Source organism: Lepisosteus oculatus, chromosome 10, assembly GCF_040954835.1.
Source record: "Lepisosteus oculatus isolate fLepOcu1 chromosome 10, fLepOcu1.hap2, whole genome shotgun sequence".
Lineage (NCBI taxonomy): Eukaryota > Metazoa > Chordata > Actinopteri > Semionotiformes > Lepisosteidae > Lepisosteus > Lepisosteus oculatus.
The window spans coordinates 29,137,887-29,264,493 of record NC_090705.1 but is presented as its reverse complement, the minus strand read 5'-3'; the positions used below and the strand labels follow the sequence as shown (position 1 = coordinate 29,264,493).

The window sequence follows — 126,607 nt, the reverse complement described above, 5'->3', positions numbered from 1 at the left end:
AGAAATTCACTTATTGAGCTAATTTCTCAAATGCCAAGTTCTCAATGCCTTTTGGATTCTTTGAACTGATGCCATAATCATGGGTGTATACTTCCAGTAGCGGACTATTTGATTCTACAAAAAGACAAGGTTTCTTAATTGCTATTACTGTACCTGCAAACAATCCTGGTAGGCTTGAAATCATTCTACCTGGGACATCTGGGCAACTACAATGTGCACAAAAGAACTGTTACCTAGAAGAAATAAATGTATTGTTTATCTGACATTATCTAAACAAGGAAGAGAAGAGGTAAGTTTACACTCATCAGGATACTCTTGAGTGACACAAACACAGCTTGGGTAGTACAAGGGTAAGACTCTTTAATCTTTAATTCCAGGAACAGTTGTATAAGTAGAGATGTGGCTGTTAAAATTTTGACGATCAAGGGTATACAATGTACTGTATAATGCTTGCAAATCTTCAACTTGGGTATTCATTGGGATATATTGTCCCCATCACTATACTGGGACATCAGGACCCACACAGACTGCACAGTAAGCACCCCCTACTGCTCCCACTAACACCTCTTCCAGCAGCAACCTTAGTTTTTCCCCAGAAGGTCTCCCATCTTGGTGCTGGCCAGACTCACACCTGCTTAGCTTCAGTGGATTGCCAGTTATGAGGTGCAGGGTGATATACTATAGCTGCTTATATGATTTAATGATGTTTTGACTTTATATCTTACTTTTTTTCAGTGTATGCTTTCTTGGTTTAGATAGTATTAATGAGTGATTTTATTACTTTACAGTGGTGCTGGCTGATTTTAATCTGTTTGACAGATCCTTATTGTTTAATAATTGGAGCTCTCTATGATGTATTAGAAGTACATACTTCACTCGTATGGAAAAAAGTCTGTAAATTGTGAATCCCTTCCTGGAAAAGGTGTTTGTATATGAATACTTCTTTAACTGGTTCCGTCTCTCATGTCTTCCTAGTGTTTCAGTAGACAGCTGTGACATAATTAATTTCATTATATCTGATTGCTCAATTTTGAAATTTTTATCATTATCATCAACATCTTAATTTGTTCATAAAATTATTCTTTTAAATCTCTTTAAATTTACACAAAGGATCAAAGAACTATTCACCACATGTAGACAAAATTACATTTGGATTCTCTTCTTAGAAGGCAGTGATGTTTTTCATTAGATTTAAATTTAAATTAATATTGTGCCAGATAGAAACACAATAGTCTATTGGATTTGTGCTCATTTTCCAACTCAAAGCAGTCCTTTAAATGAGTTCAAAAGTTCATCAGAAAGCATTTTTACCAGAAGGTGCTTATTAGTTTAAAGATAAACCACATACAGAGATGAGATAAACAGTGGCTGTCTAGGTCATTCCCTTGCAATGAATATGGAACTCTTTCTCTCCCACTCAACTTTAACATCTGTTCTGTTACATTGTGCATCTGCCTTTGTGTATATGACTTATATACAGCATATGCTAATGAACACCTTTGCTTTTCTGTCAATAAAATTGTTGTAAATTAAATGTGCATATGCAGTGAAGATACAAATATGTATATACAGCTCAAAGAAAAGATCTTAATTTGTGCCTGAAAGCAGTTGTTAATGTGACCATTCAAATGATCCACTAATCATTCTTTTTGTACACTACATGTAAGAGTCTTGAGTCTTTAGTCTTGTAATCACAATTAATAATATATCAACGCAGAACACTCCTTTGTGCTAGCATTTTGTTCTAAACAAATATATTCCTTGGCATAAATCACAATTTCAAGCTTGATTAGGGGACAGGTTTTGCGTTTGCTTTTGAAAGAGTCAACAATAGTACAACAGCTAATTACAGCATAATTGGAGAGTCATTTTTTTTTATTAAGATTGTTATGGGGCAGTACAGTGGCACAGTGGTTAGCACTGCTGCCTCACAGTGCTGGGTCTCTGTGCTTAATTCCTGGGATACTAACTGTGTGGAGATAGTATGTCCTCTCTGTGTTCAAATGAGTTTCTTCCCAGAGTCCAGAGAAATTCATATCTATTTTCTTAAATCCTTCATTTACAAATTGTTTGAGGGCATGCTTTTACTAGTAAACACTTTTTCACTAGTGACCAGTACTTCTCCACTGACATACAGATTTTGTTTGAAGTATTCTTCTTTCTTACCTCTTTAAATTCTTTATACCTTTTTTCTGGTCTGTAATGTGAAAAACAGAGTTAAATCAAAGGTGTTTTCAAGGTTGATTGTAAAAGTGTCCTAAGTCTGCTAGTAACATCTACATAATTGAAATCCTGCTTATTGAAGACCTCAATAATTATCCATCATTTGTTTCCTTTTCAGAAGCAATCACAGCATGTTTAGACTGCACAGGAGGGAAGCTCTTTGCACTTCATTAGTGTAAAGAGAACACACTCCTCTCAAAGTCAAAATGGCTCACAGGCTATTTGTAGTCAAACTGACTTTAAAGTCTCATCCTTCTAAACAGAGTTTTGCAAGAGGATCTAGTTCCCCACAAATGAAAAGTACCTCCAAAAATGACATAATGAATAATATACAGTAGTTCCTTACTACTTTATTTTTATTTCTACTTTATTTTGAAGGATTGTGGCTGGTGAGCTTGCAGTATTTTCAGTGGGAGCTGTGTTATTCTTCTGTCAAATGCCTTTGCCTTGCTGTATGCTCTGTGGGCTTGCAGTGTGAAAACAACCAGGTGGCTTCACAGTTCATGTTTCAGAGGACACATGTACAGTACCGTATGCTGGTTTTGCATTTCTCTTGTGCTGGAGTGGTAGTGGTCGGTGATGGCCAAAGTTGACTTATAATTGGTACATAGAAAATAGAGGGGTAAAAAAAATACAGTAAAATACCATGTTTGCCAACAATTTGTTACATTTGGTACAGTAAGTCAAGCTGTTGTGCAATCAAATCAGCACATTCAGCATTCAGTTGGTGGTAGTAGAGCTATAGAAAGAAAAATGTAATAAACCATTTTAGTCTTCAGATCCTTTTCCATCCTGCTGTGAGCTGTAAATGTTCCAGGTTTATTTGCAATGATCTCTTGTACTCACATAATTCCCAGCCTTCTTTATAGTTGGTTTTAGAAGACAAGAAAAAATATTGATTTTATTCAGTAATAGATATTAAAATCTGAAACATAAAATATTAATGCTTTCATCAATGTGTTTGACAGCTTTTCTCAATTAAGGTAGAAAACAACCACTTAATGTAAATATAACACAAAAAAGTTTCATATAATAATAAAAACAGGTCACCTTTCAAGTTATTGTACTCATAACTAGAGTCCTCCTGTATTTTCTACAGATTAGGTTGTTAGTCCAAAAACATTTAAAAAAATGTACTTGCACTCTTAACATAACTATTAATTTAATCTAAAACTGGCAGATCGAAATCCACTCTCTCAGCATCTGTAGTCCACTGTAATTTGTGTATTTATCAATGTACAGTAAACATCCAATATGTTAACGAGCATTCACCTTTTGGAAAGTAATGAAACAGATCTCTTATAGCCCCCAAAAGGCACTGTTTGGTCTACTTACAACACTGAATTTTTCCACTCTCTTTTCTAAGGTAGGATTCCTCCTTGCTTATTTTTTATATTTCTTCTAACATTTCTATAGATCTTAATGAGGCAGATAAATATTGTGATCTTTCTCTATCGAACTGTCAGGGTGAAAAGAAAATAAACATTGATTCCTCTTTAGACTTGACATGAAAACTGTATTAGCTGCTTCTGTGGTTTGGTTGTCAGTCATCTCACCTGTTTAAAGAATTTTTTACAGCACCGAAACAAACCTCGAGAGCTACATGTATACCTTAAAATACTGTCATAAATTGAATTGTCCTACTAAATTGCTCCCTGTATTGACTTGCATTTGAATTGGCTCTTCTGTGTGAATCTGCTGCTGATTTTTTCCAAGTTGTTTGACTAAGTACTGCAAAAGTCTTCTCATTGCATTTTTAGTCTAAGCTTCTTAAGAAAGTAATTTTGTTGAAAACATTTTGATCAAAGGGTATTTTGTCATATGTACTTTGAAATATAGCAGAAATAATCACTTGATTTGTTGTTCCTTGGTTACTTATGATTTATTATTTAAAATAAATATCAACACAATAATTATTTCATTACAGGATGTTGAAAGTGATAACCTGAGAGTAGGTATTGAGTTTACTGCTAGCATCACAGGGTTTTCTGTAATGAGCATGTTAGTTTTCTATTTCAGCATTCAAAAGAATCAGCATTGATGATTGATTTTCAAATCACAATAAAAGTAAAATGTACACAGTAACTTGTAAACCGTCCAATTTACATAATAAAATAATAATAATTGCTTACACTTATGTAGCGCTTTTATGGACACTCCACTCAAAACACTTTACAAGTAATGGGGACTCCCCTCCACCACCACCAATGTGCAGCATCCACCTGGATGATGTGACGGCAGCCATAGTGCGCCAGAACGCTCACCACACATCAGCTATCAGTGGGGAGGAGAGCAGAGTGATAAAGGCCATGATTGGTAAGGATCAATGGACAATTTGGCCAGGACACCAGGGTTACACCCCTACTATTTTTTCAAGAAACACCCTGGGAGTTTTAATGACCGCAGAGAGTCAAGACCTCGGTTTTACATCTCATCCGAAGGACGGCACCTTTTTACAGTATAGTGTCCCCATCACTATTCTGGGACATCAGGACCCACACAGACTGCACAGTGAGCAACCCCTACTGCTCCCACTAACATCTCTTCCAGCAGCAACCTTAGTTTTTCCCAGGAGGTCTCTCCTCCCCACTGATAGCTGATGTGTGGTGAGCGTTCTGGTGCACTATGGCTGCCGTCACATCATCCAGGTGGATGCTGCACATTGGCACATTGGTCTACAAAATACTGTAGATTAAAATTTCCAGGTATATTCTGCAATTCAGAATGAGGCAACAAACCTTCTATGTGGCTTTGGATCTGTGCTTGTGGCTGGAAGGTTGCTGGTTCGTATCCCGCGGCCGGCAGAGGAATCCTACTCCATTGGGGCTCCTGAGCAAGGCCCTTAACCCTAACTGCTCCAGGGGTGCTGTATAAATGGCTGACCCTGGGCTCTGACCCCAAGCTTCTCTCCCTGTCTGTGTGTCTATTGGAGAGCAAGTTGGGGTATGTGTATAATTCTTTAAACAAGAAATTGTATATGGCCAATAAAGTGATCCTATCTTAATCTAATTGAAACTTTGCTCTCGACTAGAGATGGTTTTGCTGACTGATAGTACTTACTTATCAACTCTGCATGCAGATCACATTTCTACAGTGAAATGTCTGCTGTATAATCTGTACTTATTCGCTTGTACATCACATTACATTAGTCATTGCAGCGACTAGAGAACAGGAAGGGGCTCATCACGTCACAATTCTAAGGAACTCTCCCTCTCACTGTGGCAAGACCAGGAGTTTGTGACAACATGGTGACTGACAGTACTTTCACGATTTTGTATTTAATTCGAAATTTGTCCTTTGTTTTCTATACTGACAATTTATTTTGTTACTGAGATTTAAAATCCAGTCTGAAAAATTGGGACTGCAGTTCCCCTTTAAATGTTTATACTTATAAAAGGGGCTACTTTAAAAAATTCAGCAGAACAGCAAGGTCTTGGTATAAACCTTGCAAAATGTTGCTTCAAAAGCATTTTTTTACTTTGAAACTTTAGTTAACAAGAGTCCATAGTAAATAAAATTGTCAAGTAGCTGTATACAAAACACAGATTATTCTGTTCATATTTATTGAATGGAATTGCTAGTATGTAGTGTGAGCTCTCATGGGCAACATGAACAACTAATACTTTTATTCTATGCTGAAAAGAGAAAGAAAACACAACTTTTCGGCCGTGGAGCCTTCTTCAGGTGTGAGCTACACCTGAAGAAGGTTCCACGGCTGAAACGTTGTGTTTTCTGCTCTTTTCAGCATGTAATACTGTATTACTTGTTCCTTTGCAGCCTACGCATGCTGACGCAGTTACCCACATGAACATAACTTGCAGCAAGTCATGATTTCTTTTGTCTTGCAAATCACAAGACTTTTGGATAACCCAAAAGATTTTCTTTCTTATCTGCATGTGATGATGATCTGTGAATGATCATTATTATGATAATTTCAGACATCACAAGCAGTTAGTATGCACAGTTACTGTGTTCTGGCAGAGACTTACTCTAAATGTCAGCCTTACACAAGCACATAAGCAACTGTTCCAAGAAATGGAGAAATATATTCTTTCAGTAAGAGGTGGGATTAGGGTTGGACTCTGACTCATGCATTAGCAAACCAGGAAAATAAGAAAGATGATTTCTATTCCTACCAATTTACATTTATTGTTTGGTTCTATGTATTCCCAAGTCACTGTATAATATATGAAATAAGCAATTCAAAATATAGGGGCGTTTTTGAGAAACCCATTGAATGGGTACAGCGGAGAGGATTAACCCTAAAACCAAGCACACCTGTATCAGATTAATGATACAACATGATGGCTTTATCTTTTTAAATTTTACAGATGAACATTTGAATTCAATGACCTTTATGCATATTGGTTCATACCATAGATTTTGATAAATGCAATGATATTTGACGGGTTCACATAGAATGCCTCTCACCCTTTTGACTTTTTTTTTTAATCCATAAGGTCTTGCATCCTTTTTTGGTTCTAAGGCATGTTTGGCAGTAACTACACAAACATTGCATATGTGAAGTTATATTTGCTTTTTTGTTTTCTCACAAAATATTTTACATTGTATTATGATTGAGGATTAATCCTGTTAGACTATGCTTGCCTATTTTTGTGGTCTTTAAATATCTGTGGATTAAAGAAAGGACAAGAAAACGTTCTTTATGTGCAGCTTTATTTTTTTTTTGTTCTACGCTGTTGGTTGGATTAAAACACAAAAAACTTTGAACAGTAAAACTGGGTTAATGTAAAAGGTCATATTTATACCTAGTTACACTGCACACAATTTTATATATACTGTATAATAACAGTTTCAAATTGGTCATTAACCTTGCTGAGATAAGCATTTATTAGAAATGACAAATGATAAAAAGGAATAACACTGTCCTTAATGTTCAGACCTTAAACATGGACCAGTTACAAAAACAACATGTTTTTCTTTTAAATTAATCAACAGGAATATTTCAGGCTTCAGCTACTATAGCTCTTTTATTAACTGGAGATTCCCAGCAATGAGGCACTATCACATCTCATTAAATGAATCAATTTATCCACAACTAGATTTGCCAGGTTCCGTAACAATACCTGAATAACTTAACATCTGACATTTAATAATTACTTCGAATAACTATACAAAGTAGTCTGCACAATTCATTTCTCTTTACAATGCTGCAGAAAATATTGGGACCAGACCAGAAAATTGGGACCAGAAAATACTGGTACTGCTACAGATCCCATAACTGGAAAACTGGTTACATTACCAGTTCTTCTACAAGGGCTTTACAAGGGGATATTCCGTATATTTCATAGTCAGAGAGCACATGGTACTGTACGTGGCATTCTTCCATCAGGACTTGGTGTTGAAACCTTTTGGTTTATTTTACGCACATTTAGACAAAATACTTAAAAAAGAACAAAGCAACTCCTCTAGATACACTATATTTAAAACAAAAAATAAACAAAAAGTTTATTCAAAGAACACAAAACATTGCACTTGAAAGTGTAACATTAGACCTCCATATATACACGTTTGGCAGAAAGAACTATCGTTCTTTGCTATAAATAGCGGATTTGTACACTGAATTCTGCTACATTCATAGCTCCAGTTTTTTAGACTGCTCAGCAACCTCCAGATTGTGCTTTAGGATACCCTAAACAGAAAAAAACATAATAGCATAAAAAAAACAATTCTCTCCTGTTTAGTTTTCCTTCACACCTCCAATATATGAGGAAACTGATGTTGTCACTCAATCTATTCATCCCAGGTGCTCTTCAGTTTTCTCCATCCACGGACTCCTCATCTCCTGTCATTTTTTCAGGAATGGCCTCTAGGCTGCGCCTGGGCTTGATCAGTTCTGTGGTCCCAGTGTTCCCTTTACACAGGTTGCAAGTCAAAGCAGCATAATGGATCTGCTTCAGGTTTTCCAGCACCTCATTTTTGGCATGCTTCAGCAAATCTGCCTGCCCCTATATGGTGGAAAAAGCACAGAGATTAATTCTAGCTGCTGATGAAGGGATGTACGTAGTTCAGTCAGTAAACTACCTGTAGCTCAGTTGAGGCACAATTCTCACAACAAATTGGTGGAAAGAAGACAATTAGTTATAACAAAAAAAGTACATTAATTTTAATTAAATATATATGTATGATGCTTCTATCCCAGGACTTAAAAAAATGATGACAATTTTAATTTCAACCTTAAGTCAAATCGTCGTTATTAAAGTTATACTACATTGTCTTCACATGATTGAAATTTAACTTTTTAATGAAGCACAAAGGTCTATGGTACTCAAAGTGAAGATGTATTCCTATTATTATTATAGTAATAGCTTCCATATTAGAAATAATAACAGTAGCAAGGGAAGGTATTTTTATGTTTTTAACGCTTTCAGCCACTAGGGGGCAAAAGCTATTCCTTTGAGTTCGGGACCTAGTTAATCTTTTCTAAACGTTAATCTAAACGTTCGGTGGTAAACCCACTAATCTTTTACTCCCTTATTCAAAGCATCACATCTTACTTTGGGATTTTTTCATTAAAATGTTTTGTATCTTTAAATTATGACAACTGAGTACCCTTTATTGTAAAAAGTTAAAATATTTTAATTATTTTATTATCACTTTATTTAGTAAAGAGATGTCATCCTATGAATGGATCATCACAGCCACTTCTACTAAGACAAATGCAGTTCCTATGAAAACTGATTCTTCTGTTCAGTACCAGGACCTTGATATTGCTCACAGGTGATAAATTTCAATGGAGAAATTCAAAATCACTTTAACTTGGGGGCAATATAAAGACAATTACAAGGAACATACACAGGGAGTAAAGTCAAAAAGAGAACCCAGGGGGAAAGTAAAACATTGAAAGCAAAAGGCAATTAACTGTTTAAATCTAAATGTCAGGAGTATTAGAGTATTAGAATAATCTAATAGTCACGAGTATTAGAAAGAAAAGACACGAAGCTTCAATATTAGCAGGTGATTATGATGTAACCGGAACATAGAAAAATACATGGCTAATGGAGAGGAACAAATACAACATTAGTGGATACACAGCGTCCAGGAAAGCAGTACAATAAGACATAATGGATATGGAATCACTAAAGGATGGATCGACAAAATGTGCTTGAAGCACAAATCAGACTTATCCCAAGAGTAAGTAAATCAGAGGTTAGAAAGTACCAATTTCGCAGATGTCAGGTCACAATGGTGTTTGCAGAATTGCAGCAGATTCAATAAACTACAAACAGACTGCATAAACTACATTCAGGGAGTCCTGTGCACAAAATCATTGTTTTCTTGTACCTTTAATACTGTTTCAAAATTATGCATTAAAATAGGGAATATTTTATGATATCAGTTTATTCTAATAAATATGCAGAAGGTCCAGACTGTGGAATTCTACAACCTGAATAAATTCCAGTGCAAAACACTGGAAAGGTGTATTTTTCACTTATAAAATACCAAGGTCATTGTATGGTATTTTCGAAATATAGGAAATACCAACAGTAGTTTACAGAGAAGGTCAGAAACATTTTCTTCCACTGAAATGACATTCACAATCAAAATATACAAGAATATGAAGAACTTATAATTAGTTTCAAACAGATATCAAAGGTCACAGTCAGTAATTCTTCCCAAGCAATGTCCATCATCTGGTCATCTGTTCTATTCACATAATTAACATCCATGAACAGGAGCAGACGTGTCATAGTAAAGAAGGGTCTGAGTAAGCTTCAATCAAAAAGCTTTTTTCTACTTGATACCATACTTGTGTATGTAACGGCATAAATACTATACTGTACTCACTACAGCACATTTTATTGACAGCCAGGTATAGGAATGTGATACAGAAAATACAGAACTGTATGCACAATTTGTTTGTTGTGGCCGACATTAAAATAATGCCGTCTGGATTTGCTATTTATAAGTAAAAGATCTACAGTATAACAACATATGATTATAAAACATTATTAGTGAAACATTCAAAAGCTTAAGGAGCTACAGAATGTCTCAGCTTGCAAATAGATTATTTTTACTATTATGAATTTACATGTACTGTACTTAAGCTAACATGCTTGTCTAACTAACATGCTTATGCAACTTATAGAGCAAAATTGACCCGCGGGTTGAATTCTGGGTCTGATGTATTATCTGTGGGAAGTTTATAGGTTCTCTCTTTTTTGCATGGGTTTCCCCCAGGTGCTCTGATTTTCTGCCACAGTCCAGACATACTGATAAGTTAATTGACTTTTGCAAAAATTGAACCTGGTGTGAGTTTGTGCGTGTTTATGGCTGCTGTCCTGTCCAGGGTGTATGCTGTTGCTTGCTAGATTCGGCTCTGGCTCTCCTGCGATCTGGTATTGGATAACGTGGCTGGAAAATTGGCAGATGAATGGCATAAATGAATAAAGCTACAATAATTCAATATAATACAATGACCAAAACATCCATTGATTTTCTAAATGCACAGCGAGACCGCAATACTAACCACTGTGCCACCATGCAGCCTAAAAACCAGAACAAACAACAGAAATGACAGCAATATGGGATGAATCCGATACAGTGCTTTGAAAAATCAGTCAGATCCTTCCGATGGTGTCCCATTTTGTTAAATAACAAAATTATTCACACACATTTTTTAAACTTAATATTTGATTCAGTGCTTAAATCCTTAAACTGAAGACTTCTAAGTGTAAAAATATGTTTCAGTAAAATTAAGTAGAAAAAAAGATAAAAATACTGTATGTTAATTGCATAAGTAATGAGATCTCTGAATATCAATTACAGCTTGAATCTTTTGTGGTAAGTCTTTACCAACTTTACACAATGATTTGGTGCAATTTGTGTCCACTGTTCTTTTCACTTGCACAAGTTCTCAAGTTGCCTGGGGGTCACGTGCAGATTGCGGTTCTCAGGTCTTCCCAAAGATTTTCAGTAGGCTTCTAATCAGCATTTTGACTGGGGCACTCAAAGATATTCACCTTCTTATTCTTAAACCACTCCAAATTAGTTAAGGTTTTGTGCATTGCAGAAGATCATTGCAGTAGATCACTGAATGGTGGATGTTTTGTCCCCGTTTTAGTTGGTTGGAGCTGGTTTTGGAATAGATGGAATAAAGTTTTCTATGATTACTTTATTCCATCTACTGTTTATTCTCGGCAGTCTTGACAAGCTTCCCAGTCCCTGCTTATTCTTTATAAAAAACTATAACATCATGCTGCTACAGTACCATCATGTTCGACAGTAAGGTTCTGACTGAGTAATGTTTCATGTGCAATAGTCGGATTTAACATTTAAACCAAAATGTTCAACAAAACCCTTTTCTACATATTTGCAGTATCAATGAAATGCTCTGCTGCAAATTCCATGCAGGATTTGAAATGGATTTTCCTTTCTGCCAGCTTGTGTGGATTCATTGATATATTGTTAATATTGTGTTATATATTAACAATAGTGTTTAATATTGTTAAATGTTATTGCATCTCAACCATTGAACTCTGCAGTTCTTTCAAAGTTTTCTCCTTGGCTGGCTGCTCAGTTAAGACAGAAAGCTAAACCTAGACAGTATCCAAGTGGTACAGCGCAAATATTTAATTCTGACTGAATGACTTCACACTGCTCAAAGCGATATTCAGTGTTTTGGACTTTTTTATACCTGTCTCCTAATCTGTGATTTTCTACAACTTTATCTGAGTTGTTTGGAAAACTCCTTGGTCCTCATTGTTGAATCCTTGCTTGAAATTTACTACCTAACTGAGGGGACCTTACAAGACAGTTGTGTTAATTGTGAAATCACATGAACCACTATTAATGCACACAGAGACCAATCAATTAATTCATGTGGCTTGGTATGTAAATGTTGTGCACTTAAAATAATATAGGTTTGCTACAGCAAAGCGTTTGTAACTTACTTTAGACAATCATTACTTTTCCATTTTTCATATTAATTATCTGGCTACTTCTTTTTTTTTTGCTTCAAATGTGTAGAGAAGGCACACAAAAACATACTTTGTGTTCAACCCAGCGATCTCAAGTGAACATAATGTCTGGGACATTCACATTAAGGAAACGTATTTAGTTGCATATCCCTTTAAGGCAACAACAGCATGACGTCTGAGACTGACTGAGCTCACCAAACTCTTTGTGCAATCATTTGAGATGATTTGCCAAGCATTTGCCACTTTGAGTTCTTGTCTATCCTTGGGGCATTCTGATTTTTTTTAAGCATGTAAAGTGCTGCTCAATTTAATTTAAATCTGCTGCTTCACCTTGCAGCGTGACAGTGACCCATATATAATGTTAATGCAACGGAGGATTTACCTGGAGGAAAGAGTAGAAAACATCCAGATTTAAATCAAATTGAGCATGAATTTTTGAGTAACCCAAAAATAATAAAAAAACATATTAAGCCTATGATTAGCAATAGAAACATAAAATGAGTGTTGCCTTGCTGTCCCAGATCATGCTGTAAGTTATGTCACTCTATGAGTCTTAAAGAGTAATACTGTAAAGCTTTAATTTGTATCTTGAAACTGCTCTCTAAAGCAACTGCATAACCTGTATATTAATAGCAATGGTCAATTTGTGCATGGCCAAATTTCTAAATACCAAAAACAAGAATAATGAGTTTTTTTAATAATAAAATAAAAAATTATAATAAAATAATAATATCAAATTACTTACCTGCTGAAATGGTGCATACCAAAATGGTGCAACAAATGTATAGTATGTACTGTATACAAATGTTAGATTGCATTAATGAGATTTTTGCCCATTAATTAACTTTCACAGGTTAAAAAGGGAATCTTTACTGTTTCATTAAATTCTACTCTTGGTACATTGTAGGTCACCTCCTTGGTTTAACAAGGTTCATGTAATCTCTTGTTAACAGGGTACTAAGTTTCTGACATACACTATACTGTAGTACTTTAATTGAATAGAATGTTTAACCAACTTTTGACATCTTCTTGTTTTAAATAAACACTTTCTTTTTCCCCACTAAAAAGACTGTGTTTATAAATAAACTAGATGCTTTGTTTGCAGATTTCTAGAATTATACTTATCTTAAATTATTGATCTGCTAGTTTATATGCTAGATCCTTGAAATGCTATTTTCTTTAAATCAGGTAAAAAACGGCGATAAGACCACTACCCCAAGAAGTGGATTTTGAGTCATATGGCAAAAATTTCCCTTTTATTTTTAGCAATAAAACTGAATTCATTTTTACAGATTTGCAATATTTATAACACACATTTTGATTACTTGCTTATGTATCAAAAGTAACAGCATTGCCACTAAGCTTCCTGTAAACAAGTCAGCTGCATATGCATCATTGTCCAAAAAATGATTTTATTGATCTAATCAACAAGATATCTGCCTGAGCTGGCCTTGCTCATCTTGACTTACAAAAGACTCACAAGAAATTATAGAAGGCTTATTATAATGGTCATTTAGCACCAAGTGCTAAAAATAATTTATTTTTAATTACACAATCAAAAGACAATCTAAAATACCAAGTCCACCTTAAGCAGTGATGTTAACTCCGTACCACACATCCATTTTCAATCATTCTTTAGTCCAATACAAGCAGAAGGCAGGACACAATGGAACTAGGTACCAGTCTTTCACAGCACACACACACATGGGAATACCCTCTAAACTCACATCTTTGGACTTGGGAAAAACCGATGGGACCACAGGAATAGCATTTAAATTCACACAGAAGACACCTTGGGTCAGAATGAAAACTAGAATTCATGAGCTACCGAATTACTATTAATTACTAGGAATGAATAGGAAGGAATAAAAAGTGTAACATTGGAACAAGGTATAATTCATTCAGTGTGTCTATGAATTAAATGCCCTTACAAAAGTGTAAAATCAGACTTCCACGAGCTTTCTATATCAAACTACAGTATGTGAAGCGTTATAGATACTGTTTCAATAAAAAGTAAAATTATCATCAGTTAAAGCTGATGAAACATAATACTACTGTAAATTCAATTTCAGAAACAATACATTATGATGGTTTAGTATACCCTTTATAGCTGTGGCAGAAATATGCTCCTTGGCAATACTGTCTCTTCTGCATTTCAGTCCAATGTAGAACTCATTCACACTCAATCAATAACTCACAACCACACAGGAAAGTGAATTAAATGGCTGACCCTTCTAGCTGTTTTCAGCTCCTAAGAAGTTGCACATACAGATGCAGCCACTCAGAATGTGCGTCAATTCTTATTCCAGTGTTTGCGGTATTGCAGCACAGCATGTTGTGTGATTCACTGGCCAAAGACAATCGATGGGTGGCACTTATGGTGTGCTAGATGTGAGTGAAACGATCGCTTCATTTAATCTGTTTCCCTACTGGGCATCTTTAAATCCACGTAAAATGGAATACTATTATGGAATTATAGTAACTAAAGAGAAATATGCCACTGAAGAGAAATTTTGGCAGCTGAAAATAAAAACGACAGAAATATAATGTTTATGAACGTCATAAACAATATTAATTTATGAATATAAATAGGCTACACCAAATGCAATTTCCTGTGTAGACAACTAATACATTTGGCGTGAAACCACAAAGAAAATTTAGTGCTGGAAGGCTTTTCTTTTCATAATGTTACATTGGTTATTGATTGAAATGGATACATTTTACACATTCTTTAAAAGTTCTGCCATGGCATAATTTATATACAGATGAATTAAGAAAGAAAAGTGTGGCTTTTCTGTATGAAAATAATTTTGAAACTGTCATGGAATTTATACAGGATTCCCTACATATACTAGATAAATTGTCACCTGTTTGGTCACCTGGTGTCACCTGGTGCAAGCGTCATAACTGGTTAGTTATGAAGCTTACACAAACATGATACTAGATACTTAATATCTTAAAATCTTACCTACAGTATTAACTCCGTAAGATAAAACTAAAGATTACCAATGAATCAGAGCTCAAGAGCACATTATTTGCTCAAAGGTAAGTCAGGAATTGTACTTTGTAGTTAATCCCATACAACATACATAACACAATGATCTAAAAGTATTTATCATTTATAGCTATTCATAACATGTTCTGTGTAATGACCAGAGTAAAATCTAAATAATTTCCTTATGTCATCATAATCGGTGTTAAAATGAGTTGTGAAAGAGGCAATCCATTGCATACCAGGTCAGATTTGGAAATGTTTTACTTTCCTGTAACACTGCAGTGTTTATTAATCAAGGGATTTCAAAGCCTGCACTCCGCAAGAAAAAGAAAACATAACCAGTAGCTGTGTATCCCACAGACCTTACCTTGAGAATGGTGATATTCCAGGTAAAACTCTCCACAGCCTTCTGTAGCTTCCGGCCTTTAAGTCCCTCTTTTACTGCTACACTGTGCAGATTCTCGTGGAATTCCATGCCTGCGAATATTCAAACGCCCACTTACATTTGTTCTGTGCCGCATTGTAAAAGAGTACACATTACACCATGGCATTTAATCTAACAATCAGGCAGCAGTTTGGAGATGTCATTAGAAGCTCTGGACTCTGGACCAAAAGGTCATAGTTTATATAGTTTTAGTTTGATGTTGGAGTGATACCTCTGAACTGTGTCCCAAATGGGGTTTTCTTAGCCAGTTTCCAACAAGCAAAGAATTACATGTAATATAAATATTTTTGGGGCTTGTTTATACCAGCTTTCTAAATAGAACATACTAGATGTTTTGCAATAAGTCTGTTTTTCTCAGCTACCAAACTTAGTGGAGAACTGTACACAAACAAGAAGGGATTTCAAATAAGTACCCTTTATTATTCATTTTGTTATCTAGTGAAAACAAACAGGAATTGTCTTCAAAATGATTAATGCCTTTTTAATTGGCCTTTCTGAAGAAAGATATCAAGACAACAGTTTGAAACACCCCGTGCTTCTCAATAAAATAATCTGACAATACTACAGGCAGACTTTTCAAAATCTGCAATTACATTCCTTTTGAGCACAATATCTTAAACCATCCCAGAAAATTGTGCCTGGCAGTAAATGTGCTTCAGTTTCCCTTTCAATTTAAAGGTCTGTCAAAGCAACTGTTTCTATAGAAACAGAACATGAAGAGGAGCTTGAGGCATACCTTTGAATGTAAGATCCAAGCCAGAAGTTGAAGGATAGACTTGTTTTAATACAGTATGTTAATATCTGCTTAGAAATCCAGTACAATATGACTAAATTATGACAAAATTAGTAAAAAAATAATGTTACAAAAGGCATATTGTATGAATTTTAAAATACATAAGGAAAACAAATCTACCAACAAGACCAATTGATATAAAATACAACATAAAACAACCCCTTTACTGAGGAAAGAAAACCTATCAAAAGGATCACATGCTCTCTGCCAGAGTGAGGTGGTATTGCAATGAGAAGGCTCAAACATAAAAGACAAATATTTGAATTAAGACAAATGATTACACAATAAATATTAGCAAATTATCTCCAATCACTTTTGTAATGATTTTGTAATGATTTGTAATTATTACTTGAGTTCAGGCTTTCTACAATCTACCTACAGTACATTCACTCAAATATGTAGATTCTTACTGCAGACTATCTGAGACAGATGTTCAGGGAGATAATACCTGTTTCAACAAAAGACTTGACAGAATAGTCCTCTTTCTAACACTAATGCTAAAGTACTGTATGAAAACTACTGTACATTTCAGTCTAAAGCAAAAAATGTATCCCAGAAATACTGTTCTACTTGACAGGAACTAAAAGGAAATAAATCTTCCCTCAAATATAAACAAAAACATTACCTTTTCCCTAAATTCACTTCTCTTTAATGCTCAAAAATATATTTTAGTTCAGTATTTAAAGATGTTATCTTGTTATTGTGTTTGGGCATCTTTCCTAGATGTCTCTGCCACTCCAAGGATGGGAGGTAAAACTAGGCAGGGACATCTAGGGAAGAATATGAAAGGAAATCTTGGATATTTTGAAAATAATATATTCAGAATATGTGGTTAGTGATCTGCAGCACATTTCTACCTACAGTAACACTCTACATTTTCTAAGCCTTGTTCCTGACCTGTCTTAGTGACTGATTTCCTGTTTTTGGTTAGTTTCATAAATACTGTACATAAAACAAACTTCCAACCATCTTAAGCATCTCAAGTATATGTTTAGATACACTGGAACCACTCAGCATGTAGCCTCCATAAGCCACCTGTGAGTTTAACCCAAGCTACTGGTGTGTATTGGCTCAATGGTACAGAATGTTAATTGGTTATGTCAAATTTGTATATACTGTAGGTATAATTGGCCTACCCTTCTGGCACACAGCAACACAGTACTGTATGTTACTGCAGAAAAAAATAATAATACTTGGAATAAATAAAATAATGGAAATACTGGAAATAAACCATAAACAGTAAAAAACGACTTTTTTATATAAGACATCATGGGAGAATCACATGGTTCAAGCAGTTTGTAGGTATATCACTTTTTATCTTGCAGTCTGTTGTTTTAGCTTCATCGTTTTTTGAAGTAAAACAACAGGCACTGACAAATTAATTGGGCCCATTTAAATGGCCACCATGCAACTGGCTAAACATGATAAGGAATACTGATGAAACCCTTTCATCCACAATACACAATGGTCACAATGCATAACTTCTTTGTCTATGGTACCAGCTGTATTAAGTTTATTTTGAAGTTCTAATATCCTCCTCTATATTTTATAGTTATCATAGCTCACAGGAAGCAGATTTTGAAACAGCATTGCCCTTTAAGGTTAGTAAAGCACTACAAACATTTTTACTAAACACACTCTATGCATGAACTGTTTTCAGCATAGTCCATCAAGGAACAAACACGGAGTACAGAAATACAGCACTGGGCACTTCAGTACTATGCAGGTCCCAGAGGATGAAAAGCCATCCCTAAACATTTGTAGGACATTTTACGGCAGGACATTGTAGGGAAACAGAAATGATACCCTTCATATTTATGCCTGGCCTTTATCCAACTGCTCTACACCTTAATATGCCTTGGGAAATCCAAAACGAGGCTCTTTTTCTTTATTATCCGAACACTGTGATACACTGCAAAAGGTTTTCTCTATTTTTTTGCTCTATATCTGCCAGAAACAATCTGCACAAGAAACTGTATTTGCAGGATTGAACTGCAGCTCTTGCAAAGATGTAGGTAAGGTAAACCAGGGTCCTGTCTTATTCTGATTATCTGTGATGAGATGTAATGTAATTTATCCTACCCTTTGAAGTCTTCAGTTGAAGTGTTCAAGGTTTAAATAAAATAATGAGCTTAAAATGTGTGTATATCATTTTGTTATTTCACAAAACGAGACAGCAAGAAGAGTCTGAATAATTTTGAAAGAACTGTCATGAATCTAATTAACGGCTCAGTATGACAGCAAAAAAAATGAGGTCACACACTTCCTGAAATACCAGCAAACATGAGCAGTTCCTACTGGTCTAAATGAATTTATGATTCAAATGTAGTTGTTGACAAACAGCAATAAGTCAAGAAAAATAATTGGAAAAGCAAATAGGGCTTTTGGCAAATGAATACATATTTTTGTGACTGAAAAATATTACTTTTAAAATAAATTCGAAGAACACACGGCCACTGTATTCTTCACTGTATTCTTTAGGTGTCTACGAAGACATCTAAAATCTATGTTTCACATCAAATACTTAAGAAGAATATTGAGAATAACTTAAAAGGATCAAAAATCCAACAAGGAAAGATAGAAAAAATGAAGAACTGTAGTATTGTAAGTACTATATGTTTACAGCAATAGACTTTTTATTTTTTAAGCATTTAATGAAAAATTCATTGCCAATTGTTTATTATTACTTCAGAATTCTCACATTCACACTGAATGTCCAAAATATTGTCTTATGTGAGGTCACAGATATAGAATGTTTTTTCTTCTCTAAATGTACATTTTTCTTTATTCCTTATTCAAATCAGCTTGGCAGCTTCCTTTCATTTAGGACATTTATAATAACATATTTATGACCTAGTTTTGGCAATACTAAAACAGAAGGGGTTCACTGACTATGATTTTGACAAATACGTCCCTTATCAAGTTCAAGTTCAAGTTTATTGTCATTATACTCGTATACAGGTATATGGCATAACGAAATGCTATTTAGCTAGCTCTCAGACGATAAGTAGTACAAAAAAACAACAATACAATTGTATAATAAAAGAAAGACAGAGACAACAGGCAGTGTGCAAAAACAACAACAGGAAATGTGCAAAACAACAAAAAGGTAACAGGTAATGTGCAAAACAACATCAGATGTGCAAAAACATGCATCAACAGAATGAAATAGGGAGTTACCTTTTTGACATGTGAAGTAGAGGTAGATTTCAATGTGTGTTTGAGTTTTTGGTAAGAAAGAAGGCACTGTGAGGTTCAGATCGTAGGTGAGAGGTGAGGTGAGAGTGAGAGAGGCTGGGAGTTTAATAGTTTGATAGTGCGGGGGTAAAAACTGTCTCTGAGTCTGGTAGTCCGGGCCTGAAATGCTCCGGTACCGTTTTCCAGATGGTAGAGGGTCATACAGTGTGTAGCTGGGGTGTGTGGGGTCTTTGATGATGCTTAGAGCTTTCCTCAAGCACTGTCTGTCATAAATTATGACTTATGACTCCTTAATTAAATCATGCTTGCTTAGGCTCCAGCCTTTTTTTTACTTATTGCATTAAAACAAGAGAATGGGAATCCCAAATTTTATGCATTCAATTTTTAATTATTTTGTTTCTCCACTGACATTTTAATCCATGCAATTACATATCCATAACACTACAGTTGGGGGATCAGACTATGTCTCAATTCCCTTCAGAGGCCTCAAAACAGATTGCCACAGAATTAGTTTCAATCCAAAGTGAGACAAAGATGATCTAATTAGTAATTAAAAATTAAAAGGGGACTCCTAATAATTAAAGTGTATTTACAGAATCCATAAAGAGTATTAAAGGCCATGGATTTTTCTGCATGTCAACAGTAACTAGGGCTTTACAAATTATGAGGAAAGTGATAATTCCTGTGCTTTATCAAAATATCTATTAAACACCCAGGGCCATCTTTTACTCTCCTAACAAGCTAATTACTTTCTAATACAATGGTTTTTTAGGCAATTTTATTCATTTTTTTTAAATACATCGATTTTTTCTGCTTTTTAAAAAAATCTATTGCAATATATTTTCTCCCAAGGAAAATTAAACATTTGTCTCCATTTACAATTCCATCTCTGCATTTATAATGACCAGATTAAAAATTTAACTTCTGAAGATTTTTTCAAACTTGCCCAAAAGGTTCTTAGACATACAAAGGCTGAATTGAGCTTCTGTACATACAATGTACCACTTTATTACAGGCAACAGTGAGAGCAAATCAAATGTACAGTATCTCTGCATTTTTACAGTTGCATTTCTGACTGCATTTTGCACTTCAGTAGGTGCTTTGTCACAAGGAAAATGAACATTTCACACTTGTTTATTACATTGCCAGGATTCTGAGATATGTTCTGTTGCACTTCACAGGGGGAAGCCTAGCTTTATTCAACAACAGGAAATAAAACCAAACCACTCCCTCCCCCCAGAATTCACATCGTTTGGAGTTTCATCTTCCTTCATACTTCCTTCAGTACTTTTTTATGCTGTTGAACAATTGATTTGTTATGAAAAGCTTTTCCGATTAACTGAAGTGAAATGATCAGTGCTTTTCAAAGTCTGAAATATCCATCCACTGTTCTGTATCTTTCCATGGGCATGTTCTCATGTCAGGTAAAACTGTTGAAGAGCTGCAAATTTCTTGAGCATACTGTATTATTCTTCCCACTTGACGCATACTTAGTATAAACTCCACTAAATTAAAATGTAGGAACTCGGGTTATAAAGAAGCACTACACTGCTGAAATACAGCTAGAAGGGATGAAGACCAGACATACAAGTCAGATGCCTTGCAAATCTCAAGTCACACTTCATTTCATTTAAGACACAGTACTTTAAGGAGTCCATGTGCTCCCACTCCCACCATTGTAGCTCAATGTAGCCAGATGTCAGGCGCTCTGGGTTTGTCCTCCATAGGATCATATGGGTTCCAATTTAGGGGCAAGAAGATCAACTATATAACATGGCAATCAATTGCTACACTAGCAGATTTCAGAAAATGCAGGATTTTACTTTTACCACCAAAAGTAGTCTTCTGTGAAAGATACTGAATATATGAAAAGTGTTCTGCATTCTCCAAGCACTCATCATGAAACTAAATTGATGGCACCAGGTTATGTGGATCTGGAGTTCCCTGATGGAGGACTTTGATCTTCTTAATGTCCTGTCCCATATGATTCAGTAAACAATGTAATTGTCCCAAGATATATTTCTATTAAGGGCACATACTGCAGTAATATCAGTGTACTGGAGTTTGATGACTGATGACTCTCTTCTAATTGACTCCATTTCTAAATGGAAGATGTAATTATACAGTAAAGGCAACAAATGCTGTAATGTATTTTTCAAAACAAAAGAAGAATAAACTGTTTACACAACAGTGATTTACAGTAGTAAACTTAATATAGCCAGCAGCCATATCACCCTGCAACTCACAATTGGCAACCCACTGAAGCTAAGCAGGTGTGAGCCTGGTCAGTACCTGGATAAGAGACCTCCTGGGAAAATCTAAGGTTGCTGCTGAAAGAGGTGGTAGTGGAGCCAGCAGGGGGCGCTCACCCTGCGGTCCACGGGGGTCCTAATGCCCCAGTATAGTGATGAGGACACTATACTGTAAACAGGCGCTGTCCTTCGGATGACATGTAAAACTGAGGTCCTGACTCTCTGTGGTCATTAAAACTCTCAGGGTGTTTCTTGAAAAAAGAGTAGGGGTGTAACCCTGGTGGCCTGACCAAATTGTCCATTGGTCTTTACCAATCATGGCCTTCATCACTCTGCTCCCCTCCCCACTGATAGCTGATGTGTGGTGAGCGTTCTGGCGCACTATGGCTGCCACCTCATCATCCAGGTGGATGATGCACTTTGGTGGAGGGGAGTCCCCATTACCTGTAAAGCGGTTTGAGTGGAGTGTCCGGAAAAGCGCTATATAAGTGTAAGCAATTATAATTATTTTTATATACACAGGTATTTATAATAGACAACGTCAATAGCCTGTGCCATGCTAAAGAATGATCTCCAGCACCATTGAACAATTTCACTTCTCGCTCTTTACAAGTCCCTAAAAGACTTTGTCCCTAGACCTAGGTTTCAGCAGTACACCCGCTGAAACTTTGCTATCAGTCCTTCAATGTCTACTGTACATGGCAATTTGAAAACAATCAGATCATTTGCTGGATTCATTTTCCAATTTGTTAAGGTGGTAGTAAATCACTTTTGGATGGATCTTTCCCTGTTACATTTTGCAAGATTTTATTCAGATTTAGGAAGTGTACAGTAGTTTCAGCTTGAATGGATTTACTGCACTTATAATTCTCTGCCACTCCTCTGCCGTTTGAAGCTTAGCTCATTATGTTGTGATGCCATGAGAGGCTGTTTCCTTGCGAGGAGTTACTTTCCCCAGAGGGGAAAAATCATGATGGAATTCAGGATCAGGATTCAAAGGAGGGGAATTTGAGAAGCTCAAGTCCGCATACACACCATGTTTTGCAAATGTACAACTGGAAATGATAGAAACCTGTTTTGTGATCACAATATTTGTTTTCAGTTACATAATTTCTGAATTCATTGTACATACAGTATACTGTACCTGCCTCTTGTATGCTCCTGCTCCTTGAGTGGCAAAATAATGAGAAAATCCTTCTTTTTTGAGTCCTTGAAGGCCATTCACATAAAAACAATCTGTTAGGTCATACCAGCATATCCACTAATCTAAGGAACTGCAGTTTCAAACATTTTCAGTCTGCTAAGTCTTGTTATATTTGAGAAGCCCTCACACAACATTTATACTACTGTTGAAGTGTCAAGTGGCAGGCTCTTGGTAATTGTCAGAAATTCATCTTTGTTTTTAAAATCTTTGAATAATGTCAGCACCAATTGTCATTTTCTCTTTAATAACTTCAGCATCGGTGAATTATTTTTTATGTTTTACCAGTAGATGGCTATTGGGAAGACATTTCTGTGCTAGTTTTGCCTGTGTCCAAACGTTTATAAAAGATTGACTGCTGAGCTTATAAAATGCCCTTCAACTCTTCAACTGTACGAATCGTGCCATTTAAAGGATTTTTTTCTCAAAAAAAATTACATACATTGAGTTGTGCTGTTTATCAAATTATCTCTTCTACTTGAGGCTATAGCCAAGTGACAAATGAGACAAATGCTTGTCTTTGATGGGCTCATTTAAGAAAAGGTTAGATTACATTTTATATTTGTTTTTCTATTACAAAATAAATAAGATGGAATCCTCTTCTCATTTCTTTTACAACTTTTCTATAGTGGTGATTAGCATACTTAACACACAAGAGGAAAGGCTATTTACAGTAAGCTTTAGGTGATTAAATCAAGTACTGATTTAAACTGGTCACCTTCAGTAGATATCAAAGAAAGAAAGCAAATGTAACTTAATGTGAAACAATAAAAAAACATCAGAAGCCTTCCTCATAGTGAAATAAATAATTCTGTCCTGTTTTAAAGTTTACCCACATTTGGTTTAAGGTTATTCTGAAACAGAACATCGACATAATGATTTCTGGCAGTTTCCTGGCATACACAACTGGATAGCTATCCTCCTATAATTCTGTGGCTGAGTGTTTAATGTATCCCATTCCTAATCAGACAAGTACTTGCTTGTAAGGTGGAACAAAACAGCCTGCAAATCACTTAAATTAAACAGGAATTAAATAAAAAACACTCAGTTGATTAATGGAATGAATAATTAATGATATAGTGTACTTAAATCTTCTTACGATAAATGAGCACTTTTGCACAGTTTTGCAGAGGCTTAATCTTGTGGGGGTTTTTTTAATTATAGCATATGTGTTTTGTTTATTTAATAAGGAAATCAATTTCTAAAGTTGCTTGCAATTTACAAGACATCAAGAATCCCTTTATATGAATAGTTTGAGATTTATTGGGTGTTCGACAAAAAAAGAAGATGAATCTGCACAGAAGATGACTAACACTACTCAAGGTAGAGACCCCTTATATATATCCATATCCAAAATACCAGACTTCTAGGACCATAACTGATTCGGGTACAGAAAAGTTATTGTGGGTGTTAAAGTGGCATACCAATTTGCAGTACCTGAGAAACATGAAATCACTTAACTCTGTAAAACATTTTACATATATTTTAACAAAAATTAGCTGGTGTGTGGTGAGCGCACTGTGCATACTGTGCGCACTACGACTGTCGTCACATCATCAAGATGGATGCTGCACATACTGTAGGTGGTTGTGGAGGGGAGTCCTCATTACCTGTAAAGTGCTTTCAGTGGAGCGTCAAGAAAAGCACTAAATTATTATATTTAATAATAATAATAATTTTACCTCCTAACCTCAAGGGATATTTGGCATTACACAACAATGTCACTATTTTCTTTTATTCTCTGTCACAGTTTGATTAGAGAACTGAGAACAAGCAAGTGGCAAACGCAGACAGAAAAATAAACAGGATGTTACACAATATAACACAAGTCACACTATGAACAGATACACAATCCGTTAACAAAGGTTTGTAAAGTCCTGCCTTCTACAGTCACAAAAAAAAACGGGTCTGTTCCTATAATCTTAACATTAAAATGATTCACAAGACAAAGAGAAAGCCAACATCCTTTTAAATATAACAGAAAAAAAGTATCACTCTAAACAGATATTTACAAATGTTTTATAAACCATTTCTATGTTCTAAATAACCCATCACAAAAACAGTAGAATTTTTTTTCCTGTAGCATGTACTGTAGATTCCAACAAAAAGGAAATCAGAATTTACTAATAAATAAGATACCTAAATAATGAGGCCCAGAATCCAGTATCCTGTAGAGGTTATAATACATGTACAAAATCTGGCTTCAAACTTGATTCAAAGGAAGAACTCCTAAAAATTAATCTTGAAGTGATGTTGAGGAAGGTGACAACCTGTTCTCTGTTCCCTTCCTCTCTGTCTGTTCCTCTGTTCATTCCTGTCAAAAGACCTTTTCTGTTCAATGATCTATCCCTGTCATAAGGCTGCCATAATGGCCATAATGATCTGGTCACTATAAACTATTGAGTTTTAATAAGAATGACTCAATAATTTAACAGTGAGTTAGTTAAATGTGAGTTAATTATTAGGAATACGCCATCGATCATCTGTATCTTAGTCAAGGCAGCTGTGTAAATACAGCAAAACAGTTGACATTGTTCCAAACCTCCAAAATAAGGCAACTTTAATAGGAATGTTTAACAAACTGAACTAGCTATCCCACACCAGCCACAACAATATTTTATAAGCAAAATGTAGAGGTCAATTTATGTTTCTGTAGGTTTCGAACTGTTTCTGTATCAAACATGTACACTTTTTATATATTCATACAATCTGTCCTTACAAATAATAGATCTGATTTCAGAGAATATGGAATCCTTTGAACCGAATTCAGTGAAACACTGATGCATACAAATATCTTTCAAGCCCTGAAATTTAGATATGCAGATGAAGTGCAATTGCTAAATTGAATGTTACAAAAGGTTTGTTTGTCTGTGTATTCACAATTTCTAAGACTAACAAATTTGAACGCCAAAAAGGTACCAAAACTAGAAATAATGAGAGGTAAAAAAAAATTCTGCAGAGAAACATGAGGCACTACTGCTATTCAACCTTCTCTGTAGGCATGTGATTCAGTAAATCACAAACAACCACACAAAAACCTAAACTGTATTTTACACCAGTCCAAAATTATCATAATTTGTATCATTCATTCATGGGATCGGGCAAAGATGTTTTATTCTGAACACCAATAAACTATACACATTCGTACTGCATTTATCATTGTTGACTGCAGGCGGAATATTCTTCCCAAAAAAGCACTTCATTTTAAAGCTGAACTACTGTATTTGTTCTTCAGATACATTTTAGGACTTGGAGAAGCAAAGTGATATTCAATTTAGAGGCTGTAAAGTTCAAAATGATGTTTGATGTCCCACCTTGTTACTGCCTTGTTTCATGGAAATTCAGTGCAACTGGCTGTCATACTGACAATAAGAAAAACTGTAGGAATAGTGATAAAACATCAGGTCTGCTAAGCCATAGAAACAGTGATTGAAAAAATGGATAGAAGCAGTATTAAAACCATGTCATGTTCACTATTCTTATTCTAAAGATGTGTTACGGCTCCTTTCCGGTAATCAAACCAATTGATCATAATTCATATAATAATTATTAGAATGTATCTGTTCTCAGATAGAACAAAACTATTTTCAGTTTTATGTGCATACATTTTTCTAAATCCCAATAAGTGGTTACAATGATAATTTTCTATTAAAGAAATATTAAGGATATTTTTTATTTAAATAGTAGTTTTTATTCCATAATGTTTTTACTCTAACCAGTATACTGTATATCCATGATAATGTATACAGTAAATCCTAAATGTTATGAAAATAACCTACAGTTGAACTGAATGTTACTATGGCAATGTCACAATCCATTCTACATCTTATGATGTACAGTATAGGCGTAAGCATTCATAAGCATTTTGATTCTAAAGAAATTGATACAGTGACAGAAGAATTCCCTTTTCAGGCTGCTCATGAATATGTAAGGTTCCTGACCACACATTGTAAGTAAAGGGCTGTGGACACAATGATCATGCACAGACTTTCCTTGACTTATCTCTTTAAAAGAGGCCAAAATGGGTGTCTGTTTACCTGCCAGACGCCAGGCTGTGCAACGGCTGGTGTTCTTCAACAGTAGGTATTGCAGATTGTTAAAAAAGAAGCTGTTCATGGGCCAAACTCTTGTGTGTTAAATTCAGCTTGAAGCTGTTTTATAACCCTTTCCAGGCACTCATCACTGGTGGAGGGCAGATAAGAACCAATCAAAATATTTTTCCTCCAATGACAGCGTTGTTTTCACCAGTAGTACTAAAAGCAGAGCCAAGTTTTGGAGTTGCATTAAAAAGAAACGTAAAGGAGTTGCTATGAAAAAAACCTCAGTTTGGTTTATCTGTTTAGACAGGTCTTGCCAATCAAAAGTCAGCCTTAAGGGACAACTCAGAACAATACAAAACACAAAAAGCTGTAACAATCTTTCACAAATCAAGAACACATTATCAAATAAACTTCTACATTTTACAACACTTGCAGCATGGTGGTGCAGTGTGAAGCTCTATCACTTTACAGCTCAGGGTCCTGGGTTCAAAACCAGCTCTGTGTGGAGCCTGCAAGTTCTTTGTTTGTATGGGTTTCCTCCTACATTTCAAAGACTTATTGCATAGTTTATCTGGTATCTCTAAATTGCACCCTGTGTGTGTGTGTGCCCTGCATTGGTTTTGCTATTTGTCCAGTGCATAGTCCCACCTTGTGACCTCTGCCTGCTGGTTAGACTCTGGCTCACTTCAAACATCTAAGGATATAGTTGTCACTGAGAAAGGACAGATGAAGTATTCAAGTCCTCTGTAAGTCAGAATTAACAATAAATTGGGAATTATTGCCTTTCCATGCTGGGTTAATTTCACAGCCAGTTAAAAGAATGCCACTTATTTTAATTGACACTACAAGGTGGTACAGAATAAAACAGTGTAGCTGGATAACAGATAAACTTTATGAGAGCTCAAAGAAAGAATAACTTCCCTTTTTCTTTATTATATACTACATTAATTTTAAAAGTAGATAAAAACATTGAGAATACTTAAAAGAATGGATTAGAAAAAAGGTACTTGCTAAACAAAATAAACAAGTACCCTTTGATGTGGTGTTTTGTCATTTATGACTACCGTATTTAGTATAGTATATTTAGTTAAAATTACTTTATGCATTACTTTAATGGAACAATCGCCAATATTAGGAAGCCAATCATAACAAAATGCTGCATCCAGTATGAGAAATGCTACTACTGTATGTCCCTACTGCCTGCTAATAATAAGGCTATCACTGAAACTGTCTGCATAGCTAAATCTCCAGGCATTATCTAGAATAATTGCCCAAACCAACTGACAACATTTAGCTTAGATCTCATACCAACTAGAACATTAAAAGACTTTATACATTTGCCCATGTAACAAAGCTCATGCACTCAGCCAGTCACTGAAGTGACGTAATCCTCCTCAGAAATCTAGACAGTGCAAAACTCTGGGATGGCAGTCTTGTGGTGCAGCGGAATTCTCTGCTGGCTAGAGAATAATGTTATATGGCTCTGGGCTCACTAGCACCATGTGTTGCCTTCTGGTTCAAATTGTAAAAAAAAAAACCTTACACTCAGACAAACGATGTTTGTTCATATTTTATCAAGGTACATATAGAGTACAGAACAGCTCTGTCCTTGGACTAAAACTATTTTCCCTATAGGTGCTTCCACTAGATGACATAATCAGAAAACAATGTATTGTAAACTTTCAGTCATGCCTCCTCAGCCATAAACAATCTATCCACCTGTATTCCTGACAGGATTCTTTTAAATTCAGAAAAAATCAGATTTTACTAATATGAAGGAAGAACCTTGTCTTAACTGTTGTGAGTGAGTAGAGAAACCAGCCTCACCAAGGTACATTGTGGCAAATTGTATTAATGCCCTCAAGGCTTGTTTTTGATAGGTCTAGGTGTTCTTGGATTACTTACACTCAGAAATCTGCAGTCTCTAATTAAATATCAACTAAACTGTAACAGCTGTGAAATGATCGCTTTGGACTGGGACTGAAATGTCAAATGGATTTCCTATCCAGAGACGTCCACTGTAGTAAAGTATTTCCACAGCTGATTGAGGTGATCGAGATGTTCAGTTATGAGGCTTTTTAAATGCTTTTTTAAGAGGATTTTGCTTGTTGCAGTGAATTCTGTCAGCATTAAAAAGCACTGAAGGGGATTTTGTTGGACTCAGATACCCGAGAAGTTCCGTTTTTTTTAATCATTGCTTCTACTTTGTCATGCATTTTGAACACTGTGATGGCAATGCCCTGGACACTTAAGTTCATTTCATTCCCACCCGAAAATAGTCTGCCAGATCTGCTAGTTTCTGTAGCCAGTCTTCTTTATGCAAGCAAGATGAGAACTCAGATGGGATGGCCATAAAGATTTGCTGAACTTCACTTCACTTCACATTTCAGTTAAAAAAAAACACTCAAGGTGTTGTAAAATCCTTTAATTCAGTGGGTGAGCTTCAGTGAAGTTAACTATTTTCACAGAATCATTCAGTACTGACAGGAGTTCTCCTGGCATAATTTAAGGGCCTCTCAATTAATATACAGTATACCTAGGAAGCCAGTGGAGCAACCTTCTTGATGTGAGCTACCACTCCTCTATGTCCATCATCACTGATGCAATTGTCATTGACAATCAAAGTCCCACACAAGCGTGCCCAGTCAATTTCATTGGCTTTTGTGAAAATGTCAGTTAAATTAAAAATATATCCCCCGTTGCATGGGTGAGAAGGGGTAGACAAAACCAAAAATCCTCACATTCTGTATCCTCAAATAAGTAATGAACGCAAACCAAAAGATATGCCAGATTTGCAACGTCTGTCGGCTTGCATTAATTGTTTCTTTGCCACACAGGTACTCAGCGACGAACATTCAGCTATGTCCAATATCCCCAAAACCCCAAGTAATCAAGGAAACTAACAAAGGCTATTGTGTTGACCAAACCCAACCTTTTTTCACAATCTCTTTATTTTGTATCTCTCCCCTTGTTTGTTTTACCTTATCTATGCGGAACATCCATTGTGACAAAACAGGAGTACTTCAACTATAATTTACAGTACCTCAAAGAACTGTGTCAATGCTCCAGAAAATCTAATTTTTTTATTTAGTTTGAAAACTGCTTAATTAAGTGTATAATTTTAAAAGGCTGCTAAGTGTTAGAGTGTATCTTATCATGTAATTCATGTATAACTGTGATCTTCCATTCAGTTCCTGTATTACACTTTCTCATATTCTATTTTCTCACTGCCTGGATGGATCCCAGTGCTGGGATCAGATGGTAAGCACACATGTCCTGATGGCCAAGGACATCAGAACCTGGAACAGCAGATTCACAATAGCAGACCCAGGAATCTTCAGCTAACTTACTTGGATAACCATGGCGACAGAAACCGGAGAGCAGGATATCAGCCAAGACCCCAAAAAAATAAATCCCAAGAAGTTTATTTTCTCCCTCTGAGAATTTTTTATCCTATTCTCTGCACCCAGTGGTCAATTGTTATTATTGTGTTAACTGGTACATAAGTCTGTAAAGGGATCTGTAGCAAAGTATTGCAAAGGGAGTTATAGCAAATAAAATAATTTATTGATTGATATTTAATCCTATTTTATCCTGTTTACTACATTGAGAAGCCATCAAATGTTTAGTTGCTTGTCATTTGAAATTCTCTAATTAATCTTTTACAGTTGAAAAAATTGGTCTTTCTTCAACTGCTCATGTGTGGGATTACAGTGTGGCAGCAGCTCGTTGTCTGACCGGAAGGCGTTACAGGGGGTGATCAGGTCAGCCCAGTCCATCATTGGAGTACAGCTCCCCTCTATTTTGGACATTTTTACAACTCGCTGTCTCAGGAAGGCTAGAAGTATCGCTAAGGATACCAGTCATCCTGGTTTCTCATTTTTCTCCCCCCTTCCCTCTGGTAAGCGTTATAGGAGCATAAAGGCACGAACTTCCAGATTCAGAGACAGTTTCTTCCCACAAACTGTCAGATTACTGAACTCTACCCCTACCACTGGCTCACACTGATGTTGTATGTTATTTAACTTGTTGATGCTGCTGTTGTTCTGTGTTTATGTTTTTTTTGTTGGTGTTTCCTTAATGTCTTTGTATTAAAGCATAGTTGCAAATAAGAATTTAATTGCACTTGTGCATATGGCAATAAACTGAAATGAACCAAACGTCCTAAACAACTTCATAGATTACTGAAATAACATAGAAAAAACAGAAAATTAATAACATGGTGCAAAAACACTTAAAATCTGGGAAGGTCTGCTCTGAGATTAGACAAGCTCTGAAAAAATGTGCATAAGTATAAGATGAAATCAGTCAGAACTTGTCAGACACATTGAAGTGACTATTCCTGTCCCCGCCATCTTGAAAATGCCTAATTCATATTCTCTATTGTATCTTTGAACAGATTCACTTTTGTTTCACAGAAAATAAAATGTTATGTTATACTAAAGACTTTGACAAAGCTGCTCTGATGTCCTTGGCTACCTGTATCAGACTGCAGCTGCTTTAATCACACAGACTGCATCTGATTGAGCCAAACAGTGATTAAAATATTGTGTAACATTTTACACAGGTCTAACACAGCACACAGGCTGGCACACGTTAATGAATGTTAGATTCTAATTTGTATTTCAATGTAATGGTAGCTCCTGGCATATCAGACTTTGTTCTTTTTTGTCTAGCTTTTATTTTTTCATTGGTCCCATCTTTATCAGATCAAAAGTGAGAGCTTCTTTAACGCACAATATATTTCCTTTCTCTGACACTTAAAACACCATGCAAAACTGCTAATAAACCATTTGCAAGACAGTAGTTCAAAAGACACCACTCACCTGCTTTCTGGCACTGCATTATCTTTTCATATACCCCATCAGCATTTTCAATTAGAGACTTGCTCGTCTGAATCATCTGCAAAAGAAATTTAAATATACAGTAATTATCTTGGGGTTTGATTTATTTTGAAAATGTGTTTAGGAAACATGAGGAATGGAAAATTATCAATGTCTGTTTTGAAGGAAATTGAAAAACCACTTCAACTGATCTACCCAGAGGGTGTAGTTGGTGATCCATAGATTTGGGTTCACAATCCACGCTATATTTGAACTACTCAGTAAAATACAAAAACAGTAACCTCATGGTGGTTATATTTTTATTAAATGTGTAAAAAGTTATTTCCTCCATTTCATAAAAGTTGTTTATTAGTATAAGTTACATCTTTTTTTTTAATTTTTTTGTGTTGCACATAAACTAAAAATCTTTCATTTTCTCTCCTTGCTTTTAAACATGACTATTTCACTGTAAATGTGGTTATTTCAATAATATAAACAGCAATAAGCACAGCTTGCCTAATGATCTGCTGTCTTAACTGAATTAGTTAAGATTACCATGACACATTATGAGATAGTTTTCAGATGAGTCTTTGAGTCTACTGCTTATTCTAAGAATAACTTTGCATCCTTGACAGATTCCTCTGAGGGAAATCACTTTGCAACCTTGACAGATTCCTACTCAAATTATTTAATGGCTGGACTTATTATCCCAGACAACTTTATGACACAAGATTTAATCCTAACATGCTGATGTGAGCTATAATAAATAACCATCTTCTAAATATTAGAATTTAAACATACTGTATACAAAAGTTATTTATATAAGACAGTGAGGTAGGCTAGCCCTCAATGTGATGACCTATGTCAAAGAGAATGATCATCAAACAGCTTCCAGCTTGGATTCTGCCTGAGGGGAACTGGTAGATGGAGCTCAGTCTAGCTAGGTCAGCCTCTGTGTTTCATGCTACTGTAACAACAGGTAGACAAGAAATTTAGTGAAACCCATTTGGTTTTGTCAAAGTTTACTAAAAGAGAGGATAGTATTCTCAAAGTAAATCGGGTACCTGGCTGTGTGAGGGATGAGCTTCATCCAGGATGTTAACTACAGATGACCTTCATTAAATATAAATGGCTGCAAAAATAGTAACTGCTAATATATCTTCCTTTCCTGCATAACAGACTACAGATACAAAAAGTCAATAGAAACTACATTTCAGTTACAACGCTGAATAGGATATAGCCACAATTAGCCCCATCTGAATCACACAGCAGAGCTGGGTTTCCTCCTTGTATCACACCTTGTTTTCTGTTTCTTGACACAGATTTGAAAACAGACACTGTAAGCAAAGATGGAGGATTTAAAATGAATACATTTCAACAGTTTTTTTTTAAACTGTCCAGCTGAACACAAATCAACTTCACCCTGAACCACTGTCACAGGATTACAGCATACTTTAGTTTAAGGTGTTACATGTAATCCTGTTAAGTCATATGAATTATACTTAAATCTTGGTTACAAACACTTAAGTCTTTAAAAATCATAGAGGTAATCTTAAATTATTTACTTAAATGTTGTTATTCACTAGAATGTTATTTTAATTCTGTAGTAACAAATATTATGTTTGCATAAAACCCACATAATAAAACAACATACAGTACGATTAAATGTTGAGCTCTATTTTGCTCTGTTGTTTAACCCTGTTGAGTTATAAAAATTCAATGGTTATTCACAAAACAACAATTCAATGGCAATCTGAATGCTGTTGTGGGCTGAACTCAAAATTGCCTGTAATATATCTTTGCATTTTCCCCAGAGTTGCTCAAATTAGGCAAGTTCTTCTGCATTTAAAAATGAACTGTTCTGTGGGGCCTACTGAGTGTCTCCTGAGTCTTAAGATGTGACATAGATGAATGTAATTGGGATTTGCCAAACAGCAATGCACAAGTTCTCACTGTCAAAGTAGAGCAGGCTTGATTCCAGGGTTCAATGGCTCATTTTGTAATGTAAGAACAAATAAAAACAAAACAACATTTCAACACCTGCAAAAATATATACCCCCAGTAGAACTCCCTTGAATCTTCCAATATTGACCCAATATTGACCCATACATTTTGGTTGTATTATAAATAAAAATAAAAAGGGGGTGAATAACAAAACTAATAGAAAAAGGGTACCAAAAGGGCAACAGAAACGCTAACTTTGGGAAATCACTCTGGTATCCTGGTTGAGTGATTGGGCTGTTTCTTCTACAGACACAAAATGGTAACTAATATTATACTAAAGCACAACACAACCTGACCCGGTAATGGAATCTTGTGATTGATTGTCAACCTTGAAAAAACTAGTCATATGTGCAGTGGTAGACTATTTGCAGTTTTGTATGTCTTGAATGAGAGCTGCCCCAATTTTTGGCTGAGTTGGACTTGTAATGGATGCAAAAGACAAAGACTCCACTGTATGAATCATTGACACAATACTCAAAAAGTAATTTGACTCTGTCGTGTCTATAAATATAAATAAATGCTCTAGCACTCTCTCTGTAATTAAATCACAGTTCTGATGACAAATGAAGAATTTATTAATTATGTTTTCCTTTTGGCCAACTGATGATTTGGCAAGCAGAAAATCACTCCACACGTTGACTGAGTTTAAATTATTTTCTATGAATTTGTTGTTAAACTGTTCCTATAAATCTTGGGGGCACTGGAGAAGGGTGGAGGAGTATAAGCAGCGACCCTCTTGACATCGCTGTTCTTTCTGCTTAGATTAATCAGGTAGAATAGGGGAGGAAAGGTGTAAAGAAGAGGTGGGACGGTGGGAAGAGGCATGTTCACATTTACGCACTTGAATGCGGACAGTAGGTCCAGCTCCTGAACTTGCAAAATAAAAACCTCCAAAGATAGGGTAGAAAAGGGAAGGAGAGTTAGATGATCCTTAAGTTCCTCAGATAAGCCCCTTCTGAATTGGAAAATTTAGGCTTCATCATTCCAGGACAGGTCCACGTCCATGGTCCAAAAATCAATAAATGTATGTAATCTTGGAGGCGTCTGTTTCCTTGAGTCAGAGCAGCTCACCGGAGAGCCGTAAGATGAGCTGATGAGGCTTGGGTGAAGACGGGAGACTTGCCCGTCCGGAAAGGAGAGAGATGATGAAAGTAATTCTTTCCCCATCAGAAGGAAAACAGTCTGGGTGTAGTTGGAAGAGGAGACAGCACTGGGTCAGGAAGCCATGGCACTTGATTGGATCACCGTTAAACATATATATGGTCGGAGAGTTGCCGCACTGTGTAATGGAGTTGCGTCAAGGCAGAAGAGTAGAAACCGCATGATCCATGCTTTGGCCCAGTGATTCCGTAGCAAATTCGTGAAAAAAGATAGAATTGTATGCAGGGCTTTTCGGAAGGTTGACTAGCCAAATCTTCAGGATGAGAATCAAGGACGGTACGGAAGCGTACGTCAAGTATGCAAACTTGAATATTGCAAAGCGCGAGTACTAGAGTGAGCTCTAAAAGACGTATCTCAGTAACTGAGCAGGAAGGTGAGTATGAGAGGATCTTAAATAGGAAAGGTGCATTACCAGGGAAAAGCGGGGTTGGATAATTAGGGCAGGCGTGGACGTTTGTGATAATCAGTGCACATGTGAATGCCGTGTCTTTCATGGGAGTGTGTGGAATGTAATTGTGTGATTCGGTGCACGTGGGAATGTGTGCTGAAGCCGTGGGAGGCGTGACAGGAAAAGACTGTGATGTTGACACATCATTTTCATCTTCTAGACAAAGTAAGGCAGCAAGAATATAAATCAATGATTTCAGTACAGATATATGTGTTACGCATTCCGCACGTGTCTTTGACCCATCTTGTATTCCCATGCGCACTGTGTTTAACAAACGCTCACGCTGCAAGTAAAGTACCTATCACCGTTCACTCCCGTCACTAGTTCAGTTCCCCCTTTTCCTTACTTCCCCGCTCACTATTGTCGATTCTCCTCGAGCTCCCAAGTGCATGTAATTTACTCTTGCTGTCCAATTGGTATCAGACTTTCTTGCCTGCCCCCTCATTTACAGTACGATTTAGTCTTGTGATTCTGATTGTTACTCTCCTGCTGTCTCAACCGTTATCAGACCTTCTTGCCTGTTTCCTGGATTACGTTTTAGCCTTGTGATTTGGATTGGAATTCTCTCTTTCTTCTAAGTCCTGCACAGTCTGTACTCCCTTTCCTGCCTCCTGTTACAATATGGTTATACTGTATATACAGTAATACAGATACTGTACAGTATATAGAAAAATACTTGCTTTACATTTTTTCTTTCTTATCATTATTACATATATTTATTACCCTGGCACAAACTGAAAGATACAGACAGTACTGAGTGATATACAGTACCTTGCAAACTATTCAGACCCTTGCACAATTTTCACATTTTGTGCTTTATTAAAGCTTGCTGTCAATATTTGTTATTCACCCAACCTCCACTCCACACATTCAAAGTAAAAACAACAATGTAAATAGATAATTAATATGAATAAAAGTACAAATCTGAACATCTGGCTTATTTAGTTTAGGTCCACAAATTAAATGTAATGTGCCACATGATTAGTTAAGAGATCTCTGTCAGTGTACAATAATAGTAATTCAAATTATTTCACAATAAATGAACAACTCTCTGAAAGGTCCACAAGTCAGGTAGTAAATTTAAAGTAGAGATTCAACCATGAAGACCAAGTAACTTAAAAAAAAACCTCATGGATTAAGTTGTATAAAGACACAGATCACAAGAGGGGTACAAAAACATTTCAAAGACCCAGTGACAGATCACTCAATCAAAACCATTCCTACTGTCATGGTGATGGCAGCATTGTGATATACAGTAGTTCTGCTCATTATCAGCAACGACTGAGAATGGAGAAACTTGTCAAGACTGACTAGACCATGAGTGAAAAAGCATTTGAAACCCTTAGAGGAAAACTTATTTCAGATCTAAAATGGAAAAAACGATCTTTCAACAGGATAGAGACTCAAAGCACAATAAAAAATATACACAAGTGACTTAAGAATAAGAAAGTGAAGGTCCCTGAGTGGCCCTATCCTGTCTTAAAACCTATTGAATACCCATGAAATGACATGAAAACTGCTGTCTATAAAAGATCCGAAACCGAAAAGAGCTTGAATAACTCTGACCATATTTGCTCAAGGTTAACAATTACATCAGGTCAGTGTCAAAGATGGATATAATTGCTGCCAAAAAGCTTTCCACCAAATATAGAACTAATTAATTTGGATATTTAACAAACATATTTCTGTTTTCTCTCTTTAGTATTTTCTGTTATTTACTGTAACTTATTTAACGCTTAGATTTCTTCAGTTTGAACATTCATATTTAAAATAAAGTGCTAAAATGTGTATACTGTACATTATTTTGTAATTTAACAAAATAGGACATCATAGGAACAGTCTGAATACTTTTGCAAGACACGTATATTCAGAATCAAAACCAAATCCTAAAAAAGAAACTTCTCAGATTGTGTCTGTTAAACAAATATGTACAAGTAATTTATTGTAGATCTTGTACCAGTATTCGAAAAGAAGGAGAAACAAAAAATCAACAGTGGGTTGTTGATCTACAGTACATTTCCTTTGGAAAAATCAGTAAAAATTAGCATAGTTTGTACCCTTCGGAAGAATGTTGATATGGCACAGTTTCCGAGGGGCCATTTGTGTGCTTCTTAAAATGGAAAATGACTTGAGTATGGAGAAGAGCAGGTCCATGCTTTACAAAAGATTGTTTACAAAAGATTCAGTTTCACAGAGTTATGTAGCAAGAATTTACTCTGCCTATCTACACAATTTACCATCATTTATCCAAAGTTAGTTTTTTCTGAAGTAGTTGATAAAATCAGATTATAGCACCTGATCAAAAAGAACAAAATGAAAAGGAAGTGTCAGAAGACAAAAAGAAAATGTCAAATTAATGAGAAGTAAAATGGAGAAGGATATAATGTATTCCTTTAAATATGTAAAGAAATTGGATTCTAATTAAAATGTGAGAAATAAGATGTGCCTTATTTTTCTAAACTGTACCGGCTGAAGGGTATCCTTATTTTTCCAATATAATTAATTTTAATACACTTTATAAGGTCATGTTAATATTACAACAAAAGCTACTAGTGAGCAATGTATAAAGAAACACTAAACATGAGAAGTACACTTTCAATAGGAGGAATAAGCACATGAGGTAGTCTGTTGTAACCCCTTTCCTGTCACAGGTTTTTCAGTAGTTTGTCTACAGTGAGAATGCTTGCATCATAAAGCAGTACTTAATCATAGATCGGAAATGGAGAAAGTCACCATTGTCCTACAACTTAAATACAGATTTATTTCTAATTTGCTTACATTTAGCATTACTTTTTATATACTGCATGCTCTTCACTGGCTTGTGTATTCCCATGAAGGCTTTTCAGCAATTGCAAAGATGAACAATAAAAATGAATACAGTTACACAGTTCAGAAATCAATCCTTCAGAGGGCCTTGTAAAAAAACACTTTTAATTACAGTTGTTTTAATGTCACCATATGTCCGTCAACGCATTGATGTCCACACTTACCAGTGTGACACAGCAATTGATATAAAAGTCATTATAATGTGCTGTGGTCTGGCAATACCAGCCAAAGTCCATTTACATTTCCATTAAGCTTCAAGATTGCTCTTAGGGCAATGTAAATTTTATTGTTAACAGAGGGATGCAGAGATTTACAAGGTTGTACGTGTGTGCCATCAATTTCCCACAGAAAAGAAAAATGCTTCATTAAAGGATTTAAATGAATACTGTCAACATTTGCTGGTTTTTTTTAGGATTAAAAAGAAATTTATCTTAAAAGTTATAAATAAAAGCACCCAAACATCTTTCTTTTTCACCTTATAAATAAAGTGTAATCTGAACAAATAAATAACAGGAGCAGTGGAGTGATTTTTTATAATGTATTATATAACATTTAAATCCGAATCAGAGCTAAGATTTTGCCATGGTTACAACTGCAAACTGTCAAATAAGACTAAAAACAACACCACATCTGCAGCATTCTTGTTGAAATACCTCTAGGCACAGATCCTGAGAGTTATGGTTAAAATACACAAACCTTGTCAAGATCAGTGGAAATACCCTTATTTACGATTTAGTATTATTCATGAGCTCACTTTGCAAATGACTGTTAACAAAGTTCATGGTTTCATGAAAAGGAATATTAAAAAAAGGATTCATGTACTCTATACACAAAATCAGCAACTATGTACAATATTGTGTGATTAAGAAAAAAAAATCTCTGTTTTCAAAGACTTCACATACAGTAGCTGATCCTTGTTCATAGGCAGACTTTTTTATACTGTACTTTAAGATAACATGAATTGGTATTAGCATTAAATAAATCTTGCAAGTGCAACAGACAGATAATGATCAGATGGGGTGAGATGTTCAACCCCATTTTTACTGGAGGGTGCAAGCCTTCAAAGGGTATGTACTGTAATTGTCCAGACTTACCTGAATGATGTTTGAGACTATTCTTCAAGCTATCCAACTGTTTAATCTGTTTTTGATATCCAGCTGTAGTTTCTTAAATTCTTAAAGAATCTCAAATTAAAGGTTTGTAGTGACACAGCCAGATGCCATCGGTGTGATTACCAGAAGGGTCATACCCAGTTACACATGGTCTCAGATGTGGATTTTTAGCAGACGCAACTGGGATTGTTTCAGCAGTCCTGTCACTACACTGCTCTAGGGCAACTGAGACCTGAAGTTTCGAACCCATGCCCACAGTCCCCTACCTCCAGGCCCAGATTCCCAGCTTTTAGCGACACCTTACGAATCATTGGGTCCTCTTAAGAAGTTAAGAACTATAACCTAATCAGAGCACCAAGTACAAAGAATGACAAAGCAATCGCTTTCACTCCCCTCAAGGAGAAGCAGCCAGCTGACAGGATTTCAAATCAGCTGAACACCAATCAATCTATCCTGTCTCTTTATCTTTTTCTTAAACTTTGTATGTTTTCATAACCTGCAGTAGCAGTGCAAACCCATTTCATCTGATCCTGTTTGGCCAGGGGTACTCCACCATAACATTTACTGGCATCCCTGACATGGCAACAGCCATGTCTAATACTGCTTTACTTTATTCTGTTGCCAAAGGGAAACCTATCGCCTATCCGGGTGGTGCTAGGACGGGTTCCACCAGAGAGCTGTCTCCTATTCAGTAAGACCAAAGCTCCTTATATGAACCATGAGGTTTACCATAGAGCTAAACCATGGGGAGAGCTAACCATTCCTCCTCACCTACTGGTCATGCCTTTACCTATGAGACTGCTCTTTGGGTGTTGCCTTGATACCATAATGGTATCGTTATGGGTGTTCTCTGTGCGTGACCCAACTCGTATATTTACAGAGACCGCTAATGAGTGGCAGCTGCAGCAGGGTGCTGCACTGTCTGCATGTGCAGCTAGGTTGCTCAGCTCACATGTAAAAATGTCTGCTTGTAATGTATGTGCACACATTTGTGCTCCAATCTAATAAACTTACTCAACTCATTACTCCTAATTAAATGGCTCTCTAGACACTGTAACTATGCGAGCTCGCCTCACAACTACTGCGACCATGTTACAAGGTTAATTGAAATTAAAAGCAGAACTATGTTTCTGTCACCAATTGAAGTGGCCTTACCATTATTACACATCAGCTATTTCCATATGTCATATAAGATGAAAAAAGTCCTACTAAATTTAGTGCACATACAGTACATATAGTGATTTTGAAACTGTGAACATACCATGTAACATTTTTGTCTGTGCGTGAATTCAGTTTTTCCTTTCTTTACAACAAATACAGTGTTTATTTATTCTTACTCCCTGAACGCTATCTCATTTTGACCAACTCTTATCTAACTTGTATTATTTAGGGATATCTCAGTTTTACAGAAAATAAAAAACAAATCACCTCGTGCCAGCCAGAATTTAAAACTGCAATCTCTTGCAAGGTGCAGAAACAGTAATTCAACCTTATACATAACATGTTTATATTACTTGGGTATTGAATTATTTAGTAAGCACAGTTTTTTTCAGGTAGTATTTAATTTGCAGCAGCATTCCTTTAAAAACACAAAAAAAGTAGATAAGAAACAATAAAAACAAAGAATATAAAGATTTTAAGCTAAGCAAAGTAGAAGCAAATGAGAAATTGTTTTTGTAAACTGTGGAATTCCCAATTATTAAATACTGAATATGGAATTGGCAAAAACTTTTGAAACCTCCAATCTGATCTCACCTGAACCTTCTTGCAGTACCACATCCAGATCTTGTACAGAGCATCAAATGTTGATGTGCTCCTCCAGCACATCTGCTGTACCTTCAGAGCCATTTTTCAGTTGTATGTAAGCTACATAGCAAATTACAGAAGAGGGAGCACGGACTGGAGGAGCAGCACGTCTCTCAGTGATGTCAAAGCAAAAGCTGCAGGCACACAGCAAGTCACAGAAGAGTCCTGTTGATTAATCTCAAACTTATCCCGGCAGCACTTAGTCAATTGTGTGTTGCATCCTGGGCAATCCTGGCTATGGAAGGCTATGTGACACACAGGTTTGAACCCATAATACCTGGACGTAGAGCTCAAACTGTGCTCTTAGTTAGCGCCTTTAAAAATAAAACTTTAGAAAAAAAAAACTTGCCTAGATATTATCTATCTATTATCTATAGATATACTATCTCTCAACCCTTTTCAGTTAAAAGGTTATGTCACCTCAATGCAATACGTGTTGCTTGGACTTTGGTTGGGCAGACAAGGTCCATCTAATGCACTTACAGTAAGAATGAAAACTAAAGTTTTTCTGAAATAGGGTCATGCAGAGACCAGATAATTCACCTGCTATTTATGCTGATACGACAGCAAGGGCGGTGAACCCACTTGAGAGGCAACATATTCCCCTAATAAACAAGGAAGTGGTTTTGAATTATTCACAGCTGCAGCAAAAGGGACCCTTTTATCACAGCAGTCTAGCAAATGCTGTTCAGAGAAGTGGCACATATCTACCAACAGGACACTAGAATAAAGCTGCACATATTAACAACTGATTTAGGTGCTTTTAAACATGCAAACAATAGTCACTTTAGTTTATTGATTACGTTTTTTCTTTTCAAAGGGAATTATTTAAGGACAGTAACACCTCTTGGATACCAGAAGCTTATACTTATGTATCTTCAAGTCCTTTTATCTAGTGTTATAGCAATAAGATATCAATTAAATTTCACTTTATTAGGGAAGTTATATATAGATTAATTTTAGAATGTGTGAATGGAAAAGTGCAGACCAGTTGTCAGGAACAGTCCTTTCTGGACCCTATGCAGACGACACGATCTGGGGTTGAGTGAGGAAACACTGGGGGAAAAAGGCATGCAGGATACGGGAATAAAGACAGGGGGGCGCATCCAAGGAGTGCTGGTGGTCGGGGGAAGTGAAAGCGAGGCAAACAATCCAGGGACGAGTCCAAAGAAAAATTCTAAAACAGAGCATAAGTCCAAGGCCAGGCGATCCATCCGAGACTGAAGATTAAAAACCAGAGCCGGGTCGGGACCGGCAGGGGGAACGGGAACAGAAACGGAAACAGAAACTTAAAACCATAATGGACCCAGACGCAACCAGGTCCCAGGCTAGCATGATGCGGGAACCAATGCACAGCCTTGATTAGCGTCAGTGTCTGGTTTTTAAGGGGGAACTGAAAAGGGGCTGGAACAAGGAACCGGTGCGGGGAATGAGGCAAAACAAGGAAGGTCTGGAGCGCCCTTAAGAGGAGTGGTTTGCGATCGTGACACTAGTGATGCTCGGGTCGGCTTTTTCTTGACCCACACCCGCCCGCGGATGTGAGAAACGAACCCACACCCGCCGGACCCGATTTAAAATGCTAAAAGTACTGACCCAAACCTGGTTCGAACCCGCTCCATTAGAAATTGCACTGAACAATAGTGATGAGCAGGTCAGCTTTTTTTTACCAGCACCAGCCCGCAGTTGTGAGAAACGAACCCGCACCACCCGACCCGATCTACAATCTTTTTTTTTTTAACCTGAGCCCGCCTGACCCGGGGGTAAACCCACAACTGCCCATGAGTGTGGGTCAATCCATGCACCACTAGCGCAGATACAAAAAAACATGTCTGTTGAATTAATAGTCTATTAGATCATACATAAGATGGATAAATTCTTCAAAAAATTAACATGCACCTCAGAATATTCATATATTCAGAAGCTGTGAAGCATTCTAACTATGTTTTTAAGCAAAAGGAAAAAAATGTTGGTCACAAATATATTGCTTAACGATATGACCCACAAACTAATCTATTGTTTCTGCCTATTCAATTACAGGATTAGACCAATATGTCAGTAAGCATCACTTAGGTGTCATAAAACCGATCATAAACCAGGGAGGAAAAATCCTACTTTTAAGTCCTTTTTTGCTCTAAAATACAAATCACATCTGTAAATAAGGCTTTCTTTTTCTCCATTGCTTTAGCATTATAAAATTGCTAAGTATAATTGCAATTAAAACAATATTCACTGTACACATAAACACAAACAAATTGACATAAACAACACCTGGTAAAGACACTAGAAAAGTTTCTACCATTTAATGATAAACCCCTAAAATATCCTAGAGCTTACAAGAATAAGTAAAATAATTTAAAAGTTATTTCTGAATACAAAAACAGCTTATAGCAAGAGAAGGCTCTGCTATCGTACAGCTACAATTAAAGTTCTTTTTATTTTTAATTATTATTTTATTTTAAATTTAGGTGACACAATGTCTAAGTTGCTGTTGCAAAACTCCAGTATACAGTATATAAGCAGGAACAAGACTGTTCTTAATATGCTTTTTCGAAGGTTGCGTTTATGTCCTTGTTTTATGCTGTATGATAACATTTCAAATATCTAGATTCAAATTCAAAAATTTTTAAATTATAAGGACCCCTATAAAGCAACCCCTCATCCATTATTATTCTTGGGCAGACAAGTTATATCTCATCCTGTCATCATAAAGCACACTACAACTGTAAGATGAGCCTGGTTTCATTTCTTCTCCTTCTCTTAAAATAATGTAAAACTTTATAATGTGTGTGTCAAAAGAAAACTGCAATGGCATTACTAAATCATTTTTAATTTAATTAATCTAGAAAATTCAATCTAGAAAGAGGCAGCATGGTGTTGAGGTGGCTAGTGTTGCTGCCTTGCAGTGCTTGAGCCCTGGTTCCATTCCAGACCTGGGGCACTATCTGTGTGGAGTTTGTATGTTCTTCCCATGTTCACATTGTGTTTCCTACAGGTACTATGGCTTCCTCCCATAGTCTGAAAATACACTGGTAGATCTTCTGGGAAAATTGGCCCTGCTGTGAGTGTGTGCATGTTTGTGTCCATGTCTGTGCCCCGCGACAGGTGTCTCATCCAGGGTGTACCCTGCCTTGCACCAACTGATGCCAGAATAGGCTCGGGCTCCTCCATCTTATACCTTGTACTGTCTTAACAAGCTTCCAGTGTGCTACAAAAGAGCACATTTCACCAGCTGTACAAGGTCATTTAATCTGAAATAATGTAAATATCAAACTAGGCATCCTGTTAACACATAATGTGAGGCTACCACCTTGGGTACAAACAGGCGTGTTCTTCGCTCCAGACATGAGAAAATAAACTGCTGGAGAACTTTTTCACTCTTATTTTACTTTTTATACAGCCTCTCCTCCGAGATTGATGATCTGTGTGGCTTTCTCATCGTGGCAAGGTGCAGGTCATGGTCTTGCGTTTGTCGCTGTCATCTAGGGGTCCCTCACCTCACCAAGCCCTTCACTCACGATACCCAACAAGCTTAACCTGATGATGCTCTTTCTGTTTTGGGCCTTCCTCGTTTCTGGCCACAACACACCTTCCCTAAACACTCACACAACCTCTCTGGCGTCTCACTCACAAGCCCTAGGCTGTGCCTTCACAGCTGCAAGCACTTCTACTCTCGTGCCCAGCCACCACTACGTTCTCACACTCATGCAGCTGCAAGCACACCCTTCCTTGTGCCCAGCCACCGCTGCGTTCTCACACTAAACAGCATCTGCGGCGCCCCGACTCTGTTACCAACGCATGCTCACCACCAGAGTCAGATGGACCCCACTCTCTCTCCTGATAATCGGCTAACCCTCTTTCTTTAGGCAGACGCTCACACCAGCAGTGCCTCACACCCACTGCTGTCCTGCTTAGGCTCGGCTCTCTCACTGCGTACAGGAGACCTGATCTTGGGTCCGCTCTTGCCTGCAGCTACCTAAGGATTGAGGTCTTGCTTGGTCTCCGCTCTAGGAAGTGTTCGGCAAACTCTTAAAAGTCCTCTTACAGCTGAGGCTCATTAGCACTCACTTCCCTCAGCTGTAGCTGCAGCTGCCAAGGCAACATGTCACTTTCACTTCACATGACACACTTTAGAAATTAAGTAATTATCATTCTTGGATCTTGGATGAGTGTTTTTTGATATTTCAGTCGCTAAGAAATATAGACATTGAACATACAGTACCTGAGGACAGTTCTTCCAATATGGCTTTGAGGACATGCAAGACTGTGTCATAAACTATGATATTAAGGCTCCTCCGGTGAGAGGGGAAGAGTTTGTATCAGAAATACAAATACTGGCAATTCTGTAATCAGTGACATGATCTGGCTTGTGCTGCAGGTGATTTTTCAGGAGGTCCCCCAGGAATATCACATTTTCGTATTTACAAATCATCCGAAAGGAAGCTTCAAAGAATGAAAAAGTGCACAAGAATACTGAATCTTAAATCTGATCAGGTAATCTTATAATAACTTGTAAACGTTCTAGGAAATGGTTTAATTCTTTGAGGTGAAAATGCATGAACACTGCTTTGAACAAAATGCATTCACATTAATTTTCAATGCCTCAGTTAAGACTAGGAAAATAAAAACATTTGACAGGAAAACACAGCTGTACTTACAGCATCATAGGCAGTCACAATTTTCTTCAGCATCTCCGGAATCTGTCCTTGTGGCTCCATGTTCGGATACTGGTCCTTGAGGTTGAATACCACAAAGGGTGTGTTGTCTCCACTCATTAAGCGTGTGGACAGTGCCAAAATGCACTGCATGAGATTAGCCACAGGAGAAAGGCCACACAATTCTTTAAAGGGGACAATAGCATTCTAGAAGAAGAGAGAGAAAGATGTAGAGAACTTTGATAAGATCACAAGTGTCCAAGTGTTAGATCCATACCCATTGATTTTCACAAGCTTTAATTAACTGGTCTAATGAATTTGTAATGTAAGAAAGCTTACAAGTCAGTGTGAAACAAAAGCAACAAGTTAAAGACTGAATCCCCAAGAAGCTTTTTAAAGAGGTCTATATAAGAAAAACATTTACCCTAGAGCCTGAAATCCCCTTAAATTAAAGCAATTTTAAAAAATACAGTACATCTTTACTGTGATCCTATTCCTGTTCTCCAGGTTGCTTGCTTTCTTTGCCAAGGTCCATATTTACCAAATCATATAATATAAATGGTCTATGAGGGCGGTTGTGTATTTTTATGCTTTTGTTCTAAAAATGGTTTTCTTCTCTTACAATGCAGTAGAAAACCTGAGACTAGAAACTCATATTTGTATCTATACAGTATGATACTAAATCAAATTGTACTGGATTTGACCAGATGTTTTATGTTCCTTTTCATAATTCTCCAATCACCTTAAGTCATTTTTAAAATGGTCATGAGCCTCCACGTTCAAAAGTACATAAAACAGCTATATCAAGTGAATTCACAGAATGAAAGATTTCATTAATGTCAGTCTCATGACAGATGACAGAAGAATCTAGAGAACATCTATGGACTTTACTGGATGAAAACTATTATTAAACAAAAAGAAGAAGCCAGTAAGACAAAGGAGGTGTCTGGGAAACACCTGATTTTAAGGTTAATCAGTCTCTTTCAACAATAGTCAATAAAGAAAAACTGCAGAGTCCTGAAATAAACAGAAAGCCAGTTAAATTTTAACAGACACAACATTACTTTAAAAAATCATTAAACATTTCTTTTGAGATGTTTCATATTCTGTAATTTCTAAATTTGGAATGTAATTTGTATGATATGATTGAATTCAAATGGACCATGAGATATTCAGTGTTGTAAAAGGTGAATCAGGCAACCTGACTGGAATCATTTAAGAAACTACTGGATAAGATCCTCAGATCAATTTGCTATTGGAAACCAAACGAGTTACAGTAGATGTACCACACGGCATGTTTGTATCCTTCCTTATGTTCAACTGATAAGTGATGTTCTCCATCCAACTTGTCCACTGCTCTTGAAGAAAGGGGTCACATTGGCCATTGCTCTCCCATAGCCCTTAGATGAAATATTGGCCTGGGACTGATCCACACTATCATGAGAAATAGAGCTAAGTGTGTCGCAACTAAGACAAGTAAAATTGTAGCATACATCATGAATCAGTTTACCTGAACACCTATCAGGATTACAACCATTTTTTATGGAAACGATAATTTGAACTACAGTAAATCAAAGCATCATCTATGGAAAAATGACTACTGTAGAAATTCAGCATGGGTTTTGAAAAGTCTTGCTTGACTAATTTAATTTTTATAAAAAAATATATTATAAAACTTTAACCAAGTAACAACAGTAAAGGATACAAACAGATCGTATAATATTGAAAACTAGATTGACAGGGGAGTAGTGTAAATAAACAGTGTAAAATCTGAGTTGGAAAAGCATTTTGACACCAGCTTTAATATGAGGAAGATAACACATCCTACAATGTCATGTGATTTCTTTTATCTTTCATTAGCAAATTAATGATGGAAAAATAAACAGGGACATGTTTGGTACACACATATTTATTAGACAAATACAAACGTAAAAGACAAACATTCAAAAACTACTATTTTCAGTTATTTACAATAGGAGTGAGTTCTCAGAACCTAACCACTTCTTTCATCAGATACTAATCTTCATCACTTTAACGCACTAAAATGTGGACATGCTGTAAATGAAGTTAGATGGTCAGCTGTAGCTTGCTTATTCCTGGCTCCTACTTCACAAACTTGGACACTCTCTTCCTACACACTTCTTTGCTATCTCTTTTGAAATCCTACCACGTGGCAGTTTCAGGGCATTTCTGGGGGTTTCTAGAAATTTCTAATCTGGCCAGTCACCGAGTTCCCTTAACTCAGCAGATGAAGGATCAGGAGTGCAAACACAAACATGGCTATTTATCCAGGCATACCTGAGTCACCTTCATTATAGTTCCTCATAACAGATTTAATTATCTTGAGAAGTGATAATGAATAGTAAACAAAGAGTGTCCATAGGGGGAGTATATCCTCACTGGAATGATTTAATTAGCACAGTATCACATGGAACTGTATTATTCTAATTAATCAATTATCTAAATTCTGGTACCATTATTAAACTAATGAAATTAGTAAAACTAATAAATAAAAACTAAGAGGAATTGCAAACACTGGAACCTAAAAGATACTCAAAAAGATTTAGGTCAAGAAAAACAGTTCAAAAATCTATTATTTGTGATTTTACATGGACAAAAATGGAGTGTTACAGTACATGCCGGTACATCATTGTCATCTTCTAGACAACACAGGGTAGCAGGTTAGTGTATACGGCTAAATGTATGGAACTATGATCAAGTAATGTGATTAAAATTGTGCAATGCATTAGTAAGTTCTCATTTAGAAGATCGTGTACAATTTTGGCCTCCACAAAAGCGAAAAAGATGCTTCTGCTCTGGAGACAGTTCAGGGAAGAGTAATCACTTCAATCCCCAGGCATACAGGAATGTTCTACTCAGAGACTCTGAAAAACTACAGTAAATCTTTCTGTAGTCTTAAAATAGAAGACAAAGGGGGACTTGATTAAAGTATTCAAACTTTTCAAGGTATTGACATAATTAACAGTGTTGACATTTCAGAATATACAGTGAAACATGAACAAGAGGAAACAAATGGAACTAATGAGAACAGGAGGCACTTATCACTTCTTCTTTCAATATACTATTAGCTCATTAGCTAGTAAAATCCAATAAGCAAGATATGTAGAAGTTCAAGTTTAAGTTTAAGTTCAAGTTTAAAAAAGAGTTACTTAATAAGCACATTATTAAAAGAATTGATAGTGGGAACACACAACCTTCTGTTTTTCTCACTTAAGTCCCTAAGTGTGTTTCATTCAACTAAAAGACTTGATCATTTCTTAAAGCACCTTCTCTACAAAAGAGAAACTAAAGTAAAATAAAAGTAAAAACTAACATTTTTCAGTAATATTTATGTAACACAGGTGATGAAACACACAATTATCTTTAATTTTTAATTATAATTCCATACACTTATATAGGGCTTTTCTGGTAATGGGGACTCCCCTCCACCACCTCCAATGTGCAGCCCTCTTGTGGATGATACAACGGCAGCCATAGTGCACCAGTACGCTCACCACACATCAGCTATCAGTGGGGAGGAGAACAGAGTGATGAAGTCAATTCATAGATGGGGATTGGTAAAGGCCAAAGGGAAATTTGGCCACGGCAACAAGGTTACACCCCTACTCTTTTCGAGAAACGCCCTGGGATTTTTAATGACCACAAAATCAAGACCTCGGTTTAATTTCTCATCCGAAGGACAGCGCCTGTTTACAATATAGTGACCCCATGGTAGACTGCAGGGTGATCACCCCCTGCTGGCCCCACTAACACTCTTCCCGGCAGCTACCTTAATTTTTCTCAGGAGGTCTCACCAGATACTGACCAGATTCACACCTGCTTAGCTTCAGTGGGTTGCCAGTTGTGAGTTACAGGGTGATATGGCACCCTAATTTAAAAAAATATATATTTTCATTACAACAAACCACCCAAGTTTATTCAGCACTACGCTCATACTTTTGTCACCTGACTTATTTCCAAACCTTCCTACTAATAATAGTATGAGAGGTACAAGCACAAGCACCAATCATTGACACAGTTTCTTCAGTATAAGCATACAGTAATTGATTCCAACTAAAACACCAAATTTAAATTAAAAGAGAATACAGGGGTCTTATGCTTGTTACTGGATTTATATACTGTCCAAATGATCACAAATAATACAAATTCTATCTGAACAGACTGTCAGTGGAAACAGGATGGGGTTTAACCATGACCTAAATCCTGCAATCGTTTCATTTGCATAATAGTATTGATCATGTTACAGTTAATTAAATGACTTCATACATTGTGTCAGATTTTCCACTGATGGGTACGTACGCTTCTTATGGATTTCAATCAGATCTGACCACAGGGCCATATTAAATGTACTCAAATGAATGTCTAGCTTGTGTTAGACTGAAAGCATTGACTCATGGTTCTGCTCACCTGGTGATCTTTTCTAGGAAGAGAAACTATGAATCACAAAATATGAGGGGATTCTCCTGCATGTATTAACCAATGCAGATTTTCAATAAACGTGTCAGAAAAGCTCTTACAATTATACATCATGTCTAACTGTATGACTAAATGTTTTACAATGCCAAAACCAGATCACGGTTTCTATTTTATTTTGAAGAGACTCACCAACCCAATGGTAGGAAAGGACTGAGCAGTTATACCAATGCCACATAATACTCAGAAGCATGCAGCTTTCTGACACTCGAAGAATGGATGAATGGAAAGCTAACTTGATCACTTAGTATGTGCTATATTACCTTAAAAGAGTGAAATTATTAGAATGAAACTTATAGCTCAAGGGCTGGAAGAGCATTTCTTTGCAGCCTTTACTGACACTGTTCAATATGGTCATTTGTAATTCAACAAAATAGGACATCTTTGGGTGGGAGTGAATACCTTTACAAGGCACTGTATGTTACTGTATGTGCATTTGTCAAAGTTCTTTACAATGACATTACACTCTGCTCAAAGGCATTCTTTCTTTTCTGTTATCAATGACTCTTTCTTATATCTTGTTTAGCACTCATTTGACATTGTTTTCTCTCTGCACAGCTCTCACTGGCTAACTGCTCTCACTTCTAAAATGTTAATATTATAGTTTCAGTGTCTCTTTTTCCTTAAGAAATAAATGACTACTTGGTTACCGGATGATAACCAGTGATGAACATGAATGACAGCTAATTAATAATGGACATATTGTACCTCAGCGTTATTCGTAAATTCATTTGTTTTGTGAGTGCATGAAGATTCGGTGGACTGATCTGCTTTGTGACTGCTTGGGTACCCAGAGCAGAGAGGCACACCACTCAGGTTAAGCAGACCTTCTGAAAAAACTAACCCCAGCTTCTTGCAATAAATATGAATCAATTTGTATAAGGTAACTGTATAAGGTCAAATCTTAGGCAAAATTATATTTTGCTTTAAAAAAAATTAGGCTTCCATATTATTTTATATTCATTCCGAAAATACATGTCAGTGTTTTGTACTACTAATCTTTGTCACTATCAAACAAAAGGTAATTATTACTTCACTTCTTTGCAACCAAGTGTTAACAATTTGACATTTTATCCTGGATAAAAACCTGGCAGAGACATAACACATACAGTATTGCAGGATTTTGTGACAAAAACTGTGGTGTATTAAACTGACATATTTTACGCTGTTAATTATCATTTGCCACTAAAGTAATTACTGCAGTACAGTACAATATAAATAACAACATTATGTTCCTCAGGTAATTACTATGAGTTTATTTTAAGTTAGGGGGTATTACAGGTTTTTTTGTGTTGTTTGGTGGATAATGCTGTGTTCAATTTCAGACTGTGGCATATTTTGTGTTGAATTTGCATATTTTCCCATGTTGATGGTGGTTTTTGCCTGGTGTTCCAGTTCAGCAGTTCCCACCTCCTAAAGATAGAATGGGTAGGATCGAATGGTGTGATAATGTAATAACTGATATTTAAATTATGTTACACTATGTGCAAAGTTCAGAAGTCAAAGTAGGTAGCTGTGTCAGCATGCATAAGCTGCAGAGAAACAAGTAAAGGTTTATTCCATCCTGTAAAGAAAAGAGACAATTTTGGCTGTGGAGCATTCATCAGGTGTCAGTTCAGAAGTCACCTAATGGAATACCAGCTGAAAGACTAATGCATAACACTCCTGTAATGTGGTGAAAGGCAGTGTATAATTTCCAACACTATCCATTATAGACGTTATAATTCTGTGAAGGCCCACAATCACACTGATTTGTAACCCTATCAATGGGAACATTATATGGAAGGTGTTAGCCTGGATCCTAAAACAATAAGGTTTCAATAGAAACGCATAAAAAAGCAATTAACCATTGGTTTTGTAAAAAGCAGTTCCCAATAAAGAACTATTACTTGAACTAGTACATGATGCCAAAACACTGTGCACACATTTGTAATTTCTTAAGTACTAAAGAGTGAATACAAAAAATCAATGACAGAGAAATGTCTTTTAGAGGTGAGGATTAAGAGTTAAGTTTGTCACTACCAACAAGAAAATTGATATAAAAGTCAGTAGCTATATCACAACTCACAACTGGCAACCACCTGGCAGCTAAGGTTGCTGCTGGAGAGTTGTTAATGTGACCAGTAGGGAGTGCTCACCCTGTGGTCAGTGTGGGTCCTGATGCCCCAGTATAGTGATGGGGACACTATACTTTAAAAAGGCGCCGTCCTTTGAATGAGATGTTAAACCGAGGTCCTGACTCTCTGTGGTCATTAAAAATCCCAGGGCATTTCTCAAAACAGTAGGGGTGTAAGCCCGGTTTCGTAGCCAAATATCCCTTCGGCCTTTACCAATAATAGCCTCCTAATAATCACCATCAATGAATTGGCTTTATCACTCTGTTCTCCTCCCCACTGATAGCTGTGGTGAGCATACTGTGCATAATTTGGTTGCTGTCACATCATCCATGTGAGAGCTATACATTGATGGTGGTGGAGGGGAGTCCCCATTACCTCTAAAGCGCTATTAGTGGAGTGTCCAGAAAAGCGCTATTTACAGTGTCAGATTCTTATTAAATTTTAAAATACTTGATTTTAATGTTGTGATTTTGGGGGGGTTTTTTTTTGGGGGGGGGGTTATGTACATCATATATGTTATAGTAATAATGTACCTTTTTTTAGTTGTCCTATAGATTTGATGTGCTGCATAATGTTTTATCCATTCATTTTCTAACTGATTTTTCCAGTTCAGAGTCAGGAGGAAGCAAGAGCATATTCCAGGGAGCAATGGGCTCTAGGCCGAGTACACCCTGGACAGGATGCCAGTCCACTGCATGACCCACACAGACACAGACACACACACACTCACACCAAGGCTAGTTTTCCCAGAATCCAATTAAAATAACCTAAATTAAGTATGAATGCACAATATTCACCCACAGATCAAATTTGTTCCAATTTTTAATAAAGCTGTTCTCAGAATGACTAGTAATATTTACTTATTTTTTAACAATTTAACCTTTCTTAATCCTTGTACTATTATAATTTGTATAGCTGGTGATTCTGTAGTTACTTCACATTTTTCTAAACTGCTTTTACATTTCTAGAGGAACAAGTCTTACTTCAACCACAACTGAAAAATAGTTATGTTTCATTGAAGTTTTCCCATGTGATTCAAAGTCAGAGAATGGAGATATTTGTAAATATGCAAAGCAAATGCTTTCTCAGATGTATGAATTAAAATCAAACATTAAAAAATAACATTGCATTGCTTATAAAAAGTAATACATTTGTTACAGTATATGTTCCAATATTTACCTTGCTATGCAAGATTTTGACAGTAACAATAAGATAAAATGTTATCCTGACAGAGGTTTTTCCAAGCAGATCAGTACCTGGAAATCTTATTTTGCTATTGCACCTCTGATTTTTTAATAAATAATGTCCTTATTCAAAGTATAAACCCATATGTCCTTATTTTTCAGATGCTATAAATAGAAATCTTTTGTGTTTGAGATGCTTAAAAGACTAAGCTGTCAAAATACTGAAAACAGATTTGTTTACAATTAATGCAACCAAAGGAAAACCCACTAATTTGGGGGGATTCACCATACAGTTTTGAATAAGGTTATACACAATTTACCATCATTCTCTTACTTGAAACTAAAAGTGTCTCTGATAAATAGTAATTTCTATGAAAATTACTTCATTACTGAAACCACAAACGCATCATTCTTATCTTTTTCAACAGAGTTAAAGGCTGTCACACAATGGTTGACAAGTTACTGCTGTCATTTAAACTTTGGAATGTTTTTTAAAGTTTTTTTAATGAATCACAGAATGCTTTTAACTTGAGAACTGCTGTAACTGTACCATAGCTTTAGCAAAGAAAAATCTTCCAACTAAAACCCAAGTGATTACTTCAAAAATCCTTTCACACTATTATACACTTTGGTGCCTCATACAACCTAATTTTAAACTTGTTTTAAGTTTAAAAAACATATTAATTACTATGTTTATTTAGTGAATGTCTTACCTGCATGTTCTCTCTGAGGTCAGTGGCTTCACGTAGTGGCTGGGCAGCAGTCTTGAAGACCTCATCCACAGCTTTAATCACAAGAACCCTCATGGTGGCATATTCTCTGGATTTCTTCCCTTTCCGCACAGAAAGACCACGCTTATGAGGCTTTCCTCCTCCTCTCCGGTTGGTGATGGCCACATGCACAAACAGCCAGGCATGGGGTAGCACCTCCCCTGTGAGTGACTGCAGAGGTATGTGCCGAAAGCCCGGCTGTAAACACTCAAATGGAATTGTATACTGGCCAATAAATTCATCCCCAATGTAATCGTCATCTAGCACCACAAAACGCACCATTGCTAGTTCAGGCAGGTTAATCTGGAACTCAAAACTCTCATCAAAGATGGGGTTGTCTCCATTCTGATTGACAGTTTTTGTCCGTTGTTCAGCACAATCAGCTGGAATCCCATGAATTTCTACATATACATAAGGATCAACTACATCACCCTTGGCACCCGAGCCTTTGGGCTTGGGGAAATTCTGACCACTTATTATTTTAATGTGAAGAAGCTGAGGAGACACTCCAGGAACAGAGTCTTTAGTGTTGGCACTAAAATATGACACCTCCTCCCTCATAATTGCAGGACGTAGTACGTAGCCACAGTTCCCATTTTGGCGGAACCACCCAATGTTCAAGTCCATCATCAAGCCTGGAGTTTGAAAATTCATGGCCACTATTTGGCAGCCACATTTCCAGAAATCCTGCGGATTCATATTACTGGAATCTATCCGCATGGGACTTGGATAAACTCTGGCAAGAAACCTTTTGTTGTAATTGACAAAGTCCCCGGGTTGCTCACTGGCGTGGCGAGTAGCAAAGACCTCATTGAAAGAGCAGATCTCCCAGTATTTTTGGTTCAGGAAAGAGACCTGAAAGTCCTTAAAACCTACTGATTTGCAGAGACTAACCAAGTCAGAAAGGTCTTTGGAAAGCTGAAATCTCTTCTGTGGCACCATAGACTGTTGTTCCCCAGTTTCGTTACCCACTCTCTGAGACATTTCTGCTCCCTCATCTTCATCGGTCACATCACCTTCTGGGTTGACACAGTTGGGTGGAAGCTTCTTGGCTTTTAATAAGATTTTGCCCTTCAGATCATCAGGCGATGGAAGATAGCTCTCTTCTATGTTGGGAGAATCAGTGTGGATTTTATCCCCTAGAATCTTTTTCAGATGTTGAACCATGACCTTCTGCTGCTTGAGTGAACAGTGATTTTCCAAACAAAGTATTAAGGGGTACTCAGATGCCACAAAAGCATATTTGTTAATGATATCAATGACACTGCGGAAGACTATCTGTGATGTCATCGTGTGTCCTGTGTAAATGACTGGCTCATTGTCTGGGCCATCCCAGACATCCAATTCAACACTCCGGCAACCCATTTTAAGAGCGCGAATGTATCCTGTGATGTCAGAAGGGCCACGGAACTGATCCTCTATTAAGTACGTGTTGTGTGATGAATTAATGTAATAATGGGATAAGGGCTGAAGCATGTCCTGACATACTTTTTTATGTTCAGGATCAAATATATGGCACTCAGGGGACATGAGGTAACTGGTAAAGCCATCTAAAGACAGCCATCCTTTTTGCTGGCCCTCCTTTGATGGTTCATAGTTTTGGATCACTTCAAGGCTGGTATCTTCATTGACATGAGCCATTCCCTGTTCTGCCTCTAAAAACATCATGAGATCCTTGGTATCAAGAAACTCCTTATTGCTTGAGAACTGAACTAGCAGAAAGTAGATCTCTGGCCTTGTGCAAAGTTCATGAAAGACTTCAATGAACTCCTCCTTTGTAACATCACTTCCAATTTTGTCTTTAGCTTTGTGAAACTCTTTGAACTTAAGCTCTATTTTGACATTTTTCAGTCCAGGATTTAAGTTTTTAATCATCTGAACAGCTGTGCCTAAACGTATTTGACCCACACCATCAACATCTGCCTCGGCAAAGAGATCAGACAACCATGAAGTCCTCATGTTGTTTTGGCTGCTCTCAATCATGTTCAGAGTGTGTTTCCCATACGATATCAGATATCTGAGCCCAGTGACCCAGATATTTGCTACATCTGCAGAGTTAGCAACCAAGTCAAGGGATTCATAGTTTTCCCCATATATGACTGAAAATGCACAGTCTTCTGAAATTTGATCATAAACTCCATTCGCTCGGAAAATATCGGTGTTCTTTCCAGTTCGCACTTCCTTAATGGATTTAATATCAATCTTTGCCTTTTCTGATTCTTTTTTGGAAGGTTCCCATCTCAGCGACTGCATATCCGCATCTAAAAGAAAGTACCTGTGATACACACGGGAATTGGAGCGAACTTTTTTGAGTTCCGAACCCTCCACCATGGAGTTGATGCAGTCACTAGCACTGCTGATCTTCTTTTCAGTTGGCATGCTGCTGAAGGAGACTGTTTTCTTTCTCTCTCGTCTCTGTCTTGTGCCATCCTGGAAAAGGGGGAAATAATAATTCAATATATGGTTGCTAGTGAAGATCTGCAAAGCTTTCCTGCATATATCATTCATATAGTCTGTCATATATTCTTAAATCAGCCATATATCATTCATATAGTCTGCTAAAAAAAGGATGTGTAAACAGGAACCATGATATCAATGCCAGAATGTGAAGAGAGATTTCATTAATAGCTATGTTCTCCACAATATAGGAATTCATTAAACTACGGATGAAGGATAATAGTAGCTATATCATTGTTACTATACGGTCTTGTCACAGGTGGTAAAAAGAAACCACAGATGCTGTAATGTGCATGTCACCATACAGTAGCTACATATTTGTTATACTCAGAAAGAATATTGTTGTTTTGAACTAAAGCTAGCTTTTGGAAATGGAACATTTGAAATTAAGATAAAAACATTTATGGCATTTCATTTTGAAACAATGAACAGAACACTACACTAGTAGGGCAATTGGAAAACAGTTTCAGTTTTGTATTTAAATATAATTAAATTATATTTCAATACACTTAAAACCAGGTGCACACTTTCACTACAGCGTGTTAACCAACACTATATATCGTTAATCATTGTTCCCGATTATGACAATTGTAGCAGAACAGCAGCAGTTGCAAGGGGAGCTTGCATGGGTAAGGTGTTTAAAGAATCATATAAAGGTTCATATCCATATAAAAAGGATTATTAGAGACATCGGAAGAGAATATGTGGGTTAAGAGTAGTGCTGGGCGATAATTCGATAACGATAATTATCGCAATCTAATTTTCCTCTATATAATTTTAACAAAAGTTCTATAAATGTTCGATATATACTGTATGTATATGCTTTGCGCATGATATGCGTATGCGCACAAAATACTGCGTGAGTGCAGACCGGGCAGCTAACGTGGTGTTGTTTACCCACCTGGTGGTGGCTGACAGGATTGTAGTTAGAATGGAGAAATGAGGGACACTGAAGCAAATGTAGTGCTGCCAACGACCAGCTCGAAGGACGATGACATCGTCGACAGGAAAGGTCATTCAAAACTTCGGTAATTTGGAGATATTTTGGCTTTTTACGATCAGACAAAACGGAGCACTTTAAACTTTGCAGTCTGTCTGAGCCATCTTCTATGTGTGTTTTATCACACTGCAGTATTTAATTTTTCTGTTAAGATATTTATTTTGTAAATTTTACTCATGCATATTTTGACATAAAAAAGACTTGAATACTCTCTACCTCAGATTTGTTTAATGTTTCTGCTGTTTGGCAAGTGTTTGTTGTGTTCTTAAAATAAAGAGTTGTTTAATTTACCAAAAACTGGTTTCTTCAACTTTCACTCAGGAGAAAAAATCTGTCTTTAAACTTGAAAGAAATAATGATTTGACATTTATCGTGATAATTATCGATATCGACTGATATTAAATATTTTATTGTGATAATGTTTTTGGCCATATCGCCCAGCCCTAGTTAAGAGCATTATTTTTTAACATTTACTATACATGTGAGACCTGAATGCACTTGTCGCAGCTGACGTCCATTAACTGGTCATTTTCAAAATGGGTTGAGAGAGGGAGATCCCACAGAGAAGAACGTACAGACAGAGAGCAAAGAGAGGGAACAACAGAGAGAATGCCCACGACTGTATCATCAATAGTGGGATCCTAGTCTTATATCAGTTGCTGCGGTTATGCTCTCGGGTTGTAAACTGTCACTTGGTTGCTCTATAAGCTAAGAGCTCCAGCCTGACCCATTGGAAAAAAGGAAGCAGTTCTCACGTTGAAGCTGTCCTAGTGCCTTTGGGTTAGGCACTAGGTTGTTCCCCTGTCAGCAACCAAGAGTATTGCTTGGTAAAGTGCTAACATACTTAGTTCTTGCTGTGGCTGGGTCACCAATACGGTATAGGTTATTGGACAGCAGTTCTGGCCAAATGGGATCTACGAGGCAGTAACTGCACTGATTATACAGAAAAAGGTTTAAGACCATGGAAGACAGACCTGGAAGTGTTCTCTCACTTCAGAAGGGGAATTGGGTAGAAACATCAAATGTAGTTACAAACCCTGAAGGAGATTTGTGGTTCCCCAGGAGAGGATGGTTTAATAGTTTAACTTTTTTTTGTTGTTTACAAAAAGCATTAGAAGTTTAGATTTGTTAGAGGGAGTGAACCATGGGTGAGTGAGGAAGGAAGATTGTTTCATAGTTCTAAATCCACTGTACACAGAAGGCGACTTTGAAAGATCCCTGAGCTCAGAATCCATGAGCAAAAGGTTAAGGAATCCTGCAATTAGTTATTCCTTGGGTTGCGTGAGGTTACAAGATGGGGACACTCATAGTGTAAGTTACCTGGGGAAAAACAAGGTCTGACCTCAATTGGGAGCTAAGGGTTTTTTCTGGAAGGAAAAACACTAACACCAAAAACTCAGTAGAACCTTACATGTCAGCGTTCTAAGTGCTGAAGGGCTGTGTAGTCCATTCCTGGAGTGAGAATGTTCTGGGAAGTAGAGGTTAGTTATGTATCCATAGAGCTGAAGAGCAATAGGACCATAGGAAGAAAACTAGTCACAGGTCATCTTAAATGCCAAAAAATAATTTACAGTCGAGATTGTTCACATTTTGTTTTTATTGCAGTACCATGTAATATTCTAACAAATTGAACATGAAAAAAAAACAATCTAGATAGCTGCAATGCTGTGAGTCACTGGCCGGGTGTGGCGAAAAACAGCATTGTCATGGTAACAGAGCTAGTGACTAGAGGCTGTGCAGCTACACTATGTCATCTCCTTATTTGCTTCTGAGATTAAATCTTTCAGTACGCAATCTCTCTTGTACCCTTGATATTTAATCTTTTTCAGTGAAATCAATTACTTCAAAGTTAACATATAACACACTTCTATGCTGAAAGCATTTAGAAAAGACTATTTCCATGTGATTTAAGCAGCAGTTACAATCTTACAAATTAGTAAGTAGAAAAATTTCCACATTAGTGTCATTTAATTCTAACATGACTATAGGCTACACCTCTGCTTTACTGTATTTGTTTTAACCAGAATGGCTTCCTTTTGTAAAGTTTTTTTCTGTTGTAAACATATTGACTAACTGATTCAGTAGGGTAAAAAGAGAAGTGTAAAAAGGGTGGTTTTCACAGAAACAGCTTTCATAAACACTCTGGTTTGGACATGGTTTATTCGCCATCATACAGTACGTGACTCTCACAATTATCCTGCTGTGCACTTACAATACGATCAGTAAGAAACAACAGATTCAGGCTACTTCTTAAAGAATGATTGTCTGCACTATTAGAGATGTTTGTTTACGTTCTCTGCTTCTGCTCTTGTGCTTCAATGTAAACTAATGCACAGTAAATGCTTTGGTGCTGTATGCATACATACAATGGGTGGCTTTTGAAGATCAATGTTAAAATTAAGCAAGTAATGCTGACAGATGCTGATTTACAAGAGGCAACTAAGAGCAGAAAGTGAAAATTAAGAGTGGCTTGAAAAAAAAGAATGCTCCTGGATACAAGCAATATTATTACAGACTCCATGGACAAAGGTGGGATAATCTACTGTCTTAAAGCAACCAGCTTCAGCATATTAAAGTTGTACTGATTATTCATGCAAAACATAGCCATCTGCTTGTGGAAAAACAATCTTTTTGAAAACAAGGTTTCCTGACAGTTCACATCCAGGAAGGATTAGCCTGTGATAAGGAGTGGCAAGTTACGATCTCATTTGTAGCATCAAACCGCTTTCTCTCTATTCAAAACGCCCTTGTTTACAAACAGACGTAAGGCTTTTTTAAAAATACACATATAAATTTCACCTAATGGTTCCAGAACTCAAAAGCAACCACTACTATAAATTAAATTTACCATAGTAAAAATATACCATAGCAATCAACACAGCTGGCACACCTGCAGTACACACTACTTGGAACAGGTGGTCGTGTTTCAATGTTATTAACAATAATGATGCTTTTGAGATTTTCAAAGCAATGTTTACTATTTTATTTATTATTAAATATTTTTATAATATTATTTTATTGTGGTGGAAGATATTAAGACAAGCAAAACATGTTTTTAAAAATGTAATAGTAATTTAGGATTAGAAATTAAATTTGACAATATGAGTTTCTTGAAATTTTTGACAGTTTGTTTCTTTACCATATTTTGAGAACTACTATTATTTGCTGCATCATTCTGGTGAAATTATTATAAGGGACTTTAAAAACTAGATTCACTCATTCAGTGCTTCATCTACTAATAAACCAAGGCGTATTATGACGGATGGCTAAGTTCTTAGGATGTCTTAAAAGTTTAACTTGCAAATTAGAGACGGAGGAAAGCTCTACAGTACATAACTGTCATAGTTGTCTGATATTATTAAGAAAGCCTCATTCATACTGGTAAACACTCTGAGACTTTAACACTTAGCAAATAGTAACAGGACTATCTGTACTAATTCCACGATAAACATCACCGACAAATGTCTATACACAGACTTGTTTTATCTGTACACATCCAATATACACAAAGAACTACAAACTGTTAGCTGTCTTATCATGTTGATATGCTCAGAAATTTATTCTAAGTAATCCCATGAATAAATTACATTCTTCAAACAATACATTAACTTAAGATAAATAAAACACTACAGTGCCAGGAAAATCACTAACGAAGTTGATTTTAATGGCCTTCCATATTTGATCACATGGACATGCAGATTCAGTACCTGGATTTTTTATAACTTCCTATAGTGTTTACGGTTCTGTAATGTCGTTAACTATATTTAAGACTAATACTCTAGTATAACTGTGGCAATCTACCAACTTTTCAACATAGGCTCATGCCTTTTGCTATACTGGATATTTTGACTATAGTCATCACTATATCTATTTCAACTATACTACAAACTGTGTCACAGAAACATGAGTTCAACATAGTAGGTTCTTATGCCTAAGCTTCAACTCAGGAGATAACAATGAGCTGACTCATTTTAGAGCTGTTTGTGTTAATTACATTTTCCTGCTAAAGTAGGACTGCAGATAAGCTTTTTTTTTCTAAATGTGACACAAAAAAAATGTAGTTCATTATGTGAAATACCAAAACATAAAACTACTGCATAACCTGCAAGTTACAGGTCTCTTTACATCAACAGCTTAAGCAACTATCCAATTCAATTAAGTTGAATTGTCAATTGACTATATTCCAAATAACATTTAAAAGAAAATAAGCTTGTTGTGACACATTGTCAACCAGTGTGCATTTACAAAGCCACAGCTGTAGGAAATTAATGGTTTGATAAATTACAGCTGTAGACATTCCAATTTATATTGAAAATCGTACCTCTTGAGTGAAAGCGGGAGACTGCAAGTTCTCGCATAAAGCAGGTAGACTACATGGTCTCTCGCAGGCTCTCTTGCAGAGAGACGCAAAACTTAACTCTTTAAATGTAAATGCATGTCAGTGAAGTACTGTACTCTCTGGAGCTTGCCATTAATTAATGTGTTTGATGCAGGCAGTGCATGAGAGAGAAACACTGGCAGGCACTGCTGGCCCACATGCCAAAGTGGCATAAAAAAAATAGGGCAACAATATGGTCAGTTGTTGAGATACCATGGAGATATGGGACGAGACTGGAATCGAGCCCATGCCAATCGGTTTCACCACAACCCAGTGAACAGCAATCTTATGCAGAGCTAGGCATTGGATTTACTGAAGGCTGCAGAAGTCTGTGATGATCAATTTGTGCTTGGAGAACAGGTGTGGCCTCGATAACTGAGGACTGCCAGCCACAGATGTTGAAGAAGTGTTGCCATTGTGTTTGTAGGAGTTAACATTGTGCAGGTGAAGAAGACTGAACAGTGTTGCCTGGAACACCGTGTGATATCTAGGAGCCTGTTGAGGTTCAGACCTCCTGATGGAAAAGGGCTTTCAGATTGCAGTAGGCCTTCTCTAGTCATGCCCAATTAAGAGAAATGTGGATGAGGAGAAAAAGAGTAAATGAAAGAGTTGTGTGCGTTTGTGTATGTGTAATTGTGAAATGGAAGAGCAGGACACTCACTTGATGGTCGACTGGTGCCCAAAGTGTTGTCCCTGTCTATCTTTCCTCACTAACCAAGAAGGGAGCTGATCTTATTTTTCTACATCCTGCCAAAGGTGGATTTACATCAACATACTATATTCTCAAATTATCAATAATCTGCTTGTTTTAATGATAGCTCAATATACAACCATTAAACTTGTGATACAGCAAACAAATCTATTTTATAGGCAGGTACTGTATGTTTTGCATGATATTAATATACAATTTTATGAAAGCTTTTGTTCATTAAATAGTGTTCCCATGTTCCTCATGTTCTTGGGACTTTTACAGAGCACCATATGTACTCTCTCATACAGCATGTGACATTGACAACCATCTGAACTATCAGTCCAGGAACTCCTTTGTAATGGAGTACAATGAAAACACAGTCATGCAAGTCCTAGTTCTAAAGAGGAAAGACCTGCAGTGGCCTGCAGGTAAAGGGGTTAGCTGTTAACGACAGCATTTTCCGCATCCCTTTGGCACAAAAAAAGGGTTTTCTCTTGCATAATACATAATTATAGCTACTGTATAATACATTATGCATAATGGTAAGACCCAGATTTTAGCCACAACAAAGCAGCATGAACTGACCTGTGAATCATTAGAAATAATAACTATCATCAAACATAGAAATGATCCTAACAGTCATACAATATCCTTGAAATAATCATAACTGAAACTGAACTGGACTGAATTAAGGTCTGGAAATGTTTGGCCTGGTTAAAATCCAACACAAAATATTGAATCACTTGCAACCTTTTATTAGTTTTGTCACTTCTCTACTTGAAAGATAAACATTATTTTAGTTATGCACACCTGAAGAAGGCTCCACAGCCGAAATATTTTCTTTTCCACTCAGCATGGAATAAACCTTCACCTCTTCTTTTGCCACCTACGCATCCTACCTACTGTACTTGAACTTTTTTAAGCCCTTTCTGCTGCAACCCACTAGGCCTTCTGCTAAATAGCTAAAGATCTCTTTTTCATTCCTTCTCCTGGGCTACTTGCTCCTTTTCTTACTAAACCAGCATTCTGTCTCCTCACAGCAATCTGCCCCAAGACCAGGCTTTTTTCACCATCTCTTATTCCTCTACAGATGTCCTCATTATAATACCATTCCTAAATTATTTTGTCTGATATTCAACAGCTTTTCCTTTGACTCAAAGTACACCTCAGGAAGGCTCCACAGCCTAAACATTGTCTCTTTTCTTTTCATTTCAGCATGGAATAAGCCTTCCTTTGCAGGCTACGCATGCTGACGCAGCTACCTACAGTACTTGAATTATTTGAGTTATGCCAACACCCACAATATATCGTGATCAAATAAAAAACTCTCAGACAGACTCTGTTTATAGTTTTTGATTTTTTTATTTCATTTCATGATCCGTGCCTAACTCTTTGACCACAATCAATGCATTTGCATAAAAAAAACAAAAGCATGCAGAGGAAAAGATACAATTAAGAATCACCCTTGTGATATCAAGCCTCAATAATGTTTCAAAGCCTGTGCAGCACATAGTAAGTCCGTGATAGTTAGAACGACTTAATTTATGTTGGTGAATTTGCTATCACCTAGTTCTTAAGTAAACAGAAAGAGAAGGTACCACTGGAGGTACCTGAGAGTTAAGTTCTCCCTTTCTCTTGACTATAAATATCTCTTGTGGTTTACATTAGGCGTTACCTTGATGACAGTGAGTCAACAGCTTCCTGTGAACTACAATGAGAGAAACTTTTGTTTCTTTCTTTTATTTTCTTGATTCATTGATTTGCAAGATTGTTTAATTGTGATATTTTTATTACATTCAGACCTAATTCTTAGACATTACATACTGTACACATAGAAAAAAAATCTGCAAAAATGAAAAGATTTGTCCAGTAGAATCTAATGTACTACAAATCTCTTAAGTTTTTTTAAAAATCTAAGTATTTTATCATTTCTGGTCTAAATATATTTTGTTTGCTCATATTACTAGCATACATTGTTATCCCAGCAAGTGCATTAATTGCAGGTAACTGATCAAAATGTAAAGTTATAAGATGTTCAGTTCAGTTTCTTAGGTTAAGAATATTTAATGTCTTATTTCTAGCCTTATTAATTTTATCTTTTTAAAATATTCTTGTGGAAATATCACAATGTTAATGTTTTTTTCTTTGTCACTTGAGAATAGGGTAGTATCCAGGGTTAATTTATATGCAAATAATCAACATATAGTATATCACCAATCGATAATCATGGATTAGAAAAAAATAATCAAATCAATGATCAAATTGCAAGTGGTAGGAAATAAAGTGTTTGGATTGAGAACTTGTTATTAAATAGAAAACAGATAAAGGATGAATACTCAGAGGAGGTGTAATTATCTCTGAAACAGAGATATGTGCTAAAGCCACTGTTCTTCTTAATTTATATAAATGATCTAGATTCTGGTATAGTTAGTAAACGAATCAAGTAATCTACTCTATGAGAATTAGAAAACAATTTAGCACCATAAAATGAAATTCTAGAGTGGGTAAACACCTGGCAAATGACCTTTAAGTACAAGATTTTGCATGCAGGTCGTAAAAACTTAAACTATAAATATAAGAAGAGACTAATTCTGGAAAATAATTAACTGTTTATCATGACACGTACAGTACACCTTCTAGAAAATTAGGGAAGGAATTTAAAATCTAAATAAAATGTTAGGATATGTAGTTAAAAGTGTATAATTTAAATGAAGGGATGTTAGATCAAAATTGTATAATAAACTAGTAAGGTCTGATTTAGAATACTGCGAAAAATTTTGATCATCTCATTATAAGAAAGGATAATGCTACAATGTAATCAGTCCAGGGAACCAGAGAGGAGTAACTGCATTCATTCTGGGGTTTAAGGAGATGTCCCACACTGACAGGCTGAGGGACAGCCTGGGGACCTGATACAATCCTCACAGGCATTAACAAGGTCAGCCCATCTGATTTCTTCACAATGAACAGTAAAACACAAACCAGAAGGTACAGGTGGAATTGCACTGAAGTGAATTTAAGACCAAGGACAGGATTACTTCTTTACCCAAGGCATTGCGGAAATATGGATCAGGTTATCCTGCCATGATGTGGAAGCCAGTGCCCCTCCTTCTTTCAATAAACAGCTGGATGATATCCTTGAATCACTGAACAACTAACTACCAGACAGGCCAGATGGGCCATTTGTAACCTTTCTTTTGTTCTTATAATCCCACTGTAAGAATTTGTCTTTAACTACTTGAATTTTTAAAATGGGGGCCTTGATTTTACACAGACAAAGGTTGCAAGGGTTTGCTGTTCAAATGAATCCGTAAAATGCAGTGCGTGAGAACTGATGAAGAACTGTATTCTTTTGTTCTTCAGGAGGATGGAAAATTGCAGGAGTGATTTTGCAAAAGCACGTTTCTGTTCCTAGAAATAAATCTGAGGATGCACTTAGATCAACCTCCAAAAAGATTAATAGGAAAGGAGAACTCCGTGGCTGTTGAAGGTGAAAAGACTACTAAACAATGATGTCTTTAAATGGGAACACTTTGGCAAAGCCAGGATTAGAGGAGAAGACATTAACTTAGAATTTAGCAAGGAAAGGCATGGATAATACAGCTGCCGCACATCTCACTGGTGTAAATGTTTCGGCATGATTGAAATTTGGAACATTAATAACTTCTCCTGTATGCCATATTTAATTCATTTTGCCTGTATCTGTACAGTATTATACAATGAGAGAGAGTACAAGGTAAATTACAATATTATTCTAATGACTAAACTAATAGATTAAACCAAATGTTTCCAGTTTTCCTTCTGAACAACTGAGTATGACCATGTCAGAAACCCTTTAGTGGACTGATCACTTTTCATAATTTGGGTTTGAAAAAGTGGATGTACACTAGCTATATCAGATTCATAATAGAGTCCTTATCAAACACATACTCCTTTGCAATGAAGCTTAATTCATTATAGAACATTATACAGTATATTGTTCTATATTGTGAACATTAAATGTATACTCATCTCAATTTAGCATCGGACATTTTTTTTTTAATCTTCCAGGGATAAGAAATAGCTGTTTATGGTCACAGATTGTCATTTCCTTGTTCTATGCTCTGTTAGTGCAGGACTTAGAGCTCTGCTTAGCCTTGTGCTTTAAATGGCTTCCTAAAAGCGTCATGTCTCAAGCCTCTAGATAGGTCAAGATTAGATATGGAAAAACTTAGAAAGTCTGCTTACCCATATTTTCCAGGAGCTACTCTGTATATTCTGTTATTGATTAAGTGGTGTCAACAAATGTTCAAATATATTCTTTCATTGATCAGGTAAACAGTCCTGTTCACAAAATTTCTATTGTTGCAGGGAAAGGCTGACACAGATATCTGTTTACATTCAGTCTCTCAGCCTGACAGTTACTTTTAGCTAAGTTGGGGTCATCTACAGTTTGTACTGCAGTCATGTGATTAGTTAGTCGTCAAGTTGGCATGGTTTCAGAGCGCTAACGAACTCTGTGTGCAGCCACTTTTAAGTCAAATTGTCATGGGTGGTGATTGATCATGGCATCATTTGGCGTTGTGGCCTCCCCACATTGATGGATACTCCTAGCCCTGCTATTGGATTCATGACAGCTGATCTCCAGCCAGGGTTTGAGTGCAAGATGTGCCTTCCTCTTGCCATGGTAGACTAAGGTGCAATAATGTGTGCAGTTCATCACTGGTGGTACTATCATAATGGACCCAATTTACAATGACCTGGTTTGTTACAGAGTTTATCAGTCCCACCTCATAAGCATTCCTAAGAAGCTGGCTTAAGCAATAGAGGATTGTTTTCCACTCCATTCAACATCAATATTATACCCTTCCTTAACACTTGATACGAAGCAAAATAATAGCCTTTCTGCTATACCCGCTATGGAGAAAGTATTATGCAAAAAACTAGGGTTCACATCACAAAATAAACGCCATCCAGCATGTTCCCTTTTCACCCATTTGTTTCTCTTTATACAACTTTATTCTCTTTATACAACAAGGAGAACACATTGGTGTCCAACTCAACTGGATTTTTACTGAAAGGAAAACAATAATAACAACAAAAACATTATCAAAATTAAATGGCATAAATAATAGGTTACAAAGATATTATTAATGGATATTAACAAAATGCTAAAATGCAAGGATTCCAACTTCTGGCTAAAAGGTTTTACAAAAGCAGCATTATGCTAATTCACTTTGACTGATCTGTTTTTTTTTTTATTCCTTGGCTCATTTGTAGCACTATTTATCCATAACCTGGACATTAATGACTGCAGGCCTCTAGTAGAAACAGTTTCATGGCTTTCTTGATAGAAAGGAATCAATGTTACAAATTGTACCAACAAAACAGAAGAAGAATCACATCAATGGCTTCCTAAAAGCTATCTTTCAGTATGCCTGGCACTAATAAGACTCCTTTTCTGAATCAAGCCCCCAGGACACACTATACCCACATGACCCTGCTCAGTATAAATTTTCATGACATTTAGATTTTGTCTAGCATCCACCAGATTACATAGGCTCAGACTGCAAAAAAACCTTGTCAGAAAAAGTCAAGATATTCACATCAATACGTATTTTTAACGCTCAAGTAAACCCAAAGCACATTTTATTTTGCCTCTTATCAAGTAAAGTTTAGTTTTTATGCTGGACTGTACAGCATTATATTCTATTGCATCCTGTAAGCAATGCTCTACACATAGTGTTCTGGAAGAATATCTTGTATTTTTGTTTCTTCTCAAAAAATAATTGCTTCTAAAAAACATTAACTAAACTGCACTAGAACTCAAGCACAAAACTAATAAATATAATAAAAATCTAATTGAATTGAAGCACAGCCCTTCTTATTTTGGCTGCTTAAGAAATTTAAAGACTTGATAGTATACTGTATAACTTTTTTTGTGTTCGTTTGACACATGTGGGGGTTGGTATGTCATAGCAAGTGGTCTTTTTAGGTGGAACCGCTGAAAATGTACTGTACATAAATGAAGCTGTAAAGTACAAAAGTGTTTTTTTTATTCACAGAGCAGGAGCACAAAACAATTACAACCAAAATAACCCACAGGATTTTCTCTCCTTCTTTTGTTTCTCTCTCCTCTCTTCCCGGAAGACCAACTGACCAATTGTCGTTTAGCAACTCGTCAAGAGACAGGGTGGCAGGACATTCCCACAGCTTTCTAAGGCATGCAGTTCTTCAGAGCAGCCATCTTACCTAAACCTGCCATGCTCACAGGATAAATTAATTAGAAACAGCATTGAGCAGAATGGTGTTTAAATGTGTACAGTGTATAGAATTGTTAAATTGGTGAATAACCTTTTTCCCCCAAAGATCTAGACCCTGAAACCGAAGAGAAAAACATGTGTACTTAAATATATTATAAATCTTCACAACCCATGTTTCTTGAACAAGATTTATAAAGATAGCAAAATACATTTCTGTTGGAGCCCTTTGAGTTGCGAAGTTACAGCTCGGCTGTCATGCTTGAAATGTCAAGTCTTGGAATAAAAACAGGATCCCCTTGGAAAATACTACTCAGTACTTTATGATGATAAAATGTAAAACTCTGTTATGTTCGCAACAAGAAAGAAGCTGCCTGCAGTTCTATAAAAAAGGATGTGATTTCTGAATTAAACCTTTTAACTTCTGGAGCAGAGACCAGACAGGAGAGAAAGCCTGCTACTCTCTGACAGACCACCAGGGAACTCACTCCACACTGCATGTCACGCCCAGTACACCTAGAGGGCGCTCTACTTCTCTCCTGTTCCTAGTTCCCTGTGATTATTCATGTCTTTCTGGTGTGTCTTGTTGTGTAGCCTATTTACTTCCTGCTTCTGCTCTGCTCCTCGCTCAGCATTGAGGTTCAGATGTCATGAGACCCGCCTAGAACCAGGTCACTCCTGTCCACGGCCTGAGGGCATAGGTTTCTATACGGCATTTCCTGAACAGCTGAGCCCGGGCTAACCTCCGTCTCGCCGCTATGCATAGGGTCTATTTTCGCTCTCCTGCCATTCCACGTTTCGTCCTTTTCCCTCATCCGTGACACTGCAGGCTACGATATACACCAGATCCCACCAGCATATTCCTCTCACCATGGTCTGTTATTCACCCTTTTCCATCCGAACGTCTCTTTGTTGGAAACAACTTCAGGCTCCAAGACTTCCCACATTCTTCCCCTTCCAGGGAAAACTGCACACACTCCTGCAACTGTCCCCTTACTCACCACTCAAACAGTATGTGGCTCTGCAATGTCATGTCGCATCACTGGCAATTCTAACCACTGCTTTTCTGTTCCTTACAAGGTTGCATTTCAGCAAGCTCTCAGTTCCCTCAGAACCCTGCCCAATGACTCTATTCCACCCATATTTAACAAACCCCTGTGACACCTATAAGTCACAGCCCCTCCATTGCTCATTTCTTCTTGGACGTCAGAAGCCCTGTGGGTGGTAGCACTCCGCCAAGCCTGTGTGAAAAAACACCACCCTTTCCAGCTATTTGACAAGAGAACCGAACCCCTTATTAGCTTCTCCAGATACAAGGCAATGAAATTTACCAGTTACTGTAAGACTCTTTAGCAGGACAGTGTTGGAGAAAATGGCAAGGTGTCAGTGTAGCAATTTCCCTTTCTGACACAAGATGTGCTGATTTTAAAACAATTCACAAGCCAATATGTTACAATAATGTACATTACTAACAGCTTTTTTCAGCTGGAGAAATAAAATAACATTATAGAGAATCTGGATGTTTTCTACATGAAAGATTTTGCTAAATGAAAAAAAAACAATCCAAAATAGCAAAGTAGGTGGAAGTATAAATAAGACAAACAGAATGTAGTAAAGCACTTGGTTTGCATGCAGCAGTCCATCTGGTAACACAGAAGTGCTTAAATAGCACCAACCATTAAATTAATCATCCTGATGTTAAACAAACATCTTCTGTATTTATGTTACAATTAGTCATGTGAAATTCAGAGCTAATTAATCTTTGCTGGAAAAGCATCACTGAGTGCAAAGTCTAAGATAAACCTGAACATATGCTTCAGTTTTTATTATTTAGACTAATTAAACAGCTTCTTCTTAGGGAATAGAACAACAGATCTTATTTGACCTACCAACCATTAGAAGAACAATGGTGGAGTCTGCTTACACTTGAGCTGGTGATGCACCAATCGGCATGTGTATTTCTCCAACTCACACTGCTTCAGAGGAACTGAAAAACAATGGCCATGCTAAAACTGGTTACATCACATTCTTCCTTATGTTATGGGGTGTATTACTACAGTGTCTGCCAAGACAATTATGAACCCTACAACCATACACAGGGGAGAATGAGGAAGTATAGACTACTCTGTCCAGCCCATCCTCAAGCCACACATAACTCTTCAAACCACCACAGCCCTGCACCCGAGGGCCAGCACCAGCTGGAGAAGAGGCACAAACCTCACAGAGCTGCACACCTGTTAGTGCCCAGATGGCACGCTGCCTAATCGCACCTGTTTGCAGCCCTGAATCAACTGTGCACCACAACTTGGGGAATCTTGGTTACAGTCAGCCAGCGACATGACTCAGACTTGAAACTGTAATCATAAAGCTCAACCTGAGTTCGGGGGAATGCTGAGCCACTAGGGAAGCCCCAGAAAAGCTTTAAGAAAATTCCACGTTAATTCCTCTCACAGATTCTTCTTTTCTCAAATAATCTGTTCAATAGAAAAAATAGCCATATTATTCATATTACTTCTCCAATTCTGCCAGGACTGGTGCAGTCTTGGAAATAAACTCTTCTAGATTTCAGTAAATCATCAAGCATATGTCCCTCACTTTTAATACAAAATACTAACAATTATGTATATGTTCACAGTTTCCATTTGTGTATTTGCATTGTTTAATTATAGGAACCATCTTTAAAAAATACATTAAACCATTAAAATGATTTTTCCACCTATATGTCTAAGTCTTCTTTTAAAGCAGATATTTATCAGACGTACCCTATATGCTTTAGAAAAGGAAACTTTTCTTCACCTTCACCTGTCACTCAGTGTGGAAGATCGGCCTGTTTAACCTTCACTTTACTGATTTACTGTTCTAGCAAGACAGATTTTAAAGAATGCAGAGCCCATCTATTTAAACACTGTATAAGACACGCAAACACAATGCTGATTAACAGTTTTGAAAACACAATAAGAGATAGTTTTTTTTTATTTAATGAAGATAAAGGTAATGAGAACTGCAAATAATATGTGTATCTGATTTATTATGGTCTAATTGTTTGCCACTGCGAAGAAGTAATAAAAAAACGAAAAATTACAGTACACATATTAAAGTTAATACTGTTATATAAGACAAATATATACAGACTTCATTTTTCACACATGGTTTGCCAATTCTGTCAAGAAAAAAATGAAACAATCAAATAATCTGATAGTATGTCTTATTCTTTCCTGTAATCATACACTACTATACAGTATGTAGTACATATAGAGTGATATTCAGTATGACAAACTGTTTGCTTTAGCTTTTTGCAATTCTTACACATTAGCTCCACTGTCTTCAAATCTTGTCTACAATTCCCAGTCCTGTGTAGTTCTATGTGTTACAACACACCATGATAAAGTGAAACTCCTATGATGATTTACTGTATTACATTAAAATGGGGCAGTAAATAACAATAGTAGCACAGTGTCCAACGGACCTTCTCATTTTATGTTTTTTTTTATGTTAATAGAGCCTAAATTGGTTAAAAATTAATGCTAGAAGAAAAATGAATAAGAAATGTGGGGCAAAACAAAATGCAAAGAAACAGCTTTGTCAGAATAACATTTTTATTGGCTTTGCATTTTTCCAAAGCCCCTTCATGGACACTTCATAGTGGACACATCATATTGTGCTCTGATATTCAGTGAGTTTGATTCAATGATTAGCAGATCAAACACTTCCAACAAATACTGTAATTTCCATGGGATACAATCCATCTGACTATATGGAAAAAAGTGTTTACTTTCTCAAGCTCCACAATCTCTTGAAGATTGTGGGATTTACAGTACAATCACTTTTATACAGTAGAGCAGGTGTTTGTGCTTTTAAGTACTTCATAAATGACAATGACGAGTTATACCACCATACAGGAATGTAGGGGATCGCCGTTCAATGTCCTTAATTGAGACTGTAAGGGAGGGTAAGCGTATTTATGCTAAATTATTTCCCATAAGAAATGATGGAAATAGGATTAATGGAGAAGACGTAAATATTCTCCGGAAGACGACATATTTCTCAATAAGAATCAATATATTTAAACAAAATAATAGGGTCCGTTTTGCAACAGATTAACTAGAATAATCAAGTTAAATTTTGAGAAGAACATCTGCACACAACACTGTGAGGAGATAAAGCAGTGAGAGGTGGGGGTGCTGTACACACACAAGAAGGCGTAGTTTATTGGGGACATACAGTACACACAGATATAAAAGCACCACACAGCAAAATGTGTTAAATTTCAAATTTTATGTACAATAAAATATTACATAAATGCTATACATATGATAATTAAAGACAGCTAATGTTGCATAAAGCAAAATTATTTATATTTGAACTTATCTACCAACGTAGTGTGCTTGCATGTCTCGACATTTCTCTGAACCTCTTTGTCAGGGTGCTTTGCGTTCAAAGGACGTAAAGTCAGGGCAGAAAGAAAAGAAAGACATAAAAATTACATAAACATCTCAAACATACACAGTTATAAAATAACTGAGTAATGATACATATATAATGATTTTTACACACTCTGGACTCCACGTTTAGGTTGAAGGTTGGAAATGTTTATGTTTCCAGTCACCAAAGGTCTATGGTGTAAAAGCTGGGATCCGCTGAACTATTTTAGTAAACATCTGTGCTATAAACAGAGCTCTTCTCTGTGCATACCAGCAATTCAGATGTGTTCAATTATTCATTTGCCTCTATTACATTGAATAAAAACAAACTAAAATCCCTTTGTGAGATTTTTACACAAGATTAATCTTTGGTTCCATTTCAAAAGGACAGTTTTAGCACACTTAGAGAAAAAAATGTCTTTTAATCATTGGAATTGGCTACTTGTTTTAAAAATGAAGAAGCAGAAAAGAGGCCTTATATAATCTTTTTTCCCTGAATGTGGTTTGTGTTAAAAAGGTCATGGCTGGCCACAGGATTTGCACATCACCCAAACCTCTGGGTGTAAAGAGATGCTAACAACACAAGCAAGTAAACAATCCAATTTGTTTCTCTGGCAAAGCAAGACACACTTCACTGCTTTTGCCATAACAGTTTAAAATGTTACTTTTCTTTCTTTGGATGTTCAGAAAATTGGCTGTAAGGATTATTTTTCAGTATTATATGGAAGTACAAACTACAGTATTGACAACCAGACAGACATTTCAGAGTTTAACAGCACTGTATCATAAGGTGTTAATATTAAATTATTTTAAAACAGAATTTATGTAGTGTACAGTACACTTAGTGTACTGATATCATGTAGAAACAAATTTCCATTAATTACAGTCTTCTCTAAGTCAAATACAACGTTACATATTTTGTTAGATATTTTACTTTTTTTAAAATATTCTGTTGAGTTGAGTTCTTACAGATAGAATTGGCCATTTAATTACATTTTCCTAATCTGGAATCACCAATCTGCAACCTCTATACAGTACATACATGAAGGAAACAAGTTCTCCTCTCCTCTGACATACACACTGTTGAGCTGTTCAGCTCTTGACAGCTACTTGCTGAATAGTGAAAAAACAAGCAAGATGAAACCATATGGAGAACAGATATGTCTCTCTTTGACAACAATACAAACTCACAGGCACCGAGCAAGTCCCCGGGTTTGTTGTTGCATGGTAAGACAAGGACACTGGAACCAAAACAACCCTGTCAACACTCGCAAATGTCTGATAACAGCTGTAAAAATCTCAACGTGGCAAAAAAAAGCTGGATTAATTTGAACTTAAAAAACAACAAAATATCTGTGGCCCAGCTGTGCAAGGAATTCATAACTATCAGACCTCTGCCAGTATAGGGTGCACTTTAATTTGCCAAGTGCCTCTCAGCTGTCAGTGAATAAAATCAACTCCTGTTGATTCCAGGAGTTACACTGTTCCTCCTAAAGATGTTCATTTTCCTGTGAGGCAGGATGCCTGAATGACTACAAACTTGGAAGTGTTAGTGGAGTAATTTGTTGCTGGAAGTTGAAGTCTTAAACAAATCAGTTCCACAGCAGGTGAGTATAGTATATACTGTAGTAACCATTTCTACCCAACATACTATTAGTGCTTCCAAATGAAAAAAGAAGGTTAGGTTATGCTCACAAACAGTAAAGTACAAATCAAGTTTAAATGCCTAAGAACAAGGTATGGCTGTTGCTTTAGGAGTACACTCTTATGCCTTTAGCGGCTGCTCACTCCAAATATTGTTGAATTTCATTAGTTCTTATTGTGACAGTCACACATCTCGCAGGGATGACAAGACCTAATACAGTCATGTGAACCCCGTGAGACGTAATGCATACTGCTAGGCTTTATTTCCTAAAATAATATTCTACTGCAGGAAAATCCTCTCTTTCACCTCCTCTCCAAGAACAAAAGGACTAAAGCCCACAGTGAACTCCCTGCAGCTCCAAAGGATTACCCCAGAGTATCTCTTCCACACACTCACTGGGTTTATGAGCCCACTACTTTGTTCATCTAGTAACTGTGCATTGGTTGCACTGCTGCATCTGGCAAATTCAACACTAGTAGACCGCAAATGTCACCAGGGATCTCCTGACAGTGAACGTAACTGTGATGCTGCTGTTAAGTATCAGCAGGGCAGTAAAAAGACAATGGAAAATGTCTTCAGGTCTCAGTGCTTTTTTATTTTGCAGCTTGGTTTTCATCTCAAAAATAAAGATTTCTTCCTTTTATGCCATGCTTTTCAACCCAAAGCAAGTAAATACAGTTCATATTAAGGAAGGGACTCACTTGAAACACCACTGGGTGCAGTACCCATCCAGATTACTCTAACACACTGCGGAGGCTTATGATTCAAGGCTGAATTATCAAAACTGCTTTGCTCTTACCCCATCAAATACAACATTGACCACCAGAATTCTAAACTGTAGTTTGGATTAAGATTCATCTTAGCTCATATATATATTAGATATTTTTTATATTTTCTTCTACCTACTACTGTCAAGCCAGCAATAAAATTTAATTCATATACAGCCTATCATGTTATGGCCGGATGTGTATAACCTACAGTATATCAATGGATCTGCTTAGAGTTCCTTGGAACCTTATATGGTGATCAAAACATGTTAATAACTTAAAAAAACATTTAATTTTAACACTGAAAGCATAAAGCATTCATCAACAGGACAGATGCCTACTGTCAGTGGTTGCATCACTTCTTTTTCGTTTCAAAAATCATAGGATTAGCTCACACAAAAACACAACTCTTATGAGGCTCTGCTGTAATTCAGAACTAGGAAGACCTACTGTACAGTATGTCAAATTACGGATGTCATGCAACTGTCTTTCTCTGCCTTCTCATTGAAACAGACAGCCCTAGCTTACACAGACTACAAATAATCAGAATGTACAATAGGTACTAATAGATGTTCATAAGCAATGCTTTTCTGACAAAAAAAATGCTTTTTTGACAACAGCTTTTGTGCCTTCATAACAGCTTGTAACAATCAAGTTACAAAGAAAATCATAATGGCGTCGGATTTCCTAATGGCTACATTCTGAGTAATGCTGATATAGTTTCTTACTATACAGTCACTACAATACACAAGTGGGTACTTAACATCATATCCAAGCAGTAAAAGATGTGGTGAGAAAACATTTGCTGCTTGGATACTACATTATGTATGAGGAGTGTAATAATGTGGTACAACCTGAAAGGTTCCATGTCCTTAGAGCCAGGCACTGGGCTCAGTGACATAAAATCAACTGACTCCCTTTAATCTTAAGGATGTATTCAATACATTGAATTTATGTATGTTCCAATGTAATCTGATATCCACTGATTCAGTGCTTCTTAATCAAAACAAAAGGTGACAAAGTCTTCCTTCTCTTTGAGCAGCACCATGCCTTTAGAACCTAATGGCAACATACAGTATTTTCATTTATTTTCTAACCCCTTCTTCCAATCCAGGGTTGCAGGGGAGCCTTTCCTGGCAAGCAACAGGTACAAGGGATGCACTCTGGATGGCACACCAGTCCACTGCATTGCAAACTCAAACACAAGCACAGACAAACACTCACACCAGGGCCAATATGCCCAAAAGCCAATTAACCTACCAGTATGTTTTCGGAGTGTGAAAGGAAACACTGTGCGAACATGGGGCGAACATACAGATTACATGCAGATAGCACCCCAGGCCCGGAATTGAAACCAGGGCCCCAGCACTGCGAAAACTGTGCCGCCCATTTCAATCAATTACAACATTACATTTTCTACACTTCAGCTATTGCTTTCAAAGTAAATAAATAAAACCAATAACAAACTTCTATCCATGCTTGTAATTCAGATTATTCTTTTGTTTTTGTTTTGAAGGCAACTCAGATTACTCCAAACCACAGTCATCAATGATTTTTAATCAGCATACATTCTCAAGATTTAATAACACTTCTGTGTATCTGCAATTAACAACATGATAAAGCTACAATTTACAATATAAAAATAATTAGTACTTAGCTCACCAACACTTGTTTCACCCCCAGAAGACACACCACACTACTAGCTATTAATAGATTGTATTTATCTGTCTTCAGCAGATTGCTTCACAAATAAGTACAATGTCTTTTACAGATTAAAGAAAAATGTACACTTAAAGACAGAGCTTTTGTTATTCCTTTGTGCATTAACCTAACAGTATGTAGTACTACAAAATTAATATTTGTATGTATAAATAATTTGTAGGTGTCCAAAGCAAATGCATCCTTAAAAATATCATTTTTACCTGGGTAGTTACTAGTTACTATGGTATTCTTTTAATTAAGGGACAAGGGCATGAAAATGTCTGCATGGAGTCACATGGTGTTTTATTCAGAATTTTCATTTCTCTCTTTTCAACAAATAAGGTCTAGAATATGTGACTCAGTGCTTTGCATAATCTTCAACCCACAGCCATTTCAGACACTTCTAAGACTTCTAACAAACAGTCAATGATGAACACTGTAATACCAGGTACATCCACCTATTGCCTTTCAGACTTCCAAGCCGGCCTTAAAATAAGGTCTGAGTAAATAATAACACATTTTTTTAAATATGACTGAGAAAACAATTCATAAGTGTTCATTTAAAAGTGTATATGTGTGCATGTGTGCATCAAGCTTTTGTGTGCTGTTTTAACTTTTCACATGGCAATAATAATGTTTATTTTCCATGAGGTTCACAGTTGATGAAGTGCATACCCAGAAACCTAATATTAAAAACCTACCCCACCCTATAAGATAAAGTCCAAAACACTTTTTATCTCCCTCTAAGACAAAGGAATGGCATTATAACTAAGCAGCTTTGTTGGATTGTTTTGGAGAAATGCAGGCATTCCACAGCACACAATACTGTGAACTGATGATGCATTATGTCTCAGGGACTTTTTTTTCAGATGCAAGCAAAATAATTTTCTTTGTATTAAATGTTATGAAAACACAAAAAAAAGCAGCACAGTGAAAATTATCTTTTTCTTGTCTAACATATATATATATATTCTTTTGAAAATAAAAATGGCATGCTCAACTATGGAAAAGCTTTCTTGAGTTAGAAAGATGTATGGAAATATAAAACAGCTTCAGTCCACAGGCACTTGAAATACAGTACAATGTTTTCTGCACATAGCTGACAAACGTCCAAATGTCTGGAGGACACATACTGTACATGTTTTGCCCCCTGTATTAGGAAATAAATAAAATCCTGCTTACATTAATAAAGAAAGACTCAAGAAATGTATTAAAACCTTGAGTCCTAGTTGCGTCTTGTGAAAAGAAAACAAGAGATACAGTGCTTTGCCGTTCTCTGTGCACTGTCATGCAAAGGAAGGAAAATGAAGCAACGTCTGTATCTTGGCCAGAACTCAGCTGGCATGTTGTATCTTCATCTTGGGACAGACAGGAAGTGTTGAAAGCTAGAGAAATATTGTAACTCTACTGTCTTAACCGCCAAGTGTATATTTTAAAGCGAGTATTTCTCTCTTAAAGATTGCATGCTTTAAATGAAAATGGATTCGTTGTAAATGGTATTTTATGTACGGAGGTATGCATAATTCTACATTATATCAGCATAATTATGTTAGTATACATGGAGACTAATTATATTAGTCTCTTCACCATTGCAGGAATGCATAAAAACGTTTTCTCATTAATTATTTTGGGGGTTTTATTTAAAAAAATATGTAAGTCCTTCATAATTAAAATAAAAATCCGGACACTCTGAAAATTGTAAACCCACTGCACCTACTTACCTACTTACGTTGACAGTACTGAAGAACAGGCCATTGTAACTTCAAAGATCTTAACCCTGTGTTCTTAACAATGGGCTGGATTTGTAAGGTAGAACATCTTCAAGAATGGCACAGTTATAATATGACCAAGTCACAGATAAGAGCTGTGAATCTATCAGTCTTTTATAGTTAAATATTAATGAAAACAATTTACTGTACTTTATTTACTTTGTTTGATTGCTTAGCTGATAAATTACAGAATATTTGATAACCGGGTTCATTACTAGAAAAAATCAAATCTAGGTGGGGAATATATTTGTTTAAAATCAGACAATGACCAAATGATCAAACCAAAGCAATTAAATTTTTTCTATTAATAAATTTGTTCATATATCCTGTGATGTTCTCTCTGTGTTTGTGTGTGTTTTCTTCAGGTGCTCTACAGCTTTCTCCAAACTGCCAAGTTGGTTAGGTTTGACAGATTCCTCATAATTGTCCTTCTCTCAGTATTCCTGGACGGGTGTCTCATTTAGAATGACAGAAGTCATGTGATCGCAGGTCCATGCTGTGCCACGCAACAGAAGAGTCTTTATTCTGTATTTAGTTATGTAGTACTAAAATAATCTGAAAAGGTATTTCTCAAACGTGTAAGCATACAGCCGATATTGTATCCCATTACTCGAGGAGGATACTAAGAAAACAGATACAATACACATTTAACATGGTTCTGGTGTTCTTCTTATTTAATTCTTTCAGTATGTTAGTCAAATCAGTCTATGCAAACCTTCCTTCATCTTTAAGTCCTAAACATCTTTAAAAAGAGGGATTGCATTTGTATTTTGTTCTTTTGGCTAAAGAAAATATTTTTCTAAACAACCGAGGAATAATCGCTATTGAATACCACCAAAAGCATCATTTATTGTTAAATCTGTGATATAATGCTAGGATAGCTGATTTTTTTAATTAGTCAAACAACTGTAATGTATTTAATCTTTATTCAGCCTGAATGGATTAAAGAAATTTAGTAGTGGGAAAAGCCAGTACAACATGCAAAATGAACTTCTTAAAAGGTGTCATCACAACAGAACAGTCAAATACATATTTTTATTGAACAGTAAAATGGTCATAGCTTGTATCTAAAATCTTGTTAAATCTTGAAATTGTTAGTCATACATGGAAGGAGCAAGTTAAAATCTTTTGCTTGTAACACATATCTTAATTTCTGTTAGGTACAGCTGATGCAGGACCTGTCAACATCACATGATGAAAGAAATACAAAGCAGCAAACTACAAGCTTGTGAGGATGGGCGATAGATGAAGGGGAATAAATGTGTTGTGGTTTTCACGATACGATACACTTTATTATTCCCCCAAGGGGGATATTAAGTTCTCCAAGGGGCTCAGTAAAATCAATGGTTTTCTATTTCCTAAGAGAAAAGCGATGGAAGACAACTTTAACAATACATGGGACAACAAATATTTAAATGCAGTGAGACTTATTCAGTAGCTTGTTTGTTTACTCAGGTATTCAAAATTCTGAAAGGCATTAACAAGGCCAGCCCAGTAGACTTCTTTAGAATCAACAGTGAAACATGACAAACATGGAGCCTACATTGTGACTACAGTGAGGCCAAAACATGAAACATGAAAAAAGGATAATTAAAAGAGGATTTTATCGCATGGGGGAGGCAGAACAGCTGGAATACATATATTCCATATATGGTGTTTCATGCACCATTGTAAATAGCGATACTTTGACACTGATTAATTCTGACATTTAATGTCAGTCAATGCGATCTGCTAGAAAACATCTACAGCAAAAAAGGCAGCTTTTAAATGTACCATAAGGAGATAATGTTGAGACCAGATGTAAAACCAAATGCAGACTTTGCATAGCACAACAAGAAAAGCAGCAATAAACACATTATTATTATTTTCCTAATCTAAACATCATTTTCAAGAATGCCGGAGTATTTAGAGCAAGGGCTCCAATCAAATCCCACCCATATTACTTCAATTGCCTTGAGGATGCTAATTAGTTTTTAGTGTATCTAGCCCAATGTCAAAAACTGGGCACACACAAGCGGCTTTAGTGGGTACTAGCAAACACAGAGAATTTGTCAGATGGCTTAATTAAGCGCATGTACTGTACCTATACCATTTGAAATCTGAAAGCATTTTTCCCTGCATGGCTATAGAGGATTGTAGAAAATAATGTTTGTGAGGACGAGAAACAAACTGGAGAGAAGGATTCAGGAAACAGTGTCTCCACGGAAAAGTAAAAATATAAAATTGCCCCAGAGAAGAACACATTTCTCACGAAAATCAAAAATATAAAACATACGGCTCTGATGAGGAACTGCTGATGGTACCAAGTTCACTCTAGGCTACTGCACTATAAAAATGTAAAAAATAACATCCAATGTTAACACAATTAAATAGTGAAACTGTACCGTACTATCCTTTGCTTTTGCTTACAATGTTAAATATTATCTGGAATAACTAAATCAGTGCTGTACTATTTAATGCAACTGAGTTACCAAACAGTGCATCTAACTTACAAGTCCATGTATCATGTGCTCAAATCTAATGTACAGATTCACTGTAACACTGTGCCTGAAGAGATAATTTTTGGGTATAATGGCACCCTGCATAGGAACCAATGATTGTAAAATCTGGGACAGAGATAGAGAACATGTGCTGAGATGCGGGGAAGACTGTATATTGAAGCAACAGCGGGTCAGAAAATTGAATTTCTGACAAGATCTGTCAGAACCGGGTGAGTCTGCATGAGCTAAATGCAAGCAGAGAAGCAAGGATCTAAAAGATACAGGAAGGAAGGTGAATCAGTTAGTTGCCCACTTTACACCCTTTACTGTTTTTGTTTTTTGTTTGTTAAATCTTTACTGGTGAAGATTTCTTTCTCTGGCATTTAGAGTCGGGTTAACTTACACCAGAAACTCATTTGGGCTTTCAACCTTACTTTTCAAAGGAGGAAAGCCCCCATGGGTGCAGGCCTCCATGTGCATATAAATCACCCTTGTTCTATTACAAACATTTCAGATCATTATACAACAGCCTTTTAGATAGATAGATAAGACTTTATTGATCCCGAAGGGAAATTGATGTGTTACAGCAGTCCAGCCCAAGACAAGCAAAACAAAAACAGACATCAGGATAGACAAAAAATTTAAATACAGCAACACAAAATAAATATAAAATAAACAAATAAAAATAAATACATAGGTTTGTGCAAAACATGCTCATAGTCACTGTAGAAACAATAAAATATGTGCAAAATATGCATAGGTATATACAGATTGAGTGTCCAAAAAAAGTACAATGGAGCAACATGCTGTCCATAGACGAGCAAATGAAGGGCTAACAGTCCTAGCCTAGGGCAGCGTTATACACCCTGACAGCCCTGACAGCAGGAGGAAAGACCTGCGGAAACGTTCCCTTGAGCACCGTAGCTGGAGCAGTCTGTTGCTAAAAGTGCTCCGCTGCCCAATAACCATGCCCATGAAGCGGATGAGAGGCGTTGTTCATGATGGCTGTGAGCTTGGTTAGCATTCTCCTCTCAGCCACCACCTCCAGTGGGTCAAGGCTCAGGCCCAACACAGAGCCAGCCTTCTTTATTCTTTCAAAACCAGCATGAATGTTAGATATACTTAACAGATGGGTTTTGTAAATATCACGTACAGTGCCTTGCGAAAGTATTCGGCCCCCTTGAACTTTTCAACCTTTTGCCACATTTCAGGCTTCAAACATAAAGATATAAATTTTTTATTTTATGTGAAGAATCACCAACAAGTGGGACACAATTGTGAAGTGGAACGAAATCTATTGGATTTTTGAAACTTTTTTAACTAATAAAAAAATGAAAAGTGGGGCGTGCAAAATTATTCGGCCCCTTTACTTTCAGTGCAGCAAACTCACTCCAGAAGTTCAGCGAGGATCTCTGAATGATCCAATGTTGTCCTAAATGACTGATGGTGATAAATAGAATCCACCTGTGTGTAATCAAGTCTCTGTATAAATGCACCTGCTCTGTGATAGTCTCAAGGTTCTGTTGAAAGCGCAGAGAGCATCATGAAGACCAAGGAACACACCAGGCAGGTCCGTAATACTGTTGTGGAGAAGTTTAAAGCCGGATTTGGATACAAAAAGATTTCCCAAGCTTCAAACATCCCAAGGAGCACTGTGCAAGCGATCATCTTGAAATGGAAGGAGTATCAGACCACTGCAAATCTACCAAGACCTGGCCGTCTCTCTAAACTTTCAGCTCAGACAAGGAGAAGACTGATCAGAGATGCAGCCAAGAGGCCCATGATCACTCTGGATGAACTGCAGAGAACTACAGCTGAGGTGGGAGAGTCTGTCCATAGGACAACAATCAGTCTTACACTGCACAAATCTGGCCTTTATGGAAGAGTGGCAAGAAGAAAGCCATTTCTCAAAGATATCCATAAAAAGTCTCGTCTAAAGTTTGCCACAAGCCACCTGGGAGACACCCCAAACATGTGGAAGAAGGTGCTCTGGTCAGATGAAACCAAAATCGAACTTTTTGGCCACAATGCAAAACGATATGTTTGGCGTAAAAGCAACACAGCTCATCACCCTCAACACACCATCCCCACTGTCAAACATGGTGGTGGCAGCATCATGGTTTGGGCCTGCTTTTCTTCAGCAGGGACAGGGAAGATGGTTAAAATTGAGGGGAAGATGGATGCAGCCAAATACAGGACCATTCTGGATGAAAACCTGTTGGAGTCTGCAAAAGACCTGAAACTGGGACGGAGATTTATCTTCCAACAAGACAATGATCACAAACATACAGCAAAATCTACAAAGGAATGGTTCACAAATAAACGTATCCAGGTGTTTGAATGGCCAAGTCAAAGTCCAGACCTGAATCCAATCGAGAATCTGTGGAAAGAGCTGAAAACTGCTGTTCACAAACGCTCTCCATCCAACCTCACTGAGCTCGAGCTGTTTTGCAAGGAAGAATGGGCAAGAATTTCAGTCTCTCGATGTGCAAAACTGATAGAGACATACCCCAAGCGACTTGCAGCTGTAATCGCAGCAAAAGGTGGCTCTACTAAGTATTAACGCAAGGGGGCCGAATAATTTTGCACGCCCCACTTTTCATTTTTTTATTAGTTAAAAAAGTTTCAAAAATCCAATAGATTTCGTTCCACTTCACAATTGTGTCCCACTTGTTGGTGATTCTTCACATAAAATAAAAAATGTATATCTTTATGTTTGAAGCCTGAAATGTGGCAAAAGGTTGAAAAGTTCAAGGGGGCCGAATACTTTCGCAAGGCACTGTATATATCCTGAACTCCACAATTCTATCATTCCATATAATTTACATACAGTACATTTCTAGACATTTCAGCATATATAAATTTAGTGTTTGACAAATAAAGAATGGTGCTTTATCACACCTCCTTATTTTTGGCTTAGATGCTTTTAATTTCACTCAGCCCTGCCCTAAGCTGCTCCACTGCTCCATAACTATCCACTTCAATAGTTTTGGAAAACATGCATGTTATTGTCTTTTCCTTATTATACTGTGGAAAATAAATAGTAGTCGCCGTTTCAAACAAAATGGAGCCGTTTGTTTTCATCTTTCCTTCGCAGACACAATGGAAAATATTGATATGCAAGATACCATAGACTGCCAGAATTTTAGCCTTGAAGGCAGGAATGAAACATTTTTAAGAAACACTTTTCTAGCTAAAGAACATTTTTTTTTCCACGGCAACATTAGCATTTTGGATGACCTCTCCAAAAATAATGACTATTATCTAAAGTATAAGCTGCTCTTGGCACAATCTTCAAGCACAACACCCTAAAGATTTTAAAGTGGTTTTAAATGTCAATATGTTCAACATGTTAAATGATTAAAATCTGAATTAATTTCAATCATTCTTAAAGTGTTACCTTCTTGATCGATGAACAAAAAAAGCTGAAGTGTAAAGCTAGAGGAAAAAGCCCAGCAGGCTTAATTGATGATCATTCATTACCGTTACAAGGTTGTGCTGCATTATCAGTGTAGCTTTAGGGGATGAATTCTGTGGTATAAATCAATCACATCAGTTTCTGTCTTTCATCATGCAGCCCTTCTTGCGCATGTTATGGGCTTTCATTTTCAGTTATTTCCCCTTCTGTGAAACAGTAAGCCTGCACACTTTGACATGTTTTTATTAATTTATATAGGATATATATAATGCAAAATGGTCCATGCTATTGTGTTCCCCATATCAATGTATGGGTGTGAAAGCTGGACCCTGAAAAAAGCTGACCGAAAGAGGATGAATGCATTCGAGCTACAGTATGGTGCTGTAGAGATACCATGGACAGCAAGGGTCACCAATAAAGAGGTTCTGGAGCGCATCAAGCCAGACATTTCGCTTGAGGGAAAGATCACCAGACTCCGGCTCAATTATTTTGGTCATGTGATGCGATCAGATTCATTGGAGAAAGCAATGATGCTTGGAATGGTCAGTGGGACAAGAAGACGAGGCCGCCAAAGAACGTGGTGGCTCGACGCCATCAAAACGGACACTGGCTTGGGCATAGAACAGCTGAAAGAGAAAGTCCAAGACCAGAAAGCGTGGCGAGAGATGGCCTATAGAATCGCCGGGAGTCGGATCCGACTGACCGGATAACATCATCATCATAGGATAAACAGAATAAAAAGAGAGTTTTGTGGCTATTTACAGTATGGAGTATTGATAAAATGTCTTGTGAAGCGAGGAGCTGTATATTGGGATACACAACTGCAGATGGGACTTGTAAAGCGCTACTACTGTATAACAGTAACACAAAACTATTTTCAGGCAGAATTTCTCACCTTTAGCTGAATATTCTGTGTTGCTGTAATGACCTACACTGTATTTCTTTCGGAGAAAGGTTAACCAACGGCCCTGCTGTGAAAGCAAAAGGGAGGGCAAAGAGCTATTGTCTGCACACTCACTGTCAGAATGTGCTGTGGCAGAGCTCAGATTCATGGCAGACAATACTGTATTTCCCTTTATTTCAATATCACTCCTCAAAAGAAACTGTGTTGCAAGACCTTGTGATTTCCTTCCCTGCATGATTACTGTGCTCAAGAACAGCAGAAACCGTTAAGGAGAAAACCAGCCTGTGGTAGAAAATAAATCAGAATCACCTCCAGCCACAAATCAATACCTTAAGACAGAATTGTGTGTCTAGCGGAAAACCCAGGACAATAGAAATACTTCATCAAATCCTGTTCTGTCAAGCAGTTTATTAAATTACCTTGTGAAGACAGCTAAGAAACACTTTTGCAGATGGGTGGCTACTATACAGTATGTAATATGACTGAGATGACATCTTTAGGCTTTCAGGGAAAAGCTAAAGAGACTCCCAAGCCTTCCTATAGTATATAGCTTTGCTGTTAACACAGAGAAAAAGTATGAACACTCATAGCTTCACAAATGTTGTTCTCTGCTTTGTGTGATTCAATATTCAAGTGCTCCGCATTATAATATTGTGCTGCTGCAACTACACTAGACTGGACTACTATCAAGAGGATAGTAAAGATACAACCAAAGTGTTTTTTTATGTAAATATGTTGCCTGGCACTTTTAAATACACCCTTCAAGAGAACAGTGAACTCAAAAAATGTTCTGAAGACATCAAAAATACACATTTTAATTGGCCAAAGTATGGATGGCTACAAAACATTTTACAAGAAGCTTCAATACTCTTATGTTCGTGTTAGCAATGTCGATAACTCTTCTGTTTGCACATGTGAGATGGGAATGCTTTTAAAATGAGTCCTTCTTTACGGTATCTTGTATTTGCATGAAGAAAATATTGACGGGTTATGAGGTCTATGTGAGTACAGAAGAAATGAAGGGAAATTAGTTTGAAACTGATCTTTCCAAAACAATTTAGTCTAGTCCATCCAGCTAAAACTGATTCAGATGCTTTTTTCTTCTTGATTATTTCAGACAGAATTATACAACTTCTAAATGTAAATGTAAATCTTCAGCAAATAGAAAATACAGGAATAACCTGTGGCTAAAAAGAAGCCACAAAAAGAAGAGTTGTTGTATGATATTTCTCAAAGCAGAAGACAGAAAAACAGAAAAAGTTAAAAAATGATAGTGAATAGTGAAAATTGTTTCACTAAATATTTAAGGTTTTAAAGGCATGTTGAAAATGTAAATAAGCTTGCAATACCTACAGTATATTACAAGGACGTCCTCTTTTTTCTTCCTTATATCATTATTTTCTCCCTTGACTGGAATTTTCTTTCTACTTCAACATTGTTGAACACAAATGCCTATCACAGAGGATTCAAATGTTTAACTTTCTTTACTAGCCTTGTAACGCTTACCTCTCATTTTTCTTTAGTGTTAATAAAACTTAAACATGTGCATTGGTTTCATCTCTATCTATTTGAAATTTGACATCCCACAATTTTCCTGTACAACATCAGGGAATAAAAAAGGTTTAACAATAGACTGTAAGTTTTACAGTGGAGTATAAATTGAGCATGTATCTCCTTTTCCTCTTTCTCTACTGATCTTACTGTTTCTTACATGTAAACCTTTTCATTTACTGCTTTTCTCTGGATAAAGTAAAAATTAATTTTTATTAATTACTAAAATTACTTATAATTACTTACTAAACTGATTTTAATGTATTTTAATATAAAATCTAAACTCCTGTGTTTTGTGGTCTACACCAGATTTGAGTTTGTTTTGTTAATTTAATTCTGTATTATGTTTTTTAAAATAAACAAGGAAGTGAAAGGTTGAATAATTTACAGTTTGGTGTGACCTGCTTCATTATATGTTGTCCAAAGTATTTTACCTATATGCAGGGACCCACTTCTAGTAATGAAGTGCAGCAGCCATTATGTACTAGCAGTCCCACTACACAGAAGATCAGGTAGAGAAACTGCTCTACCATCTGAGTTAATGAGGGAAATTCTGGGTGTCTAGATAGTGCAAACACAGAGTGGAATTTTACGAAGATTTTGGGCTAAACACCCCTCCTCTTACAGAAAGTAACATGGGATCTTTAATAACATTGGTTGAACATCTCATCTTAACGATGGCTCCTCCTACAGCACAGTGTCCCCGTGACCATACAGGGACACTGGTTTGGAATTCTAATCTAAAGGGAAAAGTCCCACCTACTGGTCCACCAGAACCACTTCAAACAGTAAACATTGTTTTCCCCAGTGGTCCCTCATCCCAGTACTGACCAGGCCTGGCCTTGCTTAATTTCATAGACCTCACAAGATCTAAGCCTTAAACCAGGAAAGTAATGCATACGTTTTTAAATCCCACAATTTCTCTTTCAGAATACACAAAATGTTATGCTATCACAAGAACACTGTGCCCTCCATATTTTATTACATAATTAAGATTAATTATCTTTACATAGCAAAGATAATTAAGGTGGGATGTTGAAAATGCACAGAAAACAGTAACTGCTCAGGTAGCTCCTAACCTTTTTATGTTGGTCCTGTGGTGAATTTTTAATGTTAGAATAGGGATAAATATTAAGTAGGAGATTAAACTGCTCTAACACTGAATATATTTTACTAAAACCATAATTGTGTGTTGTAATACTCTGATAAAAAAGTTTTTTTTTATAATGCAATTCTCAACTGTCCAATTTAAATGCAAAAGAGAACATATGTAGTTTTTATTTCCATATTTCGATTGTTTTGCACTGCAGAAAACAAAGACTACTGCTTGTAACGTACTGTATGCCAACTGCTTTTCTAGCATGTTAACAAAGACCAGAAGGGTCTGAATGAAAAATCCTACAGCTGTCATTTTCATCTTTAATATTCTCCTGTGAATGTCTCTTATCTGCAACAGTTATCACAAAATAATCTGTCTCACTCTAGCTGTAAAATATGTCTACTATAACGCACTGCACGGCTCCTAACTGAGACTGTGCCAAATCCACTGCAGCAATAACAGCCTTATAATCGCAAATCTGAGTCTGTACACATGAGATAAACTCCTCAAAAGCCTACTGTTATAATTCAATATTTGAAAAGATAAATTTAATAAAATCAACGAGTATTTGATAAAATCATAAAATCATAGTGCATATTTAAAAAGTGTAAATATTTTTTAAAAACTGCAATGTAATATATGAATTTCGCACTACCCTTCCACTAAAAAGTGAACTGTTGATAGGTACAGTATCTTAAAAAGTCTGCACTCTAAAGGGTTTTATCCAGTGCCTTGTACGATGCTGTAGACATCACACTATTACATTAATGCAAATATAAAATGCTCTCAAAATGTAACTACAGTATATTCCTCATACAGTATACTATATAATTGTAAGATTTTCTGAGGCAAACAGATTTTTGCTTGCATGGTCCAGAAAACAAAGTAATCCCAAAAGAGCAGCTATTAATATGTGGCATCACTGGGAATGGCCCCTTAAAAAAACATTAAAGCTTTTTTTTAGACAATACCTTCACTTTTGGCTGTGGTGTCACATCACTGGCACAAAATGAGGAATGACACAAGCTTACCTTTCAACACTTAAAAACAGTTACTAGAAAAACAGCAGAACTGGAGGTTAGGTAGGCTCTTCAATACCACAACTATAAGGTTTTTTAATTATCTTAGCAATGCCTCCCTTGGGAATTCCAATTATTGTCTGTATTGTTGTTTATTAAGTGAGCAGGATAAGCCTACATTTTTCCCAAAAGTTTATTACGAAGTTCCTGCTTAAACTGCTTGGTGAAGATAAGATATTCTGTTACGAGGTCAGGCTCTGAAGGTTACACAGAAACTCAGATTGTACTAGAAGTCTCCTAGCTTGTAATTTTTTTTCAGATCTCAGACATTTACAAAACTACACTCCCAAAACCAGAATAACAAAAAAAAACTTGCAATTCATCTTATGGAGGATATTCTCCTTTTGCCTGCACATTTTCTTCTTTTTCCAGGACATCTTCATGCACTAGGAAACACAATGGCCCAAAACAGAAAGAAGCAGGACACTATTTGTTATTCCACTTCAGAGCAACCTGACCCATGAGCTTTCCTTCTTCCAGACCATCTAAAAACAACCTTTAAAGTTAAAGAACAAGGAATTAAAGACCTCAGAATACCTTGCACAGTTTTATCTGAATTCCAAATATGTCTGCTCATGTGGTTTTTTAAGTCAATAAATGTTTTTGCTCCTTTTAGAAAAGAAATGAATGACACATGGGAGTAAACTGGTTTGCACGCCTTAGAAACTGCCAATCCCTGTGCTTAGCCCTAAAATTACACTTGAGAACCCCTGCTGGAAAATTGTCTAATTCTTCACCGAAAGGCATGCAATTGACTCTGTGCTATTCAGAGAGAAGGTGTAATTAACCACTACTGTACATTAAATTGGAAACATGATTAGAGAGCTGTTACATGATTCAGTTTCTGTCTTCTCTGCAAGATGCCCTTTTCACTAAGCTTCATTTTAATACTACATTGCCTTTAAAAGAGTTTGAGAAGGCTGGGAACAGAGAATCTCAGCAGATGATGCTTAATCACCACTTCTGCCACTAATAATTAGTGACTGTTAATGTTGCATTTTGCAGATTCCATGCCAAGGTTTCAAAGCTATTAAGCTACAATCAAACAGTAAACATACAATGTAGATCAACAATGTAATCAATGATACTTGGATTGATGCTCTGAATAATTATCCTCTTTTACTTCCCTGAGGATTACACAGACCTGACCCTAGAAGACATTAAAAGAATGAGAATTTTTTTCACAGTTCAGCACCTATTTTATAAACCATCAAGCCTCTCCATATTTACGTTTATAGATTTAGCAAATACTGACACAATCATGCATTCTGAAAGCTTGATGCCAGTTTTGCATTTTACTTAAATAAACACAAAAGCATTTTAGAACAATAATTACGAATTGAATTTTTACATCATTCTTTGCTCCAGGTTAGATACTTACAGGTACTTCCAGCTCATAAGGAAGAATAATTATTACTTTCTACTTTACAAAAATACAATGCTGGAGTGGAGACATACTTCTTAAATGTGTTGTATGTAGAAATGTTCATCACTCAAAGTGAAGCAAGTAAATCTCACAACTCCAGACACCACCACTACACTTTTTATTTCCTGAAAGTAACTGCAAAACATGGGATCTTCTACTCCATCTAAAAAAATACAGTTTAGTTTGTGGCAACACAGAGTACTTAAAGCACTATACACTTGCAGTAACATTCTGAAGCACATTTTGTGCTTAGGACAACTGCATACAATCATGAAGCCCAGACAGATTATAACAAATTCAGAAACTAGAAATTCCTTTGTCTCTTTTAACAGATAATCGTAATCTAGGCTAAGAATATGACTGTAGCTTCACTTCCGCTGGGTTTGAGTGACTGGGGCTGCACAAACCTACCTCACAGCACTGAAGTTCCACAGAAACAAGCTGCTGTGTTTGTTCAACCACATCCTCTTGAAGACATTAAGAAAGTGTCCCAGAGAGAACAGCACTGCACCGATATAGTGAAACCAAGAAAAAACACAAAACAATTACCTACCCTCACATTTAAAAACAAGAACAATGCAGAACACAAAAGGAGACCACCTAACCTGTTATGTTGTGTTGCTCTTTACAGTGAATGATAAAAATGTTTACTTTCATAGCTTTTCTGAAATATACCCAAATTGAAAGCAAATACTTATTGGATTATTATTTTTCCTTCTTGTTTCTGCTTATTACTGTCTTTGTTTGGCTGAAGAATGTTTATAATCACTGCTTCAGTATCCAAAGTTACAAAGTTTCATTTTCTGAAAGTAACTGCAAAACAGCTAAAGGTAGAAACAAAGCAAGTGACCAAACCATCCCTGGTTGGGGTTACAATAATCTGGAGCACACAGTGGGGCTACACCCTAAACAGGATGCCAGACCATCACGGGGTGTGCATACACACAAACACAGCTACGGAAAAGAGAAGTGAAATTACATTTGTTCACTTAAACACTTTTTGTGTGCTTGTAAATTGATGAAAAGTGTGACATTTGCACAAGAGCAAGAGATTTGAAAACCATTATTACTCTTTTAATTGGAATAACAACTTGCAATGTTAGTTATTTTCCATTAACATTTATTTGTATTTCATTTTTTAAACTGGAATACATACACAGTAGCAATAAATCAATAAATAAAACTTCAATGTACATTCTACATTTTTGACTTATGATAACTGTTGGAAAAGAATCTAAAGTTATAGCACCATTAACTCTCACTCACTCAGACAAGAGAAAGACATAGAAAGCAAAGTTGCTTCCACAGGAGATTGTGCTCACTTTATGTCAAGAAAATTCCACAGAGGACATGCACTTTTACAAACAACCTGTAGAGTGTTTTAATTTTCTTCTGTAATTTGCCTGGTTGGAATAGTATTGAAAAGATTACTACAGTACTTTATGGACATCCTGTTGAAAGAAATAAGTTAATAATGGTACAAAAGAGAGCTTAACAACAATAAACTCTATGCCCTCACTCACTAAAAGTACAGTATTTGTTTACGCATTCTCTGAGTATTGTTGGATGTAAGCATTGTTGTATAATTGCCTTGTTTTTATTCGGTTATAGGATTTTTTTGTCAGGCAGAGAGAGAAGAGTACGCATCTACTAATTATACTTATTTATTAAATTATTAAGGAAAAAGTTAAAGGTTTATTCCATGCTGAAAAGAGAAGAAAGGAAACACAACGTTTCAGCTGTGGAGCCGCCTTCTTCCACAGCCGAAACGTTGCGTTTCCTTTCTTCTCTTTTCAGCATGGAATAAACTTTAACTTGTTCCTTTGCAGCCTACACTTGCTGACACAGCTACCTACTTGAACTATAAATAATTAATGTTTCAAGCATACAGCCCCTTTGGGATACAGTCCATTAAAAAGCCACAGTTGTTCCTTACCTTGTAGAAATTATGCGATCAGCTAAAAGCTAGTATGCAATGAGTGCATTTGTAGTAGGAATAAGAAGACGTTTAATGGAATCCACTAAATACTGGATTTGGAAATAATGACTTGAGGCGAGCCAAAGATTTGATTTGATCAAGACCCACACTAGGATTTGATTCTTTAGGATTATACCACACTGCGATTGTACCAACAGCTACTGTACAAAGAATAAAAAGATTTTAAATGAAATAAGAATGAAAGACTTTTAACGAAGTCCATACAATCAAAAAAAATCTTACATGAAGCCAGAAGGAATTGTTTGATATTACTCATGCAAGAAAATGTTCAGAGACCAATGCCAATTAGAAAGAAATGAGACTTAAATGCTTTTGATCCTGACATTTCCACTTCTCTTGACTGTAAAAATATAATAATCTGAAATGACCAGCATGAGCTATTCTTACATCTTTGTCACACAACATGTACAGTATCAAAGTACATGAGGCAAGATATAATAAAAAATGTGTAACAGATCGGAGCTCTGTTACGCTACACATGCTGCTAAGTACTCAGTCAATAAAAAGATTATGTGACAATAACAGCAAAACCAAACCACTTTTTTCAACACATAATGTAAATTTTCAATCGTTTTTCAGTGAGAATTATTGCAATTGATAAATAATCAAATTGCAATCATAAGTGATATTAGACTTTACAATTCACACAGTTCCCATTCAAATCAACACCCAAACATTATTGTGCGGTTTTCTTGTTCAGACAGGCAGTCCCCAGAGGAAAAATCCATCTGACAGATACCTGTAGAGTAATTCTGCGAGGTAATACACTTCTGTTTTCTGTTCCCTGACAAGTAACAGTAACAGCACACCTGCTTTAGCACACCTGTACAGAACCTAGACAGTGTAAGTACCTGGATTCACAAGCTCAAACAACATTAAATCGTGCAGAAAGTAATAGGTCAGGTGATTGCTTTTCAAGGCAATGAGATCACAAGGTTAATGTAGTTTTGTTTTCAGAATAATGTTACAATATTTAAGTCATTGCTTGCTTGAGGATGTCATTCTTTCCTTTTTCTTTTTCGCCAGTGGTCCCCCACACACCAAATTCTAAAACATACTGTGACCATCTTGAAAACACAATGAAATATTGCTTGCCAATTATTCCCAACTATTCTACAAACTACTTCTTTTCTACAAAGCTTAAGTAGTAAACACTATAAAATGTGTCCTAGACATTAAGGCCAACAAACAAAATAATTTCATTACAGTTTGGACTGTTGAAACCATTGACTAGATTTCTGTTTCAAAACCTTTATGAAACGTTTTACTCTATGTTTAAAAAACCACATTTCAAAGACCCTAAATACCTTGCTAAAGGGAAATGTATCTTCAGATGGCTTTGATAAAAACAAAACAGAAGGCTATTCACAAGTTATCCAGTCCTAGAGGACCATAGGCCATACAGTGCAGGGAATCAACTAAGAAAGAAACAACATAATTTACATACACTGTGCAGTAGGCACATTATTTTCACATGCCTACTGCATTTCTTTTACTATTCAAATCAGTGATTTCCATTTACAATGCACCAACACTTTTTATCTAATGCAAAGGAGTTCATGTTAACAAGTGATATATTATACCATCAGTATAAAAAAGAAAACACATTTCATCCAGTACCCAAAAGCAGTTTATTCTTGGTAATTTGGATTTTGGCACTCCAGAGTCTATCCTAGAAGCACAGGGCACACACTGAGATAGTAACCCAGGACCGGACACCAGTCCATTACAAGGCACATACAGTACATACTCTGAAACCTATGGAAACAATTTAGAAACAATGTCAATGGAATGTGGGACAAAAACAGAGCACCCAAAGAAAATCAATTTAAACAAAGGTAACCAAACAACAGAATTGGACCTAATTTTTTTCAGTAAAAAACAATTGTTTGCTGAATGCAAAACTAAACCACATTTTCATTACGCGGTAACATAGTACAGTATGTCATCTTCTTAACAGAGAAACATCATAATCATCCTGCCGGCAACAAACCTTTGCACAACTTCAGATCCACAATAAGCAGACCCTTCTGGGAGAGGGAGAGACGTTCTTTATTTGTTAATAAATCACATGATATCCAGTCAGAATCCAGTATCTTGGCAGGAAAAAACATTATGGTAAAGTACCATTCTCCTTTGAGCCCAGCAGTCAGCTTTATGGTGGAGAGAGCATTTGGTGCTGCAGAGAATGAGAAAAGAAATTCGGAGCTGGAGAAGAGTGAAAGAATGACAGAGATTGAGAGAATGAGAGAACTGGGTTTTTTGTAGTTGTGTAAGCTGGTAAGCAGCTTAGCTACCAAGCAGTGATTAGTCAGGGACTGGAAGGAATCCAGTTAACACTCTAAACAAAGAGATAAGCTTTTGTTTCTGTTTTGGGTTTGGTTCTGCACTGCAAATAAAACACAACCCCACACGCCTAGGCTTCCAATGACTACAGTATGTCAGACCTTGTGTCCTGTGCTAGGTGACTGGCCTTCATGAGCCCTACTGTTGTGACCAACCCTCCAAGACTGTCACACAAGATGGACAATAAGGGCAGTCTGGATATATCTGTGCATGGCAAAAGTGAATCCAGACACAATGAATGACTTAAAAAGACATTTTAGCAGGCATAAGCAATATTGCAATGAATTGTGACCCCAAAGAGCCATAGGCTCAGAGAGGGGCTCAAGCAATCCATAGAGCCAATGAAGAGGCTGAAGCTGGTGGAGAGGGTGGAGATGCAGCCAAGGTCCCATCCAGAGCAAGAGAGATGGGATGAGGAATTTCCAGATGAGAATGAACCAGTGTGGGTGAGCCTGAAGGAGGAGCCCAAAATCCTATTACTGCCAGAAAGAAATTAAGCATTCTTCCCTGATCCTGAGAGAGACACAAAGAACAGGAGTTGTAGTACTGCCCATGGTCTCCAGGGGAGGAGAGCACTGTACCCCAAGAGTCTCCAGAAAGAGAAGAATGGCTTCCAGTTAAAAGGTGAGGAGGAGGTTTCAATGGTCCTCATGTCAGAGACAGAAGAGGACGCTACCATCCCTGCCAAGCCCGGAGTAAAGGAGGGAAAGAGGTCTCTACTGCACCCAGAAAACAAAGTGCAGCTGCTACTTCTGTACACTGACAAGGAGTTGTCACAGCTGCCTTTCTTTCTAAAGGGGAAAGCTCTACAGAATTCTTATTAATCCTAATGACACTAGTGACCTCTTTTCCTAAAGGAAGTGCTACTGTGCCTGAAAGTCCTCACTTGTATCTGGATTTAAAAGGAGATCTATGTTCCCTGAGGCACTGTACAATATGCAACATCAATTGCAGTCCTATGACACATGGAACAGTTAAGTTTCACAAATATTGATAATCAAACTAAACAACGGACAAAATAATCAAACAACATAAAGGACAAGCGATACACAGAGCTTTGAACAGAAAAAAATCAAGTGAAGCTCTCTCAAAGCACATCACTTCAACATGAATGGGCCTTCTGTCATGTCATCACTAATAAAAGGTTAAGAGCAAACCTATCTACTGTGCTATCTATAATGTTGTAACCTTCAAAGGAGAATAAGGCTGTTTCTTATACCTCAGGAGAGCACTATCAGTCACTTTGACTGTGCCTCCAAAAACCACAGGTATTTAATACAGATTATTTATTGACTTGTTTTAAAAGAGAAAATGTACTGAAAGACAACTGCTCAAATTGATACTGCACAGTACTGATGGAGTCTGATGCAGAGTGTGTATGTCCTAACCAGTTGTGACATTAGACCCCGGAATTTTAGTGCCAAGATGGCAAAGTCACAAAACCTCAGCTACTTCTTTCCAATATCCTTCAAGAAAGATCCAGAACATTAGGATCCCGTAAATTTAACTTAACCAAGATGGTCTATGATTTATTATAGTTAATGTACCATAAATTCCCACAGGTTTATATGCAGGGAGTTTTTGCTTTCCTGTCCTCCATGCCCTCATGTTCTACTGCTGCTGTACAACTGCTACTGTATAGAATTCTGTAAATAAATAAAAGATTGATGGATTGAAATTCATAAGACTGAAAAGACAACTTTTAAGACAATAAGACATAAAAATCCTAAAGTGTATACCTATGCCACATACTTTTCTACTATTGTACCCTTCTGCATTTATAGTTATTCCATTTTAAATTCATGTTATGTTGCATTGTTCTTCCAACTCCACTTATCGCCCTTCATTCCCTGTGTTATATAAACTCCCGCCTGGAATTATGTAAACAACTGTACTTTTTATAGCACAATGTAATTTATTACATTTCACAGCTGCATTTTTTTTTCATTTCACAGCCACCCTGCATGATGCTTATATTGGGACAACAATTACTCTTATAAGCAAGAAAAGAGTCACACTATCACATATTGATACAGTATTATATACTGTATATCACTGTAACAGACTAAACTAAAAAAATGCAGAATTTATTTCTTATTGATATTTCTTTCAGTAAAAATTGCTGAGGTCCTTTGGGATTTAGAGCACACAAAAAGTTCAAATAGAATTGAATTATTAAATGGATGAAATATCAAAACTGATGAGCAGACATACTATACTGTAGGAGAAAAAGGTGTGCACCAACCATAGATACTGAAAAAACAGGAGCAAAGAGCTACATCTTGGATATCTTCTATGGCCCTGAGATGAAGAGTTGAAAAACAGGGGAAATGGGTAGCTTACTAGCTTATAACAAAGTACACTTGTCTTCAGCTCCTGTTGACATTGACAAAAACACTAAACCACAGACGTTCCAGTAAATACAAGTTACTGTAAATAATGGTGCACCCAATGAGTATGGATTACATAAGCACTTTGAAAGCATACTCACCATTCTAAAGAAGCTCAATATTTCATGCACAAAACAAACCCTAACACTACAAAGGGTTATTTAAATCAAATTAAAACATAGTGCCTGGATGGTATAATAACCTTCCCTCATCTGTTTAAGAGACACCTAAGCTTAGGATAAAGTTTTCTTCTATTCCTGGGGACTCCTTGGACAAGGTTATGAGGACTCACAACAGCAGCCAGATCCCTAAATAAAAATTCCTGCCCTACACTACTGAAAAGAATAAAAAGTATAGGACTTTAGAATAATAGGTATTTAAAAAAAGCTTCAAATCTACTGAAGCACTAATGTGATGGAACAAAAGATATCGCCTGGACACCCCCTACGCAAAATAGAGGGACTGGCAATATGGAGGAACACCAGCACCTGTTTCAATCCATTGTTTCAGCTGAATCGAACACATATGCCACACCTTTATGTAATAAATATCCCAGATCCTTTACACAAAATATTTTCTTTCCACACTTATCTTCCAGATATCTGACAAAAACACTGAAGCTGTAAAACAAAAACAAAAATTCAAATATTTATATTTGAGATATATATAAAAAAAATATGAAAAAATCTCAAAGCTGAAAGTACATGGAACCTAATAATGTAATTAAAAAAAATGTAATAGTCTAATACAATATCCAAATTTCACCAACTGATCTGTTAACCAAATGAATTAAAGTATACCTGGTCTTAAACCAAAGCTGTGTTTGGTATGCAAGTGCAACATGCAAGAGTAAGATAAGAAAAAAAAATGAACAAACTACTGTAACAAAAACTGTTTATTTACAACCAAAACATAAATATGTTTTCATACCTTAACAGTTTGTTAGACAATATTTTGTACTTTTTGTCAGTGAAGAAGAATAAATCAATGATCATTTTGTGATACCGCACCTCTCTATTTCATTAAATACTCTGACATCAATCCACTGCAAAGTATTAAATATGATAAAATCATAAACTACACATTTAAAATATGTTCAAATGAAGTCATACATTACAGTATATACCTTACAGTGCTGTAAGATTTGTCAGGCTGCTTACAGAGATGCGTATATACAGTTTCTCTCCACAATGATCTGGAACTTGTGACGTTTAATAATAAGCAAAGTGATAGGGTGGGTTTTTTATAGTATATTATAGAAGGTAACAAGTGACTTTATAGTTAGCATCTAAAAACATTAAAACATTAAAACATAAGTACAGTAGATGCTCCAGTTAAGCATTAAAGTAGTTGTCTTGATTTAATAAAGCCTTGTATACCTATTTCTGCACCACAGGGCCTTAACCAAGCAGCATTACATGAAAAAACATTCCATGTGATATTATATAAACTTTTCAAAAAACACAGGATGAAAAAACATGTTTCTGACCAGTGATGAGAGTTTGATTTCAGCACCATCAATAACAAGACTGAAGTCACTAACTTCATAAAATCTGTGTTGCTAGCCTATCAGCACAGGTCAGTCTTATCACAGTTTACTTGAAGAAAGTCCTTACTGGATCAATATATTAATAACAGATATGCAAGATGAAAGTAAACAGCAGTAGTTTCTATTCTAGTCTGCAAGTAATCTGAGCATCATCCCTCTACAAAGTCCCTCAGTCAGCTAGTGACTTTCAAGCCAAGATTCATCCATAAAGGCCAAGAAACTCAAGGATAAAGTTGCATAAAGGCACAGATAAGGAGAAGGGTATAAAACTATTTCATAGACATTATTATCTCTTCAACCATGGTGACGTAGATCATTAATAAATGGAAGACACCCATGTGCTGCCTTGGACACTGCTGAGGTAGGAGAAAACTGCTTAGGGATGCCAACTTCACAATTCAGTGGACACATGCAACAAATGGAATTGCAAAACTGGCTAAAGGTTTTGCGGTTAGACAAAACACAATCTGCAACATTTTGGCCTAAATGCAAAGTATTATATTTGACAAAAACCCAACATAGTGTATAACTCAGTCAACACCATTCCTACTGTCAAGAATTTTGGCAGTATCATGTTATACAGTAGTTCTGCTTCTTATCAGCAGTGACTCGGATGTTTTTCAGGACTTAAGGGTACACAGATGTAGCAAAGTACTCGCAAAGGTTTATAGAAAAGTCTGCTTCAGACCTAAAATGGACAAAAAAACACCTTTGAGCAAGACAATGATCCAAAGCACAATGCTAACGCTACTGTACGTTGGAGGGGCTTAAAAACTGAATGTCTTTGAGTGCTCCAGTCAAAGTCTTGACTATCCCATTGAGAATCTGTGGAAGGACTTGAAAGCTGCTGTCCATAATTGATCCCCAAGCAAAAAGAGCGCCTGAGCCAAGTAGTATTCTGCCAAGTGGAATAGGCAAAACATGCACCAAGCCAGTGTGCAAAGGTGGTAAACAGGTTTGCAGTAATTTCACAAAAGACTTTTGGCTGTAATGCCGGCAAATGTCTCAATATTTCAGATGTTTCTCTTTAGTTTTTGTTGACATTTACTGTAACGTAACTTACACTTTGAAGTATTCAGTTTGAGCATTCAGGTTTTGAATAAAATATTAAGTTTAAAAAATATGTACTGTAAGTATCATTTTGTAATTCCACAAAACAGGACAGCAAAGGAAAGGTCTGAATATTTTGACAAGGCACTGCAGATATACTTCTCTAATGTTACTACACTAGATGTTTCTTGTATTTTGATCCTTGAACAACTACTGTGTGGTCAAAATGTATCTATTTTTATTCTTGGCTTTGTGCTCATAGGGCTACATTTCATTCCACTGTATAACTGGAGAAAGGTCTAAGGCAGATCACATTCAGTTTCAGACTTTTATAGTACTTTTCACAAACAAAACACTGGAATACTCTTCATGTGAGAAAATATTGGCAACAGCTAGCAACAAAATTATCTCAAATAAATACTGTAAGGCATAACTACAGTACGAGTTAACAATGATTGTTTCTAATTTATTGAAGGCCATGATAGGACAATCTTATCCTAAAATCTAGATGGAGCTCGAGCTGAAAGAATACAAAATCTGCAACAATAGAGTGCAATACCTTCAGTTTATATGAAAATATAATAATAAGAGGGTGCTTGAAAATACAGTAAAATTTCAGGCAAAATGTCACAATTATAGTACCCATTGACTGGAAGACGTAATGGGTCAAGCAGTATTACATAAGGTTGTTAATCATATTATCCCAGTAGGGATATGGTGACTGATGAATGGTTTCACACAAAAATTGAATTTCCTGAATTCTATTTATTTAATCTGGAGCAGTATATGTTTAGCCTTTTACTGGGAAATTTCAAAACTTCTAAATTAAGGGAAAGTATCATTACTGACAAAGAACCATATTAGTCTCTGTTACTGTAATTGAACTGCTGCAGTTTTAATATTTAGTGTTTATCTATTTCACAGCTAGAGCAGTGAATGATGTGACCCTACAAATGTAATTCGCAAGCCACTTATAACAGGCCTTGGCTAAGCCACAGAGCTTTCAAAAACATTGACCTTGGTGGAGATGGATGCCAAATGAAAAGACATAGAACATACAGCACAGTACAAAAGATTTATCCTACTTGCACTGCACAATACTTTTGTTTCACAGTCCCTAGCAAAACCTAGAAAACTTGTGTTTTTAAATTCTGAGTAAATCAAGTCACAAATACAGAAACCTTCAAAACACTTAAACCACTAAATGTCAGCCATAATTTAGTAATTTGGTCATAGGAAATAATGATGGAAAAAGAAGACCTTGAAATACCTTCCTGTACAATAATCTGAAGGACTTTACATTAGATTAGTATGAATGCTTAAAACTGGAGTAGTCTCCAGATTACCAGACTACTACTAACAGTGTAGTCCACAAAAGACAGATCTTGCAGTGCAACTATACAGCATTTGCACACTGAGTTTTCTAACTTGCTGACCACTATAAAGTTTGATTATAGTCAGTAATCTCCACGAAGGACAAATTTACTGCTTGAAACCTGCTGTTAAGTCTCCACTAGCACCTCTGTCACTTTCTACTGTACTGTAAATCCACTCAGCTCAAAAAACTGCTTGGCCACAATGCCAAAACAGAAGTGCACTTCTTCTGTACTTTCAAGAACAAAAGGGTGTGATCTTGAATTTCACTACAGATATGAACAGCTAACGCCTATGACAACAGGGTAGTTAAAAACGAACCAATGCATACCATTGACACTGCTGAATTTCTCTCCAGTTCAGCCAAAACCTGAATAAAAGAGTTCGATGATTTGGCGTCATGAAAGTACCCTGTTCAATCTGCAGGATTATATTTAAAGTAACTGTTTAGTTATAATACCTAGTTGCATAAGAAGATGCAAGGCTGCAGGGAAACAGCCACGAACCAAATCCGAGTAAATCTTATTTGACCATTTCCCTTAATTATGAGTTCAAAACAAACTGACATTTAGAATTGGATGTATTAAGCCACAAATTAAACTGAGGCCAGGTGGTAACATTTCTCATTCAAAGAGACCTAGTCTTCCTTGAAAAGATGTATATAAAAAATATTTGGTTCTAGATGTCAGGACACAGAACAGGTGCCAAGTAACACACCTAACTGAAATTTACAAACAAAATATTGATTCACAAAGTTATTTTAGGCTATATACTTTCCATATACTTTACAGTAGTTCTTTCAGTTAACGTACTGGTAGTACACATGAACACTGGGATAAGAGCATGTATCGTATAAGGTTAAATGAGTCAAGTGGCTTCCAAACACATAACTTCAATGCCCATTCATGAGTCGGAAGAAAACGTTCTTGGAAATAAACTTTCTCTAGCAACACACACAATGCTGTACACCTCAATCAACAATTTGCAGTAACTATCTTTTTGAAAACAACAAAGCTAAATCCATCCATTGATTTCCTAACTGCTTTATCCAGATGCGGGGCAGCTGCATCATATCCCAGCAGGCAATAGGCGCAGGGCAGGATACACCCTGGATGGGACATCAAGCCACTGAAGAGCACACACAGACACAGACAGACTCACACCAGGGCCCATATTCCAAGAAGCCAATTCAACTATCATTTGTTTTTGGACTGTGGGATGCAACCAAAGCACCTGAAGGAAACCCACATGAACATGAGGAGAGCTTTACAAACTTTAAGCAGACAGCACCCCAGGTCCAAAATGGGAGCCAGAGCACCAGCACTGCAAGCTCTTTTAATTTACCCAAAAAAGTTCCACAATTTCCAGCACTGGAAACTAATATGTATTGATGACTAGTGGCCATACGGCACAAGTACTTTTGCAGTTCTCTCTGCGATCTAAAATAAAAGCAAACATTTTCATTACTATCAATAATTAGTAATTACTATTACTATGAGTGGCACTTCTCTGTAATATTTGTCATACACACAGGATAGAATCACCCAAAGAGGCTTTACTGCAACCCTTAGAAAACCCTGAACCCTGAAAACCCAATAATATAAGGAATTTCAGCACTCTACCACATACCCGCCAGGAGTTATGCATTGTTTTCCTTTCCCACAGCCAGGGGCCACTGTGAGCTGCTGTGCAAGTTTCATCTCAGAAGGCCATCCAGTATAAATATTATCAGCAAATAAACTCTGTGTACATATTTAAGGATTGGATGTAGAGCTACAATGAGATCTGCAGGTGTGAAAACAGGTAAAACCTCCTACTCACTAACACAAAAACTAACACAAATAATGTAGATTTATCACATCTATCACACATTTCTTCTTTTTTTTACTGGATAAACATGTTCAGTAACACCTATGGTGTCATAAAACTGTTATTCACACAGCCAGCCTTTTAGAAATTCAATATTACTATTAGATAAGGCTAAGTGTTTCAGCAAACAAGATATGTTGGTACAATGACTATGAATATTTTAATGAATGCTAAATGTACATTTTTATCAATTTAACTGAAAAGCTCAGAAAAATGATCAAAGATCCAGGGATTCATTTCTAAAGGCTCTGAGATCGTCTTCACAGATGATAAAATGTATACATTTAGTTAACTGAAACGGTACTTCATAAATTAATGTCTAATATCATGTAGGGATTAGAGGTGAAAAATAAAATCTGAATTAGCACATTGTTCTTAAATCTTCAGGGTCACTGACATAGAGGATTTCATCTATATACTAAAACTATAGTTTTAGTATAATGCATTATAAAAAATGAAACTTTGACTGTGAACGTTGTGTAAAAACACTCCTTATTAGAATGATGGTGTTATCTTTTCATTATTTATTCAAGTACTAGCAGAATGCAGAAGGAACTACTCTTGTGTACTAGTTCGAACTGTGAACACTGCTACCATCAGATATGCTATTTAAGTGACTTCCTCTTATGTAAATGAGGTGTTCTACTTTCATTTTCATACTACTCATACTACTGCCTCAGTCTCTTCTTTTACCCTTCAGTTCTTCAGCAAACACCTGTACTAAGACTTAAAAAAGTCTTTACTAATGAAAACAAGCCAGGTTGTTAGTTTATTTGCAACTTCTTTATAAGGACATTTGTAGTGTTTAACCCAAAAATATTCTAATACGGTCAGAGCAGTAGAAAAAAGTGTGATTAAAAATTTGCTGACAAACAAGAACCCCCAATCCACTGCACTACCTTTCTTAAATCCTACTTTATTTTTTATATTCTTTTATTATAATAATAAAGTGGTGGTTTGGTACAGTGTTCTGCAAAGAGTCAAAAAGTGACATATCTTTGAATGGTTCTCTCCAGACTGGGAACAAATTATATATTTCTCATATATGCTCTAACTTTGTCTATGCAGCATGCAGAAATATTATGAGGAAACTGACCAAAGACCTTTGACTTTTTTTATTTACTACAACTAAACTTTTTACTTTGCTCAACGTAGTAAATATACTCAACAAGTGCAGAAGTTTATTAAAATAAATAGAAAAATGGTTTTGTGTATATAGCAAACTTTTAAAAAGTAAAATAATTTATTCATTTTAACTAAGTATAACTCTCATCCTCATAATAATGTTTAAAATGTGAAATATCTGCTGTACCTAGAATACACACTTTCAGCTGAAAATTAATTGAATATTAAGGATAGTACAAATTTTGTTGAAAATTAAATCCCATACGATGTTGGGCTGCAGTAAATAATTGTATTTACTCAATCAGAACCAGAGCTAATATAAAAACAAAAAGTTAAAATAAGGAGGATGTATACAGTATAACAGCTCTTCTTTACATTACTTACACATTTTTTTAATTTGTATTCTAATTTAAAACCTAAATGCTCAAACTTAAAACATTTTAGGGAAACAAGTTACAGTAAATGTCAGTAAAAACTATATAGAAATAAAAGTGAAATTTGTGGATTGCTTAAATGTTCTAAACTGTGAACTCAATATATAGCCTCTTCTGGGTACTGGCTCTCTCAAGTAGCAATGGGGATCATTTATGTGCAGCAGTTTTCAGGTCTTTTCCGCAGAGGGAAATCGATAGGATTCAAGTCAGAACATTGACTGGGCAACTCAAAGACATTTACTTTGCTTACGAAAAAGACTTGGGTGTTTATCTTGCATTAAAACTGTACAATACACTAATAAGGCCTCATTTTGAATACCGTGTACAATTTTAGCCATCACATTAAAAAAAGATATTGAACCTCTGGAATCAGTCCAGAGAAGAGCAACTAGCTGCATTCCGGGACTTAAAGTAATATCCTCCACTGACAGGCTCAAAGAACTAAATGATCTTTTTCAGTATTGAACAGTGAAGACTACAAGTGGACTTGATAGAAGTATTAAAAATCCTCAGGACCAGCAGACTTCTACAAAATGAACAGTGAAACACGAACTGGAGGATACACGTGTTACAACTGCGAGCCTTAAAGCAACAGGGCCTGACTATTTTTGCAAAGCCCTGTATTGATATAGTTCTTTCTTAACTGTAGAAATGGAGCTCTACTTTTCAAATAAAAACAAAAGAATACCTCACAAACATTTCAAATTTCAGTTCTACATTTTGTAATGCAACAACAGTGAACTGAGTTTTCTTTGAATGCTGTACCACAAACATGACTGTGAGGATAAGTAAAATAAGATGTGACATTTGTTACATATAAGATCTCAAAGTTATGTTAAAAATAACAGTACACTTGTGGATCAAGATTTACATTCACTGACAAGTAATTGGTTATTATTTTTTCATATGGTACATTGTTTCATCTTAAATATACAAACTACTTTCTTGGATTAATTCCCTCCTTAAAACTAATACTTTAATGACAGTTTCTTGACAATCTTCTTTCTTGCTCTTTGGACTCAAAAATTCAATTTCTGCATTTTTTCTCACACTTATGAAAACAAATGTCAGGACTGCATCTCTGAACACTAAAAAAGGACGCTGAAATGCGAACCAACAGCCAGTTAAGGACAACATTGCACAGTGGTAGAGAAAATGCATTAGAAATAATGTATATTACCCTACATTTCCTTTCCAAAAAGAAAATGAAAACATTCTGGCAGGAAGCTACAGAGATATTGGAGGTTTCACATTTTCAGAGAATTACTGGGTAACACGGCCCAAACCATGAAGGGATATCTAACCCAAATGCCTTTAATGCAGAATATGAGTTAAGTGACTGGAAGCACTACAATTTAATAAGAATATTTATTCATCACAGTGTTTGCGAGGCCATGCAAAAGCAGAGCTAACACCTGCAACTTGAAAGATAAGGACAGCTGGGAAAAAGGGAAAAAGAAAATGCCATATACAGGAGTTAGTAATTAGAATTCAAGCCTATATTAATTAATCTGATTGGTTTCCCATGTGCCCACACTCTTGCATATCTGAAAATGTGCACTGGGCTTTAGAGGGTAAAAAATGAAGTTGATACATATTTACCCATTATTGTAGAGATAATATGAAAGTTGCCATCAAAATTCAGAGCGGATGAGATTAATCAAGTTGGAGAGGTGATTACAATTAAAAGTGATATTGAACGATATGAGTTAGGATTTAAGCAGTGCATCCCTGCATTACAAAAAATATATTTGTGCCCTGAAATCAGTTCAGAGAAGAGCAACCAGACACTTTTCTGGGGTCAAAAAGTATGTCCTACACTGACAGGCTAAAACAACTTAATCTGTTTTAGTCTTCAACAGAGAAAACTATAAGGGGACCTGACTCAACTATTCAAAGTGCTCAAAAGTACTGGCAAAGTCAGCCTAATGGGCTGCTTCAGAATCAACAGCGAGACACAAACCAAAGGATATATGTTCAAACTTTGAGGAAGTGCATTTAAACCAACTGAGAACAAATGGCAGTTTTTATACAAAGGGTTGTGGTTGATTGGAACAAGTTACCCAGGCATGTTGTACCTTGGCTTCTTTTAAGAAATGGCAGAATGAGACATTGAATCAATAAATAACTCACAACCAAAATAACTAGGTGGGCACAGCCAGTTCATTTTCTACTGATGCTCATGAAAATATTGTAAAATACTCTTGAAGTATTATTGAGTCCTAATTTATAAAAATGATCTAGATTATGGTATAGTTGTTAAATTAGTTAAATTTGTAGCCAGTTATTTACAAATTAATTGAAAAAAAAATTATAATTGGTAATAAAAAATAGGCTTATACATTATGTGGAGTGTTGTTCACTTAAATTTCAAGGCTGATTTCTAACATAAATACTTTTTTACTGGATTGTTTAAATAGGCCTATATGCTCCAACAAATGAGACTAATTTTACCAGAAACCTTCTATTCTCTAGTATTATACAGTATATACTTCTATTCTTCTAAGATATACACTGAAATAATATTGGTCTGCTTCCACATATAACAGATTAGGTTCATTCCAGTCTACTGTATATTCTCTGACTGATGCAGAAAAGTACTGTTATTACAATAGAATCAGAAATCTAAATTCCTGAAGTTCAAAGCAACAAATCAATATTCGAACAACTAATAAAACAGTTATTTTTGTAAGCTTATAAGGTTTTATAAACATATAATTCTGTATATATCCATCTTGTAAAACAGTTAATGAAGATGGAAACACATATTATAGATCTTATAAGATTTTAAAAGATCATTTACTGTACATGGTAAGTCGGAAATTCATCCTCGGATTATTTCTGTTTTACATGTTATGTTTTATGCTTTTTTTCTGCTAGAGCTAACACAGGATTATTCTAGTACCAGTAAAAAAAAAAAAAACAATTATTTTAGTGCATTTTTTACAGACAAGACCAAGTACAGTATAATAATTCCTAAATTGGTAGCAGTCAGAATGTGAGTAACAGGAAATTCCGTTTTTTATAACTGTTGGATAACCATCCAAAACAATTGAATAATACTGTATGTGGCAATTTAAGACAGTGCCATGCACCACAGGCGTCCTGTCTCTCAGGTTGAAGCATTTTCTACGCAACACTACAAGTGCTTAAGAAACCCATTGGATTTTACAGAGCATTTTTCTTTCTGCATCAACAAGGTCACATTTGAGTCTGTACTGTGCTTATTGGCCTACCTCTTTATGCAGCATTCAGAGCTATCATTAGCCGTGTTTGCTGGGGCCTTCCAGCGGCTTTCATTTAGTGATTTGTCGGTCCCTGAGTTCTGGTGCACAATGGCTTTACCCACAGGGTTGCTCATGTCTTCTTTTCCAGCCTGTTTTGGATATGACTGGTCCCATTATGATTTTTTTCTACTTTCTAAAAGTGTTTGTGTAGGACTTTAAACTTGTCTGAATCCGCATATAAATCTTGTTTCTTTTAAACGTTGTTTGGACTCTTTTAAGAGGAACATCTGCCTTCAGAAAGGTTTTGGTTTAAAGCATTTATTTGAGCTCTCTTGCGGAAGAGTAGACTGTTACTGAGAGGCCATTTTTTCACACCCCCGTGAGGCTTACAAGCCCACATTATATCTGCCTGTAAGATCTGCACTCTAAAGAGTATCTTTTGTCTTAAATAAACCTTCATAAATCTCCTAAGAGTAAGATAAATATATGATCTTGGAACGTAATATGTTACATGAGATCCACAATGTTTGTGATCTGCAAAATACACATAACAATCAACATGCAGCTGGTACAACACGTTTTCACATTATCTGCTTCTTGTGAAGAAAGTGAAAATCACGTAAATCCTTTCAATGCTTTCTGTAGAGCTCAACCTCTAATTCAGGAATAGTAATTGAGTGCATGCAACTACTTTCTTTTAACATCCATCCAATCATTATTTTTCACAACACATCTCTCAAAGCAGTGCAGAGAACTGGCTTTTGAAATTGCTATGCATCTACTATACAAGGAAGTTATTTTAAATAAGATGGCACAAGTATATAAATCAATAGTACTGTGTGTATTTTTATTTTAAATTGAAAAACCTTTGACTTGTTATTATTTTATTTGTCTTAATTTGTTTTTGTTCACAAGATGTTAATAAGAAAACAGAGACATTTTTAAAAAAGTCTCAAACCATTCTGAAAATTAGTATACAGTACATTCACTTTATACTTTATTTATTACTTTACTTAACAATACAAATGTCCTAATAGCTGTTTTTTTCCAGTATGTGTATTGTTAAAATATAACGTTTTGGCTGAAATGTTGTGTTTTCTTTCTTCTCTTTTCAGCATGGAAAAAAACTATTACTTGTTCCTTTGCAGCCTATGCAGCTACCCACCTGAACTACTACTTGTTAAAATATACTGACTATTGTAAGTTTAATCATTGAATAACAAAACATTAAAATACAACTTTAAAATGCTGATGCAATTACCCTAATGAAGGTTTCTCTTCTCAGTCCAAATAGTAATATCATGAAAAACACACCCTTTCTGTTCAGGGAGGAAAACTAGAAAACAGGGAATTTTACCCAAAATTGTCTGAATAACTGAAATAAAAAGAAAAAAAATACTTTTTTATATCTCTTCTTCTATACTGTATACAGGGGTCTGTTAGATCAGGACCATCTGAAATATATTTAGGTTTTTTTTCATTGAGAAGCCTCCTATATCATACTATCTGCAGTTATAATAACCTAGAAGGACATGGAAAAACTGGCAATTAATAAAACGCAAAAAATACTCCCTGATCCTGTTACTTGGTTTAATAAAATTTAGTCAGAATTATTTTCCAGCAGGCCATGTACTGTATATAATGAACACTGTACAAGCAAAACACAAATGACAAACAATGGTGTTCTTTTGAATTCAGACAGCTTTAATTACAGTAAAATCTAGATTTATGACGCTCATAAATCCTTAAGATGTCATCCTTTCAATTACAGTTTAACTGTCTTTACAATTATTTAAAAGCTAGAAAGTGTGTGAAATCATGAAAACATCTGGTATTAACAGGAGCCAAGATAACCCTGTGTGCAGTAAATAAGATTAGACTACACTGAACTCCCAATGTGCCCCTGGGTGGGTGGGCTGCAGTCAGACATGCATTTAAACTTTCACCTCAGCCTCCACATTGCTTATAATCAGCAGGCATACTTCACAGGCAAATAGCCCAGTGAAAGGGATTCAGGAAGACATACTTTAAATTAAATAAAAGAGACAGAATATGCCTTTCATCATTACATCAAAACAACAGCCATCTGCCAATAAAGATGTAAATTATTGGACCAACACATGGCATCACCACCTACAAAACATACTCCTTAAACTTTGCTAAGGCTGTAGACAGTGCCAGTTGTAATTGTGGAACAGTTTTTATAAAATACCCCAATGTAAAGTGATGATTATTTCTCTCGTTTCTCTAGCATGATACATAATATTATCTTACAGTTTTAACTGCATGAAAAAATAACTTGTTTTCTTTTGACAGCTGATGACTCAGTGTAATTTTGCAAGTTGTAACAGTATTGCTGTAAGAAAATAATGCAACATTTCCTGATTTACAGTCACAAAATTGTGAATTCTGACCATTTCCTCTCAAAGAAGCACACTAAAATCATTTTTATGGCCCCTCAATGTAATAGACTACAAAGCAACATTACAGAAAAATACAATCATTTAATCTAGAGATCTGACATCTGAGCCCATCTGTTGTACAAGGTTCATCTGGCACTTAGCTTGCTTAAAAGGTGAATTCCAGCAATCTTTTCCACAACATTTCTGATGCTGGCTATAGATCAACAAGAACTGTCACATCCTTCATTCTCCAAATTGCGACACTTGATACACAACTTTGGCTGTTTATTACATTTCAGTGAGTCAGAGAGAAGCCCTGTAAAATGATCCCAATGACTGTCTAATTGATTATGTATTGCTTACTATACAGTCTATGTATATTTACAGTATATGATATACTAAGACTACATATGTACAGTACCACAATATTCTTACATGTCCATATTTAGTGCACTGAAATAAAATCAATTAGCATCATAATGCAGGTTACCATTATCATCAATAAGCAACAAAATGGCTAAAATAAAAGTATGGATTTGCATTACACCTTAATTTTGGAAAACAAAACATACAGTACTCAATGAAAATTAGTGACACAGTGCATCATGCCATGATCCACATTATGTCCTCCTTTCAGCCTCCTAAGCATTGCTTCATAGAGCCCATTTTGAGCACGAGTGTTGTGCAGAGTTTGGGGCAAACATTAAAGGGGTCATCACACTGGGTTCAGTTGATTTAGCACTGGCAGTGACAATGATGACTGCAGTTCAAAAAATAGCAAAAAGTAGAAATCTATCTAAAGTACATGTCATGTAACACTGAATGCTACATATCCACTGGACAATACAGTCTTCTCAAGAGCTTTTTTTTCTCATGGTGATTTCAGGAGCTACAAACATTAAATGAAGAAATAAAATGGCAAATATTTCCTCCGCTTTTTTCAGTAATCTCTACTGGGCATTACAGAGAACACCAGCCTTCAGGCTGCAACTGATTCAACATTAACCCAGGTTTTGGAAAATATTATTGCTACAGATATTTTTTTACTGTTCTGTAGTGATACACATCAGTAAGCACATAGAGGAGAGCCGACCTTTGTAGCACATCAAGCCCATCCAATTACATTTCTTTTTTTCTTGTAGTCCCGTTGGCGGTACTGCCTGTACTAGAAACATCCCTATGCCCTCCCACCCAAGTATGAATCCGTTTGACACCCCTCTCTGAAAAGTAACATTTTACAACCAACCATAATCTGTCTTTGGGAGACAGAAAGAAATTAGGTTACCTAGCAAAAAGAGATGTGAATACGGGCAGAGAAAACTCAAAATAAACAGGTGTACCAGCTCAGAATCAAACATAAGGGCTCTAAAGCTGTCCTGCTAACCCCTGCAACCCCACGCAACCCAGTGAGCTAAGAATGCTGTAGCCTATTTCCTATACAGCAATGTGATAATGATTTTACACAACTTCACTCTTTCCATTTAAAAACAAAGAACAGAAAATGCTGTAATAGCACAGACCCAATGTTGTTGATATTAACCGATTCTAATTGAGTCTAGAGTACACTAAACATCAGTCATGCTGATGTACATGAAACATCTGTTTTCATTTTAAAAAATCAATACAAGCCATGAGGAAAAATTGTATCTTTACATTTACATTTTTGCTTTACACCAAATGTCAGTTCAAAGTGCAAGCTCACATTAAGTGAATCAATCACTTCATATTTCACTATAGCAAAAACCACTATCCATTCAATATATTTAAAGGACAACAGTATGCACTCAATAAGGTGACATATATTTACCCTTGCACATTTTTTTAACTCTAAGAAGTCTCTACTTATTTCTTTTTTGTCTTGGATCCATCTGCTCTATTTCAAGACCCTTTTTAATTGAAAATCATTTGCTATTATTTTCTTACATTTCTTGGGCTGTGTTCTTCAAAAGTTATTTTGTTCTTTTCAGTCTCGACAAAAGCAGGCCAGTCCTTTGAACTCACACTCATTTGGGATTTCTTGCTCACACAGGCCATTCTTATACTTTTGTTCAAAAGCATGTTTAATTTAGTCCATAAAAAAATGTAGAGTTGTTCTTTATATGGCTATTGCAAAGCCTAATCAAGATTTTTTTTGTTAGAAGTATTTGCAACACTGAACACAAAAGTGTTCTTATAAGCATTACAACGGCCTGGTCACTTTTACCTCTCCTTGTCTACAAAAATACAGGTTTACGCAACGTGAAAAAAAAGGATTTTGCCAGAATCATTTCACTTATTAAGGCTAATCAGGAACTCATGAAAACCGTCGTTTACAGTGTGCAAGTATGAGAACCTTTTATTGTTGTACCTGCAAAAAAACTGCGTGCAACACGACAGCATATATGGCATCATTAATGACACCTTCCTACACAGCCAAATTTTGAACTGGTAACTCAAGGTTAGAATCAGAATCAGAAGCACGCGAGGCTTTTAACAAATACAGATATATTGTATTTTTTATAAAATGTCAGCCACAGACGATGTGTATATCCTGTATTTTAATATAAGTAATCCACGTCTAGATTAAAAGTTTACTTTACACAACGCTGGTACACAGAATAGGAGGAACAGATTGTTGTATGTGATTAAACAAGGATGGCTGTGCTTAAATTCCAGAAGAATGTCCGCTTCAGGCGACACTGTCGACTTTGCGGTGTAACTTAGCACGATAAGAGTGCTGCACACTAAACTGCACAAGACCATTCCGCCTCGCGTAGGAAAATGTTTCACAACCACAAGGAATCAAGCATTTACCAAACGCACTCTAATTCTTTAAGATAAACAATACTGTCTTTAGTCAGTAGGATAGCATGGTGTGGGGGGTGGGGGGTCTAGACACCCAGACGTTAATCAGAAAACAATGATATGACCTTATATCTACTGACCTCCGCTGATCTAGTCGTCTTACCTTAATGATGCTACTCCTCCGGGGTATCCCGGGTTTACAGTCCAGCCCGACAGCGGTGTTGTTCGCGGGGTCCACCCCCGGGCTTCCAGGTGGTGCTGGAGATCCCGAACCGAGTACGTCTCCTACCCCACAGTCCCCGTTTGAAACAGTGTCTCCACGGTGGGTTTCCCCGTGAGCTTCATCGACGGGTTTGTCCGGTTTCTTTCCCGTGATGAGTGAAGAAGACACTCCGCCGTTCTCCTTTCCAAACTCCGCCATAAGAACACAGGCTGGTCTTGATAGTCCGGGTATGGTGATCTCGGTATTGTGGATTGTTGTATATGCCTTTGATAAATAATATGCCAGTGAAATGTTCACATACAGTACGGCTCTTCGGTGATGACAGACTCTGCAAATATATTTATTAGCAAAGCTATAAGGTTTATTTTTTCTTTATCAGTGGTAATTCCATTGGAAAGAGGTTCATTTTAGTCCGGCGACAGAAATTGTCATTGTGACACGGATGTCTAATCTTAATTATTCCAAATAGCTGCTGCTGGATTTCTGTTGGTGATCCTCCTTCTTAAAGACCTCTTGGTGAATATATTTCAGTACGTTTGTATTTCCACTCAAGATTACGTTAAAGAGAAGGAAAAAAAACAAAAAGAAAAAATTAAACTGTTTAACGAAACGAGCCGAAATGGGGAAGCCGTTTCATAATATTTACCTGCAGGAAAAGTCACTAGACTGATATGTGTTACACACAGCCTTGGTCTATATTTGTTCATCTGATTTTTTTACATTACTTTGCGCGATCTGTTACAAAATCGTATACTGCGATTTAAAAGCCTAACCAAATTTTGTCAATCAGAATATATGCATTAAGATACCTTGCTTCCTCGCTCCATCTGCTTTATCGTGACTTTTTAAATGCGTATAGTCTTACAGTTTCCAGTAAGCAGAAATAATATGCAGTTCTGGTTTTGGTTGTTAAAGAAAATACGAAAAGCTGTTAAACAAAAAGCTTACTCTTATCAGCGTGAGAATGACTTACTCTGACACTGTACAATTAAAACAGCAACACGTAACACATCCTCAATCGACCCATTAAATGAAATTAATATTTTCCTCTCGGAGACTAGTATAGGTGAACAAAAGCCTAAGGTGTGATGCCTATTCCTGGCTCGGTGGCAGTGCTCCACCATCCAAATTCTCTTCACTGACACTCAGCCCAGCTGGCAGAGAGAATTCGCTTCCTCAAATCGACCCTTGTCGCTTCTGTCACTAACCACAGCAAGCTGTCAGTCAAACACTATTGCAGCTTCCTATTGGGTAACACTAAATCGCACTCCGCCCCAAGAGCTGCAGGAAGTCCTCTCAATGCTGGAGGCTTTCACTGTATTTGTTGATGCTGATAAAGGCCCACCTATGATAGTAAATTGTCTGTCAATCATACAGAACTTTTTGAACAATTGGTTGTACATGAAGAGACACGCCCATGATGTGCGCGTATGGGGGGGGGGGCGTTATTCCTCCGTCTCTGTTTTGCAGATTATATAGCAAGGTAATGATTGTGCTCTGATTGTACTTTCGGTTTTGATTGAGGTGTAATGCGATTGCACGTACTGTATGGGGGTGGGCAGCGTGTAGCACGCATTTCCCCAGCCCCCATTTGCAATGTGGGAAATATGGACGTTGCTTAATAGATGTTAGAAGCGATTACATTTTACTCAGTATGTGACTGAAATTTAAGTTGGAGCACATTAAGCTTGTTGTCCACGATGTGTAAAAAAATCATTAAGTCGCCATGTTTAAGTATTTAGAAAAGCATGCTTTAATTATAATAATTAATAATTGCTTACACTTTTAATTACCACTTGAGATTTTAATTACCACTTGCAATGTATTATGTACATTCTATTACTGTTAATGCATTCTATAAACTGCATGCTGGAAACAAAAGCATTGATTATAAGTACAGCAAAGATTAAATCATTGGAGCTGCCAACATTTTCCAAAAAAGTATAATAAAATAATAAAATACATTTTTAAGGTTACCTGTATCTACAGGATACAGAGCAGCTTTCATTGTGGAGGAATGTGGTTCAGGTATCTATAGAACTATATAAGGGTTATATTGGTTGTGTTAAGATTATCAGAGATCAGGGCAATGTGGGTTACGTGCACACAGTTGTGCATGCAAGCATTTGCAGATTTTTTATACAGGGTCTGAGGGAAAAAAAAGAAGATCACAAAGGAAAGATCACACACAAAGAGAGAACACATGAATTGACACCTGTCATGAAAATACATCAGTCTTTGATTTATTCTCCCCGATAGCTAATTAAGATCAGTCTCTCGATTACAGAGCTTTAATAATAATAATAATAATAATAATCATTGCTTACACTTAGAGTACATAGCGCTTTTCTGGACACTCCACTCAAAGCGCTTTACAGGTAATAGGGACTCCCCTCCACCACCAATGTGCAGCCCCACCTGGATGATGCAATGGCAGCGATAGTGCACCAGTACGCTCACCACACATCAGCTATCAGTGGGGAGGAGATCAGAGTAATGAATCCAGTCCATAGATGGGGATTATTAGGAGGCTATGATTGGTAAGGGCCAATGGGAAATTTGGCCTGGACACCAGGGTAACACCCCTACTCTTTTCAAGACACAGCCTGGGATTTTTAATAACCACAGAGAGTCAGGACCTCGGTTTTACGTTTCATCCAAAGGATGGTGCCTTTTTACAGTGTAGTGTCCCCGTCACTTTACTGGGGCATTAGGACCCACATGGACCGCAAGGTGAGCGCCCCCTGCTGGCCCCACTAACACCTCTACCAGCAGCAACCTTAGTTTTTCCCAGGAGATCTCTCATCCAAGTACTGACCTGGCTCACACCTGCTTAGCTTTCGGTGGGTTGCCAGTTGTGAGTTGCAAGGTAATATGGCTGCTGGAACTAGCTTCCTAGATCACTGAACACTGTTCATTTTATAGCTTATATTGAATATAGTAAAATTTCTCATATTTACTGTTATGTTATAGTTAATTTAAGGAGTTAAATATACATTATGTTTGATAACATGTTTTGTATTTGTGGTTTCTGGAACATTTTTATATAACGATAAACAGGTTTAAAAGAGAAGGGTGCAGGTTATGAATTCCCTTACCTAAGATTTCAAAAAATATTTTTAAGTTGAATGTGCAAAAAGCAATTCTAATATGAAAATGATATCTGATGAAAGACAGTTGGTATACCTGCAATTATGTTTCTCAAATCATCAGTCATCTATTTTATGTCTCATCTGTTTCTTGGAGGAGGAAGCGTTGCGTCTATTTAAAACTAGAAAATGTAAGTGATTTTGAGAAGGTAAAGAGAGTGGGAGAGTGCATACAGTTCTGCTGTCTAAAAAATTTGGGTTTCCCACCTTTGGGTGATGCAGATATTGTAAATTACCCAGGTCTGCTAATACAATTTTCTCATTGACTTGATGGCAAATGTCCTAATCTCACTGAATCGTTTATTTTATGAAGCACAGTATGAATGAGTTATGCTCATCAAATTCTTATTTCTAAATAGATGTGGGCATACTTGTACTACAGTACATGTACCATATTGCACAACAGTATAATGAATGCATAAGTTAAGAGAGTTGCTGTTAGGTTTCTGTGATGTACAATACTGGTAGAATTTTTTAGACTGGATGAATTATGGAATGTTAATCAGTCAAAGTTTATTTATGAAATGCACAGCAATACAGCATGCAGCAGTAATTGCTGGCAATGAAATGTCTTAATGAATTCTCATTAAAATTTGTTTTGCACCTAAAAGGTCTGGAGACACATTATGCTGTTTTTTGGACCTTTACTTAATATTGTAGAACAGATTGTATACGTCTTACAAGGCAAATAATTATATTAATGTGATCCAAGATATTATATGGTCCGGTGTGTTTTTGTGTTAGGACCATACATAACTGATAATGCTTTATATTGTAATAAAGATTTACTACATCCAAAATTTTACAGCACAACAACGTATAATTTCATTGTTCTGAAAATGGAAATTAAATGAACATTTTGTTAATTGGAAATAATTATTTTAGAGTACACATTTTTCTAGGATAAATTCTAATAAATAGAATTAATTTATCAAATATGGACCAATGAGCACCAAATTACAAATTGTTTTCCCCTCATTTTGACAGACACCATAGGCCAAAGCCTATAATGTCCTGAAATACAGGAACATGACACTGCTGCAGAAAGAGCAAAGCAAAAAGTCTATACTGTACTATTTACTTCATTAGGAAAAGAATTTTGAAAATTTTCCAAACATCATGGTTTGGGAGGTGTTTACCAATTCAGTAATCCATTTTTTCATTTAAAGAGCAAATTTTCACTCTTACGAGCTGTGCTCTCGTAAAGCATTGTCTATTTCTTATTTTCTCTCTTTTTCTTGGATGAGACATTTTTATTTTAATTAACATTTTAACTTTTTTATAATAAAGGCTTGTGTGTGTTAAGTGAATATACGTAGAACTAGATAGTACCTAATGTTTATACATTTGGTAACAGCTAACAAAGTGACTAGACCTTGTTTTTGATGCAAAGCAAATTCATGAGAAATTGGACAATAAAGTATACCCATACCACTTTTTGCAAACGTAATTCGTTCCCAGAAACCATTCCATATAGTTTGTAAAAAGAAAAATATTTTCATTACTTCTCACTGGGAAAAAATTACGATCCGTTCCAAACCCCAAAAATGTCACTCCTACTTTTAATTTTTTCAGCATAAAATGATAAAAGAAACATTAATAACTGACATTCATACTGTGGTTTGTGTTTTTAGTACAAAAAACATTTTACCTAGTAAGACATCATTGATCATACCTAAGTAACAGTAACCACTTAATTTCCTTTTTTTAATTACACACACTCACAATTTTCATTTTCTTAACGCTTTTAGGGTCCATGATAAAGTCTAAACCACAAATTTGCTTACACGAAAAGTAAGAGCGCACACGATAGTGAACAACGCACGAAGCAAGAAGCAGTGAACTGTATCACGCGTATCTCTTGTGCCACTCCATAGTCTCTGACTTAGCTCTCACTCATACTAGTTAGTGGAATGTGATGCGAACACTCGATATGAAATGAGTCATATGATGCCCTTTTCTCCTTTTTACATTCTTACATAGAGGTACGGGTGTATTGTCAAATTATAGGATATTTTACTCTACTATAAATGGATAGGACTATTATTGTTTAATTTATCTATTATCTATTGCTTATGCGTCGGCTAATGACTTTAAGCATTTTACTCAAACAGTTAACCAGGAATGTTATTGCTTCATTCTTAGGTACCATTCTGTGCTGTATTAAGATGAAGTTTGGGTGTTTGATGGAACATTTTTGAGTTCAGGAGTGAGTTCTTTGATTTGTGATTCAGAGATATGAATACAGTAAGTAATGAGAATTTAATTTTGATTATATTAGTTTTCTCCTTATGAGCAGTTTTCGAGGAATGAACCAAGCTTGTATTAAGAGGGATGACTGTACTTGACATTTCATGAAATTTAAAACAACATTGTTGACATCTGACATCATAGATTGGTCATCACAAAAAAAAACAGATTAAAAGACCAAATTAAATACTTTATTCATTTTTCAAGAGAAACCTACTGAATTTCCTTTTACTCATTCCTTTTACTCAGTGATTATCGTAGTGCATTTTAATCCAAGATGGCAGCCAAACATCACATGCAGCCATGCCCAAAAAGTAATATGTGTAACTGCACATGGACATACAGTATTTGTAAAGTTTCAGTTCAATAGCTCCAATTCTTCTGTTACATTTTGTGCCTTCAAAAAGTGACTTGATTTTTGTTCTTTTAGGCAGTTGAAACGAAAAAGATATTTTAAAGAAAAAGACTGGATTGGAAACATCATTACAGTAGGCTTCTTAAATGGTTTTAACATTACTGAAGTTGACCTTTGTATAAACTCCGAGCCACAAAGAATTTTTATAAAATTAGCTTACTATAGAATCAAAACAGAGCTTTCCAGTAAACATATCAGAGCAAAACAGTTTGATAATTTAAGTTTTACCTCAGTTACACCATCTCTGTGTCCAGATAACATTCTTTTAACATTAACATTTAATTTTGTAAACTTCATCTTACAAGTAAGTTGTTTTTTAAAGGCGCAGAAAAAAAGAAAACACTTTACAATTAAAACCTTAAATGTTCTACTACCCGAAAAGTAACTATTCTAGTTACATAAAGACCATAAAAACACATGATGTGAAAATGTCTTTATTTTAAAATCTATTTATGTTAGATTGGTTAAGTGAAAACTATAATTTCATAGTGCTCACCGCCAGGGTGCAGCAACTGTGATACAGAAATAAAATCCAATGCTGAGCTCTGGCCATCGGCAAGGTGACTGGCACACAGAAGCAAAAGGGAAACAATTTTCCTTTGTGAACTGGGACATAGTCAAACAAGTAGAAGTCTAGCCTAGCGGGACTGATTGTGCACAGGGGAATATTCAAAATAAGGCTGAAAAAGTGGCAAGGTTAAAAAAAACACGATAGGCAGCCCAAGACTCAATACAAAAACAGAGTCGAAAACCAGAAAAGTGATGTAAGTGGGAGTGAAACAGAGACGTAGTCAAAACAAATAGAAATCAAAGCTAGGGAGTCAAAAAACAAAACAAGGAATTTCCAGGACTTGAGACAGAGGGAAATGACATACTTGTCACGGACACGGACTGAAATCCGTGTCAGAGTTTGTAGAAGACCCTATGCGATGCGGTACAAGCTGGAGAAAACAGGAGGCGTGGTAAAAAGGAACACACAGGGGTTTAATAGTGCACAAAATAATAGTGACAGTCCGTGAGACAGTGTACGGGGAAGACAAAAAGGCATCCAAATCCAAATGGGTCCAAGGGCAGGTCAAAGCACAGTCCGAGAGTCCATCAACTAGAAATCCATCCTGGGACGCGACAAAGTTAAAATCCCCGGGAGGGGGGAGCACACGGACAAACGAAACATGGAGGTTCAAGGGTGACGGGGCGAGATCCTCTAGACCCCGGGCTCAGGAAGCGGAGGGGTTCGGGGATGAGGCCTATGCCCTCAGGAGATGGACGTAGGGTTTCCTGATGCTAGGCGGGCCTCGCAACATCTTACCCTAATGATGAGCCCCGAGGACAGGAGGAGCTGGTCTTTAAATAATAACACTAAAAGGGTACACCTGGAGAACTAAATCACACGAACAATAATGGGAGCAGTGGAGCGGGATGTCTGGCGTGACACTACTCTACAGTAAATAGCCACAGTAAATGGATTTAAAGGTACTGTAAGTTGAGTTAATTGAAAGTACTGTAAGTGGCATTACGAAAAGCCCAGATTTTGTTAATATGGCTCTGGTGGTTAAGTCAGTGTGGGGCTGTGGTCGTTTGCCGCAAAGACCTGGGTCTGCGAGCCTGCGATCGCACAAGTTGTTACTGTACAAACATTCAATGGGCGATCTCTGGGTGCCAGATGGGGTTTCAGGGAGAACCTAACATGGAATGAGTTGATGAGGCAGTGAGCATATAGTTGTCTAAGGAGAATTCAGGACTTCCTCTGGCCCTTGGCCTCTCCAGTGCACAAGGTATTCTGACATTATGGCCTGAATTCTTGGGTCTCCTCAAATGAAGGGCACAAGGTTTCAGCTGACACAGATGTCAGAGTGCTAGTTAGTAAGCAGAGAAATATGGAATGCTGAGGAGATGTGTCAAGGAGGATGTGTCAGCTGAGGAGCTGACAAGGAGGAACAAGCCGTTAAGTGATGGCATTTATCCGCTGTGTGACTTTGAAGGGACCAATTAATCTGGGAGCCAGGTTCCGTGAGGGGACCCGCAGTGGACATGCTTAGTCAAGAGCCTGACACGTTGTGCTGCTGCTGCTGGGAAGAAAAAAATTTAAACCCCAGGGCAAGCAAGATGGACTCTTTTTTTCTCAAGCTTTGACTTATCCTTTTCCTATTCCTATTTTATGAAAAATAGGTTGTCGTGGACTCTTTGGCACACTCCCTCCAGGTGACATATGGCTCCATCGGCTACACGCATGTTTAAGGAATTGGGGAACAGCCTGAGGAGAGGTGCCTGATATCTGTACAGGCACTGGAAAAGGGATATACTGATATACTATATACACTCAGTTGTCTTGGGACTTGAACAAATGGCACCAGAGTTATATTTTTAGGTCTTGATATACCATCTCTGCTTGGCTGTTGGTCTTGGGTTGGTACAATATGCCGAGGAGAGGTTACTCAAGTGTCTGCAAAAGGTGCGCCAGAATCGAGGGATAAATTGAGGAGCACAGTCAGAGGTGATGTTTGCAGGAAAGCCTTTAAGACAAAACACTTCATTGAGAAATGTTGGTGCCATTTGTGTCATTAGTGAGTCCTAAGCTCGGTTGCAAGCGGGACATGCCGCCAAAAAATAAAGGCCTCAATGTCCGATCTTAACGAGGGCCTCCAGAAGTACCAATGAATCAGCCCCGCCAAGCAATGAATGCCCGGGTGACCTGCAAGCCAGGAAGTGTAACCCTAAAGCAGCACCTCTGGCCTGGCCAATAGAGGAACAAATTGTCTGGCAGGTGTCCGGAAGAGCGGAATCTAAGGCCAGTGCAGCTGTGATGGCCCTTTCCATTTCCAGTAGAGTAGGCCCCAGAATAAGGGCTACAGAAACTATGGGCTGTGGGTCCTTTGGCATTACCTCCGGGCAATGTATGTGACAGGGCATCCACCTTTCCATTCTTTCATCCTGTAAGGATGGAAAAGGAGAAGTCAAATCTTGAGAAAAAAAAGAGTCCATCTTGCTTGCCCTGGGGTTTAAATTTTTTTCTTCACCAGGTTCTTATGTACCATGAAGTCAAAAAAGGGATGAGCTGCTCCTTCAGGCAAATTCAGACAGTTAGCTCTCAGTTTCCCACATAACAGTTGTGCTCTGTGGGCAATAGTGTTTTAGTTCGCGCCATCTTTTTTGGAAAATAATGTGCAGGAGTGTAGCTTCAGCCTTGTTGCAGACCTTTGGAAATGGAATCCTCCAACTCCTACATCTGGGGCACCCACCTCCACTTCAAGAGAAAAGGAGAAGTCTGCGTGTCTGATGATAGGTGCTGAAATGAAGGGATATGAGCTTCTGAAATGTCTGCTGGGCTTCGGGAGTCTACCTTCCCTGTCCAGAACCCTTCTTCCTCAGGGTGGTAATATTTGCTGCTACTAAGCTTAAATACCGAATAACATAACAGTACAAGTTGGAAAACAAAACAAAGCGTTACATCTCCTTTAGAGACACAGGAGCACCCCAATTCCTTACTGCCACCACTTTGCTAGGGTCCATCTTTAGGCCTGAGTGGAAATCTTGCTAGTCCTGGAAGGTCACCTCAGGTTGACGGAATTCACATCTTTCTAGGTTTGCATATAAGTCCTGTTGCCACAGGCATTGCAGCACTAGCTTAACATGCTGGATGTGACCCTGGAGGGACTCAGAGAAGATCAGGATATCATCAATATAGACAATCAAAAAATCATCAGTGTAGACTCTGAAGATATCATTCATGAGATTTTGGAAGCCAGAGGGAGCATTACATAGTTCAAAAGGAATCACACGGTACTCAAAATGACACAAGCTGCTGTTGAAAGCTGTCTTCCTCTCAATTCCTTCTCTTATCCTCACCAGTTTGTAAGCCCCTCTAAGGTTGATCTTGGTGAAGATGTTTGCTTGGCTTGCTTTCTCAAACAGGAAGAAAATCAGTGGGAGGGGTTACCGGTGGTGATCTTATTAAGGCCCTAATAGTTGAAGCAAGGCCACAGGGATCCATCCTTCTGTTCTACCAAAAACAATCTAGCCCCCACCAGATATCTGGATGGACGGATGAACTCTGTCTTCAGGTTCTCCACTCTATAAACTTTCATGGCCTGGGTTTCAGGTGTTGACAAGGAAAATAGGTGACCCCTAGGTGGAGATTTCCTAGGCATGATGTCAATCAATCATTATGTCATGCAGCCGATGTGAGGGCAGAGTCTGGGTTTTCTCATCCCCCATCAAATGTCATCAAAGTCCCTGTATTCTGCCGGTAATGAAGCAGTATGAACATCAAAGGTTGCAAGCAGGCATGGGGTTGATAAACAGTGATTAGAACACTCTTTTATCCCTGCTAGCAGTTATTGGCATCCGTCAATCCGAAGGTTGTACAACTCCAGCCAGGACCAATGGACAGTGTGGAGACTGAATGTACAGAAGGACAATGGATTCCCTGTGGAAGGCCCTGTCCATGAGCTGCAGTGGACAGGATTGTTTCTCAATGAGGCCAGAGCTGATGGGACTACCATCCAGTGCCTGCACAGCAGCAGAGGTTGGGCACCAAACCAAGGGAATTCCCAGAGAGACAGCTAATTTGCTTTCAATAACGTTTCCAGCCACACTCAAGTACACAAAGGCCTCCACCTAGGAAGAGAGAATGGTGGTTCTGTGAGTCTGGGATATGTTTGAAGATTTGGTTACCTCGCTCAGTAAGCACTCCTCATCACTTACTGAGCTGAAGCATTTCCCATCAATTCCTGACAGTTATTGTGAAGGTGCCTTCTACATCCACAGTATAGATGCAGCTGTACACAGCAAAGCTTTTCCTGGCAACGTTCCTTAAGACATGTATCCAGGTGAGTCACTGGATCATTGCCTCTACAGGTCTTTTAACTCCTCCAAGAGCACTGCCTGGAATACTATGGTGAGGGCCTCCTCTCTCCATCTTCTTTTGATGACTAGGTTGCAAAACTGAATAGTATAGTGGGCTGGAAGTTGACAGCCCTGTTCAAGGTGCAGTAGTTAGTGAGTTAAGGATGCTGCCCAGATTGTCAACCCACCACAAGTTCTCTCCAAGTCATGGCACAAGGGAGTTGGGGACTTATCTGAAGCTTTTGGCAGGCCATGACTGTGGGTAGATCAGATACAATGTGTGGAGCAGCAATGCGCACGAGGACATGTCTGCTATATATTTTTCCATTGCTAAACACATCCTTCTCTGCTTTGCCTTGGTTCTGAGACATTGGCAAATTGTCATCTCAAAGCAGACTCATGGCTTTCTAGTGTCTGCTGGATGTATTAAGAGTTCATTGGATTCCTGTCAGAAGCTCAGATATGTAGTGTTTACCTGCAGGGTGCTGTGACTAAAAGACATGAAAAAGAATTCAATAGCTGAGCTTTGACTGTCAGCCAGTCTGCTGGCAGACATACGCAATTTGAAAACAGTTTTCCTTAGTGAACTAGGGTGTGGTCAAACAGGCAGAGGTCTAGCCAAGCGGGACAGATTGTAGCACAAGAGAGTTTGCAAAGGAAGGTAAAAAAAAACAGGCAAGGTTCGAAAACACAATAGGCAATCCAAGACAAAATCCAAAAAACAGAGTCGAAAGCCAGAAGATTCAAGTAACCAGAAGTGAAATAGAGTTGCAAGCAAAACAAAAAGAGATCAAAACCAGGGAATAAATAAACAAAAATTGAAAGGACTCAATGACTGAGCTCTGGGTGAGGAAAATGTGAGGAGGTAAATGGAGTTAATTAAAGGGAGGTAACACAGACAAATGCCCAAATCTGGTTTGTATGGTACGTATGGTGGTTGATTGAGTCAGTGTGGGGCATGGTCGGTTGCTGTAGAGACTTAAGTACTGTAAGTGAGATATGTGAAATCAATTGTTGTTGAAGCTGATACCCTGGCTTCTTTCAAAAAAATATCTGAAAGAGATACTTGGCTTATTAAAACTACTAACCACTGAACAGGCTAGATGAACTGCTTGGCCACTTGTTTGCGAACATTCTTCTTTCTTACTGTTTGTACTGTATGTAGTACTGGAGTTCATACTGTATACATCCTGTGTAAGCATAACATGCTGAATTAAAGTAGTTTAAAGATGTATACAAACTATTATGCTGTAATAACACACTAAGCTATGAACTGTTAAAAAGTTTTAATGGATATTCACAAACATCTTAATGTCTTGTAATGTCAAACTTTTTTCAAAGTACAGTAACTAATTCAAAGGAAAATGTGCTATTTTACTGTTTAACAGTTGATCCAGTAAGGAAGAAGTATTCCTGACAATCTGCAAGAGCAGGCTTTGGTCCATTTGTCCTCTTCTTACCCTGATTATGAGTGTGAGTTTTGTTATGACAGTGGTATCAAAATATAGTTACTTTAGGAACAATTGAACAAACATCAATTACAGTAGATATATACTGTACAGTGGCAGAAAGAACTTCTTCAATGGCATGCATTTATTAAAATATTATTTATTTTTTAAATGTTATATTAAAACATTAACAGAAAGCCACTTATTCCTGGTAAAGA

General features: G+C 36.7%; 1 protein-coding gene across 1 annotated transcript; it reads right to left on the bottom strand.

Annotated features, from left to right (window-relative positions):
- Positions 1-6,883: 6,883 nt before the first annotated feature.
- LOC102689679 (inactive phospholipase C-like protein 2) lies at positions 6,884-115,470 on the bottom strand. Its single transcript, XM_006635816.3, has 6 exons — positions 114,223-115,470; positions 54,429-56,915; positions 45,924-46,127; positions 31,915-31,990; positions 15,527-15,636; positions 6,884-8,192 (listed from the first exon to the last, which is right to left on the bottom strand). The coding sequence occupies exons 1-6, from the start codon at positions 114,478-114,480 to the stop codon at positions 7,998-8,000; spliced, it is 3,330 nt and encodes a 1,109-aa protein (XP_006635879.1). The 5' UTR covers positions 114,481-115,470; the 3' UTR covers positions 6,884-7,997.
- Between the last annotated feature and the right edge of the window lie 11,137 nt (positions 115,471-126,607).

Bases quoted from the DNA above. Each gene is read 5' to 3' on its own strand.
- LOC102689679 (XM_006635816.3), bottom strand. From the start codon at position 114,480: ATGGCGGAGTTTGGAAAGGAGAACGGCGGAGTGTCTTCTTCACTCATC. The intron at 56,916-114,222 runs GTAAGACGACTA...CCCCTTTTCCAG, and splicing joins GGAGGAGTAGCATCATTAAG to GATGGCACAAGACAGAGACG. The intron at 31,991-45,923 runs GTAAGTACAGCT...TTTCTTTTGCAG, and splicing joins TTGTGACTGCCTATGATGCT to ATGATTCAGACGAGCAAGTC.